Source organism: Spodoptera frugiperda, chromosome 15, assembly GCF_023101765.2.
Source record: "Spodoptera frugiperda isolate SF20-4 chromosome 15, AGI-APGP_CSIRO_Sfru_2.0, whole genome shotgun sequence".
Classification (NCBI taxonomy): domain Eukaryota; kingdom Metazoa; phylum Arthropoda; class Insecta; order Lepidoptera; family Noctuidae; genus Spodoptera; species Spodoptera frugiperda.
In genome coordinates, this window is record NC_064226.1 from 4,756,116 (window position 1) to 4,900,294 (window position 144,179).

Consider the following 144,179-nt stretch of genomic DNA (forward strand, 5'->3'; position numbering starts at 1 on the left):
TCGAGATAACTGCTGTTCTTGAACATTTCGTAACACTTTAGTGATGTGGACTGTCGCAGCTAGGTACTATACATTCAGGGCACGACTACTGGATTTGGGGTGGAAATTCTGTATTGATCGCTTTGCCAACCTGTTTCAGAGCTTTCATTTTATTATTACTTATCTTCTGCCGAAAATACATTTTACGATTTTACCAATTATCCGGCTTATAGTAATTTGTAAAACAGGACACGAGTAAACTAAACAGACATTTGTACAACACTGTACTATGCGAACATTCTGATCAATTTGCAATATCCTGGAACCATTTAAAAGAAATCGACGCATATGTTGCAGACTAATTGGAACATATTCACGTGATGACCGTGTCAAATGGCTAACAAACTCAGACAATGTTTCAAGGGTAGATTCATTCTAGAGACTGTTACTATCTGGAAGTTTCAGATAGCATCGACAATAAAATGGTGATGAATCAGTATCATTGTTTCTTTAGATTAAAAATATTACAACTGGTCTTTCCAGCAGAATGTTATAAATCTCCATAACCGCTTTAGACGCGGAATGTCAGTAAATTATGTCCTCATTCATACATATTACGTAGTGTAGGTATGTCGAGGCAGAATGTGGGTTGATCCCACGGCTTCATCGTGCCGTGCTAAGCCGAGATACTGCAGACGTTCAGCCAACTCGAAATCGATTTCTAGCAGAGCGAGTCATTTTATTCAGTTCAAGGGCGTATTTGCCCTAAGAGTTATGTGATTGTTATGTACACGCAAAATTTTACGGCTTTACATTCCAGCATATCGTATGTCTGCACGACATTGTGGATTTATAGCCAACCCAAAATGTAGAATTTTAATTGATGCGGGAGAACTCAACCAGTTACCTATTACATCATGTCGAAGAAATGTTAATGTTGCAGTCATAAAGGCAAATTAGTCTACACCAAAACGATGGCCATTTGAATAGAACATTTAATTCAGTTATTTTAGTCTGCCTGGATAAAATTAACATCGACCTTGCATGACCTCGAGTATATAGACATATAGCACCGCTGGAGCGGCTATAACCAGATATCACGATAGATACCGTATCATGAATATTTGTTTAAAACTGTTGTCAAGCTGATGGCTATTCTTTTATAACTTGTTTGGTGTAAGTGTGTGTGTGTACATGTGTATATTATGTATCTTTGTCACTGTAAAAGGCATTTTATAGGTAGCTTATAAAAGAAACTAAGAAATAATTAAAAATTTAATTTATTAAATAACCTTTAACTTACTGAGAATCCCATACACGCCGAGCCCTAATAACCTATATGTACAGTTCGGCCCGCTTACTCTATATGTACAGCACGTGCAGGACAGGCTTTCAATCAATCACAGGAATATTGTGTAGGTATGTCCCTTAAACCGGTGCACCAACTTCTTCCTGGTAGGATCTCGTGAGGTGAGCTGCGGCGGCGGTGAGCGAGCGGAGGGATCGGCGCAGACCACGCAGATGTCGCCGGCAGGCAGCGGCAGACCGCGCGGCCGACTCCCTCTCGTCCTCTCCTTCGATACCAGAATCACCAGCAGCACTAGACGCATCACTTTCAGTGTCACTCAGGTCTGACACTCTCCTGCCCCGCTCTACTCGCCTGTCGTGCTCCTCCGAATCGCCACTGGACCAGAGCAGCTCAGTCTTCAAGTCGTTCAGCATGGCGAACATACTGAAAGGGTCATCATCACCCTCCTGGGGCAAGTTCATCAGACGGCTGGGCACGAGCACTGTTTCATCCATGACATTCACCATTTTGACAAATTTCTCCATGTCATTCAGTATGCTCTGCTTTGAGAACTCAGTATCATCGTGGCGGGCAATCTTCCGCAGGGTATTCCTGTAACAATAGGAGACATGATATTAGAAACTTATTCACCATCACATCAATATAGGTATAAACTAAGTTAATACAGATAGTTAGAGAATATAACGTAACATAATGACTTTATAAAATGTTTTATTCAAAACTGTTTCTCGTTTAATATCAAAAAATCTTTTCTTCACAGTAGTGTTAACAAACAATGCTAACATTGTCTGCTCTGCACAGTACAATTTGGTGAAAGTAATGGAAAGGAATAATACAGTTTTTCAACGCTCACAATATTCATGATTCATTATAATTTGTGCTACAAGTCACCGAATGGCTTCATTTCAAGTATGAATGGAATTATAGTAGTCTGCTATAACTACTGTTTACATATTACATCACCAACAGTCACTAGTTTCTGATATAATGTGATTCAACTATTTCTCACACATTCAAAACTGGTCATATAAAAACTATGTTGAAGCAATCAAAAAGATTTTATTACCTAGTTTTTTAGAAAACTAAAATGTATTAAAAGTTCTATGATTCTGACTAAGATATTTCTAACATTCAGAAGTAACAGGATACAGAACCATACACAATTAAAGAGGAAATAGTAAAGCTATGTTTAGGCTCCTGGGATTTCCATGTAGAAGTTAATATGGTTTGTTGGGTGTATCAAACTCAATAAAATAAAAAAAGAAGTTATATAGACAAGGTTAATAGTATAATCTGTATTCAAGACCATACACTTTTGGAATAGAATGTTACATAGTTATACAAGCTTAGGCTGTCTAGCTGTATGACATTTGCCTAAGAAAAAAAAACCTACTAAAGTTATGAAATTATGGTAATTGATGATGATTGTTTTGCCAGGTGGGTCAGCATTGAACAAAACATAAGACTCAAGAATTTAGCATGACCTGGACCTTGAATCATAAGTACCTACATACCATCAATTATATTTACAAGTTACAAGATAAAATATTCATCAAATGTACTTCGACTACTAATAACGACGCCTCGATGGCCAACAGATACGAAACGATAATTTCAATGAAGTCACTGCAACATTTTCTGAGTCACACTTCGCGCACGCCCAGAACATAGGATAACCACATCGATGAAACTAGCGTCTAACCCATCTCGAAAATACCACACGGCACTACAACTATGTCCAATAGTGAATTCTGGAATTTGTTGAAATATGACTCGTCATCAATGTGAAAGGTGGTCAAAGTCAAAAGCGCTTCATGTCAAAAATCTTTTCCGTAAAATACTTACACTGCCACGAATCATTTAAAAACATAAGCGTCACCCAAATTCCAGAATGCATCACGGACGACTAGAAGACACGACACAGGGCCACATGCAAGGGGAATGCAGTATCCAAGCCGTGCCCGTTGGTCGTGGTAAAATAAAAAATTAACACTTTTACATACCTGCTCTTCTCCAGTTTGCTCGAGATATCGGTGTTGAAAGACATTTTCTCGTGTTATTTAACAATATTAAATATCACTGAACACACACGCCCCAATTTTTTATGATGTCACTACAAAATTGACGTTTACGCGGCTTGCGAAACAACGCGAACTGAATTCAACTGACGGACTCCGATAAGCACCCGCACGCAACGGAGAGGTTTGACGTTTTGGCAGAGGTGGGGAGCGCGCTCGTATTTATATGACACGATCATACGATGCGGGGCAAGCGAACTTTGAAATTATCAGTGTAGGTATTATGGAATAACTAACTAATGATAATGAATTTAATCGATGTTATTAAACACTACAAATGTAATAAACACTTCTGTTGTTTAGGCGCACAGTTAAAACCATGTTTCTGTTAAGAAAACAATATCTACTTCAATATTCTCTCATCGGCCGGGCGCGTCCCACAGAAGTCACACCACATACGGGGCCGGCGATTGGTTGGTTTGAACCCCAGTCATTTTTTCATTGGTTTGCCAGATTTGAGCATAGCGCGCGCGTTTTAAAATTTGGCTCGAAAGATGCTCATTCATAAATACGTTGTTTTATTCCGTATATTTATGTGTAGTGGTAGCCTTCCTTGGCATTTCTTTTTGGGTTTTGTTTATTTACATATTTTACAGGATTTGTTTTAATTAAATAAATGCCTAATTTAAAACAAGATGGTTACAAACTACTGAATATACATAGCTACCTACTTTCTTTCAGTAAATAAGGTGAAAGGTCTGTAGAATATACTTACCTTATTGTATGTAAAGTGTTGAATTAATTGTCCCTATTTACTTACGTACATAAAGGTATTCGTTCCTCATTAAAATTTGGAATATTAATGATATAAATAAGTAAATTCCTATTTAGTTTTGCATTAACAGTGTTTACGCACCTAATCTAAAACGAACATACCTCAGTACTTGAGCTTCTGCTTTGATTATTATTTCGTTCCCTGGGATACCGAAATCGATACATCGATACCGATATACAAGACATAGATAATATTAAAATAGGTGAGAAGGTATGTAACTTTTTTAACGTACGATTTTCAAATTTATTCGGCCAACACAATCCAAAAATAAAATTCAAGCGTAGAAAAAGAATTTGAGTGTACCATAAGCAAAATTTTTGTTAATCATCAAAGAGTATACATAAGTATAGGGGTTTTAATCACACCTGGCTGAATGATTGAGGTGAATGTCCTTGGCTCCTACAAATAATGGTTCAGACTTCAAAGGACTATAAATTCTTGATTTTATACTTAGGATCGAGAATTGAACTGTCGTCCTAACTAAATATTAAACGTCAAACATTTGGCTCGTGCTATTATTGTCACACTCACACGAAAGATCTTGAAAGTGCATTGCAAACATAACTAGGTAGGCATGCTGGCGCAAAGAATATATTTATAATGCGCCTAGTACCTAAGTATTGTATCTACGTTACATTGATATGAGAGTTTCGATGTGTAAACATTGCGAGAATTTGCGTTATATTTTATCGAACTAAAGGATTTGAGAATCTCAAAATCGATTTAAGATAAAATTACGGGAGCACTGTTCGCTTATACAGTTGTAATGGCTAGTGAGTTAGTCAAACCTCTTATCCTCGTGGCCTATCCTGCAGGTGATGTGATGATGAGGGGTATAAGGGTTTAAATTGTGACGTCATATTGTTTCGATGTAGATATTGCTAAATGGACACCGAAATTCTTAGGGATCCTAGGTGCTTAACCCGTCTTAGCTAGGTAATTTTATTTAGATTTGCTAGATTGGGCAAGTCAAACAAAAACAGTCGCACCTTAAAATCTGTAATATCTAACTACATTTTAACCAGTTATCGTAATTTTCAGCGTTTCGCCAACTGACATCATTGAAATTCAAAGAAAGGAAGAGCCAATTTCTTGTACAAAACAACTCATGTTTTGATGTGTTATTCATGCAATTTATGAGTCAAGCCACCTCCTTACGAAATAGTTAAATTAGTTATTGTAACTAATAGGAAAATTCTTTCAAAAATCACGCTATGGGTTCAGTTTCTCCCAAAAAAAAAAAATGTTTCTTCATCTTGGGTATTTACTAATCATAGAATAAAAATAACCGAATAATCCCACGTTACGATTCCTGGTAAAATAACATAAATAAAATACACGCATATTTTTGTGATTGGTCATATTTTAAACGTTTGAACGTCGAACGATGTGATAAGGCCGTATCATTTTCGGCGTAACATGATCAACTTAAAATGATTAGTTAAAATAAAAACTACCTACAGCAATAACTAATTTAGATCTAAGGTAACCTAACCAAATAAGGCCTACCTTATTTTTATTACCGCCTAGCTCGTAGGTTTAAAATGACAATGGGCTGATAATTTCAAAATCTTATATTTATTTATTAAACTTTGTAATAATGGAAGCAAAATGGCTTTAGAAACAAAATTTACAATTTTATAAACACAAATAACTAAAGTGTCACTTTGGCCTTATTGGGAACCCTATGTCTTAATAAGGCCTCAATAAAAACTAGTAAGTATTCAACTTCTTAATTATAACAAAACTTTGTCAATGCTTATAATAAATGTAATGAGATCTTATTAATTAATTTTTGTCATTATACATCAGGCTAAACGAGTTTCTCATCATGTAATACCCAAGTAACATCTTTGAAGTCATCGGCACCCCAGCATCAGTCAAACGAATGAGAATAACTTCTTGTTCTGTAGCCAATTTAGCGACCGACCTAGCTTTCGTGTAGTGGAAACCACTCTTTAGATGATGCGTACTTCTTTGGATGTTATATCTGGCTGCAGCAGCCTACCGGGTAAAACAGGGTGTATAAAATTCGAAGGGTGAATAGATACTATGAAGAATTTCCCGATATCCATTCACCCCTTTTCTGTATCTATTCACCCCGTTTACCCCTTTCTACCATTTTAACAGCGTTTTCCATCTTTTGCAAAATCCATTGGCTTTCTTTTTGACAGAAGCTGGTGATCCGTTTTCTTTGAAATTACTGAAAAACAACTATGCCGTAATAAGGCCTACACGTTTTTTTTGTAGGCTTTATTAGGGCATGGCACATAGGTAAACAAAACAACGATTATATGAAATACACCGATATTATAGCTATTTCACTAATGTGAGGAGATGGCTAAATGTATAATTGTCATACAGACAAAACACGGCACGTCGTATACTGATAAATATAAAAATACTAACAGTTTACGCTACTCGAATTTTATAAAAACTAAAGTGCGCTCCACGTCGTGATTGTTTTCGACTGTAGGTTCCAACATAATCGCGGCACGGGTTGCTTGCTGTGCTCAAATTAGTTAAGTAATGTGCATGCACACTTCTACAAACTTTGGCGACCATTTGACATCGGGAAGAGGGAAATTTTCAAAATAGGCTTTATTGGGGCATAGGCCTTATTTGGTTAGGGTACTATACATTACAAGTAGGTACGGTACGGTGTTAGACATTCCAAAAGATAATTAAAAAAATATTTTGATTTTATTAACCACATGTAACTAACAACAACAACACAGGTAACTACTCCTTTCCTTTTGTAATTACATTATCTATGCTACTAATGACTTAATAGGTTATTGGAATTAGTTACCTAATTAAAACTAATTACTTATGTGATAGGTAGGTACGAAGAAAAAATAGCACTGAATAGATGCCTTATTTTAATTGCCATTGATTTTACTTTGTGATAAAAGATTTGTAATGGTTACTTCAATATTTTTTTTGTTTGTTTTCATTGTCAAAATGAAAAACTAATGTACTTTTTATGGTACTTATTATGGTTTTTTTAAGGGATTATCCCATTCATCCTATGACTTCTCCCGCCTTCGGCAAGCCAAGAGGGAGTGTCAGACAGTATCAGACTCTCTGACTAAAAACCAACCCGTTCTTACTCCTGCTTTTCGAGCCGGAACCTCGGTAACCCGCTGGATATTCTGCAGAACAGGACTTTTTGACTTTTGACCATATGGATATGGTCAAAAGTAGGTGTGTTTCATTAATGTACATATAGTTGAGTAGTCTAGTCAACTTATGTTAGCAATACAAATGACTGTACTTAATAAAAAGACGTCAATAGATATAGAAGAAATAATATTGAAATTACGTAATTACCTAACTGGTATTTGGTTTTAATTAAGTTCTAGAAGTTTTTACTGGTTTTAGGTTTATATCGTACCTACTTACCTACATAGTACCATCTGTTGGATATTGACATTCACATGACAAAGAAATAATAAAAATATGTTATACGGTAATAAAATGTTTAGCGTACTAATACGAGTGGTAGGTGGTAGGTGGTAGGGTAATACCTACCTATATCAATAAATATCGCACTTGTCATTGACCTACGGAGCTTGCTTTGTAATCATACTTGATCGACTTCAATGGGGTCATTAGCCCTGCATTGTTATTTCAAAATATTAATATTAAACCTAACAAGTTTATTGACAACAAAAAACAAAGCGGAAAATAACGAAACAGAGCTAATTTTCAAGCCTCCGTCACATTGAAAAATGAAAACAATAACACGACATTGATTTTACGTCATCTAGAAGCGTTAAATCAAAATATTATTCGATTCCTACTTTTAGAGTAAAGTTTCATCAGATTATTGTTATTATCGATGAAATCGGAATAAGTTGTTCATAACAAATGCGTCGTGATGCTAAAACGAGTGCTGTCCTGTATAGCAATAAAGTCTGGATTAGTATGTAGACTGTTTGGCTAGCTACTGACGTGGTAGTTCTATTTATTATTTGCATCGATTACGCATCACGCGTGCGATAAGTGACACCGTGATGTTCATAGGAAAATGTGACCAATGTTGTCTGAAAACACATTTCCATCTGACGCATGAAGAAACGGCTATCCCAAGTTTATTTTCGAAACATCACGTGTGTGAAATCGTTGTTAGATGTCCGTCTTTTCAAATATCAACCATATTTTATTTAAAAAATACCGTTAAAATATTTTCTAATTTAATTTTGTTCCGTTTATAAATGTCAGTTGGTTTTTCTAGATCCATGTTTAAAATTGGGCATTGTGTTTAAGTGTATGGTGTTAGGAGATAAATATACGCAAACAAATGAGTCACCAAGTTTTGTTCTCAACAAAGCTGTTCTGTAACAATTTCCTTGTTAAGTTCCCTGCTATTTACATAATTAAGAGCTGACGAATCAATGCCTAGACTTAATTTACATCTCACTGACACAATTAGGTCCCCAGATACAAGAAAACGCTTACGCAAAAAAATATTTGTGTTGCTTAAAGCGATAGAGCTTGCTGTTGTCAAGTCAACATGTTGTTAGTCCGTTGGGGGTCAGTTTACCCAGGTTATCAGTGTGTAATATCACGCCAAGCTCGCGTGGACGACACACCCACATGTAATGCGTCATATGAACACTACCACAAGATAAGTAAACATTGCATGCAAATGATGATATAATTCACAGAGACTAATGTTTCGTCTATCTGCCCTATACATTGTTAGGGATTCTAGTTGCTAACAGTGGACGCGCCGTATTGAGTACTTCATTAGCTATCTACTCCGTGTATTTACTACGTTGTACGTCAATAAATGCACTTGTAGATATCATACGCAGATTCTATTTGCATAATTACACGGGTCACCGTTGTGAGATGATCTCCTTTGGTGCTGAATGGAGCAGATATTTTTAGAAAGTCATGCGTAAAGATTATCATACGATACAAAATATGTGTATTATTATGTACTTTCTACGTGAGTTGTTGCTCCCGTGAATTGTTTGTAAATAATGTACACGTCTATTTAGTTTAGAACTGTGTTTGTGTAAACTAGCTATGTCGCTTTTTTGCTCGACTTGGTGGGAGCACTGCCGTGCCCCCAGATAACAGATAATTGATACCATATAGACACAAAAGCAAGATAGACAAGTGAGTGGAATTGATGGAGAGTCCAAGAGATAGGTATCTTGTTTTTACTCAACCGTAGGAAGGAAGGAATAGAAACTCTAAAACGTACCTACCAATGAAGTCAACTGTTCCACATTTTTATCAAAAGGATTATGCTAATTCCCCTTAATTTATTATCCGCTATCAATTATTTGCACCTCGTGGTGATTAGTGCAGTACGTGCACCTTGATAAAATACATGTTTGATAATATTTTATCACCATGCATCGGTAACTTAATTCAGATAAAAATGACAGCCTTAACAGAGAAATAACACTATAAATTACCATACCATAATATTGTGGGATTAAATTAATTTTAAGGAAAAGTTAGCTTTAAATTAACACGTTATATTTTACATAGTTCTAAGAAATGTCTCAAACCACCTACACTACACAGGTAACTATTAGTTTCTTATTAACAAGGCGTTATAAGTTAAAACAACCGTAATTAGCAATCGTGTGGTGTTATTATTATCAGTTAAGTATTTAACTTCTTATCAGTTACACAGGGGTTTATTGTTATTATGTCCCTTTTTGTTTATTATAATTATGGTGGACGGAGGTTATCCGAAGCTTGGAGTGTCTCCCAGACCATAGCTTTGCAACAAACATTGTTTGATTTCTTACAGTAATCAGTAAATGTGGTATATTTGTATATGGGCTGTTTTTCTCATGTTAGTTTTACCAAAGAATACTAGTTTTACGTATTAGATAAATATCTAAACGTATTAGATAAAAATCTATTGACAAAGACCGAAGACAGTAATAAAAATGTAGCAGCAATGTTTTAAAATTAAATATTCCTTACTTTACTCTTTTTTACATACCTACCAATAAATAAGTCTGTTTTACGACCAGATTAACAAAATTATCTTTTACGTAGTAGCCAAGTAAGTTTTGCTTTTCTATATAAAAGTCAGAGCAAGAAGTCTCGGGTTCGATACCTGAATCAGGCAATGTGTTATTGGGAATTTTCGATATTTCCTTTCTCTGTAATAGCAATAGCACGAAATCTACGTATAAACACACCAATAGACTCATCTCGGTTTCTGTTACAAGAGTAGTTCCATGCGAGAATATACCCTACTGCAGGGTGCCCAGGAGCCTGTTACTCAACCACTGCGCCAACCACGCAGTCATTATGCATACAGTATAATATTAATTAATACTATGTAGCGTGCATTAACATAGACATACAGACTCACATTATGTAGCTATGCATATGTATTGAATTCCATCGACACGTGTACAATTGTACATAATGTACAACAATGGCGTGGCGCTAATTCGCGGTTGAACTCACTGCCAAGAACATACTTCGATTTGGTAGAGTAGACGTAGCACGTGCTTTTTTAATTCACGATGGGGTAGGCAGAGGTGCACAGTTTAGTATAATCTAGATACTTTTTATCAGATACCTATGTTGTGCCTATGTGATTTTTGAGTCCCTTCAAATCTCAAGTCTTTGAGGGGAGACTATTTGCCACTGGGTATAATCAAATTCTAAACTCCGTTCTCCGTACTCCGTATGCACTAGTGTTCATCTTTTTTTTGAGGGCGGGAAATCGTCCAATATCTTCTGCCGCCTTGGTACGAGGTCGGGAGGGAGAGTTAGACTCTTACTGACTAAAAATCACCCCGTTCCAGCGCCTGCTTTGAGCCGGAGCCCCGGTAACCTTTTACGTTGTCCGCAGCTCCGAAACTAGTGTTCATCTAGATCTAGAATCCAGAATTCTTCTTGCTCTGCAAGTGCTGCCTGGGTTAGTATTCGGTGCCTGGAATTTCGGACTAGATTTCTGGGTCGGGCAAAGAATAAAGTTATTGGTTTTTCGAAAAAGAAACAAATATCCATACTTGTTTTTACGTTTGGTATAGTAGTCTGTGTTATTGTTATTACGTATGGTACCTATTTTCTTACTTTATTTAATAGATTGATAAATAGGATATATTCCTATGTCCTCTATGTAAATCTCTAACCTAGTATATTTGATGGTAAAATTATCGACATGCTTTATGAAAGAGTTATCGTTATCAGCTATTACTTCACTTCATAGTTAGATCGTAAGCCAATAAATAACTGGTACTTACCAGTTATTTATTGTTTACATAACATAAATACGCAATGTTTGCAAATATATACCACTATAACCGTTTACAATTTAATACATACCGAGAAATTTATGTTGTCTTTTTCTCGCGTCAAAAATACTTGCTATGAACTAGTACTTACGATGCCTAAAATAATGAGTACATAACTCCACCTTTTTTTAAGTCAGTAAAAAGGAAAAAAATTAGATGTCGTTATTATAATATTCATCGAATTACGCATTTGACATGAGACATAATTTAATAATTAATTATATGTATTATTTATATTTTTTTTTACATTCTTTATCATGAAATTAGTCAAAGATATGTTTATAAGCACAGAACAGAGAAGAATAAGAAGTCCGTACGTTTCGCATCTTAGGTTATCTCGCCCCTGAATTGAGGATAAGTGCAAAAACAATCACGAATGAAAATTAACTAGACAAGACATTATCTTCACGCAAGAATTGTAGTAAGTATACACTAGTTTAGCAAATATGTTGTAGAAGTAGCCATGGTGTACCGTACCTATATTTACCTACCTACCTTTTTTTGAGGGGGAAAATCATCCAATAACTTCTCCTGCCTTGTACCTACTAAAACTTATACTACAACTTACTTACGTTATTTTGTAAGCAAAGTGCGTCACGATTTGTGCAAATGTCAAACGGTAGGTACAAGGTCAATGAACTTGTGTTTCAATAAGTAGATAATTCAATGATGAGTATGTAGGTAAATAAGTTTTTTATGAAGACTATGATGAGCTTTTTTCATGATTCGCTTGCTTAATGAAGATGGATGGTGCAAAATGAACAATAAATGTTGTAAAAATATTGTGGTTATTGTTTTTGATATTTAGAAAATAGAATTAGGTACTTAATTTTAAAATTAAATAATTTTATGCTACTTAATTTGCATAAGTTAAACTAAGTACCAGTATTTCTCTTTTCTGTGGCAAATACTTTACTAGGTAAGATTTTAGTGTTTTTGATTAAAAATCTTTATTTGTTTATTTTCAGCCATGGTCATCCAATTGCAGGGCAAAGGCCTTCTTACCCTTAATAAACTTAGATATGGGTAAAATTAAGTTAGGTTTTTTGGTAAGCAAAAATTATTTTAATTTTCTTGTGTACTGCGTGTGCCTCGTTGTTAGTACCTAGTACCTACCCACATAACAATAGAAAAGATGACTACTAAACTCAATCTATTTATTATCTCTTCCGATTAATTATCACGATGTTACATTAATGAATGAAATGACGCAGAAATAAGTACGGCAGGTACTTACTAAGCAATTATAGTAAGCTTGAACAAGGTTCTTGTAATGGCAAGGCTGAGAGTTCTACTATAGTACTATAATAGGATTCTTAGAATCGTACTCCGGAACTGTTAAGTACTTATTAGGACGAACTAATCAATGATTGTAAAGAAGTCCGTGAAAATTATTGAATGACTTGTATTAGCAATTATTGTGCAAAATAAATAATATCGTCATCGTTTCCGAGGGCAATCTGCGGCGTATCTCTCATGTTAGGGCTGCACCACCTATCATATTCATTGGTACACATAGCTTTGCACTCGTGGAAACGTACGGTACACATAGCCAAGCTATGTTTTTATATTGAAAGTTGCGTTCTATGGCTGCGTGCTAAAGATGCAGGCTTCCCTACTATCGATACATCGCATACTCGAGCTACGCATCTTCCTCGCACAGCCACATAGCTTAATATCAGTGGAAACGGTCACATTTTTACAGCTTAGCTATTACATCTTCGTAGCATAGAGCTACATGGCACATCTCTGGTGGAAAAGCACAAGTGTAGCCGTAGCATTAGCACCTAGAATTTTTAATCAGTTAGGAATTTTTAATCGGTTAGGATAATGTTATAAAAGAAAACGACAAATTTCAAAAACATCTTATACAATAGTGTAGATTCTGTCATCAAGAAAAGGTACGTTGTCAGATGCTCAATTGTACGGGTCTTCGATAGAATGATTGTGTTACGTTAATATGGCTTCTTTAATAATGATGGTGGGGTTGTACTTCGCATAGATAGGGTGGATTCTGAAACAATGTTTATGTCAGAAGCAATGAATAACAAATACCACACGTGTTTGCATTTTCCTGCATTTTTATGGAATGCTTATTTACTAGCAGGCAAACAAGCAGACGGAGGCTCTTACTCATGCATGGCGATACTTGCGAAATGGATTTTATTGTACTTGTTTTGTATACTTACTTTAATAAAATATGGAAAGCGTGGGAACATAGAGATAGGTATTAGGTAATCTTTTAAAGAATTATGAAATTAAAACAAATGTAAACTGAAAAAAAATGTGTCTCAGATGAGTACTTAGAAAATTCTAATGATTCTATTGTTTATAAACTTAAAGTCCTTTTCGGTTTCTCATTGTTATTTGTCTGAGTTTCTAAATTTTCTATCATTTAGACGAAACCGAAGATGCACTTGAGTCAATAAGTACCATAGTAATATCTTTTATTAGATCTATCAGGGTATCGAACGCGCTCTTTCGTCTCATCTTCGTTCATCGTTAGGTTAGGTTAGGTTAATACCACGTTACGCTCAAATGGTCACGTTTTACAGATGTAGGTTAGACACAACAATCTTATGTACAAAGTGCAAATAGCCTAAAAATAACCCGTTATCGACATTGCACATTAATGTCAAGTCAAACAATATCGGTATTTAAAGTGAAAAACAACATTTGGATTTAACCAGAAAGTAATAGGTCTGTTTTGGAATCGTTAATCACGTTCTTATTTAAGTGTGATATCGCAAATACGAGTACCTAGTCCACAATTAACCGCTTCAAGTTATCTCAAATAACTAACTAAAACCGGTTTTTTCTAGTTCTTACAAATTATCGGTTACTATTTAATTTGTCATGTCATCGGGACGTTCTTTTTTCTGGTTAAAAGCGGTTTTTGCACGCTGTACTCTTTTCATTTTGTTTTTTTAAATTTCTTATTTTGTGCGATGAGCTCATTACTGTTGATCGGACTTTGAGATGAGTTGAAAGTATACATAACCTTGTGTAATGTAGAGGTAATGACAATTTTTAGGTAAACAGACTACTTGATAGCGCTTTGCTTCAATTCCCATAGCACAAACAACTATCTCAAATCTGCATTGACGCGCATTTATGCACAAAATATAATACTTTAGGTGTACGAGTAGTTGGTTAAGTTTTGTCAAAACAAGTGGGATGAAAAGAATTCTATCACACAATTAAGCTCATTAAGTCTATTATATCAAATTTCATCAAAGTCAGTTCAGTAGTTTCAGCGTGACAAAAATCCAAACATACAAATAAACAAACTTTCACATTTATAATATTAGTGTGATGTGATGTTAAACACTTCATACACGTGTTGTTGTAGAAATAGATATCATTAATTGTGGAATTGACGAAAAAAGGCAATAATATTTACGTCACTGTATTTGCATAGATTTTAACTGTTCGTGAAAAAGTCAATAGATACACAGAGATGAGCACTTATCCACTACTTACATAGAAAATGCGTCACAATCCCATCACGAAGTGGTCATCGCTTATTATGGTGATTTTTATAACTGCGTTGTTCTAAACATTGGTGCTCCTGTACGAGGGTGACCTCTCTTCGGTCATATATACATGGATATCATGGTGGAATTTCGACTCATCAAAATATGGATTGATTATGATTATGGAGATTGCACATGGTTTTAGTTTAGTTTAGATTTATTAGTCAAAGATTACCTGATGGTAAAATATTATACACTGTAGATGCTGGTTATCATCGCGGTAATCGGAGGCCTAATTACCCCTCTTCCTAATCTTCCGAATCCCCGATTTCCTAACAACCCTAAAATCCCTAGCCTCTGGTGTTTCGGCGATTGCTCAAATATGCTAAAACTTCTTCCGTGTGAGAAGAGGCCTTTGGCCAGCATATGGCCATTAGATGATGATGATGTTATGTGAGTGTTCTAATGTTCTTAATAACACTAACTTAACTGGTTATTTTCAGACTTCCCTCGAATCTTCTGAAGGTCGTAAAATATTTTGCAATATACGTTGTGTTATCTTAGCACGCAAGCCTGGGGGCTCGTCACAAGCATCAGAGGTCAATCTTTCTACGAGGTTAAGCTACCGTTGTCACGGTCACCAGACGGATGGGTAACGTGATTGCGTGGCCTTTGGCGGATATGCGACGTAAATACGTAAAAAATCTTTAAAAATTAATGTAGTGTAAATATCCTACCTAGCTGCTGTTTTAACCATCGTCTCTTTTGTTCTTGTAAACATACATGTCGATGGAATGGATTAAATGTTCATCAAAATCCGTCTAGACACTCGTTATGTGTAATATTATGTCGAAATGACTAAATAGTCTCCAAAGTAAGAACCAACGGATAACACTTAATTTTATTACAACTTTCGATACTAAATTAATTTTTATGTTATCGGCTTACTCACGTAACTATTTGACAACAGTCGCCGCCTCGTGTGATCATGGGTCGCGGAATGCTGCTCATGAATATGAGCCTCTAGCATGGCTTGAAACTAGTCGAGTTCCTCGTAAAATAGTTACGTGGATAATACTTAATTAACGAATTATCAAGAAACGCGGAGAAGTCGAAACTATGTTAATCAAGAACTCTCTTGTGTAGTAGATAGATACCTTGCCGCTAAAAATTCTCTGTCAAACACTCCAACGTTCTCAATTCAAATCACAGACTATAAAATTGTTTTTTTTTTTACATTTAACGGGTCGATGTTTGGCCGTCTTATAATTCACAGACTATAATATTGTTTATGGTTAATCAACTCGACATTTCTATATGAACAACAATGCTGCCATTCTGCCAAGGAGGTTTTTATATCTTACCCTTGACCCTTACGTACCTGTATAATAAAGAAAAATTTAAATTTGACTGTCATCAATACTTATCTAAGTGTAAATAAACAAAAAAGTAAGAAGTATGTACTTACTTATTACTATAATAGGCTCGCAAACAATGTTAAATGTGAAAATTATCCTTGAAAATAACATGCGTACGTAATTAATACGCGTAAGTTCATAAGCAAACGTTTACAAATTAATTATTCGCATCACGATTCACGGTCACCATCGACTTGATAACTTTGATAATTATGTAGGGTACTTATGTTACTGCCTACCTATCTACATATCCAAGCGAAGTGAAACCTTAAAATAAAATAATTCAAATACACGATAGAATAAAATAACAATGAAGTCAGTAGGTACTAAACTTAAAACAACAGTTTATTTTTGTAATATTGAAATTATTTTATTTAAGTACATAATACAAATGTTACTATGTTTTGATACACCATACTCCAGACTACAAAGAAAAAAATATTATTATCTATTAAAAACTCCTCTCCTGCATTTCATTTTTGATTTTATTATAAGACCTAGCCTGCCATCTATCTTACAAATTAATTTTATAAATCTTTAAATTTACAGCACGTCCTGTCATCTACCGAAAAAAAACATGAACCACCTAGGCCTATTCAAACCCATCCATGTAAAACATCACATGGCTCTAGTAGTTCATTCATTGTCTACCAGTTACACGACTTCAAGCATAGATGGCAGTACTTTGCCAATTTGTTTACAACTTTAGTTTCTAGATGTCGCTACAAGTAGCAAGTCAAGATTTAGTTCAGAATTGTTTAATTATACTTTTTATTGCCTTTTTCAAAATTAATTCTCTAGTCTATTATTATTTTTTATTTCTATATTGTTTCTAACTTAATTTACTTATTGTGTCAATTTAATTGTTTAAATACCTATGTCCTGTATCGTTTATGTTTTTAGTTACCTATCTTTTGCCGTTTACACACACACTGTCGTCGGTAAAGACAACTAAGCTAATATTAAGTACTTGACTGTGGTGGGTCACATGTCGTTGATCATAGAATAATAATTATGTATAGAAAATTGCATAATAAGCCATTATAAATGTAATTACACACTTATTATGAGTTACGATGCGTTACTGTCATAGAGCTTAATTAGGTAATTATTTTTAGTAGGTACACTTAAATGATGCTTTTATTTAGTTTTAGTTTTCTATCGATATGCCTCTCTCATCCTTGCGTCTATCGCTCGACAACCTTAGTTCCCCGAGTTGTGTAATCTAGCTAATTCTAAGCCCTGTGTTTGTATATTAAGTACCTAAGTACCTATACTTACTCTTAATTAAATATTCGATTGACCGAACTGACCTATGTTACCCTATTCCTCTTTCAGCGAAATACTTTGTTCCTAGGAGTCCTAAATAGAGTTTCGTTCCTAGAGGGAAATCCTTGATTTTTTTTTATGATATGGGAGCAACCGAACCTACACGTTCATGTTTGCTTTACAAGATTTGGCTTTAGTCTGAGGTGAGTAAGAGGTATATTTATGATAATAATTATTTATTCTTAAGTTAGTATTATACTCTCATATGCGTTGCAAGCGGTAGGCAAATCGTCATCCCTGCTTGCTAAATAAGGAGCAGCCAATAAGTCTGCGCGCACTACTTATAGACGGCAGATGTGTAGGTCAAGATCAAAGTTACTATATTTTTTATAAACAAAATAAAATCATCACATCGATATTCCACTCGCCCCCTTCCTGGCCTTAATGATAATTACGGCCACTAAGTAAATACGAATAACACTTGATACAAATTCCGTGGTCAAAGTTGACTGTCGCCATTGAGAGCGCACTCTGCAGCTTGTGGTCGCTAATCAAATTAAGCTTGCGGTACTATCGGGCCAGTTGTATGGAGGAGGCTTTGTAGGCTTTGTACTAAGTATTAATTTTCCGTTTGCGAAAGATTATTTCCATATTTTTATTGGTGAAAAAATTTTAAGATTGGTAGTTTTGAGTTTGAAGCCTATACTACTAGTTTTGAGTTTGAAACCTATACTATACTATAGGGTGACTGGTAATTATAGTGAACGATATTTAAACACGTGATTGTACTCATGATTAGAAACAACTTTCCCAAATAAACTTTTTTTGGATACTTATTAGTTTTATTTTATTTCACTAATTACCGGTATAATGCAATGAGACTAAACAAACAACCAATCCTCTTTTTATTTCTAGTTTCTTCTTAAGAATTTAACTTAACTAATATGTCATTATAACTGTGTTCAATTCAGGGATCCACTTACCTCTTGTTACTTATCTCTTGATTTAGAGTAGATTACATAGATTTCTAGAGCATCTTAACGAAAATATAAACTAAATAATAAATGAAAAAAATATGAGTACAATTTTTTTCCACTCTTGTAGTTAGCAGCCAAAAAATTCATTTAATAAATAATTATACCAAAGCCCACTCCACAGTGCCGTACCCACTGGATATGCAAGCGATTTCAGTGGTGCGGGATATGAACGAGTGTGTAAACAAAAGTGGACACTCGCTTTGATTCCACGAGAGGTCGCCATACAAAAATTATTACGTGTTTTACCTTAATTACTGTGCTTTTAGCCTTTTATACAAACGTTCATAATACTCGTACTATCAATGTCTCTCTGTATTGGATATTCCTTTCACATTTTAGTACTTAGTAAATTAAATAGGATTTTTCTGGCTTTGTCTTTTCCTTAGGAAATAGATTGGTGTCGCCACTGAGTTCACTGTTAAGATGATTATTGGCTGAAGAAATGTGAGATTAAAATACCTAATTATATTAGAAACTAGCTGATGCCTGCGGCTAATTGCGGATTACGGACTTTGTGGACAGACAACAGTTGTAAAAAGTATTCTTTTGGTGTATGTGTATTCACAAGTATGTGGTAAAAAGAGGTTATTTCAATATTAGAAACATACATTCCAATGACTGCACGGTTGGCGCGGTGGCTGGGCAACTGGCTGCCGTGCAACGTGTCGCGGGTTCGATTCCCGCATGGAACAACTCTTTGTGTGATCCACAGATTGTTGTTTCGAGTCTGGGTGTCATGTGCACGTGAAATTGTATGTTTGTAAACGCACCCACGACACAGGAGAAAATCCTAATGTGGGCCAACGATTTAAAAAACAAAAAAAAAAATTGCTACTTTAGAAGGTTGACTGCTACATTGTACCTATTTATTCGACCAGTCTGCAACCCTGTATACCAGCTAGAAGCCTTGACATCACGCATTAGTTACCAAATTAAGTTGTTTAACAAGCATTTATTATTGTAAATCTACAATATAGTTAAGCCTAGACATAACGAACCTAATTCTACTTAAACCATACCTTTGAATTACATAGAAGAGAGAAGAAAACAGTAATAATTTATTAATTTACTTGTTCAGAATGTGCGCAACATAAGCTATTATAAACTATAAAGCGCAGGTGTTCCACTAAGTCTGTACTAAGACGTAAGTAAGGCTTTAGTTTAGCTATTACATAAGTACCTAGATAGCTCGCTTATATACAAAATCAGACCTAAATACTCTAAGCACTGAAGACAAAGAGAAATGCTTACAAGGCTGGATCATTTTCTTAAGAAATTATAAAACTTTATTATTAACAAAGATGTATCTTTGTTGTAGGGATAGGTGTAGCGTGTCTGTTGAAGAAAATATGGTCCGCGAAATCAACCTCTCTTTCCAATCCATGATTCCCCAACAATCCTTAAATTCATAACCCCCAAAAAGTCGGCGATGCACTTGTAACGCTTCTGGTGTTTCGGATGTCCATGGGTGGCGGCGATTGCTAACCATAAAGTGATCCGTCTGTTCGTTTACCGGCTTACCTATAACATAAAAAATAGCTTCAGTAAGTATCTAAGTAGAACTACAAGAAGAAAACTCAAACAACCACTAAAATAACTTAAACTGCCCACTCCTTTACCAAAATCAATCATTAACCAACACATTTTCTTCACAAATCATTCAACAACATTGAAAAATCGAGCCACCATTTGTACCAATAAGTACACAAATTACAATAATACGGCAACGGCAAACAATTCGTTGAAGAATTAGAACAAACCCACGCGCAAACATGAGTCAAAGCCTGACCTATACAAGTACAGAACTCCTAAATAAACCAGCCTATTAATTTGAGATAGGAACGTTTTATATCTCAACGTTATCTTTAGAATAAAAGGGAATAATAATAGAGTAAATTAATTATTCCACCCACCAGCGTCCGTAATATCGGAGCTCTAAAGACGGGCTCTAAATTTCCTAAACCCAGCTAAAATGAAATCGTTCTCAAGAAAAAGGGGTTTGTTTTAATGCCCATCACAAAATAAATGCTGGGAGACAATAATGTGGGATTCGAAGCGAGATATAAATTCCGAATAAAAATACACTTCGCTATGGTGCGCGGGTAATAGTGATGTGCTTGGGTTTTACTGTCGATTTCTTTTTGTTTTGTAAAATAGAACTAAATATGATTAGTGTTATGTTTTAGATGTAGTTTTATGTTTTCGTGTGAGGTCTGCTGTTCCATCAGCGATGTGCTACGTAGCTATGCTACGAAGAATGAAGATGCTACCACACATCCATAGCACGCATCTTTCCGCTTTTCAGCTTTAATGAGTCCGTTTTTACCAGTGCTAAGCTATGTATGCGTACCAATGAATACGACTGGTGGAAGCCAAACACATCCACAGCAACGTAGCACAGCACATCTCTGTTGGAAAAGCATCCTAACAGTGTTATCATAATTAACAACACTTCTGTTTGGGATATTAGGAATTAAACTATTATTTTTATTAAGTGAAAGTTAAGTTTTATGTTGTTCTGATCAACACGTATAAGAAGAGTGTCAAAGCTATTCTCACCATCCTACAATAAGGTGGGTGGATGAACAAGTCAGTTATGTTCTTTATTCATACAAATATTTAAAAAACCTATTGAAGATGTTACTTTCCGCAAGTCAAAGAAAACTTGACTTGGCTTTTACAAAACCCACGCAAGTTTAAAGGTCAGCTGTAGAATATACTTTAAACACTCCTTATATCGAGTGTTTGTAGTTCTAGAGGCGATAGCAATTCGTTTATGATTGTATTTTTTATATCAACGATGATATTTCTAAACTGCGCAGTTTTTCAAGGTTATTTTTACTAATTTCAACTTTAAATCTTTTTGAAGAAGGTTCAGATTTGTTTTATCTGTTCTCGTCTTCTCCTAATGTCCCATTTACATCCGTTCATCACATATAGCCCATAAGTGAGGACAAATGTAAATGTTAGTTAACACATTGAACGTCGCGGAGGATTTGCCTTCAACAGTTTTCTATTGGCAGTCAAAGACTTAAGCAATTTTACAAAAGGCTGTGAATAGTAGGATCAAGTATTACATTGTTTGTGTATACCAAAACAATACTTACTCTTAATAAATGAAAAACAAAACATCGATCAAAAATTCGATACACAATTCCCATCACTAGAGAACTAAGTCCGCGGCCGCGAAAGAGTTGCGACCAGCATAAACGTTGAGGCCGGATGAACAAATAAATGAGCCACCCGATCGATACCAACCGACATCGACATCGAAATAACTCGATTCCTTACAATACCCACTTACTTCAAGCTATTATAATCGATGTCTTTTGTTTCACTAAGATGTTTTGTCTTGCAATTGTTTCGATGTTAATTTTCGATTTTCAAGTTGGTCTAGTTTTGAAGGTAGACGCTGGAGAGACGAGGGGTTTAACATTGCCACAGTTACGTATATATGTATAATAGTCTCGAGTGGACGCATGTATCTATTTATAAGACAGTCAATTATCGAATGATTTTTTTACAGGTCCCAAATAAGTTACTTTGGAAATTGGTTCGTTTAATGATAAAGACTACCCGTCAAGCTACCAAAATAAAAATGTGTACTTGAAATGATTTAACCGAGGTGTCTATAACAATTACGTGTAGGCACGTGTAGCTGTACAACAATCGACACAGACGCCACGTGCCGCACTCGGCGGAGCGGAAAAAACACAGATTCACCGCCGAGTCCTCGAAACGTTGTTGACACAGCTAAGTAGCCCCCGACGCCTCGCTTCATTTGCATTTCTCTTAATCTCCGTTATGAATAAAGAAAAATTCTTGGCGACGTTTTTAAGCGTTTCCCGAGGCCTTAGCGGCGCCCGCCTAATGAAGAGGAGCGGTGGGATTAAGCGCCGCCCGCGCCGCGCACTTTCGCGACATTACACTTTTAATTTGAACGAATCTTATTATTTTCTTTTGTTGATTTAAGCCCTCAAGTCGGGAGACGGGTCGAGACGTGACCTGCAGTGGAAAAATGCGATTGCCATCTAAAGCCAACCGTTTAAATGAACGAGATTGGAGCTTAAAAAGTATAATGGACGAGAGGGTGGCGGGGGGCGCAGGCGGCGATCTCGGGGGCGCAAGATGGCCGATTTGCGATTGAGATGAGACGCCCCGCGCCCCCGCCCCGCAGAGATCAAGCAATATAATTAAGTCAGCCGTTACATAAGTATCCGTCTACTTATGCCATAGTATTTCAATTGGGTAATTGTGAAATAATTTAATCACGTTATCTAGATATCTTTGAAGACAAGCATTTAAATTTATCGTTTATTTTTATTAAAATGAAACATGAAAGAAGTTTCGATACAAGTATAAAGATATTAATTTAAGTCTGAGCATGTGATGTGGTGCTACGCGCTCGCTGAGCTCTCGTAGCGTCGTAGCACGGCAAGACGTTCGCCTGAGAATGTTGCTCCGTATATAAAACGTTATAAAATTTAAGGACTTTGCATCCAGACGTGGCTTCATCCAACGTTTACGTATTCATAGTAACAGTCCAAGTCTTACACAGGCACCACTCTTCATCTAACAAGAGAAGCTTTACTCAATCATTACATCTGGCTTAAAACGTCTTAACTCAAACTTTTAACAAAGGATATTAAACTGTATCTTTGAGACTTAAGATTTATAATTGTTTGTGATGTTAGTTTAAAGTTATTGTGTTTTAGTGGGAGATGGCTAAAGGCTATACCGGTGGAGATCGCCGTCGCTTCAAATGACAAACCTGATCTGGTCACGTAATGAAAAATGACAAAACTGCAGGCTGTCGCGCTTCGCTGCCCCCGATCCGACGAATGGAGGCACTGTGAACGGTAGGTACCTACTGTATCTATGTGTTTATTTAACTTTTTTATTTCGATACAGTGAGCAGAACGAGAATGTGCAAGATTGAAATACTTGAACACATGTTTGTGAAAGTTTGTTTCGTGTTCGTTTCGATTGCAATCTTTGAAGCTGTTCACGGTGCATAGCAAATTGTGTCTCTGTTGTGGCTGTGGGAGGCACCGTAAATAGCTTATTTATATGTGTAATTAAATAACACGCTATTTATTTCATTCCTTGGTTAGAAGATATATTTGACTGTTTTCTGTAACTATTTTTAGGTTTGAATCTATGTGTGTTCATTATCAAGTGTTTATGTTAAATAGCGTATCAAGAGGCTAATCAGTAGGTAACTGGTTATACCATTTGTAATTAAAATAGAAGGACAATTATATAAGAAAACCCTCGATTTTAATCCTACAGTAGATTTAATTTCAACTTCGTCCCAAAAACTCCTAACATAGTTCCATTGAAAATTGTGGCAAATCGCGACCACAGCTCATCCAAAAGAAACACTACAAACGCCAATCGCCGAAGACAAAACAAAACGTAATAAAGCCTTTCCTTTGAACGGCTCTAGAATAAGGAAAAGTTGTAAAGTATCTGAGGGGGGGCGACCGCAACCCCACCTGCGGCCCAAAAAATATGGCATAAATGAGTCGAAGGCGGCCCCTCTCAGCCGCGAAATTTCAGCCATACTTGCAAACCTATAATCCCTCATAATCACCTTTACAAAGCAAAGATTAAAACCGATTCTCGCGCCCTCCGCCCACACCACCCGCCAGCGACGCTTTTATATGCGAGACAGCGAAAAGTAAGATTAAATCATTATTTTTCTTAAGCTCCTCTCGTTTTTTCTCCGCTCTAGTGGAAGTTTTTTGCTTGGACTTTTGATGCGGACGATCAAAGACTTGTGTTCAAATTTACATAACATTCTTAAATAAATTGCGGGCTCTGGGGTGGCTCCAGTGAACACGACTCGCCCGGTCTACTGTATAAACTTATTAATGCGAGTTCCGGATTGATGCTTAATGTACTATTAATTTATTCCGCGGATTAGTCGAGTGCCATCGCATAATTTAGCAACGAAGATGTTTTCGGTACAACTGTTTGTATTATAGTTGCTGTGATTCAGATCCGTATCTCATCACTAATTCTAATGGAAAACAATTTATCTTGTTCTTTTTTTTTATACGCTACGATTACCTACAAAGAAAAATTTTATCAAAACACATGAACTTGAAATCTTCCCAAAGTAACTTAAACAATCGCTAAGCATTCCACCTGTGCTTAAGTACAACAAACGAGGCGTATCCGTGCCTAACTTATCTTACTTAAGCCGAACTTGGTATTTAGTTAAACCTAAGCGTGTTTGTAACTTGTAGTTGTTTGTACATGTTGTTTAAGTGGTTGTTTGATTGTTTTAGGCGCAGGTAGCTGAGCCCATATGAAATATGTGGCTACTTACAGTGTCGGTAAGCCAAGTTTACTCGGTCGGCATTAGTTTTACAACTTAGACAAGGCGTTACAACACACACTACTGTGTAACCGCGCTTGACATGTAGTGTACAGGAGAATGATTGTTCTAAGTGTAACGTGTATGTATGTTAGTACGCTTGTAAGGTCAGCCATTGGTGTGGAATTGAATTTAGATTATTTTGCGTATGTTTGTATCTAGTGTTTCATGATGAGGTTCAGGATTTATGATAAAACCATTAAAAACTAAACAGCTATGAGATATAAAATCTAAAATCATACTTCCGTGACATGAAATTAAATCTGTTTCATCATATCTTTTTTTACATTACCCAATCAATATGAAACTCCTTCACAAAAACTCCTCATCGATTTTATCGTCTGCAACGCAAAGCAACAACACCACCGACGTTAAACTTGGAGGGCACATTAGTCCCAACAGACTTTTAATTTACGAAGTTATTGGTAGCACGTCGATTGCCAATAAGTAAACACTGCTACCAAAGTCGGAGTATTTAACTTAATTTTTGAGCTTCCACCGGGTTAATTGGCAGAGGCGCACTGGAATGTTGTCACAAAAGAAGCACTTAACCGAATGACGAACAACGGCACTCAAGCGGCTCAAAATAAACTTATCTCGGCCGGGCAAGGGTTAAAATGATTTGCAGGCAAGGCACCAAGTAATTGTGAGGTGGGCGAGGGTTGATGTTGATTCAATAATACGCGACTGTATCGCTAATAATGTTATTTATCGAATTTTTGCGACGGATGCCTGGAGTAACCTGTATACCGCCGCGTACCTGTTCATTAGTCTCCTTGATGTAATTTGGCTGGTATTGTTCAGTGTCTGGTCTTCTCTTACCCTTCACGTGTTTTGCTTTTATTTAACCATGTTAGTACTGCTGCGTTATTACTTTATTACCAGTATCTGAACTTGCATGCTCAACAAACGAAGTTGAGTTGTTTCTAGTGCATCTTATTTTCGGCTGTTACGAGTCTCATGATACAAAGCATATGAGCCTTTAGATATGGCCACGAACACAAGCTGTGTACTAAGATCTAACATGAATGATTTCTGTTTTGCAGCTAAGATACATTGGAAGGATCAAGAAGGCCCTCGATTTTCCATTACTCAAACTCCTCTTGGTCAAACAACCAGCCTGTCTCTCTCCCAAGGGGAACTACCTATACTCAGATCAACTCCATAGACATATAAGGCATATAACACACTGCTGGCTAGAGTACTAACCCACAATCTAGTTGTCCACACAAAGCTGCATTGACAGGCGATACGTGTGACAGCCGCCATTGTAAACTTGCCCGATACCTGCCATATTGTGTGGTGGATTGGCGGTACCATACCTCGACCCCTCTGTGTGTACTATCTCAAAGCGAACAAGTCACTTGTATTAATACAATAGCTGTTATGAAATTTAATTTGGGAAATTGGAAGTATAATTAACAGCAAGTTGGTACTTTCAATACTAGAAAGAGCGCCTTATAACAGATTTGTCTGTAATAGAGGAATAGTTAAGATGTATCTGGTATAAATGATAAATTAAAGTTATTTTTGCAAGTAGGTTACAAGATGACACTAATACGTCAATCTCTAAAATAACTAGATGAGGCCGTTTCCTATCGGACTACTCTGAGAAGAAATGCCGAAACAAACTGAGAGGTAAATGCTGTTTTCAGTGGATGAATGTATATCTTACCAATCCCTGTGGCAAATCATCTACTGATATGTGTCATGTAATAATAGATTTCCGTCCAATCTGCGATCAGTTTCTAATGACAATAAGAGTACAGATAAGTACCAAATCCTCCTATTGTTGGTTGTATGCCAGAAAAATATTAGAATTCTTCACTTCATTAGCGAGTTTTTCGTTACGGCGTAGAATTAACATAATAAATCTGCGCAGTGCCATCAATCAAGTCCCAGATGACTTCTTTGAAAAGGTTTCTTAAGCCCTCACTTTCATCTGAAGTTCCAGGAAGGAAATTTCACAATGATAATTATTTCTTTTTATTGTAGGCAGTTCTGGGAGATCAATATCTGTTTGTGATATGTAGGTATTCGTAGGTCCTTCGAGGAGGTACTTGGCTACTAGCTAAAATTTGGCCGAATATCGAAACAAAGACATTAATTTTGGAAAATATATTTTGATATTTTGTACTTACATTAAAGAGTTCAATTACCTAATTCTGCTCGTGTTCTTTGCAATACCAATATGGAAAAGAAATAATCGTTCACTGCAGAAATGTGGGTATTGCTTTACGGCAGTGACGACATTAGTAGGGTTACAGGATAGGTGGATAAAACAGTGAAATACTCTGCAGGGGATGGATAAGTAAAGACAATGCATAATTATTATCTTCTTGATTGTTTAAAAAATTAAACTTGTGTTACAAACATACAATTTCACATACACATGCAGGAATGGAACACGCTACACGTTTTACGACAGCCAGTTGGCAATCCACCCCACCAACCTCGTAGTCTTGTGACAACCCATTCCAGAATTACAACACCATTTACTAAACCCAGTACCAGTTCCATCCTTGCATTTCTTAGAACCAATACGAGTCACCCCTCGAATCGACTTCTTCGCTTCCTCCTTCAACTAAAGATTTCGAGAAACAACTTTTAAGAAAATGTAAACGTCAGTGGTAGTATCAAAGTATACAATTTACTGTGGAGCTGTAAAATTTCCCATTTGGAGTGGCGGCCGCTCATTTATGTAGTTTTAATTCCACCATTCCTTAGCTCCGAGTCGGGATCTTATTTCATTAGCCGGCCGCGAGAGGGAACGCCAGCCATTTAGCTCGCAAGCTACAGAGCCGTTGTGGTGCGAGCTTAGTGAGGAGATGAGCGATTTCTAAGTGTTTAAGTTCAAAAAGAATATAATATGAAGGTGATATGTATGGTAAGATCAGATTAGCGGTTTTTAAGGTATTCAATTTTAAAAAGAATATAGTATGAAGGTGACTATGGTAAAGTGTGGTTCTGAATTTTTCTAATGATAATTATTGACAGTTCATGTGCAAAAACTTTGTATCTTAGTTAGAACAAAGTAATAAGGTACTTGTTGTCGTATGATTTTAAATTGCTATCAGGTGGACAGTCTTATTACCTGCAAAATAGCATCGTATTTTAGTAGGATACAAAGTTGGCAAGTTATGTGTCTTGTCGTATGGTCTTTACGAAAAATATTGTTCAGGTCCTGGCAAGTCTATCTAGACTTGCCAGGATTTGATATTGAGCGTTTTTTAAAGACATAATCTTACAATATTAAATACACCGACCCGTATTGAGCAAGCGTGGTGATCATAATGCTCAGAACTTCTACTTAAACCGTGGACACTAATAGACTGTTGATGTGATGTATGACGTATTACAATATACCATTCTCAATCCGCTATTTTCATTCCGCGTCACTCAATCCTAGGGTCTACGTCACTAGTACTCCTGTAAATACGACGAAATTGTACAGCTCACGCTAGATACTTGATCTGTTTATGTCTGTGTTGTTTTGTTCCTCGTATTAATTAAATGCGACAAAATCGCGACGCTCTGACTACGGAACTATACATTGTAACGTTATAGTTTTATGTATTAAGTCCGTAAGGAAAATATACACAAAGAAAATGAATTGTATTACGTATTTTAAGTTGGTCAAAATGTAGTCTGTTTATCGTTGTAGGCAATGGTACGATGTACATTTCACACTTGTTTTAAGCATACCTACCTAGTAAGGTAATGTTTTACTTGATCTAATTAGTAGATAAGTACCTAAGTTCAATTAGTAGGTATTTTAAATGCTCAATCTAATGACGGTAACATATATACATTTTTGTATCAGATATCAACAATCGGAATGCAATTGTGTTTTGGAAAAACTACAATCTTCTCCCACACATTTTACATATCCAAAAAATCTTTAAAAAAGAAAATTAAACCTTTGTATATTAATTTATTGTTCTGAATATCTAATGCGCCCTTTAACAGGCATAACAGTGAATGCGTAGCTGTCATTATTGGTGAAAGAGAGCACTTTTTTTCCGAAGCTTTTCTTCTAAGTTCCAGTGAAATGACGAGGCTTAGTATTCCATTGTGAATGTACCCAACACTCATCCTCTGATTGATGATATTTTTAATTACAATTTTTAATGTCAACAATCTATAAATCTTAGTGCTTAGAAAACGAAATGAAATATTCATAACGAGATTTCGTCTTTTTTGTAATTTACTTTTTATTGAATTATTAGATTGAGAAGAATTTTTCTTTTTCATTTCATGTATTGATTCGTTGAAAATGTTTTAGTTTTTTTTTCTTTGCTTTGCTTAGAATTTTAATAATGTGTTTTGAAATTAAATGTTTGTAATAAATGGGTTTTTGAAGACTGGTCTAAGTTGTTCAATGATCAGAAACGTAATTTGTGTTGAGTAGCACCTTTTGTGAAGTTTTCAAGCATTGAATACTCAACGCTTGTTAATTATTTAGTGAAGAGGTAGCCACCTATTTTAGATAGGTAATAGGTCCATCAGTTAGGTAATGAATAAATATTAGACTCGAATCGAAGTAGTTAGAAAATAAAAAATACGTGTGTAACGTTTCAAAATAATCTTTCAAAAACCTTTCAATTTCAAAAACCGATATAGACGGACATTAAAATAGTGGCTTGGATCCCAACATATTAAAATGCTCTAATCCGCTTGATTCAAAACAAATGCGTACAAAATCATCCTTAGAAAAAGTCACAATACAATAAATTGTAACCAAGAGGTGTCTGTCTTAGTTGTCCCTACACAAAGTTGGGCGAAATTTACGATTGTAAATAGGACGTTCCGTCTGTTTACTTATGACCGAGTAATTCGTTGAATCCGTATAATTACTGGCATTAAGATGATTCCGCTTCCCTCGAACAAAGTGGAGGACCAACTAAGTAATGTTAAAACATTCAAATGCCCACTGACTTTTGACAAACGTTTTAAAGTTGTGGTTATAAATTTACGGCCCGAAACGAAAGATTACAATTGTACAAAAGTATCTAAATAGATTGCTTCTCGACAAATGTTGTTGGTTCCCGGTTTCATCTTGAGACCTCTCGCAGTTTAAGCGAGAAATTTTCTGGTCTAGAAAAACATGCTCATTGTATTTTCTTTTTAATTATGAACAAACAAACAAGCTTCCTTGTACGAACTGTTAGGGGTTAAAATTATTTAACGGAGGCTGTGTTTCCTGATGGGTATAACCTGGGTGTCTTCAAAGCCCGAGCGGATAAGTTGTTTGTGGGCAGACGTGCTCCATCGTAGGCCGCATCATTACTTACCATCAGAATAGGGGGCAAACGAGCAGATCAGCGTGATTGACGAACTAACATACACACACATTTAATATTCGTGTGATAGTTTGTGCACAAGGTCTAAAACCGTTCGCAAAACCGCATGTAATCGACTGTTCACCGAAAAATCCAGTCAAAACTCAAAACTTTAATGGTTATAGAAAATGTACTTATTCGTAATAGAATAATGATAAGGAATAATACTACCGTCCACTGAGCGAAGTGAGTCGCTTATTAAATTATCTGCGTTCCCTACCGGCCGTGTATCGGTATATTAATCGCAGTACTACTGCTAAGGGAGTTGCAGATGATGAAATGAGCGACATAGGGTCAGGGTTGCTACGCAAATTGGGAGATCAAGAGACATAGTGCTTCTCTATTTTAAAATTCATGTAGGAAGAAAAAATCGCTTGACTGTTTTGATCTGTGCTAACCAGATTCGTTCGAGTAGGTATAGTCTGGTTAGCCCAACAACCCTGACATTTTTAACCCCTATAAAGCCGGCAACGCACTTGTAATGCCTCTGGTGTTTTAAGTGTCCATGGGCGGCGGCGATTGCTTACCATCAGGTGATCCGTCTGCTCATTTACCGGCTTATTCCATAAAAAAATATAGTTGTTTTCTTTCTGAAATAGTCTGTCTAGGGTTTTAATATCTGTCTAGGGTTTTAAATAACCACGTCTGAATTATATTTACGTTACGTAACAAATATCGTTAAAGTATCGAAGAATATCATTAAAAGATATTTATTTTATTTAAATGCCTTTACAGACGTTTATCTGAACACATTACGATTTTTGAATGTTTTGTATTAGGGCTCGGATGTATCACCCCTAAGATTTGATCGTTAGGGTGAGCGCTAAAATGCTGTTTTAATTGACACAGCATTTTTTTTTATCAAACCCTCTAGAGACTAGTGTAACTCTTTATTGTAATAAAGCAAATCAGATTATTTTTTTTTAATTTTAAGTTAGTATCCTTTTAGACATATAAAAAAATGCTATATATGATTATTAAGCAAATAATTTGTATAGAATGACATCATATTCACGTCAGTATTAGAGATGATTACCAAATTAATGAGTGACGATTCCTTTAGTGAGGATTTAACACATTCATATATAATAAGTGAAGAATTAAATAGGAAGTACATACCGAAGCAAAATTAACTACTACACATATTAGTGCAGAGCAAGACGGTAGGTACTCACAACTTTCAACATAAAAGCAGCATCTTACAACTCTCTGTTTGTTCCGATTGATAGGAAACGAAGCGATCCTTCAGAGGAAAAATGTACCGGCTAATGATTTGCTAACGATGATATTTATATTTTAATGCAGCCCCAACACAGATTATTTCCTTTGAGGACGTTTACTGATCAATCGAGATCTACCCAAGATGGCGAAGTTAATTGAGCGCTGTGTGATCCGCGAACATTTTTTGAAGTACAAGTAAAAAGATTTTTGTGTATTTGTTCTGTTACTAAGAGGTTGTGTGTCTTTTTGTATTAAAGGAGGATTGCTATCTTTTATTAGGCTTTGTTTAAGATTGTAAGATTATAAGGACTTGTTTCACAATGTCTGTAAATCCCGTATGTATCAGATAACTTTGAATTAAAGACGTAATTTGTACGCATTATCTGTCACAAAAGTTTATCGGGCACTTACCTGTATGAAGGTGGTGAAACAGGTGCTTAAAAGTTATTTTTATGAAAAATTTAATACATTTGTTTCTAATATGTAATTTCAAATAAACAAAAATACGCAGATACGCACTACATTTTAAACGAATCCGCATCAAAATCACATGTGTACACAGCATCCTATCTATAGAAACAGTACCGTACATCTAAATATTTTCCTATTTGCAATACATTTCTCCTAATTCACTTTATTACGTCTCATTCGTCGTTTCTCACATACGAATTGTGTTTAAACGAAACTTTATTATTTTCCAAAGCGGTCGGGACACAGATGTTTCGACTCAAATAATTTCCAGATACCACGTTATGAGTATGAACCAATACGCTCGCAATAAGAATGTACGTACTGTGTTTTACTTACTCGGAGAGAGATGGGGGGTACGCGAGTCTCTGTCGGGTTTTTATTGTGTACGATTCTTTTTTGCTACGATTTTAAATGTTGCTTGTTGGTAAGTAGGAGGTGTCGTACGATTAGGTATTTATATTGCGTTTAGGAAAATGGGAAGTATAGTAGAAATATACCTTTCGTGCTTTTAATCTAATGCGTTTTTTTGTACTCATCCAATTCTCAAACGTGACGGACGATTTGTTCTGAAATTTAAATGAATTTAGTAGGTTAATAATTTAGTTAGGGCTTGTCAATTACGGAATTCTCAATTACGAAGAATTGTTTTTAATCTGCTGTTGGCTTGATAACATTACTTTAATAAAGTCCTTTCGTATAAGTAATTAGTTAATGTAGTGATATCGTACTTGCTTTGGGTGTGAGAAACCCCGGGTCAGAATCCCGGACAAACTCCATTATTTAATTATAGTGTTATAACTTACATAAAAATCAATTCTTATAAGATCTTCCACAAAAACATTGATCCTACTATAGATAAAAAGTTGAATAGAATCGTGACGTCTAAAATGCTCACCCAACCATTCGTTTTATACACAAATAAATTGAATAGATACTTTGCCAACGTTTATGCTGATATTTCCCTGCAATATTTATACTTGGTAGGATAATACTTAAATAATACAATTCGTAGCTTGAGGTAGGTACAACCCTTTTAAATTTTCATACATTTATAGTAGAAAGATATACTTATATAATATATGATAATATATGACATCACGTTGTATGTAAGTACAGGTGTACTCATTTATATCGAAAAAAAAAAAAAATTTATGATATAAGCCGGTAAACGAGCTGACGGATTACCTAATGGTAAGCAATCACCGCCGCCCGTGGATACCCGAAACACCAGAGGCGTTACAAGTGCGTTACGTTAGTGCGTGGCCTTTTAGGGAATGGGGAATTGGAGATTAGGACGATTGGGAAGGGGATAATTGGGCCTCCGATAACCATACTCCCACAACGATACACAACGCAAGCGTTATTTCACGTCAGTTTTCTGTGAGTGGTATTACTTCGGTCATTCCGAACATTTTAAGATCTAGTAATTATCTATCCCACCCAAAACATAAATGTGAAAGGCTGCCAAGTTCGGTAATATTGGAATGCTTCGCCTATAAAAGAAGTGAGATCTAAATAAGTACCAAGTTCCATACACAGATCTCAGTTAAAAATGATATAACAAGTTGGCAAGTTTTCATACACTTTGTTATAAACCTACTAAACGCAATGAGTCAAGTATATAATTTTCTATTAAAACTTGCCAAGTTATATCATTTTTAACTGAGATCTGTGTATGGAACTTGGTACTTATTTAGATCTCACTTCTTTTATAGGCGAAGCATTCCAATATTACCGAACTTGGCAGCCTTTCACATTTATGTTTTGGGTGGGATTTCATTTATTTTTGTAAAGTTTATTTTATTTTTTTCTTATTTTACTTTACTTTGACTAAATACAAACCTTCGTAACGTATTTTAGGTCGGTACGACCATTGGAAGATATAGATAATTTTTTTGTTTAAGTTCCTTAGGGGTTTGAATTTACACCTTCATTATTTTTAAAACCGACTCACACTTGGGCATTTTCAGATTTTTTCCTTTATCTTGACCTAAAGACCTACCTCCATGCCAAATTTCAAGTCAATACGACCATTGGAAGTGGTCTAGGTTTTTGATGAGTGAGTCAGTCAGTGAGTGTATAGTAAAAATTGCGATTTTCTAACGTCAATATCTCAAGACCTACAATAGGTACATTAATGAAATTTTGTATTTTAGATAAGTAAGTAGATCTCGACAGATACTAGAAATTTCATATGCGTAGATAAAATAGATTTTGAGTTATAGGTGGGTCGAACTTGGCCCGAAATGGTTCGTGTAATATAACCCACGGCCGGTGTGTCGGTTTTTTGCTCGAACTTGGCGGACACACTGCCGTGTGTCTAGATAGCTAACATCATAGTACCTACCTATTGTTTAATTATACTTTCAATCGGCTCGTTGGTCTAGTGGTATGATTCTCGCTTTGGGTGCGAGAGGCCCCGGGTTCGAATCCCGGACGAGCCCTATTTTTATTCAAGAATTCAATATTAGTGTATACTAACTTGTCCACAAAGCTTGCTTGCCACTTTTTGTAGTATATTTTATTTTTGGTTCTTACACCTGTCCGACAAATTATCTACGTATTTCATTAATTTTATTATACTTTTTAGATTTAAGAACTGATGTATTAATGTTTAAGTGATTACAAATTAAAACATCGATCAGTAAATTCACACACAAGTTTATCTCAAACATCAATCGATTGCTCTCATCATAATTAATCTCGCGGTTGTTTTAAAAGGACCTTATTTCTTGGAACTTTTTATTTATATTGAGACTAAATATAATACAAAATGCAGGTAGGTATATTATCGTATTTTATATTCGCACGTTGCTAGATTATTTGTTTAAAGCTAGAAGTAGGGTCAACAATAACAGACCAGTGGGCAAATAGCAAGTCATATTGTCATAGACTTGTGTATGGGTAGACGCGGCATTGGGACATGGGGTAGATTCATATTTTTAGAATGGCTAGTGCATAGTTTAAAGATAGAATTTGGTGTGTAATTTTACTGAGTATTTTATTTATTACCACTTTGTCTCCTGTGTAGAAACGCACGTGCACCTTATGCAGAAAATAAATACTTCGTGACTGATCTCAGTCTGTTGTTTGATTGATTTTAATTACATAATTGTCTTCGGGTGAATTTGTTTGTTCCGATTCAGAAGGACTAATTTATTGGGTACCACAAAATCTCGAAATTCAAAATACTTACGTGTATGTAACTTAACGAGAATCTTATGACAATTGTATTATTATGACTTTGTATAGTTTATCGAGTATCTTGTAGTAACCACAGGATTAATAGCCATGTCTACGACAATTAAGAAGTCAATCTTACCTGTACGGGCAGGTATTCACGCGGACCGAATTTCCCGGAATCCAGCGATGATCCGCCGACTTCAAACCTTAGCAGTTGCATCTCCATTCAACAGCACCACACTGAAAAACAAACCCTAACTTTAAGAAATAAGGTTGAAAATTGTGTTTCGTTTTATTTGTAAGTTATGACGTTTTGTTATAATACCATGTCATAGTTACTTCGATAAGATTGATCGAGTGGGGTAAGAACGCCAGATAATCTGTGTTCGAGATAAAAAATCGGTGACTTGTCAAATTCGTCGCATTCTACAGTGTATAGTGTAGTTCTGGATCGGCCGTTCGATCCTTGGATTGGTCTCGGATATTTAACCACTGAATTGGATTCTGTTGTGTTCACATTTATTTGGGAATGAAACATGGCTTGGGATTTAGAACAAGGTTTTCTGTTTTCTATGATTTTGTTTAACAGACTCAATGTACACTAATTTATTATCTACTGCCTCATATGGTTGCAAGTACAATTATTTCGCAATGATCTTAAGGTTTACTTTTGATTGATTTCGATTTACTGTACATTGTACAATAGTAAATACTTTAAGCACGTCATGACCTAAATAAAAAAGGAATGGTAATAAACACAGAACTGCGGAATCTGTATCCAGTCTTCGAAGGATAAGAAGCAGCATTCTTAAGATTTTCATTGAGTCTAGCTGCGTTTTCCCATCTTCAAGTTTGTGGATTATAGCATTACTCAAACCACCCATGAGACCTTTGCTGGTGCAGCTGATGCAGTGCTGTACCCTTAGTATGAGTTTTGGCGACGCTCTGATTGGTAGGTTTATTCAAACCGGCCAATCAGAGCACCGAACGCAGTTTCGATAACTTTAAACGTAAAGCAAACTTATACTAAGGGTAGTGATAAATTCATAACGAATTAACTACGGTACCAAGTTACTGCCTAATAATATTTGTACATTACTTCAAAAATTAACTAGTGGATCTCAAAAATCCACCTCATACCCGCAGGTAGGCAAAAGTCAAAAATCCAGTGACATTTCATTAATTATAATCCCGAAATCTGTTTATTTTTTTTCTCCTAAACTGATCCCCGATTCGCAGCGGGTTGCAAGATTTCTATCTGAACAAAAGTTACTTTGGTATCTATTCTAATGTAATTAGAGTTGGTTTTGCTGTGGCATGTGCCTTGAATTGGTCATTGTATCATGATTGAAATCCGTTTCTTGCGATATTTTTTGTATGACTTAAGGATTATTGATGATTATGCGATTACTTGGCGTTAAAAGTTTGGACCACTATCTTCCAGTGTGGGTAGCGAAGACATATTTTGTATTGTTGTATTATCTCTTAATGATTGTGAGTTAGTATGTGGATGTTGAAGAATTTTCCCAAACAGATGATGGTTTCCAGTCTAGTTATAACTATGTATATGATTCTCAACAAACTTAGTTTTTTCGACGATTACTTCTTTAAATTAACTGTATTTAGAAAGAAAGAGGAGAAACAAACATAAATGCACCGACATCGAGTAATTGATGACATGTTCAAGAAGATGTCATTATTCGTTTTGTGGCATTTATGTCCTAAATCCCACATGGATTATTGTCACAGGTAAATCATTTTCAGTTCCGTCATCTGAGTTTTATTTAACTTGTGTGTTTTAGTTTTATATTATTTTACCTGCAACACCAGAGGAAATATATATATGTAGTTGTAACCAGAATATTATACAATTTTTTGTTTTAAGTGGGGAAAACCATCCAATTACTTCTCGCGTCTTGGGCGAGGCGAGAGGGAGTGTCAGATTCTTACTGACTAAAAACCACCCAGTTCCTTGTAGGCTCCGGATCGAAAAGCAGGAGTAGGAACTTCCTACCCCTGCTTTTCGATCCGGAGCCCCGTTAACCCATTAAGTAGTCCGCAGCTCCGGATATTAGACATAGGTTGGACTTCGCGGTCTCCTTTTCAAAATCGAAAAGTCCAACAACGTTTTGACTTTTTCACAAAATATATTCTATCCTCCTTATAATTAATAATATAATAGATGCTTTCATTATACTTAGTACAAACACTGCATAGTGTTCGTTCAATGAAGCGATCCACATCAACACGTCTGATCTTCATCGGCAGTAGGAGATAAGTTGGGGGGAGTGGGGGGCACCCACCGCCCAGTCTCAACGCTTCATCTCTCTGTGTTAGTAGTACTATGCTATACAATGTTGTTATTTTTGAAATATTTAGATGGGTAATTCATTTATAATTATTGAGATAATGTTTTTTTTTTAGATAGTTATCGAGAGTTGTCTTGCAGTGGGTTTATTCTATCACAATATTAATGCCAATCGATCGGAATCCAATGCCGAATCCGTGAAATACCGATGACCCAGTAGGGCAGATGCCTGATCCGGAGCTACGGACTACCTAGCGGGTTTACCGGGGCTCCGGCTCGAAAAGCAGGAGTATGAACGGGGTGGTTTTTAGTCAGTAAGAGTCTGACACTCCCTCTCACCTCGCTCAAGGCGGGAGAAGTCATTGGATGATTTACAAAATAAGAACTGACGTGAAATAAAATTAAATAATAAAAATCTTATTTAGGAGACTAGGTAAACATAGATAGACAGAAACACACATACCTACGCCTAATTAAACACCTTTCTAACACTAATTTTATATCAAAAATCTTCAAAACACCGCCACTAAACTACAATGTACCCATTTCTGATTATCTTTGACGGTATTGTGTTTAAAGCTGGCGAGGGGGTGGCTCCTACCCCCTACCCCTTACCCCCTACTGTCTCACGGTAGCGCGGGTAGATTAACACTGCTGTCCTACTTACGTAACATGGATGTGGATGTATGTGTGTATGGATGTCATGTTATGTACAGAGTGTTCGTAAAAAGTTGCGTCTATATTTAGATGGGAAGCTGTTTGATTTGGGTTAATTGTGTTAGTTTAATGTTTATTTTATAAGTTTGGATGTTAAAAATAAATTGGTCGGTGTGATATGTTTATTTATAAATGTAGAAAGATAAAATTTATTTTTAAGTTGTGAATTCTTCACACTAATATTATAAATGTGAAAGTTTGTTTGTTTCGATATTTGTCTGTCAATCACGCTGAAACTACTGAACGGACTTTGATGAAATTTGGTATACAGACAGGGTATAAGCTGATTCGGGTGATAAGATACTTTTTATTCCACGGTAACGCGGGCGATGCCGCTGACAGAAGCTAGTTATTAATATTTTTCCTGTATTCTTTCATCCGCAACACCAGAGGACTCGCAAGTGCGATGCCTATTCTTAAACGTATGTAATAGTAACTAGAATATTATATTTATATACTTACCGGACGCCAATTCTCCTCCATCTCCAATCTTCAAAACTCCAAATCCTCCAGCAGACCCACAATGCACTTGTAACTATTTTTTTGGTGCTGCTAGTTTCGATAAGTACCGCGAATTGCTTACCATCAGGTAATCCGTCTCCTCGTTTATCACAATATACCATCTTATTTTTGAGTGGAAAATATAATCCCTTGATTTCTCCCGCCTTGGGTGAGGCGAGAGGGAGTATCAGACTCTTACTGATTAAAAACCACACCGTTTCTACTCCTGCTTTTCGAGCCGGAGCCCCGGTAACCCGTTAGACAGTCCGCAGCTCCAGGTACCGTCGTATACCATAAAAAGATGACACGCAATCATGCACCTACATAATATAGATACCTATACTATCCCTATACATATACTATGCCTTCATAACACAAATCACAATGTCCACTTGTAATGACCGTGAACATCATCAAAGTCAATGGGAACGCCACATGTCTATCAGCGAGATAATAATTCATGATTGTTCTGTGTACCTTATTAACATTCCCAACGTCTAGCTTCCTTATACAGAGCATTTTATTAGTCTATCTATACGTACCATCTGTACGGAGATGTCTAGCCATTCGGGATCATGGGTAAGCAAAAAAATGTTCTATCGCATCAATTAAAACGTTCATTCTTGATTGTCGTTTGTAATTTTGGGTTGTTTACGAAATTGTGTGCGGTGATGTTCGTTTTGCTTATAGGAATGTGAGGATGGGATAAATGTCACATTCATCCAGACTTTATGTTAACGGCTTTGTTCTACGTTTGGATTTGCGTCTGTAAGTCTCTTTTGTAAAACTTCTCATAATTAAATAGCTAAATATAGGTAAGTACCTACTTAAGTCTGCTAACTCTGTAAGGATGACAGCGTGAAGATACACGCAGATAGACATTAAATCAATGTGATTACGAAAGGAATTGCTAAAGCGAATGAATACTTCGCTAAGAAATTACCCAGTCTCATTACGGCATCACGAGGAAAATCTCGTTTTTAACTTAATATTCGCAGCGCATACAATAACAGCCGCTATTACTAGCGCTGCACGGGCAACAATAGCTTAACAGACATTTGACAGGCGGCATAATAGATGGTCTGTGTCGCAAGACTCGCTACTAAGTTGGTGACGTCACTGCGCCAGAAGCAGAATGTAGTGATGGCAGGTAGCGGTGGTGGTGGCGTGACGTCACGAGAGCCACCGCCGCTTATCTGTGACGAGCGGCGGATGAGCGTGCTGCGTCTCGGATAGATAACGGAACAATGAGGCGAGCGCCGGTGGGCCGCATCGACCGGGGGGCGTGGCGCGACCCCGCCCCGCCAGACAGAGAGCGCCTAATCTCACGGATAACGGATAAACCTAACCCGGACACACCCGTATTGGAGGAGGTTTTAGCGAATGTCAACGCCTAGTGAACGCTATTGGTATCTCGGATATAGGCGGATTAGTATATGTGCAGGAAAATTTTACCTAAGCAACGTTTCAGGCGGCCGGCTTCTGCAGGGGAGGTGGGAGGGAGACGCTGCGGTTTTTTCAGCTGAAACTCGCACTAATCTTACTTCAACACTCAACCGCAAAACACAACCTTATCCTCTTAATCTTAGATGTTATAGTGGCATCAGTTAACTACTATTGTCTAACATTTATCTTTTTTAATAAAACATGTAAAGAAACTATATAAATTAGATAACAACAGCTACAAGGAAATACTCGTTATCAGAGATCCCACGAATATATCAGTCTATTTTTAATTACGTAGAGCCTTGCTTCGGAGGTCACAGAGTATAGAGATTGTATTAAAACTGTGAGCGGACTGCTCATTACATCGTTACGTAGAACTAAATTTTATTAGGCTGTGACACGTTTCTTTGATACTTTACCTACGTATATGTATCTTTATCAGATGTTTAAGACGTTACTTTCAGAAGTTAATTATAACTTAATTACCGTTTTAGTTACTGTGTAAACTTAGTCAAATTCTCAGGAATAGATTTTGTGTTACTTCTTGTTGTAAATCGCGTGCTAATTAATATTGAGAATTTTACAGAGTTACGAAGAGATATATTTTTTTAGTGGCGTTTTTAATAAATACACAAATATTTATTGTTATATCTAATGACTGTTTAGTAAGTTGAGTAGTTGGAAGTGTGAAGCTGACTATTATTTATTTTAATGTCCGCCTTATAGATTATTTTAAAATATTGGACACGTATTTTTTATTTTCTATCGGAAACAAATACTTTCAAAGATATATAGATTTGAAATATAGCATGACGTCTCTTATAAGTACGTTTTATACGTAGAAATGACGTACTTATTTACTCTCACTTCTAAACTTTGATTCCTTTCATCTAAGTTCATCAACATTTTGTATTCAGCTCATCATTAGACACCGCAGGCCCTAACTACATACAATGAAATTAACAAAACCATCAAAAATTAATATGTTTCTTTTAGCTGTAAGTCCTCCATGTTCCTTAAATAAATAAATAAAAACTATATAAAGACCAGCAATTCTACTTACCCCACAACTAAACATACCACATACATATACATAATAGGTACATCTATCGCAGCCAATAGCCGGCCGATACACATAGGAACAGTTAGACAACAAACGCGAAGTGCTTCTCCATACAATCGTTGGGAAAGCGCGCATTCTTTGCCACGTTATCTAGCATACATTATTGTAACACCCTGTTTGGTATTCTGATCATACTCGTTAGAGGAATTAAATGGATACCTCATTAATGTATTGTAATGGGTAGTTATTTTAGTTTATGTGTTTACTCTGTTTGGTTTGTAAAAAGAAATGGTTATTGAAAATGTTTCTTCTGTGTTTTGTTTTCTACGGTTGATTTTGCATTGGATTTTTGTGTGACTATGAAGTTTTAATTCGTGATTGGACAAGGGCATGTCTTTTGTTAGTGGTTGTATAAGGATCATCCTTTTTAATTTGTAGTTTTACATTAATAGGTGTTTGCGAACTAAACCTTGAAGTGACTACTGCTAAGGGGACAATTAAAAAACTTATACATACTTAATTTTAGGAACATCATCTGGCTTCAAGGTTAAACCTCTTATAAACCAAATTAACTACTGGAATATTGAACACAGCAAAAAAAAAAACAAAGGAATTAACATCTTAAACACACATTTACTCTTAACGTCACAATCTATTTGGAAAATAACAGAACATTTGGAAGTTATTTATACGTAGGCAAGCAATACATTTTTTTAATGGGGGAAAATCATCCAATGACTTCTCCTACCTTGGGTGAGGTGAGAGGGAGTATCAGACTCTTACTGACTAAAAACCAACCCGTTCCTACTCCTGTTCTTCGAGCCAGAGCCCCGGTAAGCCTACTAGGTAAGTAGACTGCAGTTCCAGGTCAGGCATCTGTCTTACTGGACCCCATCCGAGGTAATCAGTTCATTTTGATTCTATTAACCACATATAGGCGACTTCACATCAAGCTACACAAAACTAGTATAAACTGACCGTCGAATTTACAGAAAGACCATATAAAGCGAGACCATGATAAACTGGTTTTGAATACTTCAATGTGTAGCTGTACATATAAGAGTACATACGTCAGTATCAGAATCACGTTTTGACGACTTCTAGCACACATGGACTCGACAATGTATCGGTCACGTCGGGAACCGTTATTTTGTTACTAAGAATACAACTTTATGACCTTGAATTAAGGTTGTGTTTCTAAAAATAGTTTTACATGAAGTATTGTGCCTAATTTTGAAACATTCGTTTCTGATGTCCCTGCTAAGATGAAGGAGTTCTTCAGGAAATATTGAATGAAACCTTATTATATCCAATTTTTGGAAGATCTGAAAAACGACATGGTTTTATTTATGAAACATGATAGAAATTACTAAAATGTGTAAGGAAGGAATTTGCCTAAGTTTCCTTGTTTCCGTGTACGAAATCATGAGGTTCTGTCGCCAAATTAGATCAAAAAAGGTCAGTTACCCAGAATAGAATGTTTGCAAATTTACATAACTAAATGGAAGTATTCAGGAAACATATGTATATACTATCTATGCCTACCCCAATATCTTATCAATTTAAACACACATTAAACATGCAAATATTTTCGGAACAAATTGTAAACGGGCAACTATTTTGTGATCAAACAATAATGACAAAGTAAGAAAAAACATTGCAGCATCTCTGTTAATTCTTACAGAGATGATAAGATTATTTCCATAAGAAAATCCAAAGAAGTTCCTCCTTACGTAATGGGCGAGAATTCAGCCAAAAAGCTCAAAATAACGGGTAAAATAACTCCCTGTTTGCTTTAAACGACATGAGCGCCATCTATGTAAGACAATTCTTAGATTGGGAACAATAATTTTTACTTACAAAAGCCTTTGTAGTATAACAGAACACGTTTGTCTGTTGTTCGAAAAAAAAAAACAACTAAATCTTCTACAACATATATTTAAAATAAGAAAAAACACTGGGAAATCCCTTATAAATCTCTTTACAAGTCAGCAATGAATGGGACTTCTCTTACTTGATTTTACAGTGAATGTTTTCGCAATTAGATTTTGCTGGGTAACTTTAACACATCAGAGTACTATCATTAAGTGATATTACTTTTACGAGATTAGTGATATACGTCATGTAATATTAATATACGAGTAAATCTTTATATGACTTTGACATGACAAATAAAGTACTTTGTATGGCTTTCATTGTTTGCCAAAGCCACGAGTTTATTTGTTCTGGATTAAATACTTCAGCCACTGAGTGTACAGGTGATAGATAATGTGTAATATCTATTAATAATAATAAGGAAACATTAATTAGATTCTGCATATGTACCTAAGTAGGTAGTAAGTGGTTATAAGGCCCTAAAAAGGACACAGGTACAGGGACTTTAGAACTGCATAATTTAGAAGACCCGGGGCTCCCATATTATGCTGATGGTAGCCACCAATCTCTTCCATTTTGTCACTTTTATCCCTGATCTCGCTCCAAAAAAGCTAGGTGCTTTTTGAATGTACTGAATAAAAAGTGTTAGAAACCTGAACCAGTTTCGTAAAGTTTTCCTGTATTTTGACAAATACATTACACAATTCTTACTTGTATTAATTGTATGACTGTGTTCTTTTACGGCCATTTTCAATAACCTATCTAATAGAATTTTGACATAAGCTCCATACAAAATGTGTCAAACTTTTATCTCTAGTAAGCAAATCTACAGATAGGTAGGTTATTGAATTAAGTAGCGTTATCTACTCAACCAGCTAAAATAACACATTAGTACAGACAATAAAACCTGTTGATCAGTTAATTGGAAACAAAAACAATTCACTCATTAAACACAACACATGTAATCACGAATTCATTTAATTATCTGTTAATGATTACTTTTGTATCACAATTTGTTGCATGTTTTAATCGGTTTTGATTCAACAAATATGAAAATAAACAGGTTGCGCTTTACTGACGTGTTTTGGACATTTATCTGGTCTCTAGTGGTTGCAGGTTCTTAAAATGGGATAATTATGTATTGTGTCTGTTAAACTGATTAAGAAGAATAGTTTAATGTTTGGAATTTCTATGGTGGATGATACGAGGAAGACTCTAAAAGATGTGAGGATTTTGTGAAGAAATATGATAAAGAAAAGGTAAGTGTTAGAGGAAGAAAAAGAAGGAACAGTACGTACAATATATAGAGATGAAATTATTTAAAATAATGCTGCAGAAGATTACAATATTTTATAAGAAACTTTACTTATATTGACTTTCGTCAGTAGAAAAACTTTTAACACAAAAATGATTAACGATGATAAAATATCAGCATGTTATGAAGAATGGCCTAATCACAAAAAAAATACTATTAATACCAATATCAACACGAATGCAATAAAGATAAATATATTATTATGATTTCATTTTATCTACTCAAAGATGTACTACGTATATGTGAACTATCAATAGATATTGATTTGCAAAATGCATGTGAATGGTCTAATTGGAATAAATGCTTTGACTTTGAGGTGCGGTTACAATTTCACGTTTATGGGCATTAACACAAGGTCCTATGGAATACATTTGAACTTTGGTCATTTATAACTAGCCTCATTGGTCGAGGTCTCAGTACCCAGGTCGGGCAAAATATTATTGGGATTTTTAACAGTTATAATTGTACCGTTTGGAATATTGCTGGCAGCCTATGTGTTTTCAAATTCGGCCTTATCTAGTTATTTAAGAGATTGACATGTAAAAGTGTTATCGTGTAACCAATTTCCCTCTTCTTCATCATATCTGAATACGTAACTGACGAATTATTTCTGAAAATACAATTCAGATTATCTGTTACGTCCGCCATATGCGATTATGCACCACTATCTTTAACTTTAATTTGTTTTCCTTTCAATCAAATGAGTTACAATAATGTTTCCTAGTACAATAAGTATTAGAAAGTACGAGTAAATAATATCGGTCCACAGAGGATTTGCAAAAATAAGCGACTTTAATCTGACTGACTTACCAGCACCAATGTATACACTTCAATCTTTTAATTTAGTTTTTACGAAGACTTCTTCTTCTTATGGTACCACATCATTCCTGAAGGTTGGTCTTCAACTTCTTAAATAGGCCCTTGTCATTCGTCAGGTGGACAAATTGTTCGACAGTGTCGATACCGGTCCATTCTCGGATACGTTATGAACGATACATTGACGACACAACTTTTTTTTTCTACGGAGCCTATATGAACAAAAAAATATCCCATCAAAGAGTCAAGCGAAGTGATTTCTGCTGCTTGCACACTGCGTGTCCATTGATAATAAACTTGTTTCTTATAACATGGAGCTAATTACATAACGGTAGAAGAACTACGTATCGATAACCACTGCACCTAATACTTCAGGGAAAAACATTTGTGATTAATGTTGTATAATATTGGTTTCTATATCGATAAGAACGTTCAAAGAATCTTTATCTTTTATATAATCTTTCGAAAATATATCTTTATCCAGTATTGTGAGTGATAACAGTATATAATTGTTTATTTTAATGCGCATAGCAATAGGATCAGATTAACAGCTTATGGGATTAACTTAGCTACGTACCGATAAGTCATCGATCAAAATGAAAGATTATATTTAATCCATCTTTTTGTTATATTGAAATCCTTGGATTATTTTATTAGCTACTAGGCTTAAGATTGTCTTTTTTATGATAAAAAAACATTTATTGAAGACGTGAAATGATTTACGTATACGTTACGTTTTTTGTTTTTGTCTTATGAGTTATCAGTACCTAAGATTATGACGTAAGGCTTTGGGGAAGGCTTAAGTTTAGCAGTTGACGTCTTGTTGTTAACGCACGTATCCTTTACATCGGTAAAGGATACTTTTTTATTGAGAGCGGGGAAAATCGTCCAATGACTTCTCCCGCCTTGAGCGAAGCGAGAGGGAGTGTCAAATTCTTACTGGCTAATAAGTACCCGTTCCTACTCCTGCATTTCAAGCCGGAGCCCCGGTAAGCACTCCGCAGCGATGTAAAGGATACTTAGGATAAAGAAGTAATTCATCGATTGGCCAGTCTGAGAAGATTTTAGATTCTTCTACATCTTTTAGAGCACATGGGTTAGTCAAAAAGATCAGTACCCTTAGTACGAGTTTGCTTTACGTTGAACCAAAATGAAATGAGAGCGCGTTCTGCGCTCTGATTGGCTGGCTGGAATAAACTAACCAATTAGAGCGCCGTACGCGCTTTTGTGTCAATCTCGTTTAACGTAAAACAAATTCGTACTAAGGCTTCTGTTCGTTTGTCACATTTCATTTCATGGTAACTGTTGATCTAATATTGGTGATTTTGGTCACAGTGCTAACCTTTATGTCTATGTTTTCCCCGTTATAACCCTGCATACATGTAAATACGAATATAGTAAAAACAAAGATTCATCCTTCTAATTAAATTAGTACGATATATTTGCATATAATTTCGTTGGTGCCAAGAAAACATTACTGTGACAATAGTTTCTCAAACATCATCTTAATAGAACATTACATAATTGATTTTGTACATAATCATCACGTGTAAAATGACGTTTCAAATCCTAAGAAAACCACTGAAAATGCCTTTTCACACTCCCAAAAGCTAACTTGATCTTTAGGATCATTGTGTTAAGGTTTAATTTCGAATGCAACCTTGTTACCTATCTGCAAATTAGATATTGATTAAATTAATGAATAGAACCCGTTACAATTATTTAAAGACTTCTATTGCTCTTATTTTAAGATCCAAATTCCATTGTTTCTTAACATTTGAGCTGCAAATTAGTTTCAAAAATGATAAACCGTTACAAATTATCGCACTGACTTTTATTACGAACAAAATAAAGTTCAAAATCGAATGTTTATTATATTTTAAGTAGTAAGTAACTGGTGTTGATTTTATTCGAAACTGGGGACTAGAACCTGCTAAAAAGATAGAAGTCTTCAATTGATATGTTGACTGACAACATTTGGACAGGTTATTGACTATTCGCGTCATGACACGACGTATGTTCCAAGGTTGAGACATCATGACGAGTGACTCACTGACGAATGACATGCGGCAAAATTATTTGTTACTGTCCCGTGTGCAAGGCCATTTTTGGTGACATTTCTGTAACGTAACGGGTTAGTTTAGTTACATGTGAGAGATATCTCTAGTTTTGCACACGTCTATAGAATTTAGTTAATAGGTATTCTAATATTGTAATATGTAAGATATATTAAAAAAAAAATTGCTGTGGTTACTCGATTAGTTTCAGGTCGCGACCGGGGCCCATAATCATAACAAACATGCACGGCGGTCAACGCGGTGAACATCGCGCAGCAACGCTACTTTGTAGGTAAGCAATATTAGATAAATTAATTTAATATGTTTCATAATATCCCATGATATGTCAAACAGTACCTTATTAGGCATTTAAGTTAATTAATCTTCTGAAAAAATCATAGATGAAACACGTGTTATTATTTAAAAGAAAATTTCGAACCGGGGACAAACCCAGAAACATCTTTTTGAAGTCATTTCTGCGAGACCACCAACAACTCAGTAATAAAATTTTAGTACTACCCCCCATTTTGTACTAAATTGTTTAATAACACGGCTACTTACCTCAAAAACTACCTCTAATAAAGGCTAATTCATATTTTATTCAAAACAATTAAAATAATAAAATCAACACAATGACGAAGCCTTATTAGCAAGATTTCAATTGTCTACAAATAAATTGTTATTGTTCGAGTTTTCGCGTAACACCAGTTTCCACCAATCAGTAACGTCGATGTTCCTTAAATTTTTTTTTAATCTTTATTTTTCTTGGGATAATCCCGTTAAACAGCATCCCATTGTTTTGTCTACCGCAGACAAAGAGCACTGGTCAAGACAATGCAATACCTGTATTGTCCGACCTATGACGATACTATTATCCCTCATTGTATCACTAGTTTTTGTGTCCAACAGCTGATCTCCAAAACAAAAACAAAATGTGTTTGTTTTGCCAAAAAAATGTAAATAAACAAATTATAATCCGGTTTACAGATTGCTGATCCTTCGAAATTAGTTTGCAAAAATGTGCTTATCCATATTCCAATGAGAATTGGTGCTGTTTTTCATAAGTTAAATATTTTTGGAGATAATTTTCGTCCGGAAAATCGTCTCAATCAATTTCTTCAAAGTATAAGAATTAACTAAAAATAAAACATTAACCGCGCTTTAGACGATAATTCGATAGGTATCTCACCCACCTCCTACATTTATTTATGAACGATAATAGCAGGCCAATTACAAAGCAGCCATAACTCACTACAGCAAATGATCATCTCTACTTATCAACATTAAACGTTTAAAAAGCTTCGTCGTTAAAACATCCGAAATTAAGAAAAATTAACCTTTCCCGGAAGGTAATAATGGCCACGTACAAAATTATGTGGAGCCGTGACAATTTTTTTCTTACATCCCAAAAGGCGGGAAGCCGCTGTGATTTATATAATGAATAAAAATGCTTCCTAGCGCGCTCACCGCCATTTTACAAGGATACTGCAATTAACCACAATGATAGCTTTTCAAATTACTACGTTATTACATTGATGACTCCATAATTTACACCCTGCATTACCTTCGATCGACTAGATAAATCAAAGAGGTAGACAGATAACAAACCAGTGATATCGAACATTAAACAACAGCAGGAATGATGTTCAAACAAATAAAACGAGTAGCTCTCAATAATACGTAATCTAATCAAGATAGCGGCAACACCCCTCAACAACAAATTAGCCGTCACACGAAGCAATCTGTGAATTACAAGTGTAAATAATCCAGAGGACGCCCAACCACCACCGTGGGCCGGGCTTGGGTAGAAAAAAAAAACTCGTTAAAATAGCGGCTTAAAAAAGAAAAGCGCTGAAACGGGAAGGCTCGGGTGGTATCGGTTTTTCTCGACGCGGGCGGTTCGCTGGGCGGGGCTCCAGCGGCAGTCGCGCGCCGCCGGCCGGCCCGTTCGTACGTGTCGCAGCTTCATTGTCTGCCTGTCCCGCACCGTGCACATGTTGTGAGAATTTTCGGCATGTTGATGTCGTCGTGAATTAACAAGATGGACTTTCAGAGTGCAATGGAGACGTTTGCTGAGGCGTGGGCTGCAGCCAACAACGTCAAGACGGAAGCTCCTACTGATTTAGCTCAGGTTAGTGATAAATTAATATTTTTGAGTAGGTAATTTTGAAATATTTAACAAACGAATGACAGGTCAATATGTAAACTTTTTTATTTTCTATTTAATTAAAGTGATATGTACGGATATTTTTAGACATATTAATTAATTGATTCACCAATAAAGATAGGGTATAAACGGATAAAACTTGAAACGGTCAAAAAAGTTTCGCAAGTTGCGCTAAAACTTATATAATATTTTTAAGTGTTATAGAAAAAATAAATAAAAATAATAACAATCGTATTACATATGAAAATACTAATTTTAACAAAGATAATAATAAAGCTACTGATGAAGTTAATTGTAAAGGATGAGATGTTAAAAAATTTACAGAATGATATGTTTCTAAAGATTTAGATTATAATCTTGATATATCCAAAATTGACGATCTATCTATGCAAAAAATGACAGATTTAGTACAAACGGTGCAATTATAATAAAAATAAACAACAGACATACTAAACTAGACTAAAAAAAATCTAATAAAGGTGAATCAGTGTTCCTAGCATTCCTAATTGACGCTTAGACAATAAGCCAAGTTCATCTAGATAACAAATATTCATTAGCATTGAAAATGAAGCCGCTGCTATATACTTGCATATATGTACTGAGACAATAGATACTGAGCCGATATTTTCAGCAAGGCCGTATAAGGAACCATTTATATTAGAATAGATAAATTATACATCTCCGCTAAACTAAACACCTTTGCGTCAAAAGTAATTCAACTAAAAAATTATCACCAAAGAAAGGAAAGAGAGATAATAAAAGAGAGAGACGGAAGTATTGAAGAGTAAAAACAGCAGGTAATGTCATATTGCGTTACATTTGTTTAAGAAGATGATGTTAATGATTGAAGAAGTATTAAAGAAGATGAAAAGGTTGATGTTGATTTTAAAGAAGTTAAGAATAAAGTATTTTCTGTTATTTGTAATTAATATGACAAGAAAAGAAAAAATAGTAGTGTTAAAGATTACAGTATTATAATAAGCGATATAAAATGAATATGAATGTTTCTGTCCGTTTTTAAAAACCCGGATGAAAGTAAGGAAAAAAGTATTGGAAAGATTTTTTATACAAGTGCAATGGAATCAGAAAATTATCTTTAGGCTAGTAATGTATTGAATAAAAAATCATATTAATAGTATAATCGGAGATAATTGCAAATATGTAGAAGAAGGGGAATTTATTGTTATTGATAAAAAAAACGTTATCGTTTATGAGATTTCTTTACTACCGTGTTTAACTTTAACCTAAAGCTCTCGCTGTGATAAAACCCGTCCTTCTTTTTTTCCACTTTTATGGATTTCTGATAATAATTGACGTGATGTTGTCCACACAGAAACGTCATTAAATTTTTTGTTATTAAAATTAGTTTGTTTGCTGATAACAGCAATTTATGTAAGTTTTATAATGACGATGCTAGAGTTTGGACTCTATTTCTTTGTGATAAGGGAGGTTTTCAACTGTCGTTTCGTATGAATGAGCATTGGTCGTGTCGGATGTAACGTTGTCTGGACTAAAGCCACAGTTCCTTTTGAAGGGACCCATTGATTTACAGTTTATCGGAATTTCGTCTGGTTTATGCGTGAAATCCATACAAATGATGTGCGATATTCGTAATTAGTGCATGCTGCAGTTTTCGAAAGTACCTACGTAATTATTCATCGATTTCCGGATCAAGTAATTTTTATTGAAAAGAGAATACTAGGTTTTGGTTTGAAATATTTTTCGCAGACCAAGAAAAATTAAAACACAAAAAGCAGAATTTAATATTAATAAAGAAGAATGGTGAAGAAGTGTTTATCACATAACTAACTTCCATTATTCTATCTCAAATCAAATGTTCAAATATTGATAGAAGAATTAAAAAGGATTTAATGGGTTCACAGGTTAGTTTAAACGATGAGATAAGCAAACACAGTTAGCGTTATTGTAATCTTAAAGCCGTTAAACTGAACTACGTAATTATAGACTATAAAGTACTTGTGGCCGTTGTCTGCCAACACTGACTGACTGGCTACCATGTCGAAGGCCTTTTTAAATAGCCCATAATTACCACAATTGTAATTAAAATCAACAATGATCTGTAAGATATTTTTCTAATCGATGCCAGTACTGGTATTCTAATCAGCAGGACTTGTTTGACAAATTATCATCAGTTTTTATTCGATGAAGAAATTGAAACAAGTCAACATTGCTAATTTAAAACTCATTACTTCGCTTCTGGTCACGGGGAAATCAATTAATAATCCGTAAACTTACAAGTATTAGAAAATATTATACGTAAAAACTTACAGGTGTTTGGGACGAAAGTTTTTATTAAATTTTCTATTGGTTGGTTTCTTGGTTTTTGAGGTGACGAAGAATAAAATGTGTTTTTTTCATTGCGGTCAGGTTAATGATAACCTAAATAATGCACGGGTACCTATGGTACAATTTGTTGCGATTAAAAAACAATTGATTTATTCCGTGATGAAAATTAATGACATGGATGAAAAACTTTCTTTAATAGATCAGTTTAGGTAAACAATGAAACTGATCTGCAAGCAAAACATCGTCTGATGAGAAAATTCACCTTCTTTGTATACAATTGAATATTAAAATTATCGATTCAGAATTTCTTGACTAAATAGCCAATTACAATCTGTAGTCGCATTAATTGGAATTACTTTCCTTCAACTCGCAGACGTAATACGGCGATAATCTAACAAATTCTAATAATTTTCAAGGCATATGATTAGCTTGAGAAGAGTGCCATGTGTATTGATAATTATATTTTGAAAAAACAAACTGTTTTAGACGTCTTCTGGGACATGGTCTTTTGAATCAACATCTTCGTCTTTTTAGTCTTTTCTGTTTAGTAGACTTTATAAATTTTGTATCAATATTCCTTTTGTATCCAATTTACATTTAAACTTCTACCCTTTGCTGTCTACTAGAACTAAGGTGTCCGTCGCGCGCTTCAGCCATCAGGCAAGGGTGCTGGTTTAGGAAAACAAACACAGTTTTTCCTTTTCCTCAACTTAATCTTCTTCAATCCTTCTTTTGGTACAAAAAACAGATTTTTTGTCTTTTCCACAGATTTTGGAGTTCAGTCTGAGTTTCCAATTAATGGTTATAAAGTTGATGTCTATAAAGCGGTATCAATAATTTCAATTGTGGTGATGTGGCGATAGAGATAGCTATCCGTAGCCTTCGGAATAAAACGGATCTGACTCAGTGCTCATTCTATTCTCAAAAAGATTATCTTCGGACAATAATAGGTATAATCTTATATTATAAGCATTTTTTGCGTCTCCAACTTCTCATTTACACCACGAATGCGGTATTCAGGTGACAATAACTACTGGTATTAATGTACTTCTGGTTTTTATCGCCACTTCTGCAGAATTTAAAGCACTTAAATTGATAATGTTGTTTCTAGGAACAATCGACGTATGAAATGATTAAATTATAAACGAGTTTTAACTGTGTTAATACCGCTGTTTGTACCATTTCTGCTGATATTGGGAAGGGTGGACTTGGTCTCCAGCAGTGGATGAAAGTGCAAGCTGATGATGATGAAGACCTGTATAAGGCATTGAATGTATTTGTGATAGCTCACCTAAAATAATTCTGTTCAATGACAAATAGATTAATTGAGGATTATTTTGGACAGCTAATCCATAACGGCATTATTGTAAAGGGGTTAAGATGATAACATCGTAATCACAACTTCTGTCAATTCCTAGAAACGGAGATTTAGTTAAATCATTTAATCAGCCTTCTTGGTATACCTACAGCAATGACCTCATTTTTATTGCGTATCCTTCCCGATAACTTATTGTTTCTATTGAAAGATTGGCACTAATGTGCCACGGGGAATACCAGATTATTGGGACATATTATAGTTTTATATGATTGCGACTGATTAATATGTAATCAAAAGCGATTATCAAGCTAAACGCGGAGTGCATATTATTGCTCCGTATTATATCTAACAGCTAACTCAACAAATAAATTGCAGTGTTGATGGACACAATGTACTACAGTTATCAATATTCCATCATTATCTTTCAATCTAGACTGATTATAGTTACTTACAACAATTTAAGTATGAAACTCATTGGCAAAATGGATTTTCTGCGGTTAATGTTACGTAACTAGACTACACTAACTTCCCATTTTTAAGGAATCTTGATCTATTTAATACTCATTAGTTGGCTATTTGAAATCTGTCGTTAGCTGTCAGTTGTGCATTAATGTTATTGAGTTGTGTACTTCTGTCGCGCTAACACGTGCCCCACACTGCATTATTCGGTTTCATTATCGCGATTTTGTTCTTTTGACTAAAGTCATGGTGATATTGTGTATCCGTGTAATTTGATGTCTGTCTGTGTGTCGCCGCATACAAAACGATGTATTACACTTTGAACAGGGTAAGTGAAACTTTATTTATTACGAAATAATAAATCTCATTACACAAACAAAATAGATCAACGAGAGCTATAATGCTGTTGGACAAACCGCAAATCAAAATAGAAGTAATATATAAAGGAACAGTTTCTTTATCGTGCTGCTACGTAATGTTCCGTAGTTATTAAAGCGTGTCAGTAATAATCGATCAAATGTAGTTCGAATGCGACTTTTACCGAATAAAACTGTAGCGGTGTTTATAAATATTCGCCGAGTGAGCTAATCCATTATCGCGGATTATTGTTTGAAGCGATAACTAGCTTACGCGGACTATGTTCTGTTATCGCATACTACGGCTGCGTTCTGGTCAACTTTGATAATAATGTGTGCTACGATTGATTTTTAAATTCGATTCCGACCATACACTTGATTGTATCAACGAGAAGTGTGTTCTTATTGCAATCAATCGGTGAAAGTGATTAACTTAATGGGTAGCTATAGGCGATATGGTTAGAAAAAAAAACGAAAGAATTTCACCGCAGTAGTAGCTACTATTGTTATGACTTTTTATTGAGACGAGAAAAAATGATTTAGTAAGCTTGTAAGCGAACCGATGAATAGATAGTCGATCGATTGAGTCGATTTGGTTGTTATAGGTTACTGTGAGATCGGCGAATAGAGGTTAAGACGGTGGTTATGTTACTAAACCTATTGTAATGTGGTTCGAAATAGATTTTGTTCATATTCAACTTGTTAAAACATTTACTGATGAAGCACCGCTTTTAGACTCCAATAAACTGTTCAAAACCCAGTTACTCGACAGGATCCGGAGCCATGGACTATCTAGGGGGTTTACCGGGGCCTCGGCTCGAAAAGCAGGAGTAGGAACGGGGTGGTTTTTAGTCAGTAAGAGTCTGACACTGCCTCTTGCCTCGCCCAAAGCGAGAGAAGTCATTGGCCGATTGTCCCCCCTTAAAAAAAAAACTACTCGATAGGAAGAAAGACTTTTGAATACGTATTTAAAATAAACAGGAAAGAACTAAAGAAATAGGTAGATAGCTTGTACTTGTATATTTTTCGATCACACAATTATATCTAATTTTCCGCCATATCTAGTTCAATTAACATGAAGCCCCCGCATTGTTTGCGATACGTGTACGAACATCGAATACTAGAAATATTTAACAAAACATTTTCGGAGACCGTTACTGATTCCAGATGATGACTTAGATGTTTCGAAAACGATATAAAAAAGGGTATAAACACAATTACGTCTGTAGTCGGCTATATAGAAAGTGGGCGCGTGCCACAACTCGATAAAAACCGCTGAGAGGTTTTAGAAGATAAATAATCCGTGCAATTAGACACGTACGGTGTGTCAGGTGAAATATTCCGTGGTTCGATTTGCGCTGGAGTCGACACAATGCTCTGGAGTGAACCTAATTACAGCACAGCGCACTATCGTTCTCTTTTTGGAACCTATTACATCGATCTCGAGTGTATTTGACAGGTTATCATTTTTTACCTGTAAGTGACATCAAATTAAATAATGCTAACCTCATCTTCCACACATTTTGTCGCAGCGTGAGAAAGGTCATTGATCATAAGTTCCGTGAAATGAACATTACCTACCGATGCGCAGGCGGCCGTTGTTCGCAATTGATTGGATATTTTTTCGCTGGTTCATAAAATAATCTAAGCGTATGCTGGAGCATTCGGAAGGCGCGGGCGGCACGCGCTGCGCTCGCGCCGTTTACGTCGCCGGTAATAGGCTCCATCTCGCGGATAAAGCAGCGACACCGTTACCTTTCTCAAATCACGTACACTATTGTAATATCCAATCGCTCAGAAATGAGATTGCGGCTAACAAGTTATTTACATTGACGTTTTAATATCGACACCGACTGAAAAAACTATTTAAAAAGGTAATTATAATGTGGTGTCTGTAATAGCCACTGTACGCGCCGGCACGCCGCCTTTGTGACGTAGCTAAGCTCCGAGATTAATTTTGGCGGCACAATGAACCAGTTTATTGTCAATAATACATGCTTTAATAAGTATCAGTTGCGATATTTGTTTGTCAGTTTGTCAATTCTGAGGTTTCGAAAGCGAGCGTGCGACGTGCCGAGCTGCAGGGGCAAACTCGATAGGATCTTTATTACGCTCGTTTTTTGAGAGAAAAAAATGATTAATATAAGGGATCGGCGCGGACGGATAAGTAGTTGAGATTGACGGAATGACGCGAGGTCTGTGACCGGGTGAGGGCGGGGTGCGAGGGGCGCGGGGCGCTGCGAAAAGCCGCGAGGCCGCATTGCGTTGGCGCAGCCAAAAACTAACCATAAATTACTGGCTACTTGCTGGACCGCTGACTACGACACGCGCTGTACTTTTTTGTTGCTCCTTCGATCCTGTTACAACGTAAACTTCTCACGGACATCAGATCATTATAGGCATATCTTTAAGAAATTGCTCTGAGTAATGACGTTCGAGAATTATGAGTTACTGCCTCTGTCGTATTTCATAAGAAATTTCGTATTAAGACATTGTCATCTTAATCGTGACTCGAATTATTTCAAAGCGAGTTTTTGCCCCGTCCGTTTCCAAAAATTACTTGTTACTGTTCTTTGGGTACTTATTTTCTTATTAATACCTAACGACCATCCTTTTACGAAAAGAAACTGAATAAAGCCGAGTACAGACTCTTAAATGTGGAATTTCGGTAGCCCAGGGCGTGACAGGGTCGAATTAGGAGTTTGCAAATGCAGTTTACGGACGTAAGGTATGCTTAAGAGGTAATGCAATGATTTTTTATTTTGTTTGTGGTTGATATTTTTCTTTATCGATGTTTTTCAGAAAATTATGAATTTTTGAGAGGAATTATTGAAATTTGTATCCATCATAAGTAACGAATAATTTTGTGTTTGTGTATAAAAGGCCCATGGGCACGCATGGTTCTTTGGTCTGGCGAAATTATGTGGCATATCCATCTCAGTCCTTGAGTCCGCCCCTGTGTTAAGGGTGCGTGCAAATCGTTGTGAACGCCTACGTGTATAAATATGTTGACGTGCGGGGATCCACGCTGTAGGCTATCATGATATCGATATTTAATAATAATACATAAGTAGCCAGTGTTAATACACTACCTGTAGGTCCCTTCGAAAACGATGCCACGCTTTGACAAGAAATAATCGTCCGTAATCGTCTGGTGTTTCCATAATAATACAAAAATAAAATAGCAATGCGGGTGCTCGGCTACTCCTTAAATATTCATTATACCGTACATATCAGACAAAGAGTGGCCGGTGCCCGCCTTTCTCCAAGGGAAGGCGACGCTCACTCTAGCGATTACGTGTTTTTTTTGCCCCCCTCATTATGCAGATTCTGGCGAAAAAGGAATAAATTTAATAACACGCGTTCGTGCGCATGCGTTATCGAACGCACTTGCTTCTGATAATCTGCGCGCGCGGCTTCGCGCAATTACAGTCGACCGGGAGAGCGCGCGCGCAAGCCACGCCGCTACCACGCCACCACGCCACTCTACCGTGTACCCACAATTCACTACCACGTTTTTAATTTCAATTTCATAATTTCTAATATGCTTCCATTCACGATTGTATAGCAAGCTTAAGTTACTTAATCCGTCAAAAATGAAAGGTATATTGCATTTGATTATTCGCCCACTGTAATTGAAATGATACGGCTGTTTCACTACAATGGATTGATACCTATTATTTACTTACGTTGCATGATTAACAACCTAAATGAGATTGTAACCTAAAAAAACGATTTCTGGGTTACAAAACATTTTATTATTGGCGACTGTGTGACAGGAAGTTTCTGTTAAAATTAAAGTTCGATTTAAAGCGACTGAAGTTGTGAGGACGTGTCTCCAGATTGCGGCGAACTAATAAGGATAATCTACGCACCTGAGGAAGTGCAATTATTAATGGGCGGAGAGAGCTTACATTTCGAGGGATCTGTGCAAACTGTACTAAAGATTACGTCGCACACGAACACACGAGGGTGGAGAATTAATTCGGTAATCACTCAATTACTAATGCAATGAGGCAGTGTAATTTATGTACTTAGCGTATGTAGTAGATAAGTAGCATGGAAAGCAATTATTGTTTCTAAAACAATAATTGTTATTTCAATGAATAAAACTTGTTAATAGAATGAATTGTTTATTCGCTGTTCAATTGCCAGCAATTACTGTTTCTGATTTAGGAATTTAAGAGAAATATAATTGAGAATATTATCGCATCAAATTCTGATAACGGCTATAAGAAATCCATAAAATATTATGTGAAAATTTATTAAAGGCTCGTTATTTATGGATTGTAGAAGGAATGGCAAGTGGTCGGAGATGCGGGCCGTCGGATGGGTATCCAAGTGGCGGATCAAGTCGAAAACAGCCAAAAACTGGCCCCCGCGCCTTAGCCTTGAATGGTTTAGCCCTCTGGACACGAGCAAATAGCTGACGTGGCCCGCGGCCCGCCGCGCCTTGCATACACAATGTGCGAGCACCGAGACACGAGTGCAGTGGAGACGACACACGCACAGCTTTTGACATCGTTCCTCAAATCCTCGAAACCATTTACATTCGGTTTGACGATCGACAAAGATTGTTTATCCTGATCTAAACAACGGTTTTCTATTATAACTGCTCAAACGGAACAATGCCGGTGTGAGATACGTCAAAATCGGGCGGTCGTCAATCGCTCGGACAACAATACGTGTCTAGACGGAATAATCTATAAGAAATACTCATCTGAAATCAAATACGAACAAAAAGTGCCTTGTCTAGATTCTATAGATTGTGCTTGATGAGAGTGTTATCGACAATGACGTCTTATTTTCGCTACAATTTTATTTGCATGAAATCGTCTCGACAGTCGGCTGTAGCGAGGCCAGTAATGGAGTATTTCGTATTTGTTTCATTTTTTATTTTTTGCCGGTTCGATTACGCGAACGCGATCTCCTCATCATTCTCGGCGAAATTCGGGAGCGTCTCACCCGTCGAGCCTCGAGATATTAATTATTGATTGACGATAAAGTATGCGTAAATAATGTCTGCACGATATGTTTATAATCTGACTTTTTCATTGGATGTATCGATGAAATTTGATAGGGACTGGTTTACCATGAAAATTATAGTTTAGCCTTCTTCATACAAAATTGTGTACTGTCGAGGAATGTTCAATTAAATTATTTTCGATTCGAGTTCTTCATCCCTTAATCAATTGTTATATTGTCGATTCTAATTTTAGACTGTACAGTATTTCAAACAATAACTTTCAAGTGCTGTTCAAGTCCTCAGCCAAAAATACACCAAAGATTGCCATTCACCGATATTAATCACCGTACTAAGTTTACAATAGGCTGTTTAATTATTTTTTAAAGTCTTGGTCACACAGCGTAGCGTACTAGCGTCAGCTGTCGTTGCGCCGGCGCAGACTGAAGAGCCAGAACACCCCACTTTTAATCCACGCTTAGCAAAAGTGTGTGGCTACTGCTATTGTGAACTTATGACATTTTTATTGGTTCCTTAGAAACTAAATAAATTTTACTTTTTTGTACTTAGATATAAATAGATAGTATGTATTAATATTCATTTTGTTAATTCATCGTGATGGCCAACTTATGTAAAATTTTATTTCTGTAAATACCTTTTTTTGGAAAACCTTCAATTTGAAAGAGACGGCGCAATAACTCAATATGACTGAATATGGAATATCATAATTTAGCACTTCCATTCGTTTACGATCGCGATATGTGAAAGATAGCAAAACACAACTCAAAGTTGACGTCTGAAATTCCTATAACTTAATTATCGGATCGTTATTTCGCAGTTAAAATTACGATTTCTGGAACCGCGTCACTGCATATTTGTGGCGTAATTATGTAGGTCCGTGGTTTTCGCTGTGGTGAGTTAAGTGCGTGTATTGTGTTTAAAACAAAAGGGTCTGTAGAGACTCCGGGCTACTAGAGTTTAATTTTGAAGTGAGAGTTAGTATTTGAATTGGTTTTAATCGTGGGATAAACAATGGGGAGGGTGCGTTCGCGCATGGAGACACGCCCAGCACATGTGCGGCTCAACTGTTCCGCGCACCGGCCGCGGCCGTGTTTTGTTCCAATCCTTCTTTTTCATAGAATAGACGAGTGTCGTCAAGGGCTCGTTACTCCATCATAATTATAGCTTCGCAACTCATTACAATTTTATTTTTATTTCACAATTATGTCGCTTTATGAGCACGAGTATGCGTTTTTGGCGTTGAATGCAATTTATTTTAATTCGATGGCTTGTTATAGCAACAATGTATTTGAAATTGACTTTAATGGGCGCGTTGTAATATTATAGTTTAAATCCAATTCAAATAGAACAATAGCCACTATTAATCTTTATCACCGTAATCTGCTCATGTATTATTTACTCGAATGTTACGGTTGCGAGTATGTTAGATTATCGATTTTATGTCACACAAAAAACAACTGCATAATGAGTCGCATGTAAATTGTATGTGAACGAGTTATCCCTCCGCTGGGGGTGAGTGATGCGAAACGCGTGAGCAATCATCGCGATCGACTCCCGCGCAGGGAAATGACGGAAATACACACACTCACCTCAACCCGTGACACACCTACAGCACACACGGGCACGCGACCCTATGTACATATTAGTAATCCATTGTCTATGCAAATAAATATTAATACACCAGACATGTTATGTATGCAACTCTGTTTTCCACAGTTTTTATAGTATTTTGCGAGAATACAGGGCAACAACACAACTCCATAAACTGTATTTTTACTTCATGTTAATGCATAATATCGTTAATGGGGTATTAAGTACAACTATCTATGCAGATAAGTTCGGGTAATGAATTTAACGCTTCTGATAACATCTGCAACTGTAACAAAGACATGCGTGCAGTAAAAATGTTATCATGTGTGCGTATGCGCCACTTGTCGTGCACTCCCACGCACACCATTACGTACCAAGTTTTTTTACGAATGTAATAATTGTTTCGGTAAAGGAAGTTGCGGATACAAACGGAAAATAATAACGAAGTTTTTGACCGCACGCAATTGATATTACATTTTCAAAGTGCAGCATAAGTATGTGGTTTAATAAGGCCAGTGATTTTGATCTAGTTCAGTCAGACGCTAATGTTATTTCATGCGAAAGTGTAAATAGCGTTACGATTCATGAGCACGGACGATAGATAAGCTTTCAAAAAATTATTATCATGGAGTAAACGAAAAAAATTGTAATTACAGGGAGTTGCGTTAGAAATTGCATACATTTACTCACGCATCAGTATTAAGTAATTAATTCGCCGCCCGCCTCGCCCTATCGGCCGACGATCTCGCAAAACGCTCTCATCGAACATACAACAATCAAAGCTCCGTTGTCTACTGTGAAAACAGTAGCGGCACGATTATAATTTGCGGGTAGTTGGGAAACTCGTCACAGTCGCGCGACTTGTTTATCGATTTATCGGCGGATGCGTTGGCGATTACCATCGCCAGGGCTGACCGTTACACGGCGTAAGTTTTTCGCGAGAAAAAAAAAACACAATTATAATAATGATCGTCCTAGTATGGGATGGCCAGCACTTGTTTATGCAAATGTATTTACTAATTAAGAGGGAAATAATTTTCAATGTAGTTTGCATGCTGTTGAACGATGGAAAAAACTTTGCCGTTTCTCGATGGGGTACCGACTACCGACCCGATCATTGTCACTGGCATACTTAATTAGCTGGGTAGAGTTGACTGATCTATTGTAACAGCAAATGTATCGATGACCGGTCATTGATCGTATCGACCCCATTGATGTATGTATTCAAGTGTTCCCGTAGATGTTTATCGATATTATTTATTTTGAATCGATCCCTTAAATTACGGAGTTGCGCCCTAATCTGAATTGATGCATTTCTTGGGAACAATTCTTAGTCGGTTACGCATTATAAGTCCCTTGTTTGTCGAACTCTACGGCTTTTTAAAGCGGCTTAAACGTGAATAGAGGGCCGGGAAGTGAAGTAAAGGGTTCGTATAGAATGTCGGTTATCGCGTACTTAATCTCAGCGAGCAAATTAGGATTAATTGAACTTTTTCCTTTTAGCTGTGAGCGTCTTTGTGTTCGTGCGTAATTCGTTCAACGTGTCACTCAAGGAAATGTATGGAGTGGATAATACAATTAAGTCAGTCGTATTTAAGCTGTGGAAATGTTTGAAGGAGCCTTTTGATTTAGTATATCGCAAAGTTATTTGTGTCATAGATTAAACGTGACTAGAGTGCACGGTTCCACTCAAAAACTAATAATCAATAGATTAGATAATGATAGCAATTAACTGTTATTTTGCTACTGGTTTAAGCAATGTCATCAACATTCATAGGACTGCATTTGTAATAAGTATTCTTAAATGCATCATATTTGATTGCTATTGCAATTTGAAATTTATACGGCTATTGTTTGAATCGCTAACGTCTGAATAATTTAGTCTTTAATTGTAGTATTAGCTAAAAACATTGTACAGGTCATTTAATAATGTGAATTTGACGATGTTGTGAAATTTAAGACGGTGTATCGTACAATGAACAATTTTGCTACTTCTGCAAGTTTTTATCTAACTAGCAAAGATTATTTCTCTCCTATTTTATTCTTGAGTCTCGTATTCATTGTTCCTTTTGGAATTTGTGTAATTAATATTCTGCTAAGTCATCTAAGGTCGCTCCCTACCCTAATCTTATCTATCAGTTAATGAATTTATGATTTTTATTGAACTGAGTTTGGGTAAGCAGGATACTTGTAGAGTCAGTACGCATTTTAATTTTTATTTCCTATCACATACTTCTACTAATTTACCAATTTTTCTTTTAATAAGGCAAGAAGATAGAAAAACAACATTTAAAATTTTCATTTTACTAGCGTTTAGCATTTTTATTTTGTGCGTCTGATATTCTGTTTAATTTATACTTGTTTTTAACTTTGACATTGTAATCTAGCTCTTAAAAATGTTTTTTCAATTTTGACATTTCCTATTTAAATACAGTTTTATCTTTGGCTTAATGCCTGTTATTTTGTAGGCCTCAAATGGCAAAACATGTAGCTCTTTAATTTATGCAACACCTGTAATTTGTACTCATGTTTTACAAAAATAATTATCTTATCTGATTTACTGAAAATGATATTTTTTCCATTTTACCATCAACTATAAGTTATAATCAAGCATGATTCCCATGACTAAAGTATCACTCAAGGTGTTCTCCTATTTGGAGGTTTCACCCGCTCTATGAATTCCACGCACAGTGCGTCAGTGTTAAGGGGTGAGGGGTGTAGGTATCTATAGCTCGATGGCGGTTAGGATCCCTCAGGTGTGACGCGACGGAAGCCCACTATCATTAAGCTACCCACATGTATTGCGTGCACGCACACACGCACCCTGACTGTTTATGCAATGTCCTTGTATGTACCCGATGGGACGGATTATGCGATGAGCTTTTTATTCATATAAAACTTTACTGCACTTTTTTACATTATGTTTGTTCGACAAAAATGTCCAGGGAATTGCTGTGGGCCGTTTAAAGTCTGTCTGTCTGTCTGTAGTATTGAAGCTGTAACTCGGCACCGTCAAACTAATGGCTTGTTAACGTTAAGTAATAAAATATGAAATATCGCTTTGTCCAACTTATTTAGGCCCTACGCTTTCGAAAACGGGACAGCTTAGAAATAATAGAACTTTTTTTCTGGCAGTCAACGCCATCAATTACTTCATCGTTTCTGTCAAAAAAAAGATACAGACAAATGCGACAAAAACCCTTGCCTAGTCCAAACAAGAAAACATTACATTTGTCAGGTAGCTTATCCGTTCCTCACACATATTTATAAGATGCTTACGTAAATTTTTCTTCAATTTCTCTTCTATAACAGATAGGAATAAAAGTCGGAGTGTAATCCTGACCTGTGCGGGTATCCGTGGATCCGGTGACACAGCTCGCTACCCACCCGCTGGACAATAAAATGTGTAAGCGGCTAAATATTACTATTTCCCCCGCTGCGTCCTGCGTTCCGATACAATTAATCGTTTCGAATTGATACGTTTTTGCAGCGCCGCGTACTGCACTTAATCTACCTGTTTTTTTGGTAATGCCCATATTTTTGTGGCTTAAATTGTGTTTCATTTTATTTTCATGTTTTTCATTTATATTATTTGCCTACTAGAGAATTGGTAGAATGAGCCTACAAGCAACCAAATACGCGTGTAACAGGATGATATCATTGCTTAAACTGTGAAATAGTATATTAATTAAGATAATTCGTACTTGTCATGAATACAGGCTGTTTGCTGTTTGCTTGTCTTCGGCAAAACAATTGACGTTAAAATTGTTTATAACAAAAAAAGCTGTTGCGTGTCGGTTGCGTGGTCTGCAATTAGTCGGGATATCACCTGCTATATTTATGTAAACTAAATTACCTATTAGAGTCCCACCCCTATCTGTGAATTAAACCACTAATCACTATATGCATCTAGTACCTACATACTATTATTATATGACGTGGAAATTCTGAGAAGTCTTCAAGTCCATTTGAAGAATTCGTAGTAAAGTCAAAAGTCGGGACATAAGCCAGCATCTACATCAAAAAACGTTTTGCGAACGTACCAGGTTATTAAGCACAGGGATTATATTTTCAACGATTTTGTCAGTTTTTTGTACGGTCGACACACCTCTACAAAAGATACGATCGATCACGACTTTCTCTATGTCAATATCATTGTAATACTCGGCTTCGTATCCACACCCATGTATTAGGTTCTTTACTTATTTATAAACGACGTTATTTTTCATTGTGAAAAATTGTTAAGCCCAAACATTTAGCTATTTATGCACATTAATTAGGTAATTTGAATATTTATACAGATTATCCTCTTGAAATGTCAAATAGATGATTTATCTTGTGATGTCACAAACATTGTGTTAGTTGGAGACAAATTTGCTTCGAGTGTGCCGTCTAATTAATACGAGAGGCGTAGGATTAAAGCGGGTTTTTGTCCGATGCGTGGTCACACTTCAATGTACGTTTGTTTACAATTTTAAATATTGTTTTCTTCGCTGTTGTTCCCTTATGGCGTGCATCACGTTCTGTTTTTGTTGTTTAAATCAATCAATGTTAACAGGTGTGCTGCTAATATTTATGGGTGCATTGGAAAGGATTTTGCGGAAATATCGTTACGTTTACGTTTAAATGGTAGCCAGGCACACAATGTTCATGGTTGTCGTAAGGTAAAGATGTCCATAGCAGGGAGTCCTTGGCGACCCTTCTGCGACACAATTCCGTGTGTGCTGACATCAGAAGCTCGGATTGTCGATAGCATAAGTGGCTATATTTAGAATCTGTGCTACTGATTAATGGACGTTTTAGTGGGGCGTGTGGCGGTTATGGCTAAGTCATCTCACGTCGACAATTGACACCGTAACCCCAAGCTTTAAGACTATCTTTCATCACTACCAATTTAGCAATTGTCTACGAAATATAGGAATCAATCGTCATGATTTATATTTGGGTACGTGTATGGTGGGATTAATTGCGTGCTAGGCCATTGAGGCATTCAAGGTGACTTAAAGAGATCGTAAATATAGGTGATTAGTCTATATTAAAAAGGAAGGTCTATTGTCAATCATCCATGGCCGTCGCTCAAGTATGAAAATAGTACATAAGAACTAAAGATTCCAATTAAGAATCAATGGATTTTCTTTAAAAGAAACTGGGTCTAGTTGCAACTACATATAGAACGTTTGCAAGTTTCCATAGTGCCGTATTTGTGTTGGATTCCAATCAAGATATGTAATTCAAGCCGCAACGCCGTCGTATATCATGTTCGTCATAAGTAACATGCGTAATTAGACAGTAGCATGGCAGTTGAAATGCACAGATGAATGAAGAAATGACAATATTTTTTTTTATTTTATTAATATGCAAAATGTGGTGGATGCAAGTTGTAAGAGGTCAGCGGGCAAATAACTAATAATTCGGTATATGCTCCAGATGTTTAAAAACATGTTTCAAGCTACGTTGTGACTACATATATTTGTATATATACTTGGAAACACCTCCACTTTTTCCGCGGAAATTCATGAACATTATAGCGAACCCTCTATTGTGTAGAAGAAGTCAGCAGTTGACTGTTACAGACATAGATGTTACTGACCGGGCATAGATTCTGTTTTCTTTTGGACAATAACAATCCTATTGTCAAAATAGTCCTATTGTTCCATAGGGCTAGGGCTAGTGCCATAACTGATAACAGTTTATATTTTATGTACTTATATTGTTTCTTTTTGGTTATGTTACATGTAGTAGGTTTGGTTGGAAAAAATATAATTTTCCAAATGCCCACGTAAAAATATCAAAAAAGTTATTGATCTCTATTTATTTATACCTCAAATAAATAAAACAGTAATAACGTAAGTGTTCTAATACTATAGTGAAAATTAAGCTTTTACAAATCGCTAATCGCTTTTAATCTGCACCACGCGCATTATCTGCAATTACTATGCATCGCACGGACATCGTACTAAGCATGTTAGGAACATAAGTTTTGTTAGTAATTTACGAGCCATTTTTACTGTATCCACTAATATCAATAACCCTATAGAATAACTAATGATAATGCAGATTTAATATGGCCCGCCTACTGATAGATAAATGATCAAATATTTATTTGTGCTGATCGCTGTTTGAGATTCGACTAAATATATTCCAATCTGTTTAAATGACTGTTGAATTCATATTTAATCTCAGCTTCCCTATAGTTTTCATATTATGGTTCTTGCCGTCAATAGCTCGAATCCTGACCAACTTCATAATTTGTCTGCATTTTTCATTAAACCCACACAGGTTTAAGAATGTAGACTGTAATATCGAGATTTAATTAAGATCTAAGATTGCGTAGAAATAGCTTAGACGACATTATCGCGTTAAAATAATGAACAATATACTCAGGCAGACCTAAATAATTACATTCAATGTACTTGTAGAACTCAATTTTACCGAAGTAGATTATACACGGATCATTTGTTGTCTCGTTTTCTGAGAAACTTGGAAGGAGGCAGGCGTTAGTTTGTAGGCTCAAATAACTGTCCGATGACACGGTTGACATAGGAATTGCGCCGCGATACTCGTAGTACGTCTGGGAAAAGTCTGTCAGTCCGTCCGTCCTAGTGAAACGTAACGCGTTACGTAGCCCGCGCTCTGCGTACAAATATCCCTATTTGCGGTTTAGAGTTAGAACAATAGATTACTGGGCGACGTTGTACAATCGTCCAGTTATCTGTACCGACGGCGGATGCGATAGCGGTAATAGTGGTTACTATCGAGCAGATAGATTCGGCTCCTATCGGCCCTACATGGGAATTTATACTCGTGTGTATGCGTACGAGCGTAATATAGTTGTTTCGTTACACGAAATGTACCATAGTTTGAGATAAGAAGGCATGGCTTTATGATCCCTGTCAGCAACATGTTTCGGAGATTAAATTGTAATAATAAAGTGGAAATGTTTGCCGTATAATAGCATTTATTTACTGTGTTACTGCTTCATACGTGTTCACTTTTTACTATCAGATAAATTATTTTACTCCAGAAATAGTTGACGTTTGCGATTTAACTATTGTTATAACCTCAACATTGATAAATAGGATGAGTGACAGCGCGTACAGAGACAGTAATAGAGCCAGTAGTCGACAAACAAAAGCTTATCGGGGCTTTGTTCCGATAGGCGTCAAATCGGTGGAGTCATATCAAAGCTGTGTATATCAAAGCTCGTAGTTAAAGTTCAACGCACAAAGTGCATAATCGTGGTAATCAGTCGGAGCCAAATGTCATCGACCCACTTATCTCGTCCGTCCATCCCTTTTACAATTACAACAACAAATGAGTAAGAGTCGTGCACCGATATGCGCACGCATCGATACCGATGCAGAGGAATAAAATCCTGTGTGAACGAACTCTAATCTCTGTTTTGTGCTTCCAGACTCCGGCGAGATGTAAACGTGCGTACGCACTGATAGATCGCTAGTTACACGCCCGCGCCGGGACTCAATCACTCGTCTCGTGCGTTTGTTCATCTCACTTTTATGAAGTAATCCGATACACTGAGGTGCTTACTTAGGACCAACTGATACATGTAGGATAATGCTATCGTATTTTTGATAGGTTAAACATACACATCTCACTCCTGATGTATGAATGAAATCTTAGTACGAAGAAGATTAAAGGACACTCACGTAAGATACGTAAATAAATAAAGAGACTAGACGTGATAACTGCCGGTCACATGAACAGTATTGTTAAGATTTATAATTTTATTACCTTAAGCCCATTTCGGGGGATCTAAAGCCAAAGCGTCCGAACATTAGGGACAGGTAGATACATTTTTAGTTACTTTGAAAAAAGTGTCATTGTAAAGTTACCGTTAAACTGATGATCCTATTTGTAACAATACTGCAATATAAATGACGTAACAGGATAAACAATGGCTGGACTGTCGTTTACGGATATCTCAAGTATTGTGAGGTTATAAAACACAGGTAGAGCTACCTCACTTACGGGAAGGGCTTTATTATCTTATTACAAGGTTCACAAATCCGTTTTTCGTCACGTTTTACTTTTAAAGTCAGTTTTGGGTTGGTTTTTCTATGTTTATTTTTATATACATAGAGTTGTAATTATATATATAGAATTCTATTTTCTGTTAGAGAATTTTCTAGCCTCTGCTTGAAAATTCTCTTGTATTTATCCAAAGTTTTGTGAATAGTTCTGTTACAATTTTACCATTTTTATATTGTAACATCTTAATCATAATTTTCTTGGCCCGAAAATTAAATACTAAGTATGCTATGTATATATGTTATATACATAGATAAGTAAGTAGAGAAATCGCTATAGTGCTAAACCTTAGCATCCATTGTTTGCACTGTTCCTTTCACTAAATTACATTCGGAAGTAATAAAATAAAATGCAGATAAATATTATACAAAGTTATTACAATACATTTGATAATACCTCCCAAATGTCTTCCTTCATTTGTTTTCAGTTTTGGTCACCAACAGCAATGAAACATTCATATTTGGACCGATAATATAATTTTCATAGCATAATTTTTTTTTTATATTATTCAAGTCATTGAAGGGGCAGACGCTCACGTCATATCAACGCTTTATTCAACCAGTATGCACTTTACTTAGAAACTGAACTGTCGAATAATAAGTGCATTGTGTGACCGTATACGTATCATTCGGATTAGTGAGGGGAATACGTAACGTCGATAATTTGCACGGCCAATGGAGCGAAGCGCAGACAGGTGACGGTATTTTTGTCGCTGTAAAAATATATTTTATTATGACTAATTATGCTAACTGGAGCATACCTACACAAGAATGATTATTAGTACACTTTTCGGTTAACGGGGGCCATCTAGTAGCATTGACTTTTAAGAAGAAAAATATTCCTTTCGGCCTCTTAATCTAACCAATAAGAGTTTATCAGATGTCCATTATCGAAGGTCCTGATCGAGGTCAACGACTCCATGTGAGCATATCGATACATCGACAGCGGCGGCAGGGCGGCGCGCGCCACGCACTTCCGACGCGACGGATTTGCCGGAATCGGCGCGGGCGCATCAAACGCGTTGCAAAATTCGGACGGAGGCGCGCGCGCGTGAATCAATTTGAATATTTTTTCGGTGCCGACATGGGAATGGCTACCTCCCGCCATGGGCATCACACAATGCTCGCGATACTGGCCCGCGCTCGACTTAACAAACGTTTTCACACAAAACAAAGAATTTTTATAGCGCATAATCTCAGCATGTAGCAGCTTTATGAGACGGCCCAAATTTTTTCGTTGACATTATACGTCCATATTACATTCAGATGTCCCTTGTCGAAATTAAGGCGCATATTATTAATTACGTTGGTTCAAGAGAGCACTCGTAAAAGCTACAATTTAATTACTCAAAAATGTCGCCGCTTATTATTTTTTTCTGTCGGATTCAGTGTATCCGAATTTCGTCGAGTTGGAGCCCACACGGGCTTTCTTGCTACCAACATCTCACGTTTTTGAGTAGCCGTAATATTTAAATTGCCGACATAGCTCCTCCGGGCATACCTTGCATGGGAATGTGCGCGGCGGTCGTCAAAACCCGCTTTTACCGAATGCGTTATGCGCTGTCCAAACGCATGGGAGCTAACCGCGCCTTCCTTGTCTAACTCGTCAGCGCGAAACGTCAAAGACAAAGAAGTAATGGTGGAAAGTATGACTACTTTTACTGGACGTTTATTACGTTAGCAAACGCATCCCGCCTAAAATTTTGCATGGATGCGTCGCGCATGCGAAAATGTGTTCGAGCGCACGTCGGCGGCGCACGGGCACGTACTCAATATTACCTGCCGATGCATATTAATGGAGGAGGAAGTTTTGTCAACAATATCTAATGTGCTCCGCGAACTGGCCGCGGTGCCATTGATAGCTTTTTTGTTTCATATTTTGTGTCCAAAGTACTTTTATGGTCGGCGCCATATTAAATACTGCAATATTGCATAATGTATGACACAGACATAGTATATCTTGTGAAGACAATCGGTGCGATTGTTCACGATAGACAGTGCTCTACAATATCTGCACTCGTCGCCGAGTGGTTTAACTGGGTTATTCCATTTAAATCGTTCACTACTTGAGTATTAATTAGCGATAATCATGACAGCAAATAATCTGCGTGTCGATTACTGTCAGGTTTATGCTTCAAGTGGAAATATCTCAAGTGGTTTGTATCGTTTCCTTGATAAACACAATATAAAAATTCTTTGAATAATGTTATCTACATAATCGGAATAACATTGAAGTATACAAGTGCTTATATAATTATATTTACAAGTAGTTTCACATCTTTGAGTTGTTGAGAGGGTCGGCCATGCTGTTTTTCAGGCGCATTGAAAATTATTGAAAATATTCGTTACCAGGCTTCTATTACATATTATTATAGTATTTCTGGTGATACATTTTACTACAAACTTTTACCTATTAATGTCTCTTCCTCGTGTAAAATAATGTATAAGTATTTGAAAATCACGATTGTAGTCCAATATTTATTTCATGGCATCTATCTAAGCGATAAGCACAATTTTATCGATATGACATACGTATGACAACACTTTAAAAGCGGCCATGCCTATTTTTAGATATCCATATTATTTTTAAATTGTTGATATCCGAAAAGAAACATGAATGAGTTCAATTAAAAATTAAATTTCTCAAAAATAGTACCTCCGCATTTTAACATGCCCGTTTTGAATTGTTAATAAAGATTAAACAATTAAAAATTAAATATATATTAAATATGTTTATATTTTAAGTTAAAAAACTACATTTAGAACATTTTATATTAGGCACAAAATATCACGATATAATATTTTCTTGAGTACGTTTTTCGTGTGACGTGTTGAACAATGTTTGTTAGATAAAGCACGCGTGGATTATCCGAGTAGCAGATATGACGAATACCTTCACTTATCGACAAACGTGCATTATCGCTCTAAGTCGAGGATTAGGAACTGATTTATTTGTTTTATCGCGCACTGTCGGAATTCTCAAAGAGATCGCGACGCGATTGCAACGTACTTGTTTTTAAGTGACAACGTCATTGGATTTATTTTTATCGTACCTATTATATTTTAGTGTTCATATTACCGATTGCTGTTAACGATGGCTGAATTAAGGGCTTTTTATATGACGTGAATCTCAGACTGTTTCATCATTGATATGGGTTACGTGAGTCATTATGTTAACAGTTTCTCTCGTTTCAATTGCTAATCTGTACCACACATACAAAACCCACAAGAATTCGATCAGTAACAGTTCAATTATGGCGTATTTGTCTTTAATTTAGAGTCCAAATCTTCACCATCTACTTAACTGTAACTCGTTCAAATTGAAGGCCTGCCGATGCGTAACGGTGAATGATAGTGAACCAAATCACACGTTTGAACGTGAAGCAATAACAAAAGCTCTCTGAGGGATCCGACTGATTGCTCACACGTTAGCGAAAGCCGAACAAATTAACTTAGCACTTCGATGCGTAGAAACCATTTGTTTCCAATTTGTGGGCCGTTCGACAATATGCCCTATGTGTTTATCCCGTCCAAAAACAGTGCAAATGACACTAATTATGCCATTGTAGCGGGGCCGTGTTAATGGATTGCTCATACCGCTCTGAATTCTACTAAACCGTGTGTGTTTGGTTCTAATGTTCGGATATGTTACTCAACTTGCATTTGGAATTTAGACTTACACGAGCGTAATTTCTTCTATGTGATTCAGAATTGAAGTGCATTGGAATACTAAGGAGCAAATCTGTATCACCATATCGAATAGTTTTCTTAGAGATCTTAGATAAAAGATTTTCAGTACGCAGAAAACGTGTTTACACCCACACGTCGCCTGTTATGCTCTTATTTTTTATGTTATTATTTTAGCAGTTACATTTTATTCTTAGAACAAGGAGCTAGCCAGCTACTGCTGTTTTTGGTCTAAAAAGAGAATTTAAACTTTATTATTTGTAAAATAGGATTCAATATACATTGTATTGGGATACTGAACAAGTTGAAAAGATTTTCCGTTGCATATCCTACGTGCTCAATTGCATTTAATCATTTAACTTGTCATATGACGCAAAAACCGTCGAGAACTTTACATCGACCTATTTCTAAGCAAATGGATACGTCATTAGTTTTATTCGAAATACGAATATGAACCTTACGCTGTAGGTAATAGTGTCGTATGCAAATATCGTTACTGCTTGGAGTTTGGACTGACAATATGGGTGCACTCACCAATTTAAGAAGACTAGTTGTAGTCTACGGTTTCACTTGTACGGATTTTTGACGTTCATTTTTTATTGTAGTATCATCTTGTTGGTTAAGAAACAAATGATTTTATTACTTAGGCCTCGGTATTAAGATTTAATTTTGAAAAATATTGAAAAGCGTCAGAAGCATACAATGTCATTATGTACAGTATGATTTTAATTTAGCAATGATTCATTAAACATTTTACACCACATGGGAATTGTATCCATAGCACCAGTGCGGCTTTGCAATGCCGTCAAAAGATAACCATTATTATCATTTAAATCCTACAGCAAAATATTATCGTCTTTGTGTAACAGATTACTTAAAACGATGTTTCATGTTGCACTCCATATCTTGACTGGAACAATTCGCTTCTTAGTATTGATTGATTAAATGTAATAAATAATATCATGTGTTTTATACTTCTCAAGGATAGACAGTGGAGTAACATAGTTCTTCTACGAATTGATAGTTACTTTTAGAAACATAATGTGGTACTTTATGGTGAATGTCCCACCCACAATTACCTTCAAAGGGTATCGCTTCAAGTTTTACTAGAACTGCTATGTCAATTATTATGTTATCGGCTTACTCATGTAACAGTTTGATGAGGAACTCGACTAGTTTCAAGCCATGCTAGAGGCTCATATTCATGAGCAGCATTTGCCATGCCATTGAATTTTTTACCAGGCTGAGTTTCCTTAAGGTCTTCAACATATTGCTTATTTATTAGGATCATAGTTCCTATCATCGCTTACCACCATGCAAGATAACATGCCTGACTGACCAAACTGACCACGGGACGAAACACGTGACGTTACTCCTATCTATTTTCATTACACAAAATATTGATTTAACAACCAATAATAACGGGTGTTTCCGTTTTCATCCCACGAATATTTTATTCCGTTTTCTACCCAAATCTTAGTCCGTGTTCGACCCACAATCATAATAATAGTTGTTTTTTCCGTATTCTACCTAAAATATATTCCGGTTTCTACCCACTGCAGTTTATAATTGTTTTTTTGTACAGACAGAAAAATAATCTTAAACTATTTAAACTTTTTATACTTATAATTTGATGAAGAAAATAAAAGAACAAGTCAAATCTGCCGATGGTCGCCCTATTCAACAGGTCTACGAAAATGAAGTTGTATTAATAAAAGAACAAGGGTTAGATTTAGTAGAAGAAATCCCCAAGTTCTCAAGTGTGAAAACAGCATTTTTCGATGCCCGAAACAGAAGTCAAAATGTTTCTAAATTAGTATTTAAGAACAAAAGTGAAGTAGAATACCGAACATAGTAATTTAGTATGCCTCATGAAAGTTATAATAAAATTATAACTGCTATATCAATTTTTTGCCAGTCTTAAGGTCTTCAACATGTTGCTTATGGGTAGGGTCATAAGCCCCATCATCGCTTACCAGCATGCAAGATGACATGCCTGACTTAGTTGTGTTAATTAAGCTGACCAAGGGATGGAACACGTGACGTCTAACAACTCTGTCTATTTTTTTAGTTACACAAAATATTGATTTAACAACCAATAATAACTTATTAAAACGTATTTAACAAATTTAATGTAAAAAAATACGTACTTACTATTTATACTTTATATGACATACTTACTTCTTACTTATATGTATGACGCAAAGACATAGCACTATAATCTCGGCAATGCAAATGAGGATTATGACAAAAATAAATACCACAATAAATCTGATTTTATGACGAACCAGAGATAATAACTGTTAATGTGACAGATAATAAAAATATATCCGCCTTTGTTTGTTCTGAGTGTCTAATTCAGATTATAGAAATGAGGTTGTTGCTAGAAGATGTGATTACAGTTCAAGCGAATTGCTATCTATTTAATTGTGTTTCTTTATGTAATAGAGGTCATTATTGCGTCATTGAGAATTTGTGTCAATTTTGTACAGCAAAATTTTTTTTTAGATATTTTTTGTATTTGTAAGATTATGTTAAACTATCGTTTGACTACGAATATGCTCACGCAATAAAACAATCTTCAGGGTGTTATCTACCTCGGTATCAAAATTCATTAAAATCGGTTTAGCCGTTTAGGTGTAAGTAGCGTGTCAAACATAACTCTCAATCTCGTTCGTCTTGGGTTCGATTCCCGGTTCCCTATTATTCCGTGTTTCAAAAATTTTTGTAGTAGCACGGAGTCTGGAAATGTGGCCTGTATATGGCAATAGGCTCACCCCTATTACATGGGACATCAACATAAATTGTGAAAAAAAGTACATTGTACATTGTACTTGGGGGATAAATATATATTGGACCACTTAGGTATCTAATTAACAATTATCACGCTTAATAGTCTGGTATATATCATACCTTCCTAAATCAAATAATATTTATTTAGACATATACCTAAATATGAGAACAAGAAAACTATTGATTCAAAGATACGAGTAATAATATAAACTTCCGTTGCCAAATATTTAATTTGGAATGTGGGAATCAGGAAATAATTAATTAGGGCTTGATTGGAATTGAACGTCTTGTGTCTGATATGACAATGATTAGAGCTATGTGTAGTTTATTGTATGTATCACTGGTTTGATATCAATGCTTTCGGTGTTATGCAGTAACTAATTAATAGTAAACTTTGATAGTAAATTGTGAATTTAGAATCAAATGAGAGTTTATAGGGAAAAATAGTTTGGAGAGGTACGTTTTTTTACTCTTGACATATTATACACAATTTCATAGTGGGAATTTAAATTATCAGGTTGTCGGTAAGAGTAGTATTTTAACTACAATTTTTATACATTTTTAATTTTAATGTCATATGAGAAACGCGTTCAAATTCTACGAGTATTTTTTAATTATCATAGCTGTTTCATTTTTGGAGGATTTATGGACAACCAAAATCTACTCCAATCATAAATAAATTTTGCTATCGGTACTTTTCTGGATCGTCTTGTCTTTTGGATTAGGCGATATTATAAATTCTAAATCCAACTAAGAAGTTCTTTTTTCGTTATAGATGGCTGCAAACATCCAGCAGGCCTACCTAAAGGTAACTATTACAAATTACCTAGAGGTAACTATCACATATTACCTAAAGGTAATCCTTTTAAATCAAAACGCAAACGCCTTGCTATCTAACATAGAAACAAACCAAAATAGTCTCTTCAGCATTTGCAATAAAATTCAAAATTAAAAAGCTTTGCTTTCTCGGGAATAATCATGGAATTGATTGTAGAATATGGTGATGGTATTATTGGATGAGGTATTCTATAAGATCTTGTATACTTACATTTTTTCCTCAAATTATGGTGAAAGATAAAGAATCTTTATTGTTTGCCTATTCCATGTGTATTCGTGACGTATAACAAAAGATACCGTGTTCTATTCTTAAAAAAATCCTTGAACATAAAAATATGAATGTATAATATTATTATCGCCTAATGACGTATGTTTTGAACACTATCAACTATGGATCGCAAAATTTTTAGCATCCCATATACGGTAAATAAGTTGAAAATGAAGAAAATTCCCACCAGCTCGGCTACGCTCCAAATTATGAATATCTCGTGCGTGTGACGTCATAGCTGTGAAAATTAACGCATCCAATGAATCGGGTTTTACTGTTCTTTGATAGATTTTGGTTTTATTAGTATTCGTGACGTTTTGGATTTCGCATACACTGATATTGATTGTGAAATTTAACTATAACTAGTTAATTTGTCTTTGGGAATAGAAAACTTATTCTCTATACTTATATAAAAATAAATTGCTGTTTATTAGTCTCGCTAAAACTCGAGAACTGCTGGACCGATTCGGTAAATTTTGGTCTTGAATTATTTGTAGAAGTCAAGGGAAGGTTTAAAAAGTGAGAGAAAAAAGTTTGAAGGTTGAACGAAGTTTGCGCGGTCAGCTAGTTAAATAAAAATATAAATGTGAGGATTTGATTCAATTTAAATCGATTAAGAATAGCGGGTAATATTATCAAACACCACTGGACTTTGAGTCACACTAAAATATAATCCAATGAAATTTCAGTTCCGTCCACAACAAACGGCCTAAATTCAAAAAGTGCAAAATCATCTTTACCTAACGTATTCTGAGACACGTGTTACTAAATACATCATATTATTCAAACCGCTGCCTATCACTGGATAAGCCTTATCAGTCAAACAAATCTGTGAATCTAAACTTATACTGATATCCTCAAAATCCCGTCGATAAGGAACGATTAACTATCGCCGATTATACTCTTTCTTCGTATTGGCTTGAAGGTTACCCATCATATTTAGGTATCTGTATGCAAAGAAATGATTTTGGATCACGTGGTTGGAAAGGTAGCAAATGATTTTATACCATAACTTTAAATTGACAAGGTATACTTTTGAATAGCTTTCTTCAATTCTGGTGCTGGATAGTTTCAGAACTTTTACAGTAATGCTGAAATTCGTCGTCATCATTGACAAATTTACTCTCAATTGTTCATCGAAAACAACAGTAAATCTATCAGCTGTTTTAAATGTACAACTAGAACAATGACTCGTACAATTACAAAATAGTAACATGTGAATGACGTATGCGATAATTCCTAATAATTTCATGACGTAGTGACGTAACTAATGTTCTGTAGCCATAGGCCATAGGCGCCATGAGCGAGTATCCCGACAAATCCTTAAATCGACACGGTTAAACAAACGCGGGATATGTGAACATTCCCGCTATGCCTGTGGATTAGAGCCGCTTAAGCCCGACGTCGCACCCGTGCGGTAGTCAGTGTAAACATACCCTTAGGGCACCGCTCTATGAGATGTTTCGTAGACTGTGTTTTGTTTTTCGAAGGTAAAAAGTTTAGTTTGATTTGGATTTCGAATTAAATAAATAAGTAGTTGTTACTTTCCTGGATGTATATGTCTTTATTTGTACCTATAAAAATGGACATTTACTTACGAACAATTTCGAGTACTTTGTAAAATTTTCTAATATATACGCCGAATTTAAAATACTCTCAAATATCACTCGTTTTCCTTTATTTAGAAAAGTAGGAAAAAGCTTGACTTGTTCTTTATTACATTATAGTTACTTAAACTAATTAATTGTCCCTAGAACCAGATAAATAAACTGTAGGCATTTCTACTCGTCAATAATTACTAACTTAAAACAGATGAACAACTGAGAATCACGCTGACACATAAATAAACCAACAAAAAAAAAAACAAATATAGAACGGAACAAAATTGCGTAACATTGCGTGAACAACATAATTATATATATTTTAAATCGACTAAATTTCGCGGTCCCGCTAATCATGCAGTATCTGATCCTCCATGGTAGTTCAGAGGTCGGATCATGTCCGTGGCTTGTGGCTCTGACGAAATTGGCTCAAAACCCGAGATAAGTTCGGCGTAAACTATAAAAATCTGCGACGTATAATAAACACAAATCCCGATTAGGTTGATACTCACTGCCACAGCGGTTGGCTAGCGCGGGACCTTATTTATTTTTATATCTTCACACCTTTTATCCCCGAAATGGTAGGCAGAGGTTATGGCACGCAATGCCATTGTATAATGTACACCAACTTTTCACAATTTAAGTTGTAAGTCCTATGTAATTTTTTATTATTTGTGTTTTTTTTAATATCTTTCCTAAAAATTTGGATTTATTGTCTTATTTTCAGAATAGGTGCTCGTGTAAGTTTTACAAGTTCTACGAGTATTACCGAGCAATTTACTACATATTTTTTATTTGCCTAGTTTTGAAAAGTAAAAAAATATTTTTTATGTTATATAAAAAAGCCAAGGTAAAGTTATTTAAAAAATAAGCCAGATTGAACGTTTTATTTTCAGTAAGCACCTTATTACCTATGTTTTGAATACATTTTCCAAATACTTTTGGAAAGCGACTCCGACCTCCACATAACCTCAATTTTACCGTTTTATTTATGTAAAGGATGATATTAGACAAGGACATTTTAAAAAACTACTTATTATGATTATATTATGGTAGTAGTTTGTATGAATATATTTTGATTCCTAAATAGGTTGATACCTATTTATTGGATAGCCAGCCATATAATTTGTATGTACAGTTATAGTAATAATAAAATATGTAAAACTAAAACTATTTTTAGTTCAACTCTTAAAATAAACATAAGATAAACTATTTACATCGATTCACGTGATAACTAGCGTAGGCAAATATCGTCTGTTCTGAGCTTCCGTGTGTAGCGGCCATAATTCAACAGTCAAAGTTGTTATCTAAACTAATTGTACGACTCAATTATCTATTTTTACATGCGATTCATACCTATTTTGTTATTTTGTCAGCATTAGGAGTTACAGTGGAAAATTTTAATATGTATGTTCATAACATTACGTATTGTACTTACCTATTTATTTTGCGCATATCTTAACGATTAGACTTATGTATATTTATTTAAAGCAAAAAGTCGAAACATTATTTCAGTCTTAGACCGTAGAATTATGACGACATACGTAAGTTAATGTGTATACGTAAGTGCCTTTAAGTATTTCAAAGGCGATTTCGAGTGACCTAGCATTGTACGAAGGTTAAGTTGGAAGAAAAAAATAAATATAAATAAAATACGTTTCTTAGTAAAACTATTTAGGGAAAACCACGTAGATGTTTTCAACGCTCGTTGACATCTCAAGAATTAAAAGATAAGCTCAGATGATATACAAATATAAGTCGTTACTAAAACGCTATCTCGTACAAATAAATGGAGCATAAATTAATCAGGACTGTGCGATATAGACAACACGGGTAATGCCACGGTAAATGTTACTATCACACCGTCGTATCCCTGTGTGTTTGTATGTCACTCGCTTGCCTCCGTATTCAACAGATTAGAGTTTATCGTTCGCATCACATTACGAGTTAAACAAAACTCATTTTGGCGCGTCATTTCGAATAGGTTTTTCAGTTCACTATTTGTTTTTGACGACGTGGCTAAATAAATTATTTAGTTTAATTATTAATTTGTTTAGCTTCAAATTAAATCTTTTTATCTTAGCCTCATTAACTTCTTGGTTTCCAAAAAATGTTTGTTCTGTTTGATTTGCTAATGCGTGTCTTATCCCTCGTAATAAGTTATCGTGATGGCTCTGCAAAGAAAACTTTAAAGCGTGCGTCATTTTGCAGTTTGTTAATGAATTAGTTTGTCTAATGGGTATCTATTCTCATAATGCACCTTTTAGATAATTAATGCTTATACAATCAAATGTAATACATTTTTCTAAGAAACCTTTTTTATTTTTTAACAATATTATAGAGAATTCGTCTTATTCTGTGTCTTCAGTTCAGAATCTCCAAATATGTAATATACTTGTAACTCTCTATGTATTTTACCTTCAATGTAATTGCAGTACAATTTTCTACGAATTTAGCTAATATCAGTCATATATCAGGGGGATTTAGTTTACCAAACAAGACAATATGAGCTGCAAAATTATTGTGAAGTCGTTTAGCTACATCAGTTTGGCAAAGACAAACTTAGTATGAATTAAACAATAAGATTACGCATCGCTGCAGGAAAAATTTAAAACATCAATGTATTTATGCAGGATATGACGTCACATATGTTTGTTCGTGACGTCGAACGTGCCACAGGTTTGATTCTGGTACGGAACAAATATTTGTAGCAATACACAACTAACTAGTGTCAGATAAAGTAGGTGGAGGTACACGAGAGATGCACGATGAATTAACTGTGTACTGGTTTGATTAGCTTGACCAAAACTTTTGAGAAAATAGTCTCACACTGAGATGATTAAGTTTAAAATGAGTTCTAGGATCAATCGTTAAACTAATTTAGGAAATTAACAAAAATATATTACACCTGGCATTGTCTGCAGAGAAAGGGAGGGCGAATTTTAAAGAGCGTATTCCTATTTAAAAGGCCGACAACGCACCTGTCACTCCTCTATGGACTACGCTGATCGCTTACGATCAGGTGATCCGACAGCTCGTTTGCCTCCTATTCGCGATTTCGCGCTTCTGAAAGATAATGTACAAGTGAAAGGTAGATTCAATGTAACTTCATTATCACCTACAATGTTTTGAAACAACGAGCCATTGTCGTATGGCAAGCACAAAATCTAGACTTGAAACAAGACTATGAAATTCTTAACTCTCGTCACGATCAAATACCTTATTCTTAGACCTACGACACACTAAAAAAAGTTACATAAAACAATACCATCGTCCTATCTAACCCTAAGTCTTCATATCTTGCTAAACTCATAGATTTAGCGTGACATGATAACAAACAGACAAACTAACAGACATACTTAGTAGATACTAGTCGGATATCTATGAAAATAGTAGCTGACAAGCGTTGAGCCCTGTTTGCCTGTTTGTGCAACAATTGTTACGATATGATTTACATATTTACTGATCTTGTAATCTATGTTCTGTCATCCTATGTACTTGTTACATGTGATGTACATAAACCATGTAATATTTGCGTTGTTGGTCGAGTATGTGTGACTGTCGAGCAAGGCAAAGAGTTGTTGGGCCTTTTTTGGGAGTTCGAAATTTTCTCAGTGATAATACGGCGTCTGGAGTTCTGCCTTATGTATTGTGATAGGGTCAATCCTACTATATGGGATTCTTACCATGACTGGAGTAAAGTTAGTGTTACCACATGTGTTTGACTGTATACTCCTTTGGGATTAAAACGACGTTGGACGTTGTGTTATTTAAAATTTTACCACGCATAAAGATGTATATTTACTATTTTTTTAAGCGGTGATAATCATCCAATGATTTCTCCTGCCTCGGACTGTCAGGCTCTTACTGACTAAAATCTACCTCGTTACTACTCCTGCTTTTCGATCTGGAGCCCCAGTAACCCGCTTGGCAGTTCCTAGTCCGTCTGGAAATATGTATTACTATAACTTGTTAAACTAAATTAATCATATCGTTTAACAAACATGCTTATACATTTATTTACCAATATTTTACTAAATACGGAGATAAGCACAACACATCAGTGTGGGAATACAAACTGGATAATCAGTAATATGTATAATCACTAAAACCAATATGAAATTAGTATGAATGCGTCTTAATGATCAACATTCAGTCACTCGGTCAAAATCCCACTTAATTAGTCGTCTTTGTGTCTAGTGCGTCGAGCTTCGTACAAGTGCTCCGATTTAAATAGTATATAGAATGCTTAAATTGTATTTAATAAAAATATTAACCGATATATATTGCTATTCAAGAATGTAGATAGGTGTGCCTCAAAGGTGCATAGGCTTCATTATGTTAGTCATACCAAAACCCCGATGTCTACTTAGTTAAATTATTAACTTCCTAAATGCTACAGAAAAATTACTCAAGTAAATGAAAATGTAATAAAAGGAAATCTTCCAATTCCAATGTCAAGAAAACAATTTCTCTCAACAAATGCATAAACGCATCTCGCAAAATCGCCAACAGCCCGCCCAATAAAGCTCAACAAGTCTCCGACACACACAAATCGTTCCAAATAAATTGTAAAGTTCGGCGAACATATCCATTGTAATTGTGGTACGTGCTAGCCGTGATTGCAGCAAGAGTTAACACATAATACATTACAGTTTATGTCACAACACAATCAGGCTCCGCCGAGGACGAATCAGGCGGCGACGCGCGTAATCTGGGTTAACAGGGGTCAAACGACATCACAAATTCCAATACGATATTAGACGTATCTGTGGCGCGAATCAACGATTCTATGGACGGACAAACTGTGCGTGCTATTGGCCAACACGCCCCTGCGCTTGATCGTCTCATGCGGCACATTTTGCACATGCACTTTGATTGTGCACGTCAAATTGCTCAGAATTGGTAAGGGTTAATTTATTGTTGAGAGCCAAGTGTACCTACGCAACTAGATCATTTCGTTCTTCAGCTCTCCTCCGTCCGGTACTTGTTCTTTGTTTCATGACTTCAATCAGAAATTACAAGATGATTTGATATGGTGTTTTGGGTGGTGTTATGATTCCTTAATTTCAATTAAAAGCTCCGTCCTCATTTAGTTTTTGTGTGGCGCTGTTTTTTGTGTCAACTTTAACATAATAACGCGATGAGATATGTCATGTTTGCACATCATTAACCTTATTAAAACACTATCATTCGTCGTGAGTTTGCCGTTATGTGGTCAAACCCGCGTTCAGTAACAATATTCAATGAATGTAATCAGTGCGGCTCATGAACGGTTTGTATCGACTGACGCAATGCCCAAGTGTCCAATTTGTATCTCGATTCGCCTTAAGTGGTTCGACTTTTCTTAGATTAGAATACATAAAGATGTATGCTTTATTTTTCTTGTGAGATCACTTGCAGTTTTGTTGTCATGTTTATGATGTAAACACGGTCATTAAATTGAAATTAGTAAAATGTTTTGACTGCCTCTTACAAAACGATAACAGACGATTAACGATAAGAAATCGTTGGGATTAAAGTGGAGATAAAGAATTCATAGCCAAGCTTTATCTCTGTTTGAAAATTGTTTCTTACATCTATCAGGAAAATCTTAACATCAATCTTGGAATCAAGGACCAACCAATACTCGTATAGACAACGGGAATTTCCAGATAAGATGTGTATCTAATACGTGCACAGTTCACGTTGTCACGCTGATGACGTATCGTTCATTGACGTCCAGCAATTGGCTGTAAATGATAAAGTTGTCACCTCCAGTCGTGACTCTTTTGTCTTATTAGTACAACTAGGTAAAAATAGCTGCGGCTTCTATTTTCAGTGTATCAACCAGTGTCGTAGTGATGCTAATCAAATGGCCACCACCGAATTTGTAATCCGTTCCTAACACGAGTTTTCAACGTGTAAAATGGTTATTTCTGTTGTTTTTACCGTTTTAGTTTCGCCTTGTGGACTCAACAATACCGTCATTTGTTTGCATAGCTTGATATAATTTTACATACAAACAAGAATTAATTCGTCGTATTTATGACACGTCTTTAGCTACCGTTGACTCCAAATTAAATAAATTTTCCAGTTATACCGGTATAGTCTTCTTTAAAATCTGTTCATGAATTTGGTACGGTACATATTACATGAAAAAAGTACGGTTACATAATGCACAATATAATGTAAGGCAACGGTTCTCTTCGTTTGTCTCTACGTTTCAAATGTCCCTCACGTCTGGCTTTGACGTACACTGTGCGCATACGCAACCATATTGCACCAATGCATGCAAGTGTACCAGCGCAAATTGTAGAATTATTCATTATTATTCGACCTTAATGGATGCTATGGGGTCTCGTCTAGACACGACACCATAAAAGCTTGGATAAGCTCGTGTTTTTGTATTGAAATTATCCACTCCGTTATATTAATTGGACATACGCAAATTAAATATTAATGTTTGTAGATTACGGTCCGAGGCAATTAGCCACGATTGGCAGTTTTATGTATCCGTTTTCATACTTTGTTTCCATATTATTTTTGCGACGCATTATTGGTGTTTTCGACTTCGGTATCTTGATAATTGAACTGTTTGGAAATGAGTATCGAATAAAATACTTATTCCTTAGAATAAAGTAAAGAAGAATTATTAAGTACATGTTGAAAGTACATATATCTACCGCTATCTACATTCTCGCGGATTATACATACACGTGTGATATGTAAATCAAGTGTTAAATACAAGTAAAAAAATAAAAGAAAAACAAATAGCTTTGTAAATTAATCCCAATACCTATCCTACTTAAGGTTTAAATTACATTTTAAGTGACACATCCGTGTTTTTACATTGGATAATCACAGGATTATAGGCGAGACCTCGAGATTAATGATAGATTAAATACATTTATTCGTTATCTGTCTCAATCTCCCACTAAGAAGTCGTTATCTAAGATATAAAAGATATTATATCGAAAAATATTTATGATTACTGTAGATTAATTAATGATTAGCATAGAACACGTTTTGATTTTTAATTTAATTAGTGTTACAGAAATTTTTGTTGAATTTCGAATTCGTTGATTCGTTTTTAGATAGGATTTCTTTAATATTGGTTTAATGTAGTCTTTAATTTTAGATAATAATGATAAAAATCAGGCTTTTTGTTCCTTGCAGACGGATATTGAAATGCACGTGTTATCTAAGCCATGTTTGTGACTCGTGTTTCATAAAAGGTTACAATAAAGAAGTTTTCAACTCAAAAAATCTATAATACTTTGACAGCCTCGGATTCTGAGATCTTCATCAATGTACCTAAGTTGGAAAAATACATGACTAACGGACACTTTTCTTTCGCAGAATCTATCGGCGGAACTCCGGCGCAGCAAGACGCCCCCGCGCCGTTCGCCGGAGGAGCGTGCTGTCCCCCGCCCCCCTTCAGCTCCAGTCCATCATGAGCGCATCCAACATACCCCCCATCCTCCCCATACCCCCCACCTATCACCCAAGAAGGAAGCTTTCAACAATCTCATGAACAAAGGGACACCAAGTGAGTACACACTTTTATATTCACATAAAATATTCCGCGACTATGAATAAAAGTTATTTGTTTATTTAAAACTACCGTTGCGCCATCTATTGACATGTAGATGAGACAGAAGCTGTAAAATAACGTTGAATAGTTTAATATTTGAACTGACTACTGACTATCTCCCTACTAAATTAAATCTAATGAAATCAAATCTTACCGATATTTCACTCAAGGTCGATTCTACCGATACAACGAAAGCTTAAACATCGATTAACGCTGACGCCAGTTAAAAACAAAAGCCAAGAGATTTTATCGAATATTTTTTCTCAGACGAAACGTCCCTCAAACGTCTTGAAAAACAAGTAAGAGTGCATTATTCGTAGTCACGCGCTGTTCTTCGGTCCCTTTGTATAACTACGGTTCATCTCAGTCCTAGTTAATCTGATGCCATTATTGATTCTCCGATATCTTTCGGTCGTTAAATCAAACGTTCGCAGTATATGCGCCAGTGATTTCAATATTTATATGCCTCTATAAAATACGTCAATGTTTATTGAATAGTTTCTAAGGAGTTACCACTCTGGTGTTATTTATTCTGTGGTCTTTATGTTTTTATTTCGATTGTCGGTTGCGTGATGAAAGTCTTTTGAGAAAGATTTGTTTGTCAAGCAAAATTTAATTAGTTGTTACATATTTGTTATTGAATAAAAATGTATTGTGATTGCAGAAAGTGATTTTCAAAAAGATTTTTTATTAAGTAACTGATATGGATTATGTTCTGATTGTTGGATATCCGTAGATTAGATACCATTTTCAGAATTGAAAGTAAGGAAGTAGGAAAAGTGGTTTTTATTCTACATCTTCTAAATTAAATAACTAATTTCACGATGAGTTTAACTCGGAATCACGTATGAAATCTGATCCGACACGGTGCCATCAACCCATGCACGGATAATACCATCGCATACCTACCCTACCTAATAATTCCATTCATTCTGTTCTTTATAAATCATAATCTCCAAATCTACCGTCTTCTGTCCTTGTCTTTTTAACGCAAATCCTTTTAGTTCCGTCCCTTTCTAGTTCTTTTACCCCTTAAATCTAATCCGGTACATCCCGTGTATAAGGAGCGTAGTATAAGCCCAAGTGCACACGCAGCGGGCATATCACACGTACAGAACCCAGCAGGTCAACCTACTCCAATTTCTCAAATTTTTGTAATCAATTTTCAACATTATCGTTTTGTAATAAGGTTCAAAGTCTTGATGATAGCTTGGAGTAGCTTGATGTGCTGACAGCTGTACAATGTACAACAGTACTATGCTTTGATATTTTTCTTTGTGAGAGAAACCAAGATAAATTAGACACATAATAGGTACCTATGTACCTATAAAGTAAGCGTTAGAATCACACTGAAGATTTATATTGTGTATAATTTTCAAATATTCCAAAATATATGTTTATCCTTGAATGTTTAGAATAAGTAGCTATTCTACATAAATTTTCTTATTAGCTACGTATACTTATGTATTTGTGTACATAAAATTTTTGGACTTCAGTTAACCTTGTCCTTCTTGGGAGTGTAATTTTATATTAACATAAATAGTAGCGGGACACAGAAGCATCTGAATACACTTTTAGATTTAATATTTTTTGTAGATTGTATAAAAACGGACCGAGAAAATATGATAACAAAGTCAAAGTCAGTTGCATCGAAGAAAAACCTTTAAACATCCAATATTAATGACAAAAACAGTTAGTTATGTTCACTATTTTCCAGCTCGTTTCAAAGTGCAAAGTAATGAGACGATCAAACAAGAAATTCGATATACTCTTTTTGAATCTTCCACAATACATTACTCATAATTTCACTAATAATATTCAAAGTCAAAGTCAAAGCATTTATTTCAATTAATCCTAAATTAGGCACTTTTGAAACGTCAAATTGAATTGTCCGTCCGTCAGTCTGTTTGCTTCGAATGGAGAAGAACGAGCAAGAAACTCCATCGTTACTCTTTTTTTTTAAATTATATTTACAATATCTCTGATTATTAACAAGGTAGTTATAATAATCAAAGTAGATACATTGAGGCGAGTTTGTCCCGCCAATCGGCCGCTGAGTTAATGCCTAATGCCTCTAATCGGGCGTTATAAATCATTATTAATTTCGAATCGCGCTCGCCGCCCGCGCCGTCGATCCGCGCCGATTAGCCATTGCACAATGGTCGACGGATTACGCTCGACGTTGAAGATATATCTTTTTGTCAAATCGTACCTGTGCTGTGTAGCGTCAGAATATAAGTTGATAATGTTGCTTTATATTTAATTGGACTTATGTTCGTTTTTGTTAATCATTTTTTATTGTATGTTAAGATAGGTGACAGTTAATAACGGTTTCGTTTTTAACAACTTATATGTGACACTTGCTAGTACAAATAAGGGGTTAATTTTAGTGCTAAGTAATTTAATTGTTGTATCGTGTTTACCGGGGCTCCAGCTCAAAAAGCAGGAGTAGGAACGGTGTTTTAGTCAGTAAGAGCCTGACACTCCCTCTCGCCTTGCCCAAGGCAGGAAAAGTCATTGGAAGATATTCCCGCCTTAAAGAGACAGTTTAGGGGTAGCTGGAGAAATTTGCCATTATTGTCTTAATACGTTGTTATCATGTTTCCTATTTGACTGAAAAAGTAAACCCAATTCACAGATTTAATTGATAAAATATTTTTTGATAACGTTTTGATAAAATCGTTATTGTTTTGTATTATAAAACGTTGCATATACTAAGTTTTCATTCTAAAAATTGCGCCTTACTTATGATTAATTAAATCATATACTATATACATAAAAATAACTGATAACAAATATTAAGTACGTGCATAAGTTACTTATCACATTAAACCATATTTTAATACTGATACATAATAATATGCACTATAAAAATAAATCAATTATAAATAGATTATTATAAAGTTTAAACTTTACCAGCTGACGCTACTTAACACGAATAAGCCAGTTTTATATAGATAAGCCGATTTATATATTTTTTTATTATATCTTTTTTTAATCTTTTATTTTATATGTGAGACGTAACATATAAAACTAAAGATGGGTTTAAGAATGGATAAAGAACGGTGTTTGAAGTATTTAAATGCAAATATTAACTTTAAGGTGCTTTTCGACCAGAGGATGTGCTATGCTACGTTGTTGTGGATGCGTTTGGCTTCCACCAATCATATTCATTGGTACACATAGTTTAGCATTGGTGGAAGCGGACTTAGCTAAGCTCTGATTTTTATAAGATGCGTGCTATGGATGGCTTTCCTACTATCAATACATCACATACTCGAGCTGCGCATCTTCCTCGCACAGTTACATAGCTTAGTATCAGTGCAAACGGTCACATAGTTTCACAGCTTAGCTATTACATCTTCGTAGCATAACTACATAGCACATCTTTGGTGGCAAAGCACCCTAAAGATGGGTTTAAGAATTGAAAAACAGCGTTTAAAGAATTTAAATGCAAATATATAACATTAAGCTAGTTTTTATCTTTAAAATCAGCTATAAACTAATAACGTTAGGAAATGATTAGATCATCAGTTATGTATCTTTAAGATGTTATCTTTATCCAGTATATATATTTTTAAACATATATTTTAACATATATCGGAGATCAGATTAAAGAACGAGCTTTTTAATTGCGAATATTTTTATGTAGGTATGTTGTTGACTTCAAGTTTTTTTTTAACATACAGAGTGTATTCGGAACTCTCCTAAACGCTACAAACAGGTGACGGTTACTAAATAAGTTTTATTTAAAAATAACAAGGAATTCAATGTTTATTTTATATAATATTAGTTGTAATCAACTGGTTAAGGCTGATGTTGCATGAATAACACGAAAACAAAATCTATTAAAATTATAAACAAACAATTTTTGTAGCGTTTTTCGGGAGCAAAGCATTTACATTTTGTATAAGAGATCCTTATTGTTTTTGTTAATAAAACTTAGTATGTATAACTATAGCTAGATAAGAGACATACATAGGTATAGTACCTAACCACAGCTTGAACCTAGAAGTAACGAAAACCATAACTAGGTATGTATGTATGTATGTATGTTCACTGATACGCGACAACCACATAATTATAGTAGCGGTTTTATATAATAGGTACTGACATAGGCAGTGTTTCATAAACAACATTATAATATCAAGTATTTTATTTACTGAAGTAAATCCTATCCTTACCTAGTTCATTACAAAAATTGTCTTTTATACATTCATACTTAAAATATTCTGTTGTTATTTCATTTTTGAGGTTTTGTTTATCCATAAAAACGAAATTCCAATAATCCCAAATAATGAATACCTATAGAGCAATGGTTTTAGAAACGACAGATTAACGATAAAGACTATGATTGCTAGTGCGACTACTGAATTCTATTATTTTTAGAATTTCCCAATTTTCAATATGAGCATGAATTCAATAAAGTGATTTTCACTGCTTGCCAAAATGATTGTAAGATTTTTTTCATTTCATTAACCGCCATGGGGGGCAAAAGTCACCGGCGCTAGCGTAGGATTTGCCTTCAACAGATTTTTGTTAGCAGTCAAAGTCTTGACAAGCAACATAACTATACATTAGCAATACATTATACATATAAGTAAACACCCAATAGACGTCTCTATCCAGAAACAGGGACGTACTTAAACCTACATTAAAAAAAAAAGAACTCAATGAAGATTTAAAATCAGCGACACAGATTATAAAAATTCATAACTGTCACCGCGTGACGTAACGTGGTGTGAGACGTATTATTAGGGTGGCTACACACGCGGGGTACCCGGCTTTATCTCCGGGCGACACGAGCTTGATCCGGCCCGGATAATCCGGATAAACGCGATCCGGGTATGTGTGTTATCGATTTAATGTTTCACTTACCTACGCGTTGATTTGCGTGTGTGCGTGCGTTTTCTTATTTCTTTGTGATCTTTAATTGTGAGTTTTTTACTCTTGTATTTTCTTTATAATTAAAATAAAATCTGTCACATTAGGAGCAACGGGCTTGTAATATAAAATATTTATATTAAAGAATATTAAAAGTTCATAATTTAAATCGTCATCAATTAATTGACGCTCATGCGTCAGTTAATTGCTAAATAGTGATAGTTAATCAAATCAAATAATTTCTTAATCACTACCTACAATAAATAGAATAATATTCTAAAAAAAACAAATTCCCACACACGGATAGTGACGTAATACATAGATAAGATGTTAAAATATAAGATTTGATATGTGATAACATCAGTAATATTACGGATTTGGAAAGAAATGTAATATTTAGCCGACTATCCGGTTAGTATAAATCGATAAGCTTATACAAATAAAGATTATCGCTGTTGCTATAGAGGTGTCTCCTGATTCGTATCTAGAATCGTTTAGACATCCGTGTTTATTCCGTTGTGAATGTCCCTATATCTCTTTTACCGATTTAACGAAACGAGAAGTAAAAACTATTAGGTATAGGATCTTCACTAACTTAAAAAACCAAATAAGTACTTGCTACCTGGCATGATGCAGCAATACGTTCACAGAATCAGGCATTTTTTCTCTAAAACCGAACATGATTAGATTAAAAATAAGTATGATTTTATTAACATAAATGACTTAATATTATGATTCATAAACAAAAATCTCTGCGTTAAATAAGTTATTAAAATATATATCCGTTATATTCATCCATAACCTGTTAAAATCATATTCCAATTTTAATTTGTTTAGCACGACTAAGTCTAAAAAAATCGTGTGACAGAATTTCCAAATAAATTTAACAAACACTTCATTGGAGCTTGTTGTAGCGAAAAAAAAAACTTTTTACAATACATAAATTAGACTCTATTCAGACACATTACAATTGTTATTTCTTTGCACGCAATTGTTAAAGGTCAACCCTTAAAACATTTCAATCTGTCCTCGCTAGTAAGTCCATAAAACGATAAATTCAAAAAGATTCCCAACTTACATTTTCCATATTCAAAATCCATAATATCGTCGACCTCGAGATACTTGGTAGTCCCGTACATCCAAATCCGGCGGTCGCGTAATCCGGCTTAGGACTGATCCGCGTATACGTGTGTATGTGTACACCCTACTGCTTATATTGTTTCGTTTGCACGATGTGAGCACACGTTAAGTGGGATAATAAACTTTATTCTTATTTTGTTAGTGGGCATTTTTGTTTAATGTTTATTTTCTGAATCTGGTATATAAAGTTTAAAAATCATGCATTAATTACTACATAAGAAATCCCGAATATAATTACCCCATATCAACTGTATAAAACATTGTATCTTCTATGTTGGAAAGTTCTGAAGGCCGAACTTCAGAATTAAAAAAAAAACGTCTTTCTTGAAAGCTTGAAGAAAAATTTAATCCTCATATTGAAATTATTTCAACATAGACTCTTGTACACTTATACTTCTGACTTTCCCATACGTGGATAATCTTGATACTATTCTACCGACAATACTAGTGGCCATTGAATTAATGTAAACGAGTGATATTATAACCAGTATCGATAATCTCCCAGTAGTGATCATTTCAAAAACGGTCGCTTAGCCTATAAACCATTATTTACATTTCGTAGCAATAATAAACATTATAATATCAAATATTTATGTTGTATCCAATTTATTGATTATTTATTTTATTTTTATTTAAAGCATAGCGAGATTAACATCAGATTTGGTTTTAAAATGTCGCAGCTGGCAGTAAAAAAACATGCGTGGTTGAATAAACTTGAACCGAAAATTAGGCAGAAGAAATATACCTAGTTAATAAATAAAAGCTTCCAAATACGTTGATGACCGAGCAACACACAAGAAAACGCTATTATACTATATAAATTACGTCACAAATCCCCAGCAAGTTATTCAACGAAATCCGGATTTCAGTAATCCGGTAGGAGATGTATCCCGGACCGTGGCCGGCCGCTGCCACCTAATCTCCCTGATCCGGATCACGAATACTTAGCTCTATATGTATGTTCTACTTAGCTAGCTTTCTACGTGTCGGAGCTCCTCAGGTCTTTGTTAGAGACTAGGATTTTCTAGTGAATACTAGTTCGGACCGGTTCAAACCCGATTTTACTTGTTAAATCCGTTTTATTTTTATTACTCGGACGTACAAAAAGTTTGATCTGCGCTGTTTGTTAGAATTTTCTGCTTCATTGTTGGCTTGCAATTAAAGTAGCTGTATAAATTGAGTTGCATTGTGTGCTTCTACACTTTGATTGAAAATAACTGGTTCAGAAGTCTTTCCTCATCTGTCTTTTATACAAACTGTTGTCTCGTAATCGCTACTCGATTAACTTTTACCTAATTACACGGGGATTACATTACCCAATCATATCAATGCAATGGATTGGTTATCACGAACGTCAGGAGCGAAGGAGGCGAGGGGCGGCCGCCTCCATCAATCATCTTGAGATAATCTCCTGTGCTTCAGCCCAATTTGAGGCATGCACTCGGCTTAACGCACACAAACAGCCAGTTAGGGACCGGTTTCACGATGAGCTGACTACTATACGGAGATATCGTTGTCCGCAAATGGTAATCGGAAAAATATTTGATAACATTTTTTAATTGTTGATTTTTGGCTCATTCGTTTTAGTTGGTGCTTTGTTTCGTAATAATTCAGAACTTACTGTTCGGGTGTTTTTTTTGTCATTTTCATTAAGTAGCATTTTTAATATTAAAGACTGTAAAAAGTAGTTTATCTACTTTATTCTGTTTAAATGCTACTAAAATAAGTTTACCAAACACCATCTACTTGACCACAACACAAAGTCGTAAATCGTATGTCACATTCAATTCAAAATCGAACGATAAACAGCTTCTGATTACATTACACGTAACGTTTCAATGTGTGCGTATCATAACGCAAATCCTTTACGATTATTCTTTTGTGTCTGACTTTAATTTGGTTTTAAACCCACTACTACATGCGCACGCCGTGTACAAACACGTAGACTACACGTTCCCGGTTCCGTGTGTGAATTAATCTGTCGGCAACAACAGAGAGAGGCAATCAGCTGAGCCTCTGATCAATCGATAAAAAATCGTGGCGGTGGAGTTGTGTGGACAAATAACCGTGGCCTGTAGGCTCCGGTAACGGATGATCCGGACCATTTGTCAAGATTAGGCTTACGGCCGAGCCGCGGATTGTCACTCCGGTCGTGCGGCCGCCTGTGCTTCGGAGCGGCCCTGCACGAGCTTATTGTCATGTTCGTTACGTCATCGTATGAGCAGACTAGAAAGAAAATTAATCGTAATATTTCTTAATAAAATTGTTTAACAGTTTAAATTGAAAGACAATCGTCTACCACATAATCCGCAGCGTATAATTATTTCATTAGCATCACTAAATCTAACTACGTTTTTGAAACAATTCCTCTCATTGTTTAGGGCATCGTAAAAACCATAGAAGTGAGCGGCAAAGGCCTCGTTCACCCTAATCGCGGGACCCCGTCTGGCAGGGCTTATGGACGGCGCCCTTAACAAAATCTTAATCCCTACAAAGGGTTAGTAATATTATCTTATTACAGACGCAAGAAATAAACCTTTAATTCTCAAGCTTCCTTTAAAATATGGACGCTGTTTAATTTATATACTCTAGAGGAAATATTCCAATAATTTGAATTTAAAATTGGAACTTAAGGGATTCTATAAAGAAATTAAGCTTTAAAGATTAAACATTTCGATAAAGATATTGCCACACTAATGTTAGTCACGTATTCTAATGCGAGTGAGTACTGCAAACTAATACAGGATGTCTATATTAGAAAATCCCCGTCCAGCCATTACTATGATCATTTGGAGACAGATCAAAGCAGCTGCTCATATCTCCATTCTGGTGTCGCGGTAATCTGGTGACGGGTTGCAGATACATAAATTTGGCTTCAATCGCACATTCAAAGCCCATTAATCGCGGATTCAGTGTGGACGCACCTTTAATGCATGTTGCGTTGACTTTAGGGGTGTGCATAATTTTTTATGAATATTTTTTTTAGTTGCGTCCTGTTTGTAATTGCGTCTTTAATTGGATAATAGGTAGCAGTGATACCGTAGTCAAAGCTAGACTGCTATTCTACTTAGAAATAAATGTCATATATTCTGTTTATGTAGACATTAAGACTATGAGTTTAAAAATTTACTTAGTCCTTTTAAAGCATCATATAAATGATGACAACAATGATATTTTAAAATGAAAACTATAAAAAGCAAAATATGGAACGTCAAGTGTATAAGATTTAAAGCTTTTCTTAAGAAGATTAAGCTCCCAAAAATCATAGTTTCTTCGACAACCCTAGGGGATAAACTCACTACACACACATGGCTACCACTACCGGTGTATCTCCTGAGATCTGATAAGATTCAAATAAGGGATTAGAGAGGGACGCGGCGAGGATTTGCGCGGGATACCTGCGGGTGTGAGCGAGATAGAAGACGGGATTATCCTCGACGGACCGCGCCAAGTGGTGCCCGCACGTAATATGTGACGCAGTAGCACTAAGTATGAAGATTTAGCTTTGGATTTGAAAGAATGCGAAATTAAGGTTTTATACGCGCAAGACTGGATGCTGGCAAACCGGCAGTAATCGGTGGTCGAGCATTTTGCATGTTTTATCGCATAGAATGCAAAACAGAAGTTGTATATGGGAACTGTATTCAATAGAGATGTAAATGTGCAATAAACGAGCGTATAGAGAAAACGTTTGTCCATAGAAATGAAGACCGTTAAAAAAGTGCCATCCAAAGTTGATATTCACAAAAGCCATTATTAGCGTGGGGAAATAATACGTCAAAACTCTTTATTTGTCGGCGGCACGTGTATACACACAAAAGCAGATAAACCCACACATATTTGTATGTTTTCTCTGAGCGCGGGATTAAGGTAAAGCGGGATAGGTGGAATCCCAGTATCCAGGATTGCCACGGGCGGGCCTTTTTCAGGATTTTCTCGCCCCAGTCCCTTTTACAATCACTTTTTATTTACAATACAGCCTACACGAGTCAGGTGATGTTTGTTTGTGTGTGTACAAGGCCGTGCGTGTGCCGTGTCATATTATTTTTTTAATCGGACGAACTAAGGCTCGGGTTTTTGTTGTGTTAGTAAATTATTAGGTATCACGGTTTTTCTCTGAGGCTTGTTGAAGTGTAAACTACTCGTATATTTTAGTTTATGACTTATTTGTGTGTACTAAAATCTATTGGCTTAACCTCGTGCAAAGCTGTGCATGTGACCACATCACCAAGTCCAAAATTCTTTACTATTTTAAAATATCTTTTTTTAAAACGGCCAATAATTCAACACAAAAGCAACAGGATCAGTTTAATCTTGTAACACAAATTCATTATTCATGTTTATCTAGGGATGTGTGCGGCAGGGTTGTCAAACCCCATACATTAAAAAGAATTGAACTCAATCAGGGCTGAAGTTTATACTTTTTTATTCTTTTTTTCCGTTCCGCCGAACTAATCCGCCGGCTTATCTTCAGCTTGCAGTAGAAAGCTACCAGATTTTAGTCGACATTAAAAAATGTGCGCTAATAGTTGGTGGATAAAGTTGGATTTTGAATGGAGGGGTTTTGTAAGGGGTTCGTCGGTAGTCAATGAACCTCGTAGGTCGAAACCGCGACCTACCGTAGGGGTTGTAAAGTTGTCGAATGTTTCTACATTCAATATTTCATGTCTTACGTCACTTTTATTTCTTAAACATTTCGCTCATTGACACAACAAAAGGTCGTTTGTAATATTTTTTTTTTGGATTTTCAGGCAATTTTTTTACTGTTTTACAAAGTGCAGACTTATTTTTATTCTTACAAAAATTATATTGCATATACGGACATTCCTAAGTCTACATAACGCAACTAAATTAAATACACCAAATTTTTCACAAAATCTCTTTATTGATTTACTAATTCAGTGTCGTTTTTTAATTCGATAGGATTATCTCAATTAGTATGCATGTCCGTGTCTTCACGGCCGGACGGGCCACAATCGATTAATTTTAAATCTTTTAAGTGGGGTATTCTTCGAGAACTGGATTGTTCACTCGGCTTATCGCTTGCAATGGGAAAATAATATTTATTCGCAAAACGCAAGGGATCAAAGTCCTGTGATTTATTATTTTTTGGATATTTTTATGTGCATTAAAGATTTTAAATGAGTATTTTTTTTACTGAATTTTATCGTTATTTTGAAAGGGCAATAGTTGCATATTATGTTAATTACTTTTATTACTTAGTTTAAAAACGCAGATGTAGTTTACTTTTAATTTTATTTATTTTATCAGAAAGGTCAGATTTATTTCATCTAGTTTTTGACCGAGCCAGTAGTTTTTTAACCGAGGCCGTAGCTTGTGACTTTCTGCCCGTTAACGGCGGACTACTAGCAAATATTTTTTTGAACATATCTAATAACGGATAATAATGATAATCTGGGAAAAAAATAAAACAAAAGTAGTAAAAAATATTTACATATCATCATCTCTATTTACGAAAAACATAAACATATTTACTATATTTTTTTGCTCATATTATTTTGTCTCGAAGCTCGTTATGTTGGATATAAATATTTTATTCCCGGATTAATCCGGACCGGGAATAATCCGGAGTGGACGAGTACAAAAAGAGATAAGCCACTAGTACGATTAAGTGTTGAGTTTTTGTAACATTTCCATTTTATTATTACCTACGTTGGCTTATTATCAGCCAGACGGTATTGACCGGATAAAGTACCAGTATAAAGGTTACGGATAAAAAAAACGGGTCAATTTTTTTTTGGTTCGGGTCATTTTTTTTTACTTGTTTTAGTTAAGTGTGGCCATGATTTTTTTTGGAATACTTATGTTATAAAAGTTATTGTTTGAAAAATTTAAATATAATAAAATTAAGGAACTTTATTATATTATCGAATAGTCATACATATATAGGCACCTACTTCTACCTGTAGAAAATATATTTTGCTATTAATTTTTTTTTTGTATCTGATACTCAATAGCCCTCGAAGTTATAAAAATTCATAAATCCTGGCCAGATTATAGCCAACAAATATATTTTAATGTTATATACTTACTATACATGTTATTTAATAACAACATTATTAATAAGGATATGAATGACGAAAGAACAAAGTAAAATTACATAAGAAATAATTATAAAACAATGTAAACATAGATAAAGCTATTGAGATAAATAGCAGAATCATAAAAATTAACAATAAAAAAAAATATGAACTCAAAATCAAACGTAACTAAACAATGAAGAAAACGTCAAATTTTCTTAAGGGTGAAAGCGTACAGAATGCGAGGCGATGCTGCGTTCAATACGGCTTAGTAAGCCGTCGAACTACTTCGGAAATTTCGTACAAGTTAACGAATCGCGTAGCATACACACACTACCCTACTAACCTTACATACTCTTACATCTCCCCACTACATAATCATAGAAAATAACATGAAATATCTCGGTAATTACGGACAATATTTTCATCCGGCAAATGGTACGGCTCTGTTACGGTTTTTGTTTACCGTCTCCGTTTGATGTTGACGTTTTATCCAATAACGTTGATGTTACGTGCTTTTATGGTACACGGAGTTTCCTTTAACACGTGGAGAATATCAATTGATTAGCCTAATGTAATAACATATATAGGATGATTCATCACGGTGTTTTCGATCAGGTTCCTGTCGGCTCCTTTTAGCTTTTATGACTTCTGTATTAAGGTTGCGATTATCATAATGGCTATTCGAATCCAGGTAACAAAGGCGTGACGTCATAAAGTAGGCCAGGATTATGTTGTTCCATACATGAATCAGTTTTATAATGGAGTACTTGGAAATCGCCGCCGGCTTGCGGTCTAGCTTAGGCATAGAAAAAAAAACTTCCTGTACGTGACGTCTGAGCTGAGGATGGTTGTATAATGTGTCGATTATATTGTTCTACAAGCCAATCTTGTGTACTAATTGTATTTTAGTAATGATAACTTTCGCAATTTGTCATTCAAATAAACGATTTCGCAAGTCCTTTAATGAAAGCCGGTTTATCATAAAGTCTACAGCGGCACTCAATCAGTTCCCATTCGCGAAATCAATTTTAATTCGCCGTCAATATTAAACCTACTTAAAATAGATGAATTTCGCATCACTCATATGAGCACTATCATTGTATGAATGGTGTTTCCCGGCTCGCTCGCTCCGCGGTCCGCGATCCGATCCGCCCGTGCCCGCTTAAGCCAGATTTCAATAGAGTATAATCTCACCCTAATGAATCTCCAATCCGGATTACTGAGGGGCCCCTATAATAGACGAGCGACGTCCATTGCAAACGAGTGGGATTTAGTTTAGAAAAAACTTTGATTAGTCCACTTTGAATACCGAGAGCAGATTATTATTTCTTAAGGGCTTATCATACCGCTCTACATTTGCTTTGTCTTCTGTGCCAAGACCATTATACTCGCCGTAGCTCATCGAGACGCGTCAAGGAACTACGTCTTAATTCAGACGTCTGATTCCGTCCAATAAATTGTAAAGGCCGCACGACACTCGGCTAATCCCATTGGCGGGCATTAGAACGGCTTTGTGCGGACAGATCGCGCTCGCACGCCGAAATTACCTAGCAATTGGTAGCCGCGCCGAATTGCCAGCGGGCTCAGTCTAAATCGGCTGCAGACACTTTTATTGCCCGGCGAAATCCCGCTGACCCGAGCTCGAGCCGATCCCGGCTTCCGTTTTATCCCGGCCCCGCTTAATCCCGGATTTGACGTCGCTTAATCCGAACCCGTGTTGGATATCGCGTCGACACAGGCCTCACCCGCACTCTTGTTTCTATGCTCTCCTATATTGATTTCGGATTTCACGGCGCACCTTCATTGAACTCGCATAAAAGCACGCGTAAACAAAGCGAGCGCGGACCTTTTGAGGATTACTCGACGCGCACGGTATAATAACAAATTAATAATAATATATTTTTATTATGATGAAATAATTCAATCGAGACAAAAGTAATCCATAACTATCGCACTGACACGGGATTATGGAGCGCGAAATGCATCGCATTCAGATATTTGGACTCAATGATATAAAATTGTATGCAAAAAATGAGCAGATTAATTTGTGTTTTCATTGGGTGGTGCGTTATGCGAAAAATTGAGCGGTCGGGAAGCAAATGAAAATGATCGCCTCATATTATTTTATTCTCGATGGATTGTCGTTGGCAAAGTGCACTACCTACTTACCAACTGGGACTGAAAACTCTGTTATTGAATTATTGATGCAATTTCACTCTGTTTACAGTGAATAGAATTTAAGTTACGTTCGCTCGTTGCCTATTCTAATGTACTTTGACTATATTTGCATAAATCATTATACAAAATGTACGTTGAAAAGATGATGACATTAAACAGGTACATTTGCGTGCACACGCCGCACAACGGATTTGCCAAAACACATAATTATATTTCGCGTTTAGAAGCCAAAATTATATTTGATGGCAAAGTGAATAGTCGACTATTTCCCATTTTAATGGGGATTATAGTTTCTAGTGCATTTAGTGTACTTCGCGCGGTAAAATTAATTACTAAATCGAGTCTGTCTGCGTGCTTTAATAATACTATTCGTTTGAAAGCCTACCGCGCGTACATTTTCAGTAATCCCACCTTCTGACTGACGCTATAAACTCTAATAACACGGTTCTATTGCTGTTTGTGGAAGTCATTAGACGGTTATGAATAGGGTTAATGGAAATGAATTAAATATTACAATGACGAACATTTATGTTACAAATTTTTAGTTATTTAGTATGTGAGCCATATTTCGTAGCACTTTGCTACGAGGGTCTACGCCGTTTTAGCAATTGTAGTTGATCCATGTGTTGATCCCTGTGGCTTTATTTCTTACTTCTATTTTTATTACTATTCATCTTGGCTGTATAGGTAGACTGTGTGGGTAGCATTGTTACTTATAGATAGTTTCATAAATCTAGTTAGATGATTTCCAATAGGTAGTTTATACCAAACTAGATTCGATTGGTCTAGGCTGATTTTTGATTTTTGGTAGTAAAACATTGAAGCAGTAGAAATAAATGTTTTTTACACCAATGGTATATGCCCAATAATTTATTTTAAAACAAATACATTAGTATAACGATAACCCGTATATTAAGTCCATGTGTTTATTTTTCCTTCTTTCTTTCCATTATGTATTTATTTATTCACCTTTCTTTCTATTATATGTTTATTTATTTCATTTCTCTTTCTTTCTAGATAAAGTGAGGAGACTGGAGAGTGATAAAGGCTACTTTTCAGAAGAGTCCACAGGTAACATGTAGTTCATTAGGTATATTTTGTTATTGCATTGGCAAATATAGCAATTTGCGTCTCAAATCATAATGACCATTGGTGGCAACAACTAAACATTAGTACAATATAGACGATAATGCCGCTAAGTCCTCGTTCACACTGGCTGGTATTATGGTACGACGTTAATTAGTCGCTGGCGGTCGCAGCCTAAACAAGCTTTTAACTTTTCAAATGGTTTCATTAACTGCATTGCGATTATTTGGTCGCATTCCCTCTACTATTGATTTAGAATGGACGCAATAGCGACTTTGCTAATGCGGCTTTAGTTGATCAATTTATTTAAATGAGTTAAAAGCTGTTATTAGTGTTACGCAATGAAATGTTCGTTATTTTGAATGGTGTCTGTCTGTCTGTCTGTGTGTGTGTGTGTTTGTGTTTTGGTTAGGTTTTATTGTATTTGGGTGGATTATGTTTGATAGTTTATTGGTAATATTTTGATATGTGAGGTTTACTTTGGTGCCTTTCGATTCATGGCATTATAGGGTAATGTTTTTAAATAATAGTTAGGTATCATTTTTAATATTAGCTTAGATTTCAGAAATCTGATCATAACGAGCGAGAGGGTTTGGAATCGATTCCTTTATTGAGCATTTTATTTTAATATTAGATTAAGAAAAATGTGGTATAGTACCTATGTAATGTATGTATGGTATGTTATACTTATATGTATACTCATCTCACTGCAGGGTAAAGGCCTATATACATTACTGGCACATAATTATTTTAACTTTTTAATGGTCACCGAAGCTTCTAGATAACGGTGCAATAATCCAATATCCCCACCACAGTTTACACGTGAGTTTGAAACAGGCTCTATTGGGTTGAACCAAACTTTTTGTCCCCCATACAAATTAAATTTCGCTTACAACTTCTGTCTGAGAGCAGTTTAGTTTTAACTGAAAGTTGTTAAGTATTAAATATGTTAATGTATTTGTAGGAACTACAAAAACGTGTATGGTAATTGTGGTCAAAATTATTTATTTCAAAAGACTGGGAAGTTACTTTTGTACGTCAAAGCAAATATTATAATATTAAAAAAATGTCTGTCTGTCGGTTAGTTTTTTAGTGAAGCTATTTGCTCGTTCTAAAGTGTAGATTTCTATGGAGACGAACGAGCACGAACATTGTTCCTATTTACTTTTGTTTTTATGAGATTTTAATGTAAATAAGAAATTAATAAGCAAGTTACTCATCCAACAAAAAAGTATCTAACCACATCCAACACTGGTCGAAAACAAACACAAACGCCAATAAAGAATAACAAAAATAATGAATAATTTTATTATAACTTTCGTGTGACATACTAAATTAATTAAAAAAAAATAATTCAAAATTGGAACCAATTCAAATCACAGCCAGCTTCTAAATACAAACAAAATAATGTACACAGATAATGTATAGATACGCGAGTGTCTTATAGAGGTACCGGGCCTAATCCGCGCCCATCCGCAGAGCCGCAAGACGCTTGTTGCTTGCTCGTGGGGCTTCCTAGCCCGGACAAACTGATACACAGACAGGCTAAATAATATCTACTTATATTTGTTACAAACATACTGGAGTCATTCATCTAGAAGAACATAATATTTCGTGGCCATTTTTCTTCTAAATATATTGTGAGGAAATGTGACTTTTTGACAGATGTTAAAAGAGTATTATAGGAATATGTTTTGATTGTTCAACAATGGGTTTTAAAATAAATTGTGATAATTACCTTATTTTAATTAATATGGTGGGTATGTTAATTCGGAAGATTTTGTTTACACTTTTGTATTGAATAGTGAGTTTAACACTGTTTTTGCGGTTATACTGAGAAGTTAGAATTTTAAAGTCTGACAGGATATTTAACTAAATACAAGTATATGAATTACGAGTGATTTGTGAGATAACCAGTTTTCGTCAATGTGTTAGTTGTTTTTAAAAACAATCTCAGGCATTATATACACCTGTCGCAAACACAGTAAGAATCTGACATTCTCTCTAGCCTCACCTTAGCGGGAGAAGAAATTGGATGATTTCCTCCTCAAAAATTAAAACAAGTAATTATATGCAAGGCATTATTTTCATTGAAGTTTGTCTTTGACCTTATCCTAGGTATTAAATTAAATAATATGTCGCACATACGAATATTTATAAGCATGCAGGAAAAATACAACAACAGGAAACCATAACAATGGATATGCATGTCTTCTACGAAACATTGCGGACAAAATATTTAATATTACATACCTTCATGTTCAGGGCTTGCATTAACATTGAATTTAAAATTTAATTCCACAATGAAGCCTGCGGTGTAGCCCAAATACTGGGATTACATCGAGCACCGTCTATCTGGGAACAGGATTGAAACAAGAAACAATATTCAGTTCTTGAGGTATCCCCGACGGCCAGTTTCCTAAACCGCCGCAGGATTTAGTTAACCGTCGGACGCACATTGCTGCAGATTAATTATTTATGGACGGCCCCCTACTGGCCCGAGGGTAGGTTTAGCCTCCCAGACGCTCTCCGATTCCTCTCTCATGCAAACTATTCGTCTTAACACAAAATTGACGCGCAAACTTAAATATTTACAAATGGTTGTTACGCTTCAAGCATTAAGGTCGCTTTTACTTTGTCTGAATAATTTAAAGGTCCTTTGTCTTCATTGTCCGGCATAAAGATCTAGGGGCTTGCGATGACCACCTTGTCATGGCAAGCTTTGCTGTAAATCTACGTTGCATCTTTGCCGTGGCGTAATCGCTTAAGCCCGGCTGGACTAGTCCCCGCTAAATGAATACCTATAAATTCGTAGACGAGTTCATCGTTTCATAGTGGCTACATTATTATGATACAGTTGATGGAAAATCGATATGCGGAGGGTATGTCTTCCCTAACAATAAGTATCGAGTTATGCGTACACGTCGTTTTAATCCTTAAGGCGTAGCAAAGCACGTAATATGTAGAAACCTTCTTAACCTAACAGGATTATCGTGCGGAGGCAAGCATTTCACGGCCGGATCACGCCTTGCCATCGGCTCGGCTAAGGCACAGATTTTATTACACAAATGAGATTAATACTCAAACGCACATTGTTACGTAAAGCCGTAGACGTTGTTAACTGCTACGTGTTATCGTAACGCGCTTCTACGGAAAATAATCTGTCGGCGCACGCGTAGCGGGGGAAATCTGCGCCACTTTACTGTTTTATAAGGTAAACATTTATCGAAATGTGGAGATTATTTCAAGTAGGTTTTATGAAAATAGAAATGATATGTAGGTACGTTTGTATTATAATGTGAATTTATGTTTGAGTACAGGACAAAACAAAGGCACCTCAAAGTCGAATGCCGGCGCGTCGTCACACACGCGACGTCGCGCGATACGAAAATTTCTCAGTGCTGTGATACTTTCGCGGTGTCAATTAAAACGGTAACAAACGTCGCCCTCAAAAAGGCCATTTGTAACGTAGAGACAATCATAGCTCCCGGCGTAAACTGACAAACGACGCCGCGATAGCGAACGTCTAAACCGAGCTTTTGAACTTCTTTGACGCGCAGTCGATAAGCGCGCCGCAGCGACAGGGCATTGTGTCTGTAGCGATCTTAACAATGGTGTTCGTTTTGCAAGTTTTCACCCAGTCGTAAGTGGGTAAATGTGTTACCGATTGACGAGGGGAGGGACAAAAGCCTGAGAGACACACGACACTCATTCACGCCGCGGCACCGCGTTGCCGCAACAACGGCTTAGATAATGATGACGTTTCCTTCAGCGCCGCCCTTATACGCGATTGAATTAATTACCCTCTAGGGGTGTTCGTTAAATCGTATCGGTCTTATTGAATTCATACGTTTTGTTTGAGAAGTGATGTGCTTGTTACTTCAGATATCTACGTACATACAATATGTTATATAATATGTTCGTACATACATCTAAAGCAGAGAACAATAGCATCATATACTTGACGTTAACAATTCTAAATAACATTACGCACGTACTGTTAAAATCTTTACGAAATATGGAAATGTTTTGATGCTTATATCTACTTAACCTTTTAGGCACGGTTAAGTAGATTTACTTAGAAAAATTACGTGTAATGATAAATTGTAGTGGCTAGGTAACTGTTAATACTGTAAAAAATAAGTCTCGAGAAAAAAAATTATAAAAGTATAGTTAAGTACCCTTAACCGAAAAAAAAATCTATTAAATATCGGCGAAGCTGACCTCTTTGATACTTTAAAAAAGTATCACAGAACATAGTAGGTAAACTATATACCTAATATAAAACTGTTTAAAAATATTATAAACTTTAAATATACAAATCCAATCACTATAATCTCGATAAACGAACTCAAATAAACATACACTCACTCACAACTGAAAATACTCAGTGAATTAATAAAATGGTGTCAAATGTAGGGTCGAGTGCGAGGGGATGAACTGAGGGATGATTTTCTTAATTAAACCGACATGATAGGTGTAACATTTGTACAATACTTTATAATACGAGTAGATAGATTTATGGTATAGACGTACTATTGTTGTATTGTTTATCATTTGATACAGTGTTCATTTACGGGGTTTGTGATTCGATTATTTTGTAGAGAACGAGGAAGAAACTCCATCTTTACTCTTAAAATGTAAAATTATGTTAAAGAAATAACTGACTGCCTCGTTGGTCGAGTGGTCGCAAGTGCGACTGCTGGACAAGGGGTCTCATATATTATATACGTATTATTGGGCTTTTTCGGTTTTTCGAAAATTTCTCGGTGGTAGCACGTAGTCTGAAACTGTGCTCGGTATATGGCAATAGGCTCACCCCCTATTACCATGACTTATTTCACAAATAGTGACCCCCTTCAGTAGACATTGATTAAGGAATATTGCATAGCTAAGAATTATAATATAATCTAACATTTTCTTACTATTATATTAACACCAAGAACACAACCTAAGACACAGTTAACCGGAACTTGTAGTAAAGTTAAATCTGAGTATTAAAGTAGAGTATAATAAAGGTTGTGAGGCTTAGACCTAAGCCCTAGGGCGTCTGAGACTCAGGTCATGTTACCTAGGTAGACAGGACGGTCAGTTGATACCTAGGTACAGCTTAACTTACTTAACAACTGCAAGTACTAGTTTGGATATGCAAGGGTTTGTGTTCCTTTCCCGGTTGTGCTTGATAAGTTTCGTTGTAATTATGTTTTGGTAGTGAAAAGTATATATTAGGAAGTCTAGGGCAGGTATTGTGATGATGATTGTGATGTTAACGCAAAATATGTCAGAAAGTAAATTGCGGACGATGTTCTGTTTATTTAACGAATTCTTTTAAGTAACTATAATACAAAATTTTTGGTTTTTATTAACGACTTAAAAAGGAGGTCCCATCTCGCGTTTGGTTCAACCGATTTTGATGCGGATTTCAGCGTAGTATATTTCAAACGTAGGCGGTTTTTGAAGGCGGTTCCCATATTTTTTTTTATTAATTGGACATTTGTCTTACATACATTTTTAAAGAAATATGTAACCTGTTCACAAAGAGGAAGTCTTTATGTAACTTAAACGTTAGTATGACATTTTAGTTTCGTGAAAGGAAATGAACCTTTTACCAACAACCGGATTGTAACTCATTCAGACGAGACATTTTCCAAATCGATACTAATTAAATAAATCGTTCTAAATACATATAAAAGAGATTTAAAAACTTAGGTTATGTTATTGTTTCTTGTTATTATTTTCCAAATAACAAGCCCGTTCGTGTAGTCTATTAGCAATGGTACTCAAATATATTTAGTTATCTTAAAATTATCGTCCTCTTAACACTAATTCGTTTAAAAATGTACCAAAGTATGAGTCGTGAAATCTTAAGCTTGTTTTTATCTTTGTAGGACAATACATTTCAAGTATAATTCAATAATACTGTTTAAGATTATAAATTAACGTCTAGCTGCTAATTTTTGGTTTGATTTTCCATGTTTTTTTGCTTTTTGGGTTAGTAACAAGATTTCCGATATAACACTTTATTTTACTTAGGACCATAACATTTATGACAGTTTAGTATGAAAAATGATCTGAGATGAGTAACTATGTAACTATGTATTGTGAACCTGATTGAAAAAGAGTAACCTATGGAGTTTCTTGTTCGTTCTTCTCCATAGGAATCTACACCTTGGAACGAGCAAATAGATTCTTTGAGGATTGATCGTAGCAGGCAGATATATTTTTTTTTTTATTATAATATATTTGCTTTGACGTTCAAAAGTGTCATCCCGGTTATTTTAAATAAATAATTTTAGCTTTAACCTTGATTGGAAGTCATTGGGTAGGCCTATGTTCAGTAGACGTCTTGTGGTTAATAAGTATGCTGATTATGACGCACAAACTGTTTGTGTATCTACGATGACGCGTTTTTGGTATGAATTTAGTATTTAAAGTATTTATTTAGATGGGTTTTTATCTCCATCTCAATCTAGGATTAAAAATTAACACCTATCTGTGAATATGACTGTATTTTTCAAGTTCTGTACATAATATTAGACACGTATGTGTACATATGTCCAAGTATTTGCATTGTTTAGATAGGCATTAGACCGTCTGCCGGTGGTCAGGTGAAAGTTTAGGGGCCCATCGTAAGGGGATTAGCAGAGGACTGTCGGTTGTAGGTGTATGGGATATTACTGCTTTCCCATTTAACAGTTAAACTTAATTTTTGAGTTGAAGTTCTATTCAATTTAGACGAACCTTTTTTGGTTAGATGTTAGTAATTGTATCGTGGAGGTTATTTACTGTCATAATGTGAGTGTTTTAGCAAATTAGATTTAGCATTTAAAAAGACAAGAAAAAGTAGTAACTGATCAGTTTTTCCTATCAAATAGTTGTTTTCGTACAACAACAGAAAAGTACAATTAGGATTCCCTACGATATCCAGTTTAAACTAGTTTGTATGCGAATGCTCTACACAATTTTCCCGACGGTATAAAAACTGTATAACTATTCTTTAAGCATGCAACACGTATGTATATCAGCACAAACAACATCGCATCGATGACAATCACCACCACTTCCAATAAAAATGAAAATAAAACAGCATGCAATCTACCATATCACAGTATCAGTGAACATAATTATGATGTTTTACACTGACAATGCGCAGTACTTGATGGCATGACACGGTATTTGCAGGGTTTCATCATCTCACACGCCACGACTTATCCGAACTAAACAGATCATCGCTCACGAATGCATTCGATCAACACGCGAATATGGTAGTTACGTTGCGTTATAATTAGGTGTGTTATTGTGTGTGGTGTCCGTGTTAATAATGAGGCCTTGGTTGGAGTAAATATGTATGGAATATGTGAACTAGAATAATATTTTATTAGTAGGTTCTGTCTATCTATATTTGGATCTAGGTATAGCAAGCATAGCAAGCATATTCTAAAGGTAAAATAATACCGAGAATAAAAAAAGACTTATAGTTTCACCTAAAAGTTTGTCGACAGAAACATTGAAAGCCAATCCTCCCTCCCTCTTAGTATCGATCAACATATGACAGCATTTGCAGTGAATATGACTGAATCTTTGAAAATAGCGTGTGCCAAATATCAAGACTAAAAACTAGTAAAATCGAATGAACAGACAAAGCATATAAAACAAATACACATAAGACATAAGACGCGACATGTTAACGGGAGCAGTCAATTAAGCCTCCAGCCTCCAGAGCAGCGGGGTTTGGATGAGACTTTTAACAAAATACTTATGCTAACTCCCGAGTAAGTACACGTCGCTCACAGTTCATTGTTAATGCTGTCACATGACATAGGAAACTAGAAGTGACTCGTTTAACATTTGAGAAGTAACAAACTATAAACATACAAACAATACATTGATGTTAGTATGTTCTGTATAGTTTTGGGTTAAAATGATAAATTATAAAACCTAACCTAACCTAACTCTTCGACTATATTTATCAACGTCGTATGATGCTTATTACCTAGACAAGACAAAATTTAAAAGAAAAATTTGATTAAGAACATACTTTAGACTTCGGCAGGGCTAAAGTGCCTGCATATTAATTTTTTTTTGTAAATAAAACTGAACAAAAGCTATGAAAAATAAAAGAAAATTCTCAAATAAATCTATAAAGGCAATATTTTCATCAGCAATTTTAAACTATAAGATAAAACTGTATTAAGTCATCAAAGTAAGGCATTGTCTTTATAATTAAAGTGCCCCAATAACCTCGCAGTGTTCATTAATTCAAACTTTATCTTTTAACGTGTTTCTTTTATTACTTTTCTGTGATACTTTATGAATATCTTACGACATTTGACAGACATTTGAATAGGCACTCAAAGGACCTATAAATTACAAAAACATGATAATTATTCATGCAAATTATTATCGGCAAAGAACATGGATTTATTATGGTAGGTTTAACACTATAAAGTGTAAAAATGTCACATTTTTGTCAGACTACGCTCAGCGTATCTTGCAAACTGCGCTCACTCCTTCTAGCGGCTTTATATCAGTGTTTTGAAGTTAAGGGTGCGTGTATTTCGTAAAGGCGGTGAATTTGATTCAGAACATATCTGTTTAAGCCCCTACATCCATTCAGACAGGTGCGAACAGTTAGACGTTAGTGACGTCACGCACCATTACACGGATTTTCCAAATGGCATTTGCTAAAAGATTATTTCATTTTGGAGTAGGTATACTTTTTTTGGGATTCTGCTAAGAAAATACTTTCTAAATATGTGACAGATTTACTTACTTTAAAATAGTGCTTATTTTTACCAGAAGTATAAGTCAGAGCTTTCTTCCTAGATCTTACCTAATCCTAAAGTCTATTACTTTGTGGTTAAAGGTATAATTAAAAAAATAATAAGACAACTTTTCATGAATATGATTCCGACATACCTTTTCGTTTCATCTACATTCATTAAAATCTACATACGTATTCGTAATACTACTATATTTTTATTGAACTTTTAAAACGCCAATCCCAAAATAAAGAAATTACAACACCCTTGCATTATTAGAGAAAAAAAAGCAAAACAAACTACGATCCACTCCAAGTCATTGTCCTCTAAATAATACGAGTACGAGCGCAGTATTATTAAGGCTAGGACTACACTAGAACATGGGCTAATTCCTCTTAGTACGAAGTTTTAATTCACTACTTACAAAAGCCGACATCTAGTGCTTGTGTTCGGAACTCTTTTCAAGTGGTCTCCATTCGGCTTAGCTTTGAACCAAGTCGTGTACAACAAGGCTTAATTGTAGAATATACTAATACTATCCTTATTGTACTTATAATAAAGGTTATAATGGTAGGATAAATCTGTTTATTGCCAAATAATTTACAAAATCCATTTTTGTTCTTGATAGGATTGAAAAAAGCTTTATTATCATTACTATTATACAATTAAGATAATATCAAGTAATTTTCCAACAAGTCTTCAGCATTCACATTTTTGCATAGGTAATTATTTAGTTAAGTATAACAGTCGCCTAGATGTGAGAGGTTACATTCGTTTGTCTCTCTATATACTATTTATTATCCTACCAAACAAACAAACTACCTCAAAATATCCTGCATTATCCTGTCCTCAAAATATACTCATAAACAAACATCTAAAGTTACCCAAAATATGTTCCCACCTATCGCATTTAATTAATATTCAATTCCACGTGTATAGTTTCATAAAGCAAGGGTTTAAACTGACCAGAGGACCGTCTCGGGCGGCGGGCGGGCCGCAACTAAACCTCACCTAATCCAAGCTTGGTATTAAATCGCTGCCTAGGTGCTAACCTGTAACTACCTTCCAAAATTTTAGGGTTGGCTACCTGTAGTTTAATATAATTTGTCATATTTTTTAGGTTAGTTTAGATAAAAAAGTAGTAGGCTTGTCATCAATGTTCAATCATGAACATTAATATATATTACATAAACCAATACACATAATTTCAAATCAGTGGTTATATTGATTTATAGTAAACAAACGTAGTATGTAATACTTAACCTTTTTAAAGTCCAGACATAGAAAGTAATTCCGCTTCTCATTAAACAGTACTTAATAAACAAATCAAACAAACTTAATCTGTTAAGGTGAACATCGCCCAAAGAAGTTTTAAGCGAAAACAATCCAAAGTTAGTTTTAGTTGTGGCGATTACTAAAACTGAAACACCTATTCAGAAGTACATAACCCGAAGACTAACACAGCTTAACGCACCTCCACCCTGTTATTAAAAGATTATTGCGGCGAGAAATTTATAATTTCATAATAACTATACCCACTATGTTTGGCGAACAAAATCCCGGAATAGTATTATGTAAATTCAATAACTGCGCGCTCAAAGACGTCTATTGTTTTCAACTGATACACTAAATCAGTATTCAACGTAATAATATTGAATGTGGGGATGTTTTGGGATTGTTTACCTGTAGTAAGCACCTGAATGAGTAAACAGATCAGTACATGGGGTGTAAACATAAAAATCTTTACTAAATATTTCCTCATAAAAGAAAACTGCGACAGATTTCCATTAAAGCGCGCCAGGCTATTAAACGGCTATAAAAAAGCGCATCGAAGCAGCAAAAACTATTTAATATCGCAACAAAGCAACGCTACAAAGCGTTGGGCGCCCGTCGGCCGTTCCTTCAACAAGGATTAATTATTATTTTAACATTTCAGTAGGTTTTTTGCCGCGTCCGCGAGCAAGTCAAAAGCATTGCTTTCTCGCTTGAAAAGTTGCTAAATAATTAAGACGCCTTCTTAGCGACAGCGTTTCGACGTCCAAGATACTAAGTAGGTGATTTTTCAGAGGAACACCGTCTTGCAAAAGATTTTTCCATTAAGTACTTTTTTGCAGTGGTCCTCTAGGCGCGCAGTCGTAGTTAGACTTTTAATTTTATTTCTTCTCTTACTAAGTTTCTACTAATTACTAATGAATTATTAACTAACAATTAATTTGCCAGTTTTTAAAGAAACAGTCGAACATAAAATATAATGTGACTTTCATCAGAATGGAATGCAAAGATTAGGTTAGTTTTAAGTTAAAACCGATAAGATATGTACAGATTAATATGTCAAACTAGCACGTACCGACTAACATACATTAAAAACCTCAAGTAATTACATTAATGATGATTCAGCTTTACGTGCTATACAGTACCTAGTAGTCTTTCGAATCCATTCATCACAATGCTTCTGATCGTGAACTAATAGAAATGTGTATAAGTAAATAATGACTAAGTAATTACCACATATATGTACGAACAAAATAATTTATAATATTTGTTTCTTTTTGTCCTAGTTAAAACGGTGCCGGTCCACTGCGTGGTGGAAGTAGTATCCTCGCTGGAAGAAGGTGCTTGGAGACGCCGGGCTGTGGTGGAGACTGACAGTTACGTCATCATTCCTGTACCAACCCCCTTTCATGAGCTGGTGCCCACCGCACTGATGCGTTTGGGATACTCTCATGAATTGGCTGCTTCTGCCAAAGGTCAGTTTAGTTTTCATACTTACCTATCTTTAGTGAAATATTACCAAAAAACTTCATTGATATTATCAACAGCCCGTAACTACATTGGTGGACGTTAGGCACTTTTGACGTTTCAAAAGTGCCCAATTTAGTATTAATTTAAATAAATGCTTTGACTTAGACTATCGGACTTCTCTACAAAAGAGTTGCCGGAGAGCAAGCAGGTTGGGGATCGCTGTTTAAAAGAATTAGATTTATCAGAGAACGTTACTGCCCGGTCTCTGTTAATTATGCAGTCTTTTAATCGACTCTTACAAAACCCGCGGAAACAGAGACTAATTTTATAAGTACTACTATTCTGGCACCACACTGCTGATACATATTAAACAAATAATTAATAAAACCTTTTTTTATTGTCAACAGGATCAGTAGTCATAAACAACTGGAAGCCATTGCCTTTCGAGAGGATTTCTGATGTTCCTACGGCCACGGTCGGCGAGGTCCTCGGCGAGTTGTCCACAGTCGCGACTCTTCGGATCCAGCTCCTCAGACCAAGGCCCACTCCTCTACAGGACATTAAAGACAAACTTCTTAGACTTCTGCTGGTACAGAGTAGACCGTTGCTCATGTCTACTGGATGTCCTTTGGACGAGGTAAGCAAAGTTATATGATTATATTCGTATGTAGATATTAATCGAGTATGTAATGTCAGTCTAACCAGCTATTGAAGAAAGAGAGTAAATTGTTATCACAAAATCAAATTAAAAAGGAGGACAAAACCTTTTTCTTGGCATGATCTCATCATATAAATCCAAGAAAATTCTGTAATATTCAACACAGACATATCAGTCTTATTTTATACAACTGTTTAAGAACAACCCTATTAAAAAAAGATTAAAAACCACCACAAATAAATATAACATTCATCATAATCTATCTAACACAACGTACAAAACGGCAAAGCTTATGAAAACATCTGTCAAATCAAATTACATCAAGCGGTTCGGGCGTTAAAATCATCCCGATGGTTGACAATGTCCGTACGGTACACCGAGCTAAACCAACATCCACAATACAACTCCATGTTCCCGGTTTACCCCGTGAACAATAACCCTCAAACTAAACCTTTACCCCTTCAGGGGTTACTCGTTACCCCCTATTAACGTGGAAATTCATTGTTTTCTATATTTTAAGCCCGCTTTGCAAGCCACGCTTTGAATTGAAAACATTTATCCCAGTACGTAAAGGTATTGTTTGTTTTAACGATTTAATTAAAGATTGAGTGCTTAAGATCCGTGATTGGGTTATTGTGGCCAGTTTTGTTACGTTATTGGCTGGTTTTAATCGAATTTTGAATGGATTTGTTTAGAGTTCCATTTTGTTGTATTGTCTTTAGATTTTTTTTTTAGTAAATGACAACATTACAAAGTAAGTTGGTAAAGTGCATCATAATATTGTACTTACATAAAGAGCAATATTAAGAAACCTTCTTCCAAAAAACATAACATTAATGATAACGGAAACTCTATCAAGTAGCCAAGTTCGCCAAATAGCTTTCATTTGCCAAAATAAAACACATAACATCCTATTATTGTACCCCAAGCGTGAGATATTACAAACAGTTTTAGAAAGACATATTTTAGCAATCGAATATATTTTTATACCTATACTATTCTATGCTTTATACCTATACCAAACTCCATCAAAGTCAATACATTAGTTTTCATACAATCGAGTGATGAACATACCAACACATCTATATGTTCGCATAATACAGATTGTACAGATTCAACCAAAAATACAGTTCGATATTATCGACGTAAATTAACGATGTCTCAAGATGAAAGACGAAAAGACAGATTATCGAAAACTCCTCGCTAAGTAGCGTTCTATAATTTTGGTCTTTATAATTGCGAGGTAACTGCTAAGACCCTCCTAATAGGGATCATCGTTGGGGGAAGAATTAAGGCAACATTTGTTTTCTTGTTCGCGAGTCTTCACAATGAGTTTGTACATTTCCATCATGTCACACTTTGAGTGATTATTGTGTTAATTTCGTAATTATCTTGTTGTTCCTGTTTGTTATATTGTTAGGTGACTATTTGTTTCTGGTTTGGTATCAATGTAGTTTTGATTTGGTTCAAAATATATTTTGAATTAACTTATCTAGACAATTGCATTGAGCAATTAAAAAAAAAGTTTAATGTCTTCTTCAATTTTGTTTTAATAGAATATAATAAATCGTATAAAAACATTTATAAACATTTTTATAAAAAGGTTAGTTGTATAAGTGTTAAAAGACCTCAATATAAAGTAATATTTAAAACGAGTTCATCGCCTCAGTAAGGTTGTAAAGAGATTTAAAGCTCTTTGCTCGCGATAGAGAACAATTTGTCGACGTGATGAGCACCTGTCTCATACGCGAGATCTCCATACATAATAAATTTAATTGAATCTCCGTCTCATCCGCGCCTCGCGAGGCCTTATTATATTTTCTAAATATCCACCTTGTTGCGAACGGGTTAGGGCGGCGGGCGGGGGTTGCCCTCATCTTGCCAACTTGAGCCACACCGAAAGAGGGTTAAAAGGAGTTTTAGATGTACGAACGCTTTTGATCTTATTAATACCATAAAATAATGCTTTATAATCTTATTAAACGCGAGGTTAGCGCTCTATGCGCGCCCTCGCTAACCATAACCGGCTCAGGGATCTATATTTCAATTTGGAGTTCGCAGTGACATCGTGTAGCGGTTGCCACAATTTGTTGCTACACTTTTAGCTCCGAATATTGTCTTACAGATCTTGAATAGAGATACAATGCTCGATAGACAGCTAGAAACAAATTGAAGTTTGTAAAGTCGAGACAAAGTTAGCGCAAATGAAGCAAAGGAACTCCCGACCGGCAAACGGCAAGATAATCAAACACCTTCAAGTTGTTAGCTAAACGCCAGATGAACTCGGCTCTATGATATTATGGTAATTTATCTCACGCCAATTTGCGCCACTTCGATTTTAACTCGGAGCAAACTTTTAGACGCTCGCGGAATATTTTATCGAAGGGGATCCCCGAGTACCACCTCGATGCAGGATCAATTTTAAACCATAAATCTTCTTTAAGACTACTTTCTTACTTAATTTCGAAATCTCTTTGAAATTTCAAGGTTCTTTGTAACGGGTTACAATTTAATCACTCCTTGAGGCGTGCGTAAGTAGCGTATGTACACACAACGAAAATAATATAAGATAACACTAAGCCTATTGTGTTCAAAGTTGTCCTTTTAACTACGAGTATATCAAGAAATGTTCGCAATCACACACCGAATTACGTACTTAGGCGGATTACACGTGACGCGAGTTATCACGCGCAGGCGCCAGCTCTTGTAAATCTTCCACGAAGCTGAAACAGACAATATCTGAAAGCAAATATGGCCTCACTATTTAAAAATATAAAACAAAGAAGCGGATTAACGTATCACTCGAGCACAGCGCTAATACCTCTGACATGATTTATAGGCACAATCTCGATGTGTAATACTTACAGTTAATTTAACGTCTGATTTAGCAACACGCCGGAGCAGGCGGCCGGCCCGGTGTGGCCTGACAACTCGGGTGACGACGTAATCACTGGCATTGTTCTATGTAATCTAGCGATACGAGCAGATCTCACTTGCATAACTGTCAAGCTGGGTAAACTGCGCGACGCAGCTATAATCTGACAAGTTCTTTATGATTGACTACTTGCTGCGCGATTAATACCTCTCTAAACATGTACTCCTCTTATCACACTGAACAAATAGTTGTGAAATTTAAACATCGCTTTGGAATCATTCCAGTCACACGGTTGATTGGATGCTCAAACAGCGGCATAGGATCGGCTTGAAACATTCGGGTGGTTTGTTTAGCGGAGCCGGTGGTAACGATGCAGCGGAGCACTTAGTCCGGGCCGTGTGCCGGCGTCTAGTTGAGGGCGTAGTGGGTGGATGCTAATTGTTGAGACGCCCTTCCCGCTCATTGTTTTAGAGCAGACCATGATTGAAGTTTCGTCGGCGCGCGAGAGTGATGCGCACTAACCACCGAGTAAACACCTCGAGCGCCGAGCGCGTTAGAAGCCAGCCGACCGCTCGCGCATGACACATGCATTAACAGCCGACCTAATATTTTCATAATCTAATGGCGATGTTCTGTGAAACAATGCTTTGTGTTTATTCAAACAATTATCTCTGTATCTGTTGCTGGTTAGACTGACCTCTTTAAAATCTTCTAAAATTGTTTGCGGTATCTTGTTGTTTTGTTTAGTCTTCTCGTTATGTCTGGTGACCATTGTATTAAAGTGTTTCCTCTTGTTACAGATAACTTTAGCTCAGATTTGTCGTGGTCAGGAACGTGCACCCGGGCCACACAATCTATATGAGCCATCTGAAGAAATGAGACGTAAATTTGAATCTTGGTGGAGCGCGCAGGTATCGCCTAGACCACCACCGTTCAGTCCCCGTCGATATCCATCACCTGGCCCCAAAACTCGTTCGCCTACTCTGAACACGATTCCAGACCACTTGCATCCAGCCTTACAGACTGTACAGAGTCAATATCCGACACAAAAGACTAGAATGAGGACAAGTTTTGACCCTGAGTTAGAGCTGCCTAAATTACAGCGTTGGTTTTCTGAGAATCAACATCCGAGTAGACAGCAAATACAACAGTATGTCCGAGAGCTAAACAACTTGGAATCGAGGCGAGGACGTAAGCCCCTTGATGTCAACAACGTTGTTTACTGGTTTAAGAACGCGCGTGCTGCGCAGAAACGCGCTGAGCTTCGAAATATCGGTGGGTTGGGCTGTCATCTAGGAGTGAACGGTTTCAATAGCAGAAGTCACAGCCCGACTAATGGCTCACTGATGGCTGGGAGCGATAACTATGGATCTCAAGACCACAATTCAATGAAGAGCCCCTTATTATCCGGGAGCCCTGGTCGATACCCGATGTCCGTTATGTCTGAAGATAATTTATCCAATGGGGGCTCCGATATGGAAGATGATGGTGCTGATTTAAATCCTGATGACAGGCCGGAGAGCCCAGACGCGCCTCTCTCTTTGATTACAACTAAGAAAAATAATGATCATGAGACAGATGATAGACCCGAGGAGTCACCAAAGCCACCAGACATAATCAAGGTAAGCCATTACTTTCATCATCAACACCCTCTATCGTTTAAGGGAAAGCAAAACCGATCAATGTGAATAGACGCCTAATATTTTTTAATATTGCAGGTGCATGACATTAAACAAGAGCCGAGAGATTTGAGCAAGCCTGACAATGCCGTCTCTCCCCAACGTTCTCCTGCTAAGAATAGCGACAGCTCGCATAACAACAATAGCAGCAACAATAACAACAATGAGGATGAGAACGGCGTTGGCGAAGACCATGAAGGCTCTGATGAAGATGTCATCCAGGAGCGACATTACAGACCATCTTCTCCGCATCTTGACCGTCTGCCATTCCCCATGGTGCCAAACCACCCAATGTTCGGCCACGGCATCATGTACATGAGTCAGTACATGAGTGGCTTTCCTGGTGTCGGTGCAGTTCCCGGAGAAGGTGCCAGTGGCCTCAATCTGGCACTCGCAGGAGCTTCGGACGAGCGTCGCAAACGTAACCGAACATTTATCGACCCCGTATCTGAGGTCCCAGTCCTAGAGCAATGGTTCTCAATGAACACCCATCCTTCGCACAACCTGATACTTAAATACACTGAGGAGTTGAATAGAATGCCGTACAGGCAGAAGTTTCCTCGGCTGGAGTCAAAGAATGTGCAATTTTGGTTCAAGAACCGACGAGCGAAGTGCAAGCGACTGAAGATGTCGTTGTACGAGCCGTCGTCTCCCGGCCACTACTCCCATCCCGGACACCCGCACGCTCTGGCCGAACGGAAGCTGGTGTGAGCTGATCTGATCAAGCTCAACGTTAGTAAATTGTGAGAGATCTTAGTGTTTGTGTCGTCGCAGCATACACGAAAGACTGATATCGAATCGTTTAATGGTGTGCAGTGCCATGTTAGTATTAAGGTGACAGCGCGTCATCCTTACTTTAAACTGTTCGTATTATTCAGAGGACTTTACTAGTAACTGTGTAGATTATAAAACAATCATAGTTTCGCTTAAGGTAGACTAGACATATTTCAATGCGATATCGTTATAAGTTTAGAGTAGAATCAAGTTATCTGATAGATCGATCACATCGTACTGTTTATTGTGTACAGTTCGTAGTTACATAAATATATTATGTATTTAACTATCAAAGGACACGGCACACTTTGTGAAGGAATCTCAATATTTCTATTATGTAGTATGTACATAAGAAACTCAAAACTCGGTTTTATTTATTAAAATATTTTACAGTAGTTGTATAAATCTGTTGTTAGAATGTAATTAATTGATATTCTCATTAAAAGTTCCACTTAAATTATAATAGCGAGGTCGGAATATAGAATGGTATTCAATGTTATTCTAATTATGTACATTATTTGTATAATTAGTATTGAGTCATAGGCATAATGATATTATATTGCACATAGTATATACTGGTATCGATATTTCTGAAATGTTATTATCGGCCGGTGTTCAGCGGCCGAATGGTTACGCACATTCCGTATTATGTATCTTTTGTTATAAAATAAATGTTATAATGTTTCCTCAATCCAAAGATCGGTTAGTGTAGTAGTGGTCACGTAATTATCTGATAATGAATTAGTCTCCCGTGCTGCTGGGCGGAGCGGGAAGCCCGAATGGAAACTGATGCCACCATATTAAACCGAATCATGCTGATTACACTACATCGACTATTAAGTACTTGGCGGACGGTAATGTCCGGGTTCATTTGTGCTTTGTATTTAATAGCTGGTAACACCGTGGTGCCCAGTAAATCGGTTCACACCAAACAGTTCGTATATTACAGTATTCACGCATTTATCGATTGAGGCTGTTTCACACATTCTTGTTTTATAGTTTTAGAATCGTCATAGTTGTAATGCGGCAGTTTATTTTGTTGTTCCCCTGTTATGCTTGTTTTCGTGAAGCTGTGATGATATTTCCAAATATTGTAAATATTTTATTAATGTTAAACATAAGTTTTATTGTAAAACTACGTCACTAGGCTCACACGAACAATTAAAGCATTACCACTTAGGTAACGAAGATATTGGCTAAATGTTTATTCGATTCAATTATTATATACCTAAATGAAAATTAAATTGAATATAATACTATGAAATCAACTTGTCTTTTATTTACCTCTCATTTCAAAAACTACAAAAACTTTTTTTTTTTATGGAATAAGCCGCTAACGGGCAGACGGATCACCTGATGGTAAGCAATCGCCGCCGCCCATAGACACCCGACACACCAGAGGTGTTACAAGTGCGTTACCTGCCAAAGGTTTGTTGGGAAATCGGGGATTGATAAGATTGGGAAGGGGGGTAATTGGGCCTCCGGTAACCTCACTCACACAACGAAACACAACGCAAGCGTTGTTTCTCATCGGTTTTCTGTGAGACTGTGGTATCACTCCGGTCTAGCCGGCCCATACGTGCCAAAGCATGGCTCTCCCACACTTAAACTAAACTTATCTATTTCTAATCACATAACATACAAAAATGTCATGTACAAAAATGACCACAAGAATCGCTTATATTATTATTCGCATGCATTTTCTTAAACAACTGTTGACCAGACTTCATTATGAAGTTCAATGCAACTAATTTACTTATACATAACAATATAAGTATGTAGGTATACGACACGGACACAATTAACGATACCAGACCCAGACCGTTTTGCTTTATCGAAATACAATGATGGAAATAGAAATACTGTACATACAACAATAATTAATACAAGTGCCGCAGAATGTACCACTAGGCAGGTATAAGTACACTTAATTTATCTTTAGGTACCTATAAAACGCACTAGCATAGGTTGGCTACACTTATCTAAAAGAGAATTTCCAATCAGTCCCCTTTCACAATCACATAGTTTATCGTTAGTTCACAACTATGTGCTCAGTATATTTTGGCAGGCGCTACACTGGAGAACTATACCATGCTGTACCGTATTAGACGTCTTGTTGACATTTGGCATTGCAAGCAGCGCCACCATAAAGTGCCAAGATACACTGGCCACCCTCTAAACCATTGTGGAACTAAACATGTGTCAATAGTTATCTCCGAAGCTTCGACGGAAGCGGTCGTCGGGACCCAAATCACCTGTCAAACTTGCAAGTCTTGGTGTAATCGCCAGTATCTACAGACATCTTTGTCAACACTTCGATCTTCGTGGTGAATGACCGGCTGTTTCGGGGTTTCACAATATTAGGCTATGCTATACTTACCGAGGCTAGTGCAAGGAGACGCACAAGTTTCAAACTTTCACTCGGAGATGACCAAGTTTTGTAGTTTGGGGGTGGTAAGTAGACAGTTCCCCTTGGTTTTAAGCTTAACAAGAGAATTTACAGTTTTATTAGAAAAGCGAATATAATCTTAAAACCTTAAACAAAACTATTAATGTTTCATGTATTGGTAGAAATGTAGATTGCTATAACAATTCGGACAGGCGCTCGTACTACTGTTCTATATTTAGCAAAGAAAGTAGAATGTCTATTTTTAACGTAAACTACTTGAGAACACGAGAACACTTCTTTTGTTGATATGAACGTCTTGACTGCAGGAGAAGCGCTTCGGCTAGAACGCGTACATAGGGCGAAAGGGATTATACCAATTAGAGAGATTTAAAGTTGGTTCGCGGAATCATTCTTTGATCGTGCACACTCCTCCGACATTCTTATCCATTCTTTAGCGTGTTCGCTTTTGAGTAGCTCCCATCTTAATTATTTGGAACTCATTAAGAATTTTCGAGTTCACAAAGTACGCTCTAATGATCAGTATTTACCTGTAGCACCATTTATTTGATATTACTTTTGCAAGTTTACTTTTTTTAATTAATGTGCTAAATATAAGTATACTTTCGCTCATCATAATATTTCTCAAGATAAATGTTTTATTTTGAGAATTGACGCTCTGTGAAGGATTGCTATGGGAAATTAGTAAGGCGTATTTAATCAATATATTTTTTTATGGAATAATCCGGTAAACGAGCTGTCGGATTACCTGATGGTAAGCAAACGCCGCCGCCCATGGACTCTTAATACACCAGAGGCGTTTCAAGCGCGCCTTTTGGAGGTTAGGAATTAAGGGTTGTTGAGGATTCGGGGATTGGGAATATTGGGAAGAGGGGTAATTGGGCCTGCGAATGTAGATTAAAAGATAAACTATAGACAAAACCTGTTACTTAATTATGAATCCTTATATAAAATAATTAATTAACTCCAATATGTATCCTATAGGCAACGAATCCATGAAGATTAATATATTTCATCAACAAAAATCATTTTAATGAAACACAATACGAAAGAACACAAAAGCATTTTGAAATTAATCCAAGTCATTCAGCCTTTTTGCAGGGGACGCTGGCTGTTATAATTTCCAGGGATCATTGAGATGACATACATTATTTTTAATTAATAAGTAATCAATAATTAAGTTTAATCCAAATTGTATTAAAGACGGTTTCCAGATTTGAATCGCTATAATATCTTTGGGATTTCTCTTACCAACTCGTATAATAATTAATGGATGAATTGCTACGTGCGGGAATCTAACCCATGACATGTTATGGAGCAGCTATTTGCCCAGCTGCTTCGCCAAATGTGAAGTAAAAAAATGATGGCTTCGGGCATGACATCGTCACCAAAAGATCGTTACATTCTAAAATTTTATCTGACCTTTCATTGTATAAATTGTCTAACTTAACCTACAGGGACAGGGAGAGTCAGACTCTTACTGACAAAAAACCACCCGTTTCTACGCTTTTCGAGGCGGAGCCCCGGTAACCTAGCTCCGAAACTCATAAAAATGCTACATACTTAAACCACCTTCTTATTCAATTCACCTATATACCTTCAAACCAATCTCCTTACTTCCCTAGCGTTTAGTAAAAAATAAATAACATTGTTGTCATGTTAATATCAGTGGGCATTAAGTTTTAATCTAAACAAACTGCTTTATGCCAGCGGGCGAAGCCGGGCATTTATGTTAGTTAACCGTGGATTATGACACGTTCTAATTACGACAAGCTATTTATTATTTTACTGCCTACACTGTTCGTATATTGTGTTCACGTATTTTTACTTCAAAGTAAGGATATTTTACTAACCTACATAGGTATGAACCTGATTTTGCAAATTAGGAACATTTTTATAAGGGAAGCATTAAACTCAAGGACGTTCGGGATGGAAGACTTCTGTCTACTTCACATCTACAGGATACCTATAGGACAATGTTCTGAGTTTCCTCATCCATGTACCTAGAACAGGAAAAAAATATTAAACATCGAATTCCAACTTTAAAAGGAATTGATTACTGAAAGAAATGATAGATAATATTGATCTTTAGGTTCTATACAGGGTTATTTGATCAAACTTAGATATAAAGGGTATTTCTTTTACTAATAAATAAAGAGTGCACTTTGTGCGCGAGTTCGACTATCACTTAGAAGATTTTCTTGTCCAACAAACAACAAAACGTCACGCCTTTTACCCCCGAAGGGGTAGACAGAGGTGCATCTGCACATTACGGCACGTAATGGCACTCTACAATGTACACCCACTTTTCACCATTTCTTTTACCAACAGTCACGAAAATACTTAACTCCGAACTCAGCACTCACAAAATCAACTCTTAAAGACTACACTACACTATAAACGAGCCACAAAAATAATTACAACAAATATAAATAATAATAAGCTCCCATTTTGTTATTAATCTCGGCTGTAAGGCAGAGGACAGACAACGATATTACGCCGTATTAAGTTGCTATAGTAAATCTTCCGGTACAAGACGGGCTTAAGAGTTTTATTGTCTTGTACCGAGGGCACGTCAGTCGGTATGCACTTGGCTTAATAACTCTCTATAAGTGCTCTGAGAAAAATAAAACTTCTTATTAGTTGGGTATGTTTTCTTAAGGTTGGTGGAAAATAAAATGGAAGTGTTTTTAAGATGGTTTTTTAAGCTTAAGTTTCGTAATTAAGTTACTGAACTAATCCGTGTATAGGTTAAGTAACTGTCTGTACTGTCTCATGTGATGGGTGACCGATTTAAAGTAAAGTAAATAAAATTGATAAGCATAACAGTTTGACGAGGAACTCGATTAGTTTCAAGCTATGCTAGGGGCTCATATTCATGAGCTGTAAATAATAAATACAGCAGCGAGAGATATTTTTTTTATAAAAGACTAAAATCGTTTTAGTTCAATATAAGATTTTCATGTTTTCATTAAATTAATTAAAGTTATTTATAAGTACAACGGAGTCTATTGAGTATTCTCAACAGTCGACTATTCAGTGTTTGTAACAAATGAAGAATAACAAACAGATTTCATTCTTGAAGTGGATTTGACTGTTTATTTATAGATATAAATGAAAGCAGATCATTTTTATAGTGTTCTTAGTAATCTTGTTATTTTGTACAGTAGTGTGAACTATACTAGTAACAGGGAAGATGACTATGTTTTATTTTAATGTAGCGTGAACGTCTACTGTAGATTAATTTTAAAAGCATAAAACACGTATTTTTATTTTCTTACGGATAAAATACTTTCGAAGATATATTGATTACAAATAGCTCTCGAAGTGACGTCACTATCTAAGTATAGTTATACTCGTAGACAATGGCGTATTTGCTCTCTCTTTTAAACTCTGATTTTTTTTATCTCTATATTATTAACTTACACGACAAAATACCTTGGAAAGAAAAATACATGGGTCTAATAGCTGTTTTAATAACCAGATCAGACGGACTAAGTCTTATTTTTAATTTTAACCCCTTCCAGTATCATATCCCTATTAATACGTGTTAAAGTTTTTAAAAGTATAAAACCAACTTTTCTTTGTCAAACTAACCACAAAACACATTTCAAAAAATATATTCACACACATACACAAATAGCTCTCGAAGGTTAAACACAGAGGCTGCGGGCTCGCCCCTGCCTATCTGCGAGCTTTAGTTATAACATAACAAGGAGGCCGGCTAAGCCGAGGCTTACGGTAGATTTTATTAATTGACATGACGGTTTTTTTCTCTCTATATCATGTCCAACGAAAAATGGACCCTGGATAAGATAAAGTTTGTTTGCGCTGTGATTTGGTGGGTTAGGTAATTTAGATGTAGATTTAAAGAGGTTTAAAATGTTTTGTTGGTGACTTTTCATGCTGAGTCATAAGTGATTAGTGTAGGATTTTCAGGGAAGACAAAAGTCAAAAGTAATAAATTAATGATTAAAAGAAAATTGGAAAGTAGCTTTTCCTTTCAGGGCGTCGTTTTAGATTTCAAGCATACAGTCTGAACGTTTAAAATTAGATTTGATTGATATAAATTAGATGTCGTAAAGTTAGAATTATACCAGTAACCCTGATAGATAGAAGATAGAATTATATCAGTAACCCCAAGCTCTGATTGGTTGGTTTATTCGAGCCGGCTAATTACAGCCGTTTCGATTACTTTCAACGTAAAGCAAACTCATACTTAGGGCACTAATAGAAGTAGTTACACGGAGTGCAAAGGTAACAATGTTTTATAAATATTTTAAATTAAAATATAGTTAATTAAAATATGACAAAAAGCATTTCAAAACAAGAGGCAGTAAACAACAGCGATAAATGTTAGTATTTACCCCAAAACAGTAAAGATGATTACTAAGCCAAGTCTTCTTGATGAAAAATGTAATCGCACTTTCTTTAATAACCGCCATTCGACGCGGCCATAACTCAGGGCTGATCTTACATCGCCTTAAGATGAACCCTCGGATATGTTACTCTCATTTACGCTCCCACTCCTTGTTATATCTGCGCGTCCATATTTGTAGATGTCTTTGGCAGTTTGTCATGTCGTGTGCGTTTTTTTTGTGGTGCTGAAATTTGTGTTTAGGAGAATTGATGAGGCAATGTTCTTCTTTTAATTGATGAAAAATTGCTATAAATTTTGCAACGTTTCATTTGTACATAGTTGTTCTACATTCACGTTCATTAGTGTTTAACTAAAAAACACGGTGTACCAGTTACTACTAAGCGACGTAGCCCGGCCTAGAGTAGGCTGCGCGACGTCGCCGCGTCTGCGCATGATGAAGAGTCCCTTTCTGACTCGAAACTAGTAGAGCTTATCTCCATTAATATACGTGAGTAAACCGTGATTTTTAGTTAATTTAGTATGTCTCATGATAGTTATTATACTTATTCAATTATTATATTCAGTCAGTTTTAACATGTGGACGATTTATATTAATAATGAATTATCGACAATTCTACCAACAAGTGCCTCATCAGTACACCAATTCATAATTTACACTACCTTTTTCCAACTCATTCAACCAGTTCCTTCCAACAAAGTAGAATTCCTACACTTCATAAAACCACCTCAAAATCAACAAATATCTTAAAAACAATAAGTCACAGTCCACAAAGGCCAGCTAGTCACCTAGTCGGTACGTGTCCCGTTTTTTCCAAAGGACTACAGCGTCGCGGTCGGTGTAATCTCGAATCTCCCGCCGCCAATTTATTTTCATTAGCGATCATCCTCGGTTAATTTTATTCCCTACTTACCCCGCCAAGGATCGGAGACAAACGCTGCGGTGTATGGAGACGGATTGCGGAAAAATAAACTGGGAACAAGCTGACTAAAAACAGTGATTTCTAGTTTTTTAGGAGGTAAAGATTGGATTAAGATTGAAAATGAAGAACTTGATTCAAATATTTGAATTTATACATACATTATGCGAAATTAATGTAAACGTGATATAATAAGTGATAGGTATCTTTACAAAAAAAAATGTCTCTAACATTTTCACCTGGGTCGACAGCCAGACCCGAATCAACAATTTGTGGATCACAAAAAGAGAGTTGCTCCGAGCGCGATAGTTTCCGCATCAACCGTGCAGTCATTAACACATAAAATGTAAAATAATACTACATAATTCAACAAAATCAAATTAAACTAAAACATTTCCGGCATTAAATTAATTGAAACGACTAAATACACAGTAACAAAAATAAGGAACATTTCTTATTTTCAAACAGAATCTGTCTCCACACTTACCCCCAATCCGCTGAAGCCAGTATCCAGAAGCACAGTATCTGTGAGTTGCTTAATTCATTTCCACAGGATAATATTATTTTTTTACTCCCCCGCGCTTTTTGTGATGAGCCACGGCTTATTTTTTATTCATTGGGGTGGATACTCATCTCAATTCATCCTCTCTTGAGTTAGATTGAGGTGTAATCAGTTTGACAGTTGCTTTGTTAAATGCCTTTAAAAAAATAAATGATATTCAATCAAAATATGTCTTTGTTTTGTGATGAACAGATTGTTGTGTGCAATACTAAATGATGTGTTCAATGATAGGCAGTTCGCGGGTACTGTATTAATGGGATTAATCATTTATAGTAGCCCAGTAGGTCTGGTGGACTGCATAGGGGGTATCCGGCTAGAAAAGAAGGAGTAGAAACGGAGTGGTGTTTAGTCAGTAAGAGTCTGAGACTCCCTCTCGCTTCACCCAAGGCGGGAGAAGACACTGGATGATTTTTACATCTCAAAAAAAATCTGCAGTAGGCAGTCACTGTCAGTTAAGTGGTCCAGGCATATTTTGCTTGAGCCTGATGGTACTGGACTTTTAGTGACATTGTGTGATCTATAGCAAATATTTTTGATGATTCTGTGGTACAGTAAAATATGACGACAACGATAATGAATCAGACAGCAAGTGATTCATGAAGATATAATTTGACTACAAGTTTCTAAACAGTAATGTAACTTTTTATTTATTCCTTACATGCATTTTTCAGATCTATTAATAAAACATAATAAGACTATAGAGATTCAGGTTAAGTTATGAAAATATATCTTAGAATGTACAAGGTGAGAGGCCAACGCTGCTACGCCTACGCCTACGCCGTAGCCGAGCTACGAGATGTGTGTTTCACTTTATGGAACTAGGTGAAGGAATATTGTAGCGTGTTTAAAATAGTAAGTATAACATTGGCTTAAAATATTTTTTTTGTGTAAGTAGTAATTCTATGTTAATTTAAGTAAAGGATTATATTGGTTTACGTAATTGTACTTAAATAAAAAAATATGCTAACTATGTTTTAAAACTTTTTACATAAACGGCCTTACTTATAAACGATCACTAAAGTTAAGACACAGTTAAACTACGTATTAAAAAATATTTTAACTCATAAACGATGATTAACGCTAATTAATGTCTTAGCGACTGCTTAAATAGCTGTCAACTTAATTAGTGACGAACCTAGAGTAGGCTTGTTTAAAGACCTTAATTACCAAAATGGCGTCCGAAATTCGTATAAGTCACAGCTGTGGTATATTTCAACAATAACACCACATGCAAACTTCGCATTGAATTGTGTTCTGTTTGCTGGGCTTTGTTCCGCTACTTAGGAAAGTGAAGTGGATAAATATTAAAAAATGGATATATTTGACGACGATAATGAATTACGCACATACCGTGACGAGATAGAAGAAATAAGAAATTTCAGGAATATTGGTTCAAGAAGGAGAGTAAAAATATATAATTCAAGATCGAACCCAATGGAGGAATTGAGTGAAAGCGACTTCAAGCATCGCTACAGATTCAGTAAAGAAAATATGGTAAAAATTATAAATATCTTAAGAAACGACTTGTCCATGGATAGCCGGGGCGGCAGTATACCTGTGGAGTTGCAAGTAATGGCAGCTATAAGATACTGGGGCCGCCATGAGATTCAAGAAGACTGTGCGGAAATTCATGGCATGAGCCAACAGACTTTATCAAGAACTGCTAAAAGAGTTGCTATTGCATTGGCTTCTAAAAGTTCCATTTATATTAAAATGCCTTCAAATTTAAGAGAAGAGACTGAAACTATTCGGAAATTTGAAACAATTTGTGGGTTTCCCCATATTACCGGTGCAATAGATTGCACCCATATTAAAATAAGAAAAGTTGGAGGAGATGTTGGTCAGTACTATATAAACCGTAAAGGACACTATTCTATTAATACTCAAATGGTGTGTAATGCAGATTTGAAGATCTGTGATATAGTTTGCCACTGGAGGGGTAGTACTCATGATGCAAGAATATGGCGTGAGAGTTCCATTAAAAGGAGATTTGAAGAACGAGAATTTAAAGGAAAACTTATAGGCGATGGTGGATACCCTTGTACCCCATATTTACTGACTCCAGTACTGAGACCCCGCAACGAAGCAGAACGGCGGTACAACTATAGCCACATTCGCACCAGGAACGTAATTGAGAGATGTTTTGGTGTACTTAAGGCAAGGTTTCGGATACTTTTGGAAATAATGAGAGGGTCTTTTAATACGATTAAAACGACAATTGTTGCATGTGCAGTATTGCACAATTTAGCAATTGAATTTGATGACACTTTAAGTTATGAAACCCCTTACACAGACAGTGATGAAGACACTGAGGCCATTGAACAGGATTCTAATAATTTGACACACATAACCAGAAACATTTTTATTGAGAATTTCTTTTAAAATACAAATATATAGTTTTATTTAAACATTTTTTAATTTTTTTTCCCAATATTTTTGTTCTAGGTCCAAAATTGCCATTCTCTTCTTATGCAATTCATCCTCCCGTTTTTCTTTATTTTCTTTGCACTTTTTTGTGAGTAGGAACAATTGTTCCTCATAATTATCAGCAATCTGAAAAAGAAACAATAAGATGTATACAGGGTGTCCCTGAAGTCGACGTCCAACGGGCACCAGATGATCAGCAAGGTTCCAACTGTTATCAGAAATATATAAAAAAAAATCTAAGTCCTACAGTTTTTAAATTACAGTGACTTATGTGTTATGCACGAAAAAGTACACCTGTGCCAGTCTTTTGACTCTTGTTGCTATAAATCTTAATTTTTTCGGCTGCAGTCTTCCTTACATTAACCTGAATAGTGCTCCAGTAATATGGAATCATAAATTCTTAGCCAACTGCTTTAGATTGGAAAACATTGTTAGTTTTAGAGGAACCAAAGACTCTGAATAAAATTTTCACCTTACTTTAAGTGACTGTACTGAATAAATTATGTATGGCGCTAGTAATGGCAAATTTCACCAAAGTTGGCGCATTTAATAAGGATTATAAAATGGTATAGCACTTTGCAAATTATTTCTTAAATTCGACACAACAAAACTCCGTTTCGATGAATTTATTTGAACTTACTAATATTTCTTCTAGTGTACTCAAATCATACGTTACAATATATTGCCGACGAAAGCTGTAAGCGAAATCACGGGTAAACAGACAATGTTGTTTGACAAGAGATCCTCGCTGATTTTCAACATGATGATAACAAATAACGTGCAAAGTGCTGTCTAGTGCATACGAGGTTATAACGTATGATTTGAGTACATTAGAAGAATTTTTAGTAAGTTCAAATAAATTCATCGAAATGGAGTTTCGTTGAAAAATCTTTTTTTGTGTCGAATTTAAGAAATATTGTGCAAAGTGCTATACCATTTTATAATCCTTATTAAATGCGGCAACTTTGGTGAAATTTGCCACTACTAGCGTCATACATAATTTATTCAGTACAGTCAGTTTTGTCATTTATGAAAGAAATCATGCAACCATCAGGCATAACCATAAGTACTGTGATTATGATGTTACCTTGTTATTTTGTTTAGGTTTGTGTTTAGGCTTATATAATTCCCTTTTTATTGTGTGTTTCTCTACTTTTGTTGCTGCTAGTGGTGTTGATAAAATTGGATTTTCTTCCACATCAGGAGTATTAGATAACTGAAAAAGGAGAGCATAGTTATTAATGAATATTTTATTATAATGATTTCATTCAGTTGATAGTTGGATTACAGTACCTGAGTTGATTTCTCAGAATCTACAATAATTGCTATTTCTGTGGGAGCTAACCCAGATTCTGACATCATCTTTTCAGTTGCTGTTGACTGTGACTGCAATAGACAATTATTATAATGTATAAATAAATAAATCATACTATGCGACAATATGAAATCAAACTATACATGCATACCTGTTTTATTGTTTCAATAAATATGCTATCACTATCAAAAACATTACTGTCAATCACAAACTCATTAGGCAATGACTGAATTAGTTCGAGATCTTCTTGTGGCGGACTTGGTGGTGGAGGTCCTCCACCAGTCATCTGCCTGGCCCGCCGATACTCCGACTCTCTAGTTTTAACTAGGCCTTTTGTATTACGCCACTGGGTGACAATTTGTGTCATATCCCTGGGCGTTTTATTAAGGCTATTAAAACTGAAAAAGGTTAACATTTATAAACATGAGTGCTTTCCACTTTGGTAGTAGAGATAATGAAAGAAATGAAAGAATTAAAATAAAACAATGCTACCTAGACAATATTTCCTGCCAAGCAGCTTTTTTCTTTGCATTGGTATTTGTAGTAGTGTCTTTTTTTCTATAATATCAATTTTCTCCATTATAAGTTGTCTTAAGATTCTCTGCAAGAAAATAACAAAGTTCAGAGTTAGTACAATTTGGACAGGTATTTTGGTGCAACAAGATAGATACAGTACAAGTAACAATTTTAATATGACAATAACCTTTTCTTCTTCATCCCAGTTTGAAGATCGGGACCTTTTCTTAGCGGATTTCAATTCCATTATATCACTAACACAACAAAAACACCACACCGCTGTATATTTATACAACACCAAAAAATTTGAAATTACCACTCTTTTGACAATATTTGACACAATTTAGAATTTTGACGTTATGATTTTTTAATTTCTCTTTGGATAACAGGAATTTTACCATCACAATGTAGCTTTACGTTTGGTATTGGCAGCGTATAAAATAAAAACGTTATTTAACCATTGCTTAGTTAAGTGACGTGTAAATAGTGTTTATAAGTAAGAAATAGTTAATTGATAATTAAGGAGTTAATGAGTTATTAGTTAATTAGTTGCTTAGCTGTTGATTAGTGGATTTTTATAAGTAAGGCCGAAAATCTATAAGGTACTATTTACCTATCAGTTTACAAATTACAGACTATTACAGAATCTTCCTATAAAACATTCAATACCATAATACCCACCACAAACAATGCAACAAAACAAAACAAAAGAAATAATCTTTTGAAACAAAACAGAATCCATTGAGAACACACTGCAGTACTCGTGTACACGTCGGGCCACAAAACACGGGCCATCATTTTATTCTTGCTAAATCTGTGCTCGAATTAATTTGTCGCGCAAAATTAACGCATGAGTAACGTCGCCCGCCCTGACATCTAGCTAAATCGCACTTATGCAGCGCAACGCCATGTAAGTATATGGAGTTGTTAGTACCGAAATCTCGGACCATAATGGATTTGTATTTTATTTGATATAATTTCATATTTAGAATAAAAATTTTGTGTTAAAGAGAGGATTAGCCGATGTATTTAATAATGGTAACAATAACGTTGTTGTTAAGAAATCAACATTTATGTCATTAGTTTAAGTAAACTAAAACAAAGGCATGCTTAATAAAGTATATTTTATAATTCCTCAATCACAAAATATACAAATAAAATATCAAAAAAGCTTATACATTTCTTTCTTAAAGTAAATTAGAAATAAAATTCGTACTTTCTATAACACTAATGTTACATAGGTATATTATTTATTTATTTACTGTCAGCCAATAACAAGTCCCCACTTAAAGTGCAGGTACACTTATCATTTCTGTGAAATAAATGCAAAAGAGAGTTAGTTTGTTACTCACCTCTTATTTTGTAGCTATATCGTGTCGGTATTAGCAACTCTGTGCACATATAGTTAATTTCGTCCACGGCCCGTTCACCACGTCCTCAGGTGAAAAGATCCCACGGTATGTCTGCGCCTGGTTTAACTGTTTACTATTTTACCGAGCCTCCAACAGTAGCTGCGCGGTTACTGTGAACAATACACGAGGGTTATGTCAAACAGAAGGTGATAAGATGAGAAGCTGGCTTTTGAACGCCATTAGATTTATTATTTAGTTAAATTCGTCAGAGTTTTTATGCTCGTTTCATATTTAACCAAAATAAGAATAACTAAGGAATAGACAAACTTTTTGCAGACTCTTCTGTGTTAATATTTAGAGTGTATAAAGTGCCTTGGAAAAGGTAGATAGACGACCTGATTAAGGTCGCAGGGAGCCGCTGGATGCAGGTCGTTTCCAACCGGCCTATCCGGAAGTCATTGGGGGAGGCATATGATCAGCAGTGGACGTCTTGTGGCTGATATGACGATGATGATGGTGAAGTGTCTTGGGAATCACATCAGGCGACTCGTAACTGTCGTATGAATAGACATCACATTAATCGTTACAGTATCGTACTTAGTTACTTAAAAATCTGGTGGTTACCCTTAGTATGAGTTTGCTTTACTGATCGGTTAGTTTATTCGAGCCGGCCAATCAGAGCGCCAAACGCGCTCTCGTTTCGATTACTTTAAACGTCAAGCAAACTTGTACTAATAGTACTGATTTATCGCAAAATATAAACGGTAAAGGAGAACTGGAACAAAAACTATCCCTAATCAAATTAAACTTACAAAGCATAGAAAAACAACCATTTTGTTTTATTTACATTTCCCTTTGCTCTAAAACGTTCCTCACTCAAATACAAAACCTATCAACATTACCCCTCGTTTACAGGAGAGACAAAACAAGTTAATTTTTAACGAGCACTCGTCAAAATTGTTTAATTACGTCCCTAAGGGACAGCTAAGCGTGAAACGGTCGACCTAATCAACCGTTTTGGTTAGGAACCTTAACTGCAACAATAAATTGAATGGTAGGTGCCGCCCTCTATATTTGAGACCAGGAAATTAGCTCTTAAAAATACAACTTTAAAGTGATTGTTTAACCACCGTACTCAGAGTCTTTTAATGGTTACTTTACTTTTCAGTTTTTCAAAACAAAATCGATACTAAGGAATAGTTTAGTAACCATTAAATATCTGAGTACGGTGTTCAAAATTATAGGTCATGCTTTTTCCATGCCATTACCAAAAAACGTTAAAAGTATCTTTGTTCTCATGAAAATCCTTTTGAGAATCATCATACACACACACACACAAGTTAACTAACGTCTCCAGAACATGGTTAAAAATTACAAAAATTTTCTTTGAACATAAACGTTAATAAACACATTCATTCTTGATTCTCCATTTTCGGTGTAACAATCAAAAAGAAAATACACACAAAAATCATCCCCTCTTAAAGCGTGCCCCTTGTTCTAAACACAATACAGCTGTCTTACGATTACCGCGACTTTATAGAATCTGTCATCCGTCCCCGACAATTGCACAGATAAATAATTATTTTTCATTTACTTTTTTTCTTTTAATTCATTCGTTCGTTGTTTAAACTTAACGGAGTGCTGTTTCCCTTGCACCTACTTTGTTTTTTATTTTTATTCTGTGGTTTTAATTTTAAAGCGGGAAATGAAATTAATTGATATTTTCTGTGATGCTCTTTGTATTTTTGTGGACAGTTCGCATTGATATGGCTTTTTATAATTACCTTCGAAGTACTATCAGTTCCAAGTATGAAATGTAATTTTGTTAGCTTTTAATAAATATAAATATACATCAAAGAGAGAAGACGAAGATACATGGTTGGTTACTAAGTTCGTTCCTTAAGTAGATATTTATTAGGAAATGATTTTATTTTTATTGGTCTTAGCAAATTTTCCGTAAGTATGGTTTCTATCGGTTGTGAATAAGGTGAATTTATGCTAAACATTTGTTTATATGGTTTACACAATGTGACTAATCTTGTTTACATACTTAATGATTCGAATTTAAAAATGCAGAATTAATAAAGAGTTTCAACCACAATTCAACTTAAGTCTTCTGTATAGAAAATATACAAATGTTTGTGGCACAAAAATGGATTTTACAATCAAACAAACGATTAGACGTCCATATTTTTGTCATCAACCGTGTAACTGCGTCATTACAATGAAGCCACAAGTCATTCCTTTATCTCCCTTCGTTTTTATAACATCTAGCGAAGTATTCAAAGGAGGAGAAATAAAATACTGAGATGTGCTGAACGGAAATGTGCAACCGTAGCTAATGCGCGGTTTATGCCCGAGATAAGACTTGCACGCGCAAATGTGTGCACTTACTTTATATTCGTACGTAAAACGTAATGTGAACTCGTGGAATTGAGAATGACGAATCAGATTGTTTTGGAAAAGATTTAAAATGGTAAAGTAGAAGGCGTATAATAATATGTTAACAAGTGGGACCTCTAGCTCCATACAGCGACAGCTAATTCGTTAATTAATATTATCTTAAAATAACTTAAAATCTACAGAGTATTATGCCCCTAGACCACCTCATAATCATTTAAGTAAATGCTAAAAGGACCTACAATACCACTCCGAGGAATTTCCAAGTGCCTGTAAAACTCATACAAAGTAACTCGATACTGAACTAAACAATTACTATAAAACAAAGTGTATCACCGTTGATGGCTCCGTAATTAAATTGGTATCAGCTTCTTTATTATATACGAATAAGAGCAAGTTGTAAAGTGCTACGTCTAACATAGAAAATTCAATAAAAAGCTAAAAGCCAATCTTATCTTGGCGAGAGGAAATTAAGAAACAGCGGCCATCTGACACGGTGGCTCTTTCCAGATCTGTCACTAGTGATGGGGAGGAGCCACGAAATGTAATGTCGATAAGTTTAATTAACAAGTGTTAATGAAGTTTATCGATGTTCGATGGAATATTTTGAAAACTTTGGTGTTGTCGATGATTTTGTATTTTTTTGTACATGTTTTTTGACATTATAAACGGGTTTTGAAGATAATTTAGTTTTTAAAAAGGCCCGATGGGATTTTTTATTTCTAGTCCTAAAATAGGTATTGTATTGCTAAACGTAAGCCTTTCAATAACTTTGTAAATAAGGGTTGTTCTAACTAATACTGTTACAAAATTGTGTGACACCATTTTACTTCCTTAAAATGTCAAGGAAGCGATAGCCAATTTAAAAGCTGAGCACAACACTAGACATTTTTAAAGATAGAGTGTTGAATGCGACAGCGACACGACATCGGGTTTCGTCGAACCGCTGAAATAATTCCGCCGAGCGGCCGCCGGGGGAGACGACGGAAACGCACCCTTATCTGGCGCGGAATACCCGCTTTTTAAACAACTCACTTCTTTATTTGTATTTATTCTACATCCCCCCCTGCCGCAACTCTCACCCCCTTCCGCGCCCGAGTTACCACATGAATAGAGACGCTACTTAATGGGACTTTCAGTTCCTAAGTCATCATGTTTTTTAACAATATACTCGGTAGATAAGTAAGGAGGTCGGCGTTGGATAATAAACGGAGAAATATACGTGTTTACTTCGGGGAAATTTGAAAGAAAATCTTGATGTTGTGTCATAAATAAGCCGACATGGTTAGAAGTTTGTTCGGAGATTTTTTCTTCTGTATATTGTTTCGTTCCACGGATATTGTGGCAAATTGAAAAGGAAAATGGGCAGGTGAGGAAAGTTGGTAAGTAAATGATTTTGTTACGTAATGTTTAAACATAATGTTAAAGTAGACTGAAGGAGATTGGTACTAAGTTTAGTAATGTAACAACAACAATGACTTCATCTTCGCTTCATCGAGTTTGTATCGTCAAAACACATAAGACCCTGTACATCTTGATAGCTGAATACTAATTACTTATTTAATATGGAAATATCAAATTAATCAATCTATTGTACAGTGTCACTAGACCACTCTTTTAAATACAATTTCATTTCTATGTACTTTTAAATAAAACCAGACAAATCAGTACAACGCGCAGTTTTTCCTACAAAAATCCTTTTGTACGATAAGTAAGTAATAAAGTAATAATTCACAGTGGCCCAGTATACAACTGGGTACAGTTTATCCGTTATCGCAGGATGCATTACCGGCAGTAACAATATCATTACGGGGGCTATTCAACATTTTTATTATTGCGTTACTATTGTCTTATGGCGCGACGGTCCCAGATAACGCGAGGGACACACGAGCGGGTAGCGTGGTTAACATAGTTATGATTTTAGTGAAATAAATTGACATATTTGGAGAGAAATATAACTTACAATATAACTAATAGTAGCAGCGTGACAATCGCCGCGTCGTGTGTCGCGAAATGCTGCTCATGAATATGAGCCTCTTGCATGGCTTGAAACTAGTCGAGTTCCTCGTCAAAACATTACGTGTGTGCCGATAACATAATAATTAATTTAGTATGTCTCACGAAAGTTACAATAAAATCATTTGGAGAATATAATTGAACGTATACCGAGATTAAAATAAGTATAATGGATGGAAAGGAATCTAGTGGCACTTATGACTACTAATACAATTTTAATGAGTAGTAGTAGTACACCTAAATAAAGATTGGTTTTAAATGGGATAGACTGCAAACGAATCACCTGATGGTGAATTAAAGCCGACCATGGACAACAGCAGCATCATAGAAGTTTTAAATGTTGCAAATGTATCTCTTGAAAAGATTGAAAGATAAAATTTTACAATATTTTCTCTACCAAACAACAAAATTATGTGCTCAAACTCAAACATCTCCCAACATTCACACTATTCAACAATTGCTGGTCACTCTAAACGTCCGTATTCTACAGTTATAACTCGCAACCGCGATACGTTGCAGATTTATGTCTGTAATGTTTGTTGTTTCACCTTCCCGCGAATAATGCGCCCGCGCCATCGAGATTTATGAATAAGCCCGTTTGTCTTTACGCTGATTGGCTGATAAAGGGATGGCTCGTAATTTAGTGGCTGCTTTTAGATTAAGAATGGGTGTGAAATTGGTATTTCTGACGTTAGGGTTTTCATTTTCTTGGTTTTAGGAAAATGGAGAGGATTGGAAGTATTAATTATGACTATGATGACATAAATATGTACATACATCGCCATTCCATAGACATAGATTTGATTATACATACCCTTTTGTACGTTTAACTTTTTGCACTTCTTAAGTTATATAAAACTATGAAAGATAAATCTAAAAACGTTTTAATTTATCAATGGAAAACGTGTCAATTTCAAGTTCTCAATCAAACACATAATGCCTTAACAGCATTCTAATCACTAACTACCGACTTCAGTAAGCTATTTCAATCCAAAATCTTTAGCTTAAGATTGATTGATGACATTAATTCTATAAAGTTTCTGTCAAAAATTAAGATCTATCCAAACATTTTGGATTAAGATCGGTTATTGCAATTAGGAGTAAAAACAAAACAATTACGCATTAGCAAAACCGCAAACAAAACAACCTCGAGAGCCCACGAAACTATAAGTTACCGTTCAATTATGCAAATACAAGGCGAGGGAGGCTCATAAGATACCATTTATCATTATCTAAATTAATTTCGAACGTTTAACAAAATCTTCTCTTAGTTTCTTAAAGTCACAATAAAGAGGATCGCGGTGGTCATAATTCATCTGTACCTAAGATTACTGATCTTTAATCCCCCCTCCCGGCTTCACTTAAAGTTAAGATTTACGACCGAAGGTATTATATTGCCGCCCCCCAAGAAATAAGCTTGTATTTGTGTCTATGAAAAAAGTTTGCATGATGCCGCAACGCGTCTAGTTTATAAACTTTGGTTTCTTGTTTGGTTAATATTGTTTTTTTTTTCGGGTGGTTTATTGAAAATTAATAATGTCGTAAAGTAAAGAAAAATTTAGTTACCTTTTTTTAATGCACTGCGCCCACTGCTGTAGTGAATTATATTTTTTCTGAAGTAAGTTTATTTTTGTGTTGTATAGGTAATGTTATGCAATATTGCAGCATGGGCATTTGACATAAAAATAAAATTTGTGATTGATTTATTTGTTAACTATCACTCTTCTCAATCTTCCCATTCTCTGATTACCCAAATCCTTTAAATTGCTAACCCCCCAAAAAACCGGTAACGCACTTGTAACGCCTCTGGTGTTTCAAGTCTCCATGGGCGGCGGCGATTGCTTACAATCAGATGTTTTATCTACACGTTTACCGGCTAATATCATAAAAAATAATTATTATTATATTAGATTTAGAACAATATTTTTTAAATAATTACCTCGCAGTTAATTCTAAGATACACCTTCTTTCAAATAAGTGTCCACAAATACCTTTTCTAAAACAGCATGGCCAGTGTCAGAATGATAAATGTGAGGCGTTCTACCTCTTTTTAATAAATCCATCCGCTGTATAATGATGCAGCAGCTTTTTACCTTGTTACCGAGTTAACTGAAGAAATATTTATGGGTGTAACTTTATTTAATATCCCGGTGTAACCCCGCGTGCCTTCCCTTAACGAAAACTTTTAAGCTACATAAACTACTTGTATATTGCTTACGTGTTTCAGGTTTTTTATAAATATATGAATTTGTTATCTATTTTATTGTTTTTCTTTTTTGTTTAATTCCGTTTTTGAACTTACTGTCTGGGTTACCTGGACTTTAAAAGAGACGATGACCCCTGAGTATGACCCTGATAGAAAATGCCGGCCTCATTTAGTTATTTAAGAGAATGACGTATAAAAGAGGGAGTGCAAAAATAAATATCATTTATTTATTTTAGGTGTCATTAAAATTGTAAATTCTTGATGCTTGCATTGGATTACGAGAAAATTGTTTCGTACCTATTAATCTTTATTTATACTTACATGAGAATTTTATTACTATTATGACATAACACCAAAACGACCTAGAAACGTAATACAAACACTGTCATCCCCAAAAAATTGCACCAACGTGTGCAGCGGACTGCAGCGCCTTCCCACACTAACACGAAGCCATAATTAAAACGTCAACTTTAGCTGCACAAAGCTTTTATCTCACAACTTCCAAAACACTCGAACTTCGTCTCGAAGGTGTAATTGAAAGATTGGAAATTCCCAAGCAGGCACATATTTCAAAAGCTCTCTTCTGCCCGGATAATATAAGAAGATAGAGGACAGACTCGGATATAAAATATGGCCTCCTTTCATGAATCTTATTAAGATATCCTCCGAAAACTGAGCGAGATAGAACTAGCATCCATACTCATACGTGTGAGGGAGACAAACATATTACTCGGTTTACGTATATTAAAATAATACAGATATGGTTAAAGAGGTGTGCGAGTCGAGTGAGAATTTATCGTCTCTATGAATATGATTTTCTTTAAGACTGGATACTGTGTCCTTTGAGACATTCAGTGCCAGGCTATTATGATAACGCGAGTTATTACGTTTATTCAGTTTAAAACATTTTATGTACTTTATTACCGAAATAGTTTACTACTAAATGGCAGAGAAAAATAAAGTAGTTCTTGGGAAAGAATGACCACAGAGCCTAGGCAGCAACAGCGCTCTTAATTTGTGATCTTCAAGTTACTGAAAAGGTGTGGATATTAGTTCAGCGGTAGCAGTAGGTCTGGAAAAACACATAGGCTACTTTTTATGCCGTGTCTACATCAAAGAGCCATCACACCACTATAGATGGGGCCCAGTAGGACTGATGCCTGAACCGGAGCTGCGGACTGCCTAGCGAGTTACCGGGCTCTGGCTCGAAAAGCAGGAGTGGTTTTTAGTCAGTAAGAGTTTGACACCCCCTCTCGCCTCGACCCAGGCGGGAAAAGTCATTGGTAGACCCTCCTAAAAACAAAGGCTACATAATATCCTACGGGAACGCGGACGAAGCCAAGCTGGCACTAACACAAGCTAAAAGAAAGATAATTTTATAATCACAGTCTCCATTATACCTATCTTATACGTATGATATACAGGATGAATTTTATAATCACAGTCCCCATTATACCTGTCTTATACGTATGATATACAGGGTGTCACATAATTCACAAGTTTCTTTCACGAGTGCACCGTATCTTGGCTAACATGCAAAATAAGTTCGGGATACATCGGTTAGCAGAAACCGATAATAAAGTTTGCAGGACGACGCCTTAGGTGTCACGGGTTAAAATATTGATAGGAAATTGTGTGTTATTTCTACGTGAAATAGGGTTTATAGTTGGTTATTAAGTTGCGGAGATTTTATTTTGTTTTTTTAGTGTTTTAGTGTTAGTTAAATAGTGTTCCATATTAACTGTTGATTTGAATAGTAATTGTTTAGAATTAGTATTGAATATGAATTTATTTTTATTTTAACGAAAATCAAATCATTTATTTGTAACGAGCAAATGTTTTTCCTTTCAAATTAATTTAAATTAACAATGTACGTAACATATTCCACTAGGTGAAAATAATTAAAGGTCTTATCAAATTGATTAATTGGTTATCCATCTGCTCGTCCAGCTGCTTAAACCATAAAAAAAAAAAAAGTTATCTGTTAATCGAAAAATCGACCTAAAAGAACTAATAGTCACCAAAACTTCATACAAATTACAAAACTCATATCTACAACAAAATAACCTTGACAAACAACCACTTAAACTACACGTGTCCTCAACAACAACGAGACACTTCATTCTATTATTTAATCTGTATCTAAAAATACGTTAAAGAATAAACGCATCGCTATCATTCAATTTAACCAAAAGAGGGGTGTGATATGCAAAAATGTCTTCAATCTTACGGTGTTTTATCCCCACATAAATAACGTTAGCTATGGGTAAGATATCGCGAGTGTTTTTGTAATTACCTTATAAATAATAATTGTTTGTGCCGTAGATTATGTTTAGATGGATGATTTAAGGTGTATCGTGACGAGAGGGCGATGTATGTAGAGGTGTAGGTGTTTTATGGTGCTTCTCAGGGTGGGAGAATAGTACTGATATGATTGGTGTTAACACATTTTGGGTAAAAGTATTGGAGCTGTTGTGGATATGAAATGTAATAGTTTTCTATGATTATGCTATCACGGTTTAGAACACTATTTTTGAAAATGGTTGGTAAAAATGGTAAGATAATTAGTTGTATGTATGCACTTATAATAATAATCAACAATTTCATTTTAAATGATAACAATTATTTTGGGAAAAAATCGAAACGTTAGGTCCATTCCCCCTTCCCAAACTTTCTCAATCCTCGTTTCACCAACATCCCTTTAATTCCTAACCCAGAAGGCCAACAATTTACAATTGTAACGCTTCTGGTGTTTCAGGTGTCCAAAGGTAGTGGCGATTGCTTACCATCAGGTGATCCGACAGCTCGTTTACTGGCTTATACTTACAAAACATTGCTAGGTCAACTTACATTAATTTCATGTTAAATGATAACTATTAGTTTGGATAAAAATAAAAAACGTTAATATTAGAAAATAATCTCTTAAAACAGATTTCCTTTAACCCACCACCCCAAAATCCATATCACCAAAACTTCCTATTAAAACTTAAACGAAACGCAAGCACATTAAGTTATAAATATTCATTAAAATTATCGCCATATCGTATAAAGTATCTTCATACCTCAGCTCGTAGAGGCGTATAAAGCAAAATTTCTATGCTTTATCCCCTTTGGCAATCATAAGAGGAGATACGGAGAAATATGATAGTCATTACTCAACAGTGCTTTGTCAACATGCGTCTGATATATTTAAATTACCTGGGTTATACGGCATAATCATTTTTGCCGGTGTAGCTGGCTGGTAAGAGGTCACGTGATCGCGATGTGTGTAATGAAGAAGAAAATGTCTATGGAAAATATGGCCGCGGTTTGAATGGGGGTGAGAAGGGGATGTCTTTAGATGAAGGGTGGGTTTTTTTTTGTGATTAGAATCTGGATAGTGATTATCTTTTTGTGGGAAGTGTAGCTTATAATGTATCAATGTATGTGCGGCAAAAATCTGGACGTTTCTTTTTTATGTTAATTAGTAATTAAACCGAGATATGTTTACGGTCCATTAATGGATATGTCATTTCTTTGTAAATAAAACTACCACAGTAAGGCGTTTAAAAATAAAACATTTACACCTGATAAGAAATTGCAAACAAATCCTGTAAACAACTCCGCTCATAAGTAATAGAGCCATAAACATCTTAAAACCTGGCCATAAAACATGGTTCACATTAATCACGATTTAATACAGGCAATAATTAAAAATCTCATAGGTGCCGCTCGCTGCAACTCACTTAATCGTTACCCCATTTGATAGATGGTGTTATACCTCCCACGGTCTTACAACCTTTTCACAATACCTTCCTCAACAACTTCCCTACAAACTTCATATAAAAGTGAGGTAGAACTTGGTGCGAAAAGGTTGCAAGACGCGAGCGTAGATACGAGTATTAGGAAGCGTTTACACGGGCGGCACGTAGCGTAATAAATAATATAGTAATCAGTGCGATTCCTTACATCCCGCCTCTTATTAGGCGCGAACCTACATTCAACATTCGCTAAAGCCTGGCTTACTAACACATGTGGGACGGAAAGATTCACCAGAATTTATTGTACTTCGGCTTATGAATCATAAATAAAGGAGGGCTAATTAGAATTGCTTTACGGCTACAGAATACACTTATGATATTCTTAAACGTTAGCCCAATATTCTGCTGGGTTCACGTCGTTTGTAGAATTTATCTCGCAATTTCTTTGAGTTATTAGGTGTAATCAAAATTGTTATAGCATTAATCTTAAATGTGAATAAGTCGTTTTAGATTTTTGTTGGTATATTCGACAAGGCTTTTATATTTTTAGACCATTGAGATACTTAAAGACTAGACTTGAGACTTAAAATGGCCATGTCATTAAAAAAACATAAACCAAATGAGGAACAAGATTTAAATATTCCAATTTAAAGTAAAGATGATGCATTACACTGCCGAAACTCAACAAATCTATAGAATAATTTCATAATTAAACAAAGTTACAAAAGAACAACACACGGGGCCATCCGATAAGGCTGTATGGCACATACTGTGTGCCGATAATTCGGGGAAATTATGAAGTTATAACAAGTTCGCGAAATAAATCTCGTTCGCGCGGTTATCGAGGCAGCTAGGCGACGTATCGCCAGGGTTGCCAGGTATTTATCAATATAATGGTTTAAGGTAATTAATTATAACGCTGTTAAGATGGTAGGATAAATTATGGTGGAATTAATTAGGGTTTTATTCGTTATAGATGAAGATTACTATAGATAAAAACAAGTAAGTACTTAGTATTTCTTATGTCTTCATAGTTTAACTGATGGCTGACAGACATGTAAGAAAAATACATATAAAAAAGTAATATAAAAACAATAACTCCTGTTAACACTTTAAAAAAATCTCCATAAAATTAAAATAAAGTATAAAATTCTTCGTAATATCCCCATAAAACGGCAGCAGTACGTTAATATTCGCTACACAAGAGTGGGAATAAATCACAATAAGCTGGCAACTTGCTAACCCGCCGCCGCAGATGTATAAGTGGTAAGGTAAAGAATGGAAAGTAAAGTTGGCGCAATAAATTAATTGGCACTAAGTTGCGCGTAAGACGGGCCCGCGCGTGCGGGATACACCCAAGTTTAGACTATTAATTTGGGACTTAGACGCCGACAAATATGGATACGTGTACGTGTGTGTGTGTGTGTGTGTTCGCATTAATTTCGACGGGGAAAGAATTGATGAGTGAGAACGGTAGTTATTATGACGGTGGTCGTTTTAGGGTTAATTTTTGATGACGTCTTATTAATAAACGTAGTCGCGTTTGTAGCTATCATTTTTTGACTAAAATAAATAGTAGGTGGTTGGAAAAGGCATAATTAAAACTACATACGTTTTGTTTCTATAATGTTATTCAACTGATTTAACCTAATTACCAGTTATATTATCTACACTCCTAGGTATGAATAATGTCCCCTTCCATCCATGATAATTCCCCAAAATTCACATTCAACACCCATAACCATCCATCCTAAAAATAAATTGACCGCGAAGCCCGGGAGCCCACAACACTAG

The 144,179-nt window shown here is 35.7% G+C and overlaps 4 protein-coding genes and 1 non-coding gene across 8 annotated transcripts; 3 read left to right on the forward strand and 2 right to left on the reverse strand.

The window, feature by feature from the left end:
- Window positions 1-1,243: 1,243 nt before the first annotated feature.
- LOC118276192 (mid1-interacting protein 1A) lies at window positions 1,244-3,520 on the reverse strand. Its single transcript, XM_035594424.2, has 2 exons — window positions 3,292-3,520; window positions 1,244-1,879 (listed from the first exon to the last, which is right to left on the reverse strand). The coding sequence occupies exons 1-2, from the start codon at window positions 3,333-3,335 to the stop codon at window positions 1,408-1,410; spliced, it is 516 nt and encodes a 171-aa protein (XP_035450317.2). The 5' UTR covers window positions 3,336-3,520; the 3' UTR covers window positions 1,244-1,407.
- A 30,904-nt stretch (window positions 3,521-34,424) lies between these two features.
- Window positions 34,425-34,496, forward strand: Trnap-ugg (transfer RNA proline (anticodon UGG)). Its single transcript has one exon. It is a non-coding gene; the product is annotated as a tRNA-Pro (tRNA).
- Window positions 34,497-49,120: 14,624 nt separating this feature from the next.
- LOC118274904 (homeobox protein dve-1) lies at window positions 49,121-119,414 on the forward strand. 4 transcript variants are annotated; one of them, XM_035592673.2, is made up of 8 exons: window positions 49,123-49,464; window positions 75,818-75,850; window positions 85,090-85,279; window positions 100,588-100,641; window positions 111,977-112,165; window positions 112,568-112,797; window positions 116,494-117,315; window positions 117,412-119,414. In XM_035592673.2, exons 1-8 carry the CDS (start codon window positions 49,375-49,377, stop codon window positions 118,081-118,083), a joined length of 2,280 nt encoding a protein of 759 aa, XP_035448566.1. In that variant the 5' UTR covers window positions 49,123-49,374; the 3' UTR covers window positions 118,084-119,414. The 4 variants fall into 4 exon arrangements, with proteins under 4 accessions (XP_035448585.1, XP_035448566.1, XP_035448594.1 ...); XM_035592692.2 differs by lacking the exon at window positions 100,588-100,641 and having other exon boundaries at window positions 49,121-49,464; XM_035592682.2 differs by lacking the exon at window positions 75,818-75,850 and having other exon boundaries at window positions 49,128-49,464.
- Window positions 119,415-127,564: 8,150 nt separating this feature from the next.
- LOC118272000 (putative nuclease HARBI1) lies at window positions 127,565-128,821 on the forward strand. The gene has a single exon (XM_050699110.1). It carries the CDS (start codon window positions 127,725-127,727, stop codon window positions 128,793-128,795), a length of 1,071 nt encoding a protein of 356 aa, XP_050555067.1. The 5' UTR covers window positions 127,565-127,724; the 3' UTR covers window positions 128,796-128,821.
- On the reverse strand, window positions 128,817-131,266 carry LOC118272004 (uncharacterized). The gene is made up of 4 exons (XM_050698770.1): window positions 130,307-131,266; window positions 130,134-130,226; window positions 129,928-130,056; window positions 128,817-128,966 (listed from the first exon to the last, which is right to left on the reverse strand). The coding sequence occupies exons 1-4, from the start codon at window positions 130,568-130,570 to the stop codon at window positions 128,817-128,819; spliced, it is 636 nt and encodes a 211-aa protein (XP_050554727.1). The 5' UTR covers window positions 130,571-131,266.
- Window positions 131,267-144,179: the final 12,913 nt, after the last annotated feature.

Coding starts and splice junctions, on each gene's coding strand:
- LOC118276192 (XM_035594424.2), bottom strand. CDS start 3,335: ATGTCTTTCAACACCGATATCTCGAGCAAACTGGAGAAGAGCAG. Junction 1,880..3,291: donor AGCAAACTGGAGAAGAGCAG/GTATGTAAAAGT, acceptor CTATTGTTACAG/GAATACCCTGCGGAAGATTG.
- LOC118274904 (XM_035592673.2), top strand. CDS start 49,375: ATGGACTTTCAGAGTGCAATGGAGACGTTTGCTGAGGCGTGGGCTGCA. Junction 112,166..112,567: donor ATTGGCTGCTTCTGCCAAAG/GTCAGTTTAGTT, acceptor TATTGTCAACAG/GATCAGTAGTCATAAACAAC. Junction 112,798..116,493: donor CTGGATGTCCTTTGGACGAG/GTAAGCAAAGTT, acceptor CTCTTGTTACAG/ATAACTTTAGCTCAGATTTG.
- LOC118272000 (XM_050699110.1), top strand. CDS start 127,725: ATGGATATATTTGACGACGATAATGAATTACGCACATACCGTGACGAG.
- LOC118272004 (XM_050698770.1), bottom strand. CDS start 130,570: ATGTTAACCTTTTTCAGTTTTAATAGCCTTAATAAAACGCCCAGGGAT. Junction 130,057..130,133: donor ATTCTGAGAAATCAACTCAG/GTACTGTAATCC, acceptor CTCCTTTTTCAG/TTATCTAATACTCCTGATGT. Junction 128,967..129,927: donor AACCTAAACAAAATAACAAG/GTAACATCATAA, acceptor TTTCTTTTTCAG/ATTGCTGATAATTATGAGGA.